The following is a 138,646-nucleotide window of genomic DNA, read 5'->3' as shown; positions in this document are numbered from 1 at the left end:
AGGTATATATTTAAAATAATACAACTGTTAAGACTTCTGCCCTGGCCGGATAGCTTGGTTGGTTAAGAGCATCGTCCCAATTGCAAAGGTTGTGGGTTCGATCCCATCAGGGCACATACGGGAGGAGCAGCGAGATGCTTCTGTCTCTGTCTCCCTTACTTTCTCTAAAATCAATAAATAAACTTAAAAAAAAAAGATTTCTAATTATTTTCACCCTGGCCTGCTACCTCAGTGGGTGACAGTATCATCCTGAGAGTCCAGAGTTGTGACTCTGATCCCTGGTCAGGCACAGACAAGCAGCAACCAATGGTGGCACAAATAACTGGAACAAACCAATGTCTCCCTCTCTCTCCTTCCTCTCTCTCCAAAATCAATAAATTAGAAAAAAGGAACCAACCAGGTCTTGGCTGGGTAGCTCAGTTGGTTGAAATATTGTCCCGATATGGTGGGTTCAATTCCCAGTCGGGGCACATGCAGGGGTCAACCAGTGAACGCGTGAGTGGCTTTGCAGCTACGGATCTCTCTCTCCCCTTTTCTCTCTAAAATCAATAAACTTTTATAAATATTAATTAAAAAGAATCAACTAATGAATGCATAAGTGGAACAAATCAATGTTTCTCCCTTCCTGTCTCTCTCTAAAATCAATCAATCAATAAACAAAAGATTTCTAACCATTTAAAAAAAAAACCATCAGAGCTGAGGTTTAAAATTTAAGCACGTGACCTGACCAGCCGGTGGCGCAGTGAATAGAGCGTCGAACTGGGATGCGGAGGACCCAGGTTCAAGACCCCAAGGTCGCCAGTTTGAGCTCAGGCTCATCTGGTTTGAGCAAAGCTCACCAGCTTGGACCCAAGGTCGCTGGCTCGAGCAAGGGGTTACTCAGTCTGCTGAAGGCCCACGGTCAAGGCACAGATGAGAAAGCAATCAATGAACAACTAAGGTGCTGCAATGAAGAACTGATGCTTCTCATCCCTCTCGGTCCCTGTCTGTCTGTCCCTATCTATCCCTCTCTCTGTCTCTGTAAAATAAATAAATACATAAATAAATAAATAAAGAAAGAAAGAAAGAAAATTTAAGCACATGGAAAGATTTGCCCTGGTCAACTAGCTTAGTTGGTAAGTGTTGTTCAATATGCCAGGGTTGCAGGTTCAATCCCCAGTCAGGACACATATCATAGAAACAAGCAATGAATGCACAAATAAGTAGAATAAACTGATATTTCTCTCTCTCTCTCTCTCTCTCTTTCTCTTTCAATAAGTAAAAATTAAAAAAAAAATCTCAGCCTGGGCTCTGGCTGGGTAGCTCAGTTGGTTAGAATGTTGTCCTGACATGCCAAAGTTACAGGTTTGATCCCTGGTCAGGGCACGTACAAAAATCAACCAATGAATACATAAATAAGTGAACATTAAATCAACCTTTCTCTCTCTCTCAAATCAACAAGTGATAACAAGTAAGTAAGTAAACAGAAAGACCTGTCCCGCGGACATCAACCTTTCTCTCTCATCAACAAGTGATAACAAGTAAGTAAACAGAAAGACCTGTCCCGCGGACAGCTTGGCTGGTGGGGCGCTGGCTGGAGGCACGGAGGTTGCCGGTGTTGTCGGGGCACACACAAAATTAGATTGATATTCCTGTCTCTCAAATTAATAAAATAAATGTTAAAAAAAAAATCTCATCCTGGGTGGGGTGGGACTTTGACTTAAGTTTAAAAATACTAGTAAAGGGCCCTGGCCGGTTGGCTCACTGGTAGAGCATTGGCCCAGCGTGTGGAAGTCCCGGGTTCGATTCCCGGCCAGGGCACACAGGAGAAGCGCCCATCTGCTTCTCCACCCCTCCCCCTCTCCTTCCTCTCTGTCTCTCTCTTCCTCTCCCGCAGCCAAGGCTCCACTGGAGGAAAGTTGGCCCAGGCGCTGAGGATGGCTCCATGGCCTCTGCTTCAGGCACTAGAATGGCTCTGGTTGCAACAGAGCAACGGCCCAGATGGGCAGAGCATCGCCCCCTAGTGGGAATGCTGGATGGATCCTGGTCGGGCACATGCGGGAGTCTGTCTCTCTGCCTCCCTGCTTCTCACTTCAGAAAAACACACACACAAAGAAAGAAAATAAAAGTATTAGTAAAGGCCAGACCAGTGGTGACACAGTGAATATGGTGTCAGCCTGGAATGAGGAGGTCTCCAGTGGTTGCTGGAATTTCTAATCAGAACATATAGAAGAAGCGATCATGTGCTTCTCTACACCCTCCCCCACCCCACTTTTCTCTCTCTCTCTCCCTCCCTCCCTCCTGCAGCCATGGCTCAGTTGGAGCAGGTTGGCCCTGGGGTCCTGAGGATGGCTCCATGGCCTCACCTCAGGAGCTAAAATAGCTCAGTTGTCGAGCAACTAAGCAACAGCCCCAGATGGACAGAGCACCACCCCATAGGAGGCTTGCCAGGTGGATCCTGGTCAGGGCACATGTGGGAGTCTATCTCTCTGCCTCCCTGCTTCTCACTTAAAATTAAAAATGTTTAAAAAATTTAAAGAAGGTACTGGTAAAATTTTCATGACAAACCCACCAGGAGAGGTGACGCTGGGAGGGACAAACATTTCAACTGGAAAGGAAAGGAGCCTGACCTGTGGTGGTGCAGTGGACAGAGTGTCAACCTGTAATGCTGAGACCTCCAGTTTGAAACCCTGGGCTTGCCGGTCAAGGCACGTATGGGAGTTGATGCTTCCTGCTTCTCTCCCTTTCTCTCTCCTTCACCTTTCTTCTCTAAAATGAATAAATGAAATCTAAAAAAAAAAGAAAAAGAAAAAAAAGAAGAAGAAGAAGAAGGGAAAGGAGAAGGCTAAGGGAGAAAGCAGCAAACCACAAACACAGATCACATGACCTAAGTGAAACTCAAAATCAGCTTCAAGAGAAAGGCAAAAATTCAGGGACAGTGTCTACACGAGACACTAAAAAATGATACAAAAATTGCAAAGGCCTGACCTGTGGTGGCGCAATGGATAAAGCATCAACCTGGAAACACTGAGGTTGCTGGTTCAAAACTCTGGGCTTGCCTGGTCAAGGCACATATGGGAGTTGATGCTTTCCGCTCCTCCCCCCTTCTCTCTCTCTCCTCTCTATAATGAATAAATAAAATCTTTAAAAAAAAAAATTGCAAAGAACAAAAGGCTGTGCTGAGCCTCATAAGCACGGTCACCCAGGACAATGGGCAACAGTGATGTGACCACCGCCAGACACTCCAGGATGCAGAGAAAACAAGCACCTGAGAAAAGGTGAGACAAGCACGTGAAATATAGCAAGAAACAAGTTTCATCCACAATGTGGGACTTGAGCACAGATCTCAAGCTTGGTGACTGACGAGGAGAAGAAGCATAAGTGGGGAAATGGACCGCGTCACCAGAGGCTGGACTGAACAAGAGCATTTTACACTCGGTACTCGACAAACAAGTCAGGCCTCTCCAAAATCTGTGAGGTGGTTCTGAAAAGTGACCACGTGTTAGAGAACAAAGAAGCCCTCATCTGTCTGGAGAACACAACCCTCCCAGAACATGCCCTTGACCTCAGTGCAAGAATATTAAATACTACCCAGAAAAGGGTAAACACAGTCCCCTTGTCTCCAAGCAACCTTCTAGATAATTTCGTACACTTAAATGACTCGTTAAGAAGGAACTAATTATTAAATTAAAAGATAAGACAGTATTTAAAGTAGACAAAAAGGAGTAATAAACAAAAGTAATAAATTTACTACCACCAGGAAAAAAAGCTTTAAAAGACAAAACCAAACAGCAGTGTGGTACTGATATAATAACAGCCACAGACGAGTGGAACAAAAGAGAGCCCAGGAGGAGCCCACACTTGCGGTCAGTGAGCTCTCAATGGTGCTGGGAAGCCAGGAAAGGGCGGTCTCCTCTTCCACAAACAGGGTTGGAAATCTAGACATCCACATGCAAGAGACTGAAGATGGACCCTCATCCACATCACATACAAAACCAACTCAAAACGGATTAAAGAGCAAACTGTACGACGTGGAACCATAAAATCCTAGAAGAAAGGTTGGAGGGAAGCTTCAGGACGTTGCAATTGGCAATGATGTCTTGGATTCGACACCAAAAGGACAGGCAACAAAAGCAAAAATGGATAAATCTGACTACATCGGCTTAAAAACTTCCGTGCCTCAAAGTGAAAAGGCATCCAGAAAACAGAGTATTTTCAAATCACGTCTGATAAGGAATCAACACCCAGATTTGGAGATAACTCCAGTGACTCCGTAACAATAAAAACCCGAAAATGAGCCGAGGGCACGAAGCGTCATTTCCCCAAGAACACACGGGGATGACCAACAGGCATTATCGCCAGGTGCTGGACTCACTGGTCAAGGAAATGCGGGTTGCGGTGAGAAGAGGGCGGCCCTACACAAACACGACGTAGGCCGGCTGATCCGCAGTGTCCACTGCCCACCGTAGCGCTGCGGGACATCATGCGAGCCTGGCGGACACCAACTCCGCGCCAGCGCGCTCCAGCTAGCCCCAGGGGCGGGGCCAGCCCCGGGGGCGGAGCCCCGGCGCGCACGTCATCCGCGCGGAACGAGACGGGGGCGGGCCCGGGCACCATGACGCAGCGTGACGCGCAGGCGGGACAGCGCCCCCTGCGGGAGGGCAGCGGCGGCGGCGGGCGAGGGAGCAGCGCCCGCTGCGGCCCCATGCTGCTGCCCCTGTCCTGTTTGCACGGCCGGGTTGCACAGTGTCTAACCGCACTTCTCGTGCTCGCAGAGCCGCCCCCGAAGCCCCGGCGCGGCGCAAGGGCGCACGGCGCACCGCCCCCGCGCGCCAAGGCAACCCTGCCAGTGAAGATGGCCGCGGAGCTGTACGCGCCCGCCGGCGCCACGGCCGCCGCCGCCACCGCCACCGCCACGGACATCGCCAACAGCAACGCCGCGGCCGCGGGCAGGAAGGGCCCACCCAGCGCTCCGCCGCCCGCCCCGCCGCCTCCCGCGCCCTCGCCGCCCGCGCCCGACAATAACAACTTGGAGAGCCCCAACTGGCAATCCTTCCACCCGACCCTGCGCGAGAGGTGAGCCTGGCCCGCGCCCCCGCCCCGTCCCGGGTCCTGAGCCAGTCCTCCCGCCCCCACCCCCTACTCGGGCCAGAGTCCTGCGCCAACCCGAGCCCCGACCCTTCTGTCTTTCCCCTTTACAGGAACGCGCTGATGTTCAACAACGAGCTCATGGCTGATGTCCACTTCATTGTGGGGGCCGCGGGTGGGGCCCAGAGAGTGCCTGCCCACAAGGTTGGTAGAGGCTTGGCCCTTGGAGCTCCCAAAGGCGACAGGCCATTTCCTGATTACGAACTGACTGTCCTCCACCCGGGTGTGGCCCCGCTGGGGGTGGGAGCGCCTGAGGCTCAGGGCAACTCTCTCTCATCCACAGTACGTGCTGGCTGTCGGTAGCTCGGTCTTCTATGCCATGTTTTATGGGGATCTCGCAGAAGTTAAGTCGGAAATCCACATCCCCGACGTGGAACCTGCAGCTTTTCTTATCATGTTAAAGTAAGTAGGTTCCACTAGCTGCAAGGATGGGGGGTGTTCCTTACTGCTTGGTTCCCCAAGCAGATGGGCTGGTCTCCCCAGCCCTGGGTGGGTGCCCAGCGTGCCCCATGCGGTCTCTGACGTGGTCCCTGCCCTGTCTAGGTACTTGTACAGTGATGAGATTGATCTGGAAGCAGACACAGTGCTGGCCACTCTCTACGCTGCCAAGAAATACATCGTCCCCGCATTAGCAAAAGCCTGCGTCCACTTTTTGGAGACGAGTCTGGAGGCCAAAAATGCCTGCGTCCTGCTGTCTCAGAGCCGGCTGTTTGAGGAACCTGAGCTGACCCAGCGCTGCTGGGAGGTCATTGACGCGCAAGCTGAGATGGCCCTAAGGTCCGAGGGCTTCTGTGAAATTGACTGGCAGACGCTGGAGATCATCGTCACTCGGGAAGCCCTCAACACGAAGGAAGCGGTGGTCTTCGAGGCCGTACTGAACTGGGCCGAGGCAGAGTGCAAGCGGCAGGGACTGCCGGTCACCCCACGCAACAAGAGGCATGTTCTGGGGCCGGCCCTCTACCTGGTCCGAATTCCAACCATGACCCTGGAAGAGTTTGCCAATGGCGCTGCCCAGTCGGACATCCTGACCCTGGAGGAGACCCACAACATCTTCCTGTGGTACACAGCAGCCAACAAGCCCCTGCTCGACTTCCCGCTGACCAAGAGGAAGGGCCTGGCCCCGCAGAGGTGCCACCGCTTCCAGTCCTCGGCCTACCGCAGCAACCAGTGGCGCTACCGCGGACGCTGTGACAGCATCCAGTTCGCTGTGGACAGGAGGGTGTTTGTTGCAGGCCTGGGCCTGTACGGGTCCAGCTCTGGGAAAGCTGAGTACAGTGTGAAGATTGAACTCAAGCGGCTAGGGGTGGTCCTTGCCCAGAACCTGACTAGGTTTGTCTCCGACGGCTCCAGCAGCACCTTCTCAGTCTGGTTTGAACACCCCGTGCAGGTGGAGCAGGACACCTTCTACACGGCCAGTGCGGTCCTAGACGGCAGTGAGCTCAGCTACTTCGGGCAGGAGGGCATGACAGAGGTGCAGTGTGGGAAGGTGACGTTCCAGTTCCAGTGCTCCTCGGACAGCACCAATGGCACCGGGGTCCAGGGCGGGCAGATCCCAGAACTCATCTTCTACGCCTGAGGCCCCACAGGGTGCTGGATGTGCTCTGGGGGGCGGGGAGGGCCGCAGCCTTTGCAGCAGCTGACAGCCTTCACAAACTTTGTAAATCTTTTATACACAGCTGGCTGGAGCAATAGGTATGGAACAGACAGATGTTTTCTACAAATCCCAAGCCTCAGTTTCTGAGTCCTTGGTGGGTGGGACTTGGCACCCCCTGCCCGTTGGGCTGCACATCTCAGGTGGAGGGCAGGTCTGGGGCAGCTGGCAGCCCCGACCCTGCCAGGGTGCCCACACCACCTGCACTGTAGCTTTGGCCATTCCTCTCACCCTCCTCGATCTTATTCTAAGTGATTCTGAGCTTGACTAAGATTTTTCTTTCAAATCTAAAACCTGGTAAAAATCATTTCAGAGTTTATGTCAGGTTTTAATAAAGTGAGAGCCACACATCAATAAGTGATTGCAGGACACTCGACTTTTCACTGACCTAGCTGAGAAGAATAAAGCCTTCAGTGCTGACCAGTGCTCACTGGTCAGAAGCAAACTGTGGCCAGGGACACCTGTCCGCCCCAAGTCTGCCTTCTGCTGGCAAGGCCGGCCTCTACCATCTGGGCAGGCTTGCTCCCCAGGGCTGCAGCACAAAGCGCTGGAAAAGGCCAGGAGTCTAAATGCTTACTTAAGCCTCACAAGCTACTCAGGTGTACCCCAACTGTACGGCGGACCAGGTAGAGGGGTGTAGTGGGGCTCTCCCAGGGCCTGGGCTCCAGCCCCTGGCAATGTCCCTGGCAGGCCGGGGCCGCCCGCACGGGTGCTCCCAGTGAAGCAGGCTGTCCTCCTGCACAGCACTCACTCCCTGGGCCACCGCTCCATTTCTGGAACACCTCAGCACGACCCCCAGGGGAGCATGTCACACAGTAGGGGTGTGGCCTCTTAGGAGGAGAGGGCCCCCTCTGCCCTGCAGCCTCCTGGCCCACCCTGCCAGACCCTGTCTTCCTAGCCCCAGGGAGTCATCCTGTGGGCTGACCCAGGACTGCCCTCCCTGAATATGAGGAAGTGCACTCCGCATGAGGATGGGCACAGGAAGGGGCGGCCTGCCCAGGCAGACGGACGGCGGTCCTCCTGGCACGGCTCCAGCATAGGCCGGGCTGCTCCATCTGTGCTGCGGTCCGCCTTCCCTGAGGCTCCTGGCTGCTGGCTGCATTCCTCCAAAGACGGACACAAGGTCCCACGTGCAGCAGCACCCCGGTTCCCTTTGTCTACACCCTTGTCCACACTTGCGGGGGACTGACCTCAGCATTCTGGTTTAAATCAGAAATAAGGGCCACGCTGCTGGGCTGCTGGCAGCCTCACGGACATGTTTCTTACCTTGTCCTCACGCTCGCCACGCCCTCGCACCCACACAGACCCCCGCCCGGCACCGGTACCAGCACCGTGGGGCTCGCAGCCCGTACCTATTGCCGGCGCGTTGATGCACAGCTCTCTCGCCAGGAGGAGGAACGTCTTCCCCAGCACGTACACGTTCACCTGTCGGAACAACCACACGGGGCGTTTGCATTCAGGAAATGGCTGGTTTTTCCTTTTTTATTTTATTGGTTCCTTTTAGAACGAGAGGAAGGAAGGGAGAAAGAAAAACATCAATCTGTTCCTGCATGTGCCCCAACTGGGGACCGAACCCACAACCTCTGCATCTTGAGACGACACTAACCAACCGAGCTGTCCAGCCAGGGCCGTCTGTTTTTCACCCTCAGAATGCACATTTCATTGTTCAGTCTTTAAAGACCCCAATGTAAAAGCTCCTTGCCAGCCTCCCAGCCCCCCACAGGCCCAGCCCTTGGATCCAGGTCTCCCAGAAGGCGCCCATGGCTGGTCCAGCCTGGCCAATGGGCCTCTTGACATGGACCCTGTGGCCCAGTGCCTAAGAAGCCACCAAAAGAAACCAAGGAAAAGTCAGAATGTTGGCATGTGCCACATCCATCAGGGCGCTAAGGAATAACAGGCGATGGAAGTCCGTGTAAGGCGCCCTCCACCCCTGCTGGCAGTCACTCGACTGGCTCCTCTCAGGTCCTGTGAAGGCCCCAGAAAGTCTGTCACGGGGCTGGTGGCTCACAGAGCTCGTGGCCTGCCCACCTACATGCACTCATGAATGTGCGGTGTGTTAGTGTGTGTGGTGTGTGTGCATGTGGGCATCTTTTCAGGAGCCCCCCCGGCCCTCTGCTGGGTTCCTGCCGGGCTCCTGGACCCTCCTGATCTGACCCCGCCCACCCATGTCACACCTCCAGTCAGACGAAGACACCAGGCCACAGGTAAGGATGCTGAATGGATGTCTGGTGGAAAGTCAAATATTAAAAAGAGGAAGCACATAAAACACAGGCAGTTATTGGCAAAGACGCTATCCTTCCTTGAATTTATCACAAACTGTGACGCTGACGCACATGCCCTGTGATGCTGAGCCCAACAGCCTGGGGCTCCAAGGGGCCTTCCACTGAGGCTCTGGTCTAAACATATCATCCCTGTGTCCAGCCGGAACCTGCAGGGCAGCACAGTGACTCCCCTGGGTCCTGGGGCTCAGCTCCGGTGAGCGGGAACATCCACTCCGGTCACCCTCTGTGCTTGTAGCTTGCCCCCGTGACAAAGATGGATCACCTCTGGGTGGGGCCAGCCAGCCTTCCCCACTCCTCCCAATGACAGGTGGACTCTGCACACACAAGGCTCCTGGCCCCCACCTCTGAGGGGTGGTACCAGCAAGTGGGCACCCTGGTCAGCTGTGCCACAGCGAGGGGCCTCCCGCCAGCACCCAAGGGCATGAGGGTGCTGGGTCATCCCTCGGCTCCTGCTGGAGGGTGTTCGCTGAGAGCGCAGCCTGGGGAGTGGCGAACCTGGGGTGTGTGAACAAGACTAAAATGAGACTCTAAACCGGAGCGTCTCTGCCAATGTTAAGTCCTTTGCTCATTTCCGCTAAATAGCCCCTGGCAGTGCAAGGGCCTGGGGTGAGGCCTTGGCCTTTGCGTCCTGACAAGTGCAGAACACATGCCCTGTGATGCTGAGCCCAACAGCCTGGGGCTCCAAGGGGCCTTCCACTGAGGCTCTGGTCTAAACATATCATCCCTGTGTCCAGCCGGAACCTCTAGGGCAGCACAGTGACTCCCCTGGGTCCTGGGGCTCAGCCCGGGTGAGCGGGAACGTCCACTCCGGTCACCCTCTCCATCAGGACAGCTGACTGGTTTCCTATTACCGAGGCTGTAAGGGGAGAAACCACCAGAATGCCACGCCCTGCCGGCAGGACCCAGCCCTTCCTGCGTGCTGCCCTGCCGGCCTGGTGCCCTCCCGGGCAGTCACTGGAGGCAGAGGGAGCCGCGTGCCCTGCCCCGGCCCGAGCATGGCACGTGAAGTGCAGGATTCTCACAATTCCAGTGGGTTATTTTCAGCAGGACTTCTGAGAGATGCCAGGCATGAGGACAGCTGCGAGGACAGAAATACACTGTGCTGGCAGCGTCTGGCACGGGGAACTACCTGTCGGTTGGCCCCAGGAGACACTAACCCCCACCCCCGCCGCACGGGGTACCCAGATCTGGACAAAGCTCCCCATCTGTGGGTGGGGTTCCTGTGGACCCTGCAGGAACCCCTACACGGCCATCGTGTCTGTTTTCAGGGGCATGCCTTCTCCTCCCAAATTCTCTGTGGGGTGATCCCCAGGGGCCCGTTCACAAGGCACCGGACACACACACCACCTCTGTGGATGCACCCTGGCACAGCCCTGCCCCCAAGAGTGTCCCGTCCACACGTGTCCCTGGGTCTTGCTATCATGTTCAGTCCTTTGGAGATGAGATTATACAGGAAAATGCTCTCCCGCTATCTAGAAGGTAAATTTCTTTAAGTAGACTGTAAATGTAGGTTTGTATATTGTTTGAAATGTATGGATGTATTTTTCTTTTAAAGAACTGCTTTGCCTTGGCTGGGTAGCTCAGTTGGTTAGAGCATCGTCCTGATATACCAAGGTCGCAGGTTCAATCCCCAGTCAGGGAACATACAAGAATCAGTCAATGAATGCATGAACAAGTGGAACAATAAAGTGATGTGTCTCTCTCGCTCTCCCTTGCTCTCAAACCAATAAATAAAAAAAAATTTTTTTTTAAAGACTTTATTTATTCCATTTTTAGAGAGGAGATAGATAGAGAGAAAGAGAGAGAGGAGGAGCAGGAAGCATCAACTCCCATATGTGCCTTGACTGGGCAAGCCCAGGGTTTTGAACCGGCGACCTCAGCATTTCCAGGTTGATGCTTTATCCACTGCGCCACCACAGGTCAGGCTAAATAAAAAAATTTTTAAGTACTTTATACATCTTAATTAAAAAATACTTTTAGCCTGACCAGGTAGTGGCGCAGTGGGTAGAGCATCAGCCTGGGACACAGAGGACCCAGGTTCAAAAAAGCCCTGAAGTTGCCGGCTTGAGAGTGGGCTCACCAGCTTGAGTGCGGGGTTGCCGGCTTGTGCATGGGGTCATAGACAAGACCTCATGGTCACTGGCTTCAGCCAAAGGTCACTGGCTTGAGCAAGGGGTCACTGGCTCAGCTGTAGCCCCCCCGGTCAAGGCACATATGAGAAGCAATCAATGAATAACTAAGGTGCCGCAACTATGAGTTGATGCTTCTCATCTCTCTCCCTTTTTGTCTTCCCCTTCTCTCTCTCTCGTTAAAAAACAAACAAGTAAATAAACATATACTTTAAAAAAATTTCCCCTGCCTAAGATGAAGTCCACCTGGGCTCTCCATCAGTTCTGAGGCTTGGCTGCAAGCCTGGGACAACATGGGACCCTGAGTCCAGTGCCCCCAACCAGAGACCACACCCTCACATGTCCCTCGCCCACAGACCCTCCTGACCTGACAGGGCAGCACATGTCCCCAGCACAGCCCCCGAGGGAAAGGGACTCAGGACTCTACCTGGAGCAGGTCGCTGAGGTCGAGGAGCATGTCTGCAGGAGAGGTCAAGGAAATCTCACCCAGGAAGCCCTTGGAGATCTAAGCTCAGCGCTGACGAGCGGGGGGCGCGGGAAGGAGAGGGAGGCAGCAGCAGGGGGCTTCGTGGAACCTCCCAGAGGTCCCTGTGAGCCACAACCAGGACAGGGGAGCAGGCCCTGCCCAGCCCGGTGTCCTCCTGCCCCATGGGGAGTTTTCCTGTCCCAGCTCAGGCCACCGCACCTGCGCAACAACATTCTGAGCACCCTGGAGGGTGGGGCTGTGCGGGGCCCCGCCCCCCCCAGGATGCACGCGCGGCCCGTGGGAACAGCCGCCCGCTGGTGCTCGAGGAGACAACTGGGGGGACTCTGGCGTGGTCCTGTCCTTGCTCCTGGCAGATCATTAAACCTGAACCAGGACAAGCCCTGAGTGATTCAGGACCAGGCAACACAGAAACCCCAAACACAAGCTGCTGGGTCAGAGACTCGTCAGACGAAGCAAAAATGAGCGTCACGCTGGGTCTGCTGTGGCTGTAAGAAGTAGCTCAGCCTGACTCGAGGCAAAGCCGATAAAGCATCACCTGGAATGCTGAGGTCGCTAGTTTGAAACCCTGGGCTTCTCTGGTCAAGGCACATACAAGAAGCAACAAACATGAGTTAATACTTCTCACTCCTTCCCCACTGCCTTTCTCTCTCTGCTCACTAAAATCAATAAGTAAAATCTTAAAAAAAAAAAAAGTAACTCAGAAAAAAACCCTATGGGGCCGGATCAGAGCCCAGAGCAGATGTCAGGAGGGAAACCCAATGCCACGTCCCACACAAGGTCAGGCGCTGCACACAACGTGAGGGCAGCAGCCATACGACAGACCACGCCTCGCGCAGACCCACAGGCCGTGACCATGTGGGGACGGAGAAGACAAAGGGGTGCAGGGAAGGCGTATGGGACAGATAAGCAGAAGTCAGTGACACAGGAGAGAGACAACAGGGAGGGAACAAAGCCAGACGGAGCTCTGGAAATGGCACAGCTCTGGGCCGGAGGGGGCTCTAGGGGTAGAGGGGGCAGCACAGGGGATCGGTAGGGCCACAGAACTGCCCTGCATGTCCCACAGTGGTGAAACAAAGTGTCGTGCATTTGTCAAACCAAGAGGGGACGTCTTGACGTGTGGATGCAAGTCCGTAGTCATGACACAGAGCACATGAGTGCCAGGTGTTGACAGAGGCTGTGTGTGGACAGGAGGAACACGTGGAACTCTTCCATAAACCTAAACTGATCTAGAAAATGTAGTCTATTTAAAAAGAAATAAAGGCAAAAAGTGAGCACAAGTTTAGAACAGACACTTCATGAAGAGAAGCACGGAGCCAATAAGCAGTGAAACTAAACCTTCATCAGTTACCACAGCAACCCAGCGGCAGCACCACGGCCGCAGGAGCCAGACCTAGCACACTCCATAGTTACTCTGGACAAAGGCCTCCGCGTTCCTTACAAAACTGACCACTGGCCTGGCCTGAGGTCTTGCGAGGATAGAGCATCAACCTGCAATGCTGAGGTCACCGGTTCAAAACCCTAAGCTTGCCCGGTCAAGGCACATACGACAAGCAGCCGATGAACAACTGAAGTGAAGGAACCATGAGTCAATACTTCTCGCTCCACTCCCCCTCCTCTCTCTGTAAAATCAATAAGTAAAATACAAATTAAAAGAAAAAAACCTGAACCTACATGCGACCCTGGACTGCTGGGAGGACTCACTCCCCAGCAGGAAAGCGCACACACTGCTCAACGGCCAACAGGGGCCAGCCAGGTGTCACAGAGGGCCCACGACCTGTCCCGCACACCACATGGATGACGGCCGGCGGGCCAGCGGTGAGAGAACCCCCAGATGAGAGCACCCCGCGCGGGCTCCCGTCATAGGAAGCTCCAGAACAAGCTTGCTGGGGAGCAGTGGGGTCTGGACTCAGAAGGGCAGTGACAGAGGGGCACTGGAACTGCTCAGGGACAAAGCTGCCTGTCCCCGGGACAACCAGGTCACACAGATGGACACCTAGGTCAGCATTCATCCAGCCATACAGCGAAGACCTGGGCGTTTCCTTTTATGCCTAAAACAAAAAAGAAGCCCAAAGCACTGAAGTCGAGCGGGTTCCTGCCCCCCTGCCCCCCCCTGCCACAGGTCTGGGAGCATGAGTCGGCACAGCGAGGGCTGCACGGTGTGGACGCAGATGGGGCACCTGTGCCTGGGGGTGTCAGAGAAAGCATGCGGGTCAGAAAGGAGTTAAACTAAACTCAGCTGAGTTCAAAGGATGGCACCTGCTCAGTGCCCACTGGCTGTGAGGAAGCATCTCCGCTGAGCGGGTCAGCCTGGGCACCGGCCTCCCTGAGCAGCATCACATGCCCGCGTGCCCCACCCGGTCTCTCCATGCCCTTGGGACACGACCCACACCGGTTCCCCACTAATGCGCATTTGGGGTCTTCTGTTGGCCTGTCTGGTGGGCTAGTGTCCTCCCAGCAGCCTCCTCCAACCTCGGCTCAGGGGCCTGCGCGTCAGCAGGGACCAGGCCGGCCTGTTGCGACAGCCTGGGGCTCTGCCTCCCTCCAGGTCCCTGCCACGTTCTGGTGGGCGGTGCTGAGCATGCTGCCGAGAAGACAGCCACATGCAGTGATGGTGGACAGGCCACTGTCACACTCAGAGCAGTCTGGCAGTCCACACAGACCAGGGCGGTTTTCGGAAAGGGACGCCATGCCCACCACTGCAGCCGAGGTGCCTAGGTTCAGCTCTGAGAGGCCAGCCACCCCACAATCACAGATAGGACCTCCTTTAAACTCAGACCCACTTTGCTGAGTGGAAGTTAAGGGAGACTTCAATAAGGCAGAACTGAGATAAAAAGAAGACAAACTCTCCACCCAGACCACAGCCTGCTCCTTCAAGCCGCCCAGAGAGACAAGCGCTGTCCAGCAGGTCTGACCGGCACACGTGTGCACGACCTCTACAGGTGCACGCCGGGGCTGGCAGGGCAGCGAGGTGTGGCAGCCGACACCGCCATCCCCAGCCCGGAAGGGACCAGACGAGGTGAGTCCCCAGAATGCAGCGCGGGCAGCTCCCGAGAACCCCGGCCGACAACAATCTGCCCAGCACCGCCCTCCCTCCGGCCTTCCGACAGTGGACACCATTCAGCACAGTAATCCACAGGCCCCACAGCCACGCCCCAGCCCTGCCAGCATAAAGGCCACCACAAACACCCCACCCCACCCCACTGGCCAGAGAAGAAGTCCCCCACTGGGCCCCCGGGCCTGCTCCCCGTGCTCCCCGTACTCCCACTGGGCCCCCGGGCCTGCTCCCTGTGCTCCCCGTCCCCCGCTGGGCTCCCCGTCCCCCACTGGGCTCCCGGGCCTGCTCCCCGTCCCCCACTGGGCCCCCGGGGCCTGCTCTCCGTGCTCCCTGTGCCCCACTGGGCTCCCGGGCCTGCTCCCCGTGCTCCCTGTGCCCCGGGCACAGCCGCTGCAAACACCTGCCCTGTGCCCCGCACAGCAGGGCCTGCACAGCACACACCTGGGGAAAGGAGCCTCAGAGGCTCGGGATGCCCTCCTCCTCAACTGCCGGAAATGACCCGGTGGGCCAAAGCTGTGGAGGAGCTGGGGTACCACCCACCGGGCTGTCTTCCCACTCCTGAGCGTGGGTGGCCCAGCAGCACCAAGGTCAGACCCCCCTAGGAGTCTGTCGGGTCACTGTCCTCTCAGCACGGAGGCCAGCACAAGGCTGGGACCAGCAGACAGCGTAGCTCCCACCCTGTTCCCACACAGGCCATGTGAGAGCACAGGCGTGCAGGGCAGCAAGACCAGACCCCGTCCGTGCGGTGTCTGTCACAGCAGCCAGAGGCTCAGCAGGGCGGACGACGCGGAAGTGCCACCTTCCAGCTGTAGATGACTCCAGCACAGCGGGGGACAGGGCCTCGCCTCCAGGGGAACCCAAGCTACTGACACATACTGTGTGACTCAAGTACTCAAAGGAAACGATGGTGAAAGTCCCGACTTCTCTGAGAGGAGGCGAGAGGATGGGATGGAGAGCAAGCGGGTGGACCTGGGACTCGGCCCCCACACGCCACCAGCCGTCCATTGAGAGCCTGAGGTTCTTCAAGAAAAACAGTCTAAACTGGACTAGAGTCAGACAGGAAGATGCATCACACATTGCTTACAGGAGACGCATCTTAATGTATCGAGGAGACTGAACTTGAAAAGATGGAGAAAGGCCCTGGCCGGTTGGCTCAGTGGTAGAGCGTCAGCCTGGATGCAGGAGTCCAGGGTTCAATTCCCGGCCAGGGCACACAGGAGAAGCGCCCATCTGCTTCTCCACCCCTCCCCCTCTCCTTCCTCTCTGTCTCTCTCTTCTCCTCCCACAGCCAAGGTTTCATTGGAGCAAAGATGGCCCGGGCACTGAGGATGGCTCCATGGCCTCTGCCTCAGGCGTCAGAATGGCTCTGGTTGCAACAGAGCGATGCCCCAAATGGGCAGAGCATCGCCCCCTGGTGGGCATGCCGGGTAGATCCTGGTCAGGCGCATGCGGGAGTCTGTCTGACTGCCTCCCTGTTTCCAACTTCAGAAAAAAAAAAAAATGGAGAAAGACTGACCACGAGAGCACAGAGCAAAAGTAGGTGCAGTGTCACTAACACCCAACATGGTTGGATTTAGAACGCAGTCAGTGACAAAGGCACTTCATGACTTCAGAGGAGTTGCTTCCATCAGGACGACCAGCAATCCCGAGCTTGTGTCCTGATGACACAGTTTCCGGATGTAACGGAAAACTGGGAGACCCGTAAGAGCGGCCAGCAGCACGAGCGGTGGGTCTCAGCTTCCTCTAAGAGCAGAGCTGGAAACCACGATGGGGACGTGACCGTCACTGCAACCCAGCCGGGCGAAGCCTGCAGAGCATGCCCCACCGCTGCACGCGTGCTCTTCTGGAGGCTCGCAGCGCCAGAGCCGACCACTGCTGAGCTGCGAACGGACGGCCTCTCAGCTCACAAGGAACGGGGTCACTGAGGGCCTCTCCTCAGGCAACATAGGTCATACTAAAGGTGGTCGCACAAAATGAGCAATAACTTCGACAAGAGTCCAAGATCTAAGATATAAACATGGAAATTGGAAAACAAGACACATCAAAACTGGGTGATACTGAACCAAACCCACCTGCAGAGAAATACCCAGCTTATGTCAGAAAAACCAGTAAAATCACGTGTCTCAAGAAGCTGGGAAAATAGTCAATTAAACCTAGAGAAAATAGAAGGAAAGAAATAATAAAATCAATGAAATAAGCCCTAGCCAGATAGCTCAGGTGGTTAGAGCATCATCCGGAAGCACAGAGGTTGCTGGTTCAAACCCCAGTTGGGGCACACAGATGTTCCTGTCTCTCTCTCTCTCTCTCTAAAATTAATAAATTCAGTATTTTTAAAATCGAGGAAATAAAAGAAATGCACAGTACAGGTAAACAACAATGCGGAAGTTGGTTCTCTAAGAAGACTGATGAGGTGCTGGGGAAGAGGTGGGGGTGAGGGACCTTCTACACAGCTAGAGGACGCCAGCGCCGGGGAGGGCTGTGGCTCTGAGAGGCCCCACGCTGCCCAGTGAGGTACACGTGGAGTTCCCAGGGACGGAATCCACAATGTCCTTACACACATGTCCACGAGGCAGCAGAGAGGCAGCAGAGGGAGGTGGTGGCTTAGCGGGGCTGTCGGGTGAAGACAGAGCCACCACACTGACTGCAACAGCGGCACCACTGAGACGCATGCTGAGGGGGTGGACTGTGGAATGTGGACTGTACCTCAATAAAGCTGTTACCAAGAAGGGGGTGGTGAGCCCGAGAAAACAGGCCCAGCTGCGGACACAGACAGGAGCACAGAGCGACGTCACCATAGTTGAAGACAACAGGAGCCAGGGCACGTGCAGAGCTGCACCAAGCAAGCTGGTGAAGCACCTCGCCAGCACTGGAGCAGGACACCTGTGGCCGACTGGGCCCGCCCAGACGGCCACAGCCCGGTGGGCTCACTGCATTTCCCCACACGCGGGGGAGGAGCCGTCCACTCGCCCTGACGCCCTCTCTGTGACAAACAGTCTCGCTCACCACCAACAGCGGCATGTGGTGGCAGTGGGCACAGGACCTCAGACTCTGGAAGCCTGCCCAGACCTGTGCCCACAAATGCTGCCAATAAGCCCCATGTCTGACGCCTGAGAGACAGCAGGTCCAGAGGCAGCAGCAGGCTGGATGCAGCCGCAGACCTGTCCCTCCAGCCCAGGGCTCCCCCAGGCGGTGACAAGCACGAATGACAGAAGCCTCCGTACACGCTTCCTGGCTTCACTTGGACCCACAGGCTGCCCACACAGGCCTGCTGGCAGCTTGGATGCGGCCCAGTAAAGGTCAGACCTGAAAACCAGCCATGGGCAAAAGCACACTGAGCCCTGGTGTGCTGCAGCCATCGGGACACCCCCCTAGAGCCTCTGCAGGCACAGCCACCGCAGCCCGGGACAGGGGGCTCGGGAGCAGGTCCTCCCGCCAGACCCTCTGGGAGACGGGCAGGGAAAGGCCCTGCGGGGAACCCTGGGGGCGTGCCTGCCGGCAGTCAGAGCAAGGAGAGAGCAGAGTGTCCTTCCTCTCAACCAGACAGCCTCCTGGGGCGGGTCTGACATGTGGGAGTGCTGAGGCCGCCCAAGCTCAGAAGCAAAAACCAGCCTGGGCACACAGGGTCACCTCAGGTAGCTGAGGAGGAGGGCGTCGCGAGCCTGGGAAGCAAGTGCACTCTGGCCATTTGAAGTGTCCGTGGAAGGGAGAGATGGTGCCAGAATGGGGACCGCAGAGCCAAGCTGGAGGGACAGGAGGACCCCGCGGCAGAAGTGAGAGGGGTGTCCAGAACACGTCTGGGGTCCCCCACTCACCATGCCGCCCCCGAGCAGCCATCCTGAGGCTGCCCAGCCAAGGCCACGGAGGGACTCCCGCACCTGCTGCCAGGTATCGAGCAATGTCACAAGGTCCAAGTTACAGCTCAATGGTTCTTCACCTATTTACAGAGCTGTGTAACCAGTCCCATAATCAAATTTTGGCCCATTTTTACCACCTCAAAGAGAAACCCTGGCCCGGGGCTGTCATCCTCCCCTGGGAGACAGCCCATCTGTACCCCCACACATGGCCTCTGTGTCCAGCTGTCCAGCGTCCAAGCTGGACAGGCAGGAGAGAGGGAAGACAGGACCGTGAGGCTGGGCAGGGGAGGCACTGAGGGAGAAACCAGTGCCTCAGAGAGCCTGAGCAAGGAGGTGCCGGGCCACCGTGTTCCCAGGGCCACGAACCCTCTGAGCCTGCAAACAAGAGCCCGTCACAAACAGAGGACAAGACCCAGGGCCTCAAGCTGCTCTGCAGGAGTGCAGAGGCAGGAAGACCACGCCACCGCCACGCAAATGCTGGGTAGACGCATCTGCATCCTGGACGGCCCTGTGGACACAGGCAGAAGGGAGACTGCCCTCTGACGTGCAGCACGGAGCCGTCAGAGGCCGTGGGCCAGGAGCAGGGCCACGCAGGACGGGCAGCAGGGCAAAGGGCACGGGAAGCAGGAGGCAGGCGGCCCCGTGGGAGCCTGGAGCCTGGCACCTCCTCAGGCAGAGAAGCAGACAGACCCGGGCCCGCAGCCGTCTGTAGGGCAGTGCCCATGAGGCGCCCCGCACAGCAAGAGCGCAGACAGTCCTCTCCAGAAAAGGCGGAGTTGGCGTGGCAGCGAGGCCACCTGTCCTGCCCCGCGGGACACTGGCCCGGCTACGACCAGCCAACCACCGGAAGAGGCTGAGTGGTGGCAGAGCACCCACTGTGCTTTCCCTGGGGGGCTGAGGGGGGCAGATGCCCAGCTGCCCAGCTCCTTGATGGCTGGGCCAACCAGGAAGCCCAGCATTCATCGAGTCGGCTAAGTCTACAAACAAGGGGCTTCGACTAAACAGAAGTCACTGAAACTGCGGCACCACAACTCCGAAGAGGAGGCCGACCAGGAGCCAAGCCGGGTCCCACACGGCCTGTGAACCAAAGGATACGTGGCGTGCCCTCCGTGCGGCACACGAGGTAGAGGCAGGCAGCGATCACGTGGGCCATCTTCCGGCCGCGGGTCAGGTGCTTGCTGACGGCCATCTTGAAGAAGTTGAAGGCTGTGTCCAGGCAGTGCTGGTTCAGCTGCAGCTGGCTCCCCAGGTGGTGGATCTGCCGCCGCCCTAGGACACGAGGGACAGTCACTGAGCTGAGCCGCCACCCGCGCCAAGCACGTGGCTCGCCCTCCCCTCTGCAGCCGTGGTTCGCTGTGCGCTCCATCCACTGTGCGCTCGAGTGCATGCTCGTCTCCACAGCCGCACTCTAACACCCGGAGTGCGGGCGCCGGGTGTGAGACCCCTGCGGCTCCCCCTGCCGCCAGGTGCCCTCTCCACGTGTAAACAGCGTCGGATCCAGGCCTGGGTGGGCGTGGGCGGCAGGGTGGACATGCCTCTCTCACATGCCTGAGCTCGGGGCGTCTGGGAACCTCCCACAGGCCCCACATGACACAAGCCCTGCAGCGCGGGCCTGCAGGGACAGACCCTGCTCCGTGGCTCAGAGCCCTGGCCCCCGCGTGCCGTCAGCCAGGGGACAAGCAGCCCCAGGCCGCTTCGGGGAGGGACGATCTGCACACACCCCGCTCTGAGCAAGCCCACCCCGTAAGCTGAGGGCAAAAGACAGTGACGGGAGGGCAGTGCTGCCCTGTCCGGCCAGGGCCCCACGCTCAGCCGGAACAGAGAGGCCCAGGGCCCCACGCTCAGTCGGAACAGAGAGGCCCAGAGCCTCACACTCAGCCGGAACAGAGAGGCCCCGCAGCAGCCGCATGAGGAGCGGCGTCCGTCATCCCCAGGGACCCACCTCCCCCCAACTCCCCAGCTGCGTTGGCAGGCTGGGCAGACAGGTCCCACCACAGACCCCTCTGCTGTACCCCAGGCTGGGCTGGGTGAGGAGCGGGCCCTCTGCTCAGCCCCCAGGAAACAAGCTCGTCCCCTGCTTTCTCTGACAAGGACTATGGCTGTGGAAGGCCAGGGCTCTGTGGTGTCTTCAGCTGTGTCTGGCTCATGGCCAGGCTAATCCACCCCACCCAGCACCTGCTGCTGACAATGACCACTGCCCAAGGTGGGCACCCGGAGAGCAGCTGCAGAGAGCACCCCACCCCTCCCCACTCCCACAGTGGGGCCCTGCTCCCTCAAGCACCCTGCAAGGCTGCCTGGAGTCCACGCAGCTCTGAGGCCTGCAGTCAGGCTGAACCGACAGGACGTCAGGGTCACTCGCTGTTCCTGTCCCTGGAGCAGAGGCCGGGGCAGAAGGAAGACCCTGACTGACTAGACAGACGACAGCTGGGCCAACCCCCTCCCCATCAGCACATCAGACGGAGAAACGCAGGGTCGCACAGCCTGGCGGCAGAGCAGTTGACAGGGGACCCACTGAGACCGGCTCGCTGCCCCCAGCCGGTGGCACATGTCTGGGGACTCCTGTCCCACCAGGTGGAAGGGCTGCTCCCCAAGGGCACTTGCTCGGGGCAGGGGCTCATCCGCACAGGCCAGGGGCTCGGGGCTCCTGTAGTCACAGCATACTCAGTGCAATACAGCTCAGACTGAAACACTCCCCGCGTGGCACGTACGTGCCAGTGTGCAAGCACCACCCCAACTCAGGGCGTGTCACCACCCAGAAGGAACTGTGCGCCCACTGCCATCACGCCCCGCCCCAAGGAAGTCTCCGATTCCTGCCAGGTCAGCAGGTACAGCTGGCCGGCGGGATAAACTACAACACAGGCACGCACAGCTTTACACGCACAGGAAGCAACTGATAACACGAATCACGTAACAGATTTCTAACTCAGCACGCTTCCTGTCCTCAGCCTCATCCCGGGAGAGGAACGTGGACAGCGGGTGCTTCTGAAACGCTGACCCTTTATACAGGTGTTTCCCAACGTGGGGCCCACGCCCACAGGGGGGCAATTCGATAGTTAAGGGGGGCAATTTGAAAATGGACTCGACACGACTTTAACTCTTTTGCCCTGGGCCATTTAAATGCAATGCTAGATATCGGTGCCAAATTTAACAAAAAATGCAATTCTTAAATAATTGCGGTAAATAATTATTAAGTATAATTTCGTTTGACGAGACCAAAATATCAACTGGGTGATTGGCGTCGTCTAGTAAACTTCGTCCTGGGTTCACTGCGGAGCATGCCGTCTGCTGCAGGGAACCCCGGACGTTTTAAAAACTCGCTAAACAACGCAGTTATTCTCACCTAATTGACCCATCGCAACTTCTGTAGTGTTTCACATCATTCAGTTGGTGTTAATTTGAAATAAGTGTCAGTCAAAACTGTTGTAAAACTCGTTGATTTAATAAATATACATATATATATTGTATAGATATAATTGGTAAGTATTTTATTTTATTTTTATCAATATTAAACTCTTTATTAAGTACTTCTTGCATCGGGGCTAGAAAGCAATAATATTTTATAAATATTATTGGGGCTATAATAGTGCATGCACGACAATTTTAATTTTAGAAGCATAACTTTCCAAAAAATTTTGTCAAGTGGAAAAAATATAGATACCTTTTGATTTGCGGTGGTAGTGTAGTAAATGCGTTATATACATTTAAATAAATATGAATTTTTAGTATACGTTTACTCTATGTCACATTGAATATATTTTAACACATATTTTAATATTAGTTTTTAATTGATCTTATTTTTATTTCTTATAGCCCATAGTAAAATGAGTGGTGCAAGCAAGAAAAAAACTTGTCAATATTCGGAGGAATATTTAAAATTTGGGTTCATACCCGCTGTTCACGATGAGCGGATTCCTTTTTGTCTTTTATGCCAGCAATGCTTGACCAACGAATCAATGAAACGAGGTCGTCTTGAGGCGCATTTGAAGGCGAAACATAGTGCTCATATTAATTCAGATTTGAGTTACTTTAAAACTTTAAAGAAAAATTTTGAAAAAAGAACAACATTAAAGTCTCTATTTACTGCTCATACTTCAACTAATAATTGTGTTCTTGAGGCTAGTTATCAAATTTCTTTATTCATCGCTAAAACTGGAGAAAATCACACTATAGGAGAGAATTTAATAAAACCGTCAATATCAGCATTTCTTAAAACGGTTCTTGAAAAAGATGACAAAGATGTAAAAGCTATGCCACTCAGTAACAATTCTGTTAGCAGAAGAATAGACGAAATGAGTGAGGATATTGAAAAACAACATATTGGAAAGCTGAAAACAAGAAAATTCTCCTTGCAAATGGATGAATCAACTTTGAGAGACAGTGAGGCAGTATTGATAACTTACGTAAGACATATTGATAAAGGACATTTTGCTGAAGAAATGTTGTTCTGTAAAAGATTAGAAAGCACCACTACCTCCAAAGATATATATAATAAGCTAAAAAACTACTTAGATGTCAGTGATATACTAATGAAAAATATAACATCTTGTGCTGCAGATGGTGCTCCCAATATGATGGGCAAGAAAAATGGCTGCTTAAAATTGATGAAAGATGCAAATCCAGAAATGATTCTTGTGCATTGTGTTATTCATAGGGAAAACTTGGTAGCTAAAAACATCTCGCCTGTTCTGAATGAAGTATTATATACAGTAATAAAGTGTGTTAATGCTATTAAAGCTAGTGCCAAATGTGAGCGTCTTTTCAAGCTATTTTGTGAAGAACAAAATGAAGACCATGTGAGACTTTTACTTCATACTGAAGTAAGATGGCTATCTAAAGGAAACTGTTTGAAAAGATTTATGGAACTGTTTGATACTCTTAGTGATTTTTTAAGCGACAAACCTGAAATGAAGTATCTGTTAACAATAGATGGTAAAGCATTTGTGAGTTATTTAGCCAATATCTTTGAAAAACTAAATATATTAAATAAGCAACTTCAAGGAACAAATAAAACTCTTGTCGATGCAGAAGCAAAGATATTTGGTTTCATTACCAATATTGAGTTATGTCAGAAACATATTAACAACAAAAACTTTAAACAGTTTCATTGGCTCCAAAAATGTGAAGTAACTGATACCGCTTTACTTGTTATTGTCAATCATTTGAATATTCTATCGGCTGATTTAAAAGAAAGACTTTCTGATTTAAAACAAATTGATTTCCCAACATGGATGATACAGCCAATGTTAGTGGATTTGTCTGATATATCAAATAAGCAGTATCAAGAAGAACTCGCAGAATTGCAAAATGATGAGTCAGTTAAAGCTTTATTTAATATCAAAGGAGCGATGTCATGGCTTTGTGAGGAAACAGAAATCAAATACCCAAATTCAACCAAATGTGCAAGAAAACTATTGCTACTGTTTCCATCTTCATTTTTAGCTGAATGTGGATTTAGTGCTGTAAATGATTTACTGGTAAAAAAAAGAAATCGGCTGGATATAACACAACGTGGAGACTTGAGACTAAAGGTAACCAAATTGGAACCTAATATAAAATCTCTGTGCAGCAAGCATCAAGCGCAAGGATCACACTAAATTAAAATAATAAATTAATATAGAAAAATCTGTATTAAAATTATTTGGAATATAAATTTGTTTTTCATTATATGTTTTGAAATTTTACTTACTGTGTTTTGTTAACAATTTCATAGTGATTTCTTCCTAGAACCTATCATTTATGTTTATTAAGTGAACAAATCAATTTTTTAATGTTAAAAATTATGTATTTTACATAGGGGGGGGACATAAAAATTTTAGAAAAGTTAAGGTGGGGCATGGCACAAAAAAGGTTGGGAAACACTGCTTTATACAAAGAGGGCCTGCCCTTCTCTTCCAGGTGGTGCTGACCAGCACCCCTCCAGGCCTGGTGCAGGCAGGGGTGCGAGAATGTGGACACAAAGCAGCACCCAGGAAAGAAGGGCCCTCCGATCCACACTACACTCCCACACAGCAGGGCTCCCCACCCCCCAGGCCTGAGGGACCCCAGGGAAGGCTGGTGCAGCAGCCACCCTGCACGCTCTGCAGGGCACATGCCCCCCTGTCCCTGTGCACTGCCCACTGCAGTCCACTCCTGTCATCAGACAGGAACCCAAAGCTGACAGGTGCCCCACATGGGCTGCAGAAATGAAGGGATCAATTCGAGACCCGCCTTCGTATGACGTGAACTGACAGCAAAGAGTCACCAACCTCTGTGAGAAACAGCAGGATGAGGAGAGAAACGCCAAAGTCAACAAGCAGACAGTTCACAGAAGGAAGCTTTCAACGCCCAGCTAGTGCCTGGCCTGTCGTGGCGCTGGGGATAACGCCTCCACCTCGAACGCTGAGGTCCCCGGTCCAAGACCCTGGGCTTGGCTGGTCAAGGCACATTCAAGAATCAACTAGTATGAGCTGATGCTTCTCGCTCCTCCCCTCCTTTCTCTCTCTCTGTCTTCTCTCTATTCTTTTTTTTTTTTTTTTTGTATTTTTCTGAAGCTGGAAACGGGGAGAGACAGTCAGACAGACTCCCGCATGCGCCCGACCGGGATCCACCCGGCACGCCCAGCAGGGGCGACGCTCTGCCCACCAGGGGGCGATGCTCTGCCCCTCCGGGGTGTCGCTCTGCCGTGACCAGAGCCACTCTAGCACCTGGGGCAGAGGCCAAGGAGCCATCCCCAGCGCCCGGGCCCGGGCCATCTTTGCTCCAATGGAGCCTTGGCTGCGGGAGGGGAAGAGAGAGACAGAGAGGAAGGAGGGGGTGGGGGTGAGGGTGGAGAAGCAAATGGGTGCTTCTCCTATGTGCCCTGGCCGGGAATCGAACCCGGGTGCCCCGCATGCCAGGCCGACGCTCTACCGCTGAGCCAACCGGCCAGGACCTCTGTCTTCTCTCTAAAGTCAATAACAAAGTCTTAAAAAATAAAGACATCAATCCAGAGAAATGCAGAAACAGGCTGTAGTTAAAAAAGACACACCCTTGGAAATGAAACACGACAGTGGAGCTTTCGGCAGCAGAGTGGGCACAGGTGATTTTTACCACGAGAAGCAGGGGCTGGAGGAAGGGCCCAGGGAGGGTGGCTGGCACGACAGGCAGGCGGGCGCACACTCTCAGACAAGAGGAAATTAGGAACAAAGAGGGCAGGCCACACTGAGGAGCAGACACCACAGGAGGAGATGACCACCTGCACACGACAAAGGGAACACAGCTGTGCCTGCGAGAGCCCAGACCCGAGGGGCGGGGCATTGCTGACCCCGCGAGAGCCCAGACCCGAGGGGCGGGGCACTGCGACCCCGCGAGAGGCCAGCGCTGCCAACGGGGGCTGTGGGGACACGGGCGCAGAGCCCCGGGGCACCGCCTGCGTTCCTGCCCAGAGCGCTGGCCTGGGGGGCGGAACGGGGCGAGTGCTGTCGGAGACAGGTGGGAAAAGGGCAGGGACCTCCTGGAGGAGCCCGGCAGAGCCGCGTCCCGGGACCCCTGAAGGAGCCCGGCAGAGCCGCGTCCCGGGACCCCTGGAGGAGCCCGGCAGAACCGCGTCCCGGGACCCCTGGAGGAGCCCGGCAGAGCCGCGTCCCGGGACCCCTGGAGGAGCCCGGCAGAGCCGCGTCCCGGGACCCCTGGAGGAGCCCGGCAGAGCCGCGTCCCGGGACCCCTGGAGGAGCCCGGCAGAGCCGCGTCCCGGGACCCCTGGAGGAGCCCGGCAGAGCCGTGTCCTGTGGCTCCCAGCACTCCCACCCAATACGGCGCACACAGGAGGGTGCCCCACTTCTGGGGGACCTTCCCCGAGATTCACAGCAAATTCAATGAGGGGCATTCTCAGAACACCTGCCCAGGGCTCCTGGGAGAAACCGCACGGGGGGGGGGGGGGGGGGGGGAGGACAAGAGAAGTGGGGCCAGCCACCCGCACGGAGTCCTGACCTGGACCAGAGTGGATACACAGCTGCGTGCATCCAGTGTGGTCAGTGGTGTGGCCATGCTGGTCCAGAAGGTGTCGTGTGAGCGATCGCTCTCTGCAGCCTACTCTAAGTCTACAAGTATGTTAGGACCAAACCTGAACACCCCACAGAACGAGAAGCAGAGATCGCTCTCAACAAGGTCACAGCTGGACCCAAGATCAGAGAGAAAGTGCAGCTCTAAATGCAAACAGCAGAAAAAGGAAGCTTGAAAGAGTGATTTAAACTTCCAACTAGGAAGCTTAAAAAAACACACTAGTCAGATGTTGGAGGAAGATGATTACACTACACTCATCAATGAGGCCAAACTCAGGACAGACAGACACCACTGCTGCCTGGTAAACCCCTGGTGAGAGCGGGACAGACAGTGCAGAGGACCAGGGCAGAGCTGGGCGTGTCAGGGACGGCACAGTGACCACTGACCTGGCCTGAATGACAGAAACAGACAATGTGCAAAGTACGTCTGACAAAGCTGACAGGAAGAAACAGAAAATCTAAATTGTCCCACTGAAATCCTAGTAAAAATAGTGTCATCAAAGAAATTACCTGAGCCTGACCAGGTGATGGTGCAGTGGATAGAGCGTCAGACTGGGACGCAGAGGATCCAGGTTTGAAACCCCAAGGTCACTGGCTCGAGTGTGGGCTCATCTGGTGTGAACGCAGGGTTGCTGGCTTGAGCATGGGATCATAGACATGACCCCAAGGTCACTGGCTTGAGCAAGGGGTCACTCACTCTACTGTAGCCCCCGGTCAAGGCACATATGAGAAAGCAATCAATGAACAACTAAGGTGTTACAACAAAGAATTGATACTTCTCATCTCTCTCCCTTCCTGTCTGTCTGTCCCTGTCTCTCTCTCTGTCTCTATCAAAAAAAAAAAAAGAGAAAGGAAATTACCTGTAACTAAAACCTTCTCACAAAGGAAACATTAGGCTCCGATGGCCTAACTAGTAAATTCCTCACACATTTAAGGAAGAAATTAGTCACCCTGGCTTGTTAGACGCCAGCATAAAAGGAAAGGACAAGAGACCCTGGCCGGTTGGCTCAGCGGTAGAGCGTCGGCCTGGCGTGCGGGAGTCCCGGGTTCGATTCCCGGCCAGGGCACACAGGAGAAGTGCTCATCTGCTTCTCCACCCCTCCCTGTCTCCTTCCTCTCTGTCTCTCTCTTCCCCTCCCGCAGCCAAGGCTCCATTGGAGCAAAGATGGCCCGGGCACTGGGGATGGCTCCTTGGCCTCTGCCTCAGGCACTAGAGTGGCTCTGGATGCAAAGAGCAATGCCCCGAAGGGGCAGAGCATCGCCCCCTGGTGGGTGTGCCGGGTGGATCCCGGTCAGGCGCATGCAGGAGTCTGTCTGACTGCCTCCCTGTTTCCAGCTTCGGAATTTAAAAAAAAAAAAAAAGGAAAGGACAAGAGCCTGACCTGTGGTGGCGCAGGGGACAAAGTGTCGACCTGGATGCTGAGGTCGCCGGTTCAGAACCCTGGGCTCGCCCGGTTCACCACATGCTGGACAAGCACATGCGAGAGAGAAGTTGGGCCGCTCACTCCAAGTGGCTCAGGATCTAACTCTAAGAGCTGAAACTGTGCAGCTGACAAGAAAACAGAAACATAACCTGTGATTGGACTGGATCGGCCACGTTTCTTAGTTATGACTTAGAAAGCACAGCAACAAAGGAACAAACAGGTAACCCGGACTCCATCAGCATTACAGGAGAGGGGACAGATGGGGCCATACCACCAAAGTGAAAAGTTCTACGCGTCAAGCACAGCATCCGGAGGGTGAAGACTGTCCACCGTGTCACTGGGGCGAGACCTGTATCCCAAGTGCACAAAGAGCTCCCCAATCCAACAAGGACACACAGGTCAGGACGGACAGACAGTTCTGCTGCCTGTTAGAAACCAGCCCCAGCGGCGCTGCACGCCAGACTGTGCAGACTTGCGGCGTCTCTGTTCACCACTGACACAGAACACACAGGACCCCTCACAGAGCAGCCCTGGCTGGGTCCTCACAGGAGGGCAGGAGGTCCTGACGACCTGGGGGAGGGGACCTGGGAACAACCCCGCCTGGAAGTGCGGCCTGCGCCCGCCCTCGCCCTCGCCCTGCGCCCCTGCCCAGCACCCGCCCGGGCCCTCGCCCTGCGCCCCTGCCCAGCACCCGCCCTCGCCCTCGCCCTGCGCCCCTGCCCAGCACCCGCCCGGGCCCTCGCCCTGCGCCCCTGCCCAGCACCAGCCCTGGCCCTCGCCCTGCGCCCCTGCCCAGCACCCGCCCTGGCCCTCGCCCTGCGCCCCTGCCCAGCACCTGCCCTGGCCCTCGCCCTGCGCCCCTGCCCAGCACCCGCCCCGCGCCCTCGCCCTGCGCCCCTGCCCAGCACCCACCCGGGCCCTCGCCCTGCGCCCCTACCCAGCACCCGCCCCGCGCCCTCGCCCTGCGCCCCTGCCCAGCACCCGCCCTGGCCCTCGCCCTGCGCCCCTGCCCAGCACCCGCCCTGGCCCTCGCCCTGCGCCCCTGCCCAGCACCCGCCCAGCAGCACCGTGGCGGGACATACCGTTCTGCAGGGTCTGTGCTCTCGACTCCTTTCCCAGATTCACGTGGAAACCGCCGCCCAGGGCTGGGGTTTTGCCCGAACCTAGAAACACAAATCAGACGATCAGCCCAAACGTGGTGGAGTATATCTATACCCACAGCCCTTGGTTGCACCAGGTGTTTCTAAATCAAGAACCTGGCAGGGTCAATACTCTGCCCTCTGGTGGAGAGGACAGCAGCCGCGTGAGGCCTCAGGCCAGGAGCTGGGGGCCTGCTGGTGGTGCTGCAGCAGATAAAGCATCGCCCTGCGCCCCTGCCCAGCACCCGCCCTGGCCCTCGCCCTGCGCCCCTGCCCAGCACCCGCCCTGGCCCTCGCCCTGCGCCCCTGCAGGAAGCACCGGGGTCACCAGTTTAAAACCCCAAGGTCGCTGGCTGTGAGCACGGGCTTGTCAGTGCAGGGTTGCTGACTGGAGCTGGGGTTCATCTACACAGTCCTAAAGCTTGACAGCTTGAGCCCAAAGGTCGCTGGCTTGAGCAAGGGACAAGGCACATAGAAGCTCAATGCGCAACTAAAGTGAAAGGAACTACAAGTTGATGCTTCTCATCTTCTCTCTCCCTTCCTACCTCTCTCATTCTCTCTCTATCTCAAAAAACATAAATGCCTCACCAGGTGGTGATGTAGAGGATACTTCATCAGCCTAGGATGCTGAGGACCCAGGTTCAAAACCCCAAAGTCACCGCTTGAGCGCAGGCTCATCCAGCTTGAACATGGGATCATAGCCCATGGTCACTGGCTTGAGCCCAAAGGCCGCTGGCTTGAGTCAAGGGTCACTCAGTCTGCTGTACCCCACCCCCGGCAAGGCATATATGAGAAAGCAGTCAATGAACTAAGGTACTGCAAAAAAGAATTGATGCTTCTCATCTCTCTCCCTTCTGTCTGTCTGTCCCTCTCTCACACTAAACAAATAAAAATAATTTTTTTTTTGTACTTTTCTGAAGCTAGAAACCGGGAGAGACAGACAGACTCCCGCATGCGCCCGACCGGGATCCACCTGGCACGCCCACCCGGGTCTACGCTCTGCCCACCAGGGGGCGATGTTCTGCCCCTCCAGGGCGTCGCTCTGTTGCGATCAGAGCCACTCTAGCGCCTGGGGCAGAGGCCAAGGAGCCATCCCCAGCGCCCAGGCCATCTTTGCTCCAATGGAGCCTCGGCTGCGGGAGGGGGAGAGAGAGACAGAGAGGAAGGAAAGGGGGAGGGGTGGAGAAGCAGATGGGCGCTTCTCCTGTGTGCCCTGGCCGGGAATCGAACCCGGGACTTCTGCACGCCAGGCCGACGCTCTACCACTGAGCCAACCGGCCAGGGCCTAATTTTTTTAATTAACAAAAAAATCTGAATCAGAGATACAGGCCTGAGAGGGAAGAGGAGCAGGGGAAAGGCACAGGTGTGCTCCCAGGAGGAGAGTGCACCCCCAGCCTTAGTTCAGAAAAAAGAGCAGCGTCACTGTTCTAACTCAATGGGCAAGTTCTTTTGTTTTCTTTTTTGTTTTGTATTTTTTAGCAAGATAGAGACAGAGACAGGAAGGGAGAAAGATGAAAAGTGTTGCAGTGACATCAGGTTATAGTCATTAAATATAGAAAAATATGGAAAATAATTAGAATATAATATTAAAAGCAATTAAGAAAATTAAATAAAGTTATGCTGTCTGGATAGGAATTAATCTAGTGTGTGCAGATGTGATAAACAGACTCTGACTTTTGCGCAGGGCCCAGTTAGTGTGTGTGTGGAGTTATACATAGATAAGAAGTGGCTTGATGTAATAACTCTGTAAGTTAACATAAAGAAGCTTCCCTAGGAACACCTTAAAAGTGGCTTGCTGTAACATTTCAGTAGATTAACATAAAAAAGGGCTCCCTGTGAGGAACTCCCAAAAAGGTGGTTTGAGGTGATCATCCTGTAGATTGACACCTGTTAGAAGGCATTGGCCAGAAGAGGTACTAAAGCTGAGGTCCCCCCTCCCCTCACTATGGTAGTCGCCCAGACTTCTACGTAAACGTGGACTATCTCCACACTGCTCTGACCAAAGACAGCCAAGGAGCACACCGATGGGGCCCCCTTAAGCTGTACCCAGGCACACCAAAAGGATTTGTGAGTAATAAACTGCCTGTGTGCTTCTTGCAACTCACCTGTGTGTCTGTCGTGTCTTTCCTCTGGTGGCAGTTAGTGTCGGCACTCATAAGTAGCATCCTCATAGCCACCTCAAGAGTAGTCTTGAAGAGGCTGCCAGCCCTGCTGATAAGCAGCAGGAGTGTCCCACTGCACGGGGAAGTCGAATCAGGGACGCCTGATCGACATAGAGCTCGGGCTCTACTGGGACAAGAAGCATCAACTCACAGTTGCAACACCTTAGTTGTCCACTGATTGCTTCTCATATGTGCCTTGATCAAGTGGCACAGGCCAAGCCAGCGACCTTGGGCTTCAGCCAGCGACCACAGGTCATGTCTATGATCCCTTGCTCAAACATACAACCATGCACTCAAGCCAACGACCTTGGGGCTTCGAATCTGGGTTCTCAGTGTCCCAGGTCAATGACGTTCCATCCTCTGCAATACCACCTGGTCAGGCAAAATGGTCATGTGCTTTTGATATATGAAAATATTGCTTTAGAAAAAGAACAGTGGAATTGTTGCCAGTGGAAATGAGGTCCTTCCACAAAGTCCCGAGAAATGCATTTCCAGGGACCCATGAATGGAGGATGAGGTATAGTGGTACAGTTTACTGAAGCTGTAGCCAACACAAAGAATTGTCCCATCATGGCCAGGTGGCTCGGCCCTGAATTGCTGAAGAATAAGCCCAGTCTTTTCTTCACCAAGCCCAAAAGAAGGGCCCGGGTCCAGAAACGCTGTGCCACTGGCCTAGCATTGGCAAGGTGTAGTTCCTGCAATCCATACCGAAGCTGGGTCCCGCCGCCTGTTCCCAGCTGTGCTGGGCCAGCTCTGTGCCGCTGCACCCAGGCCCACACTTGGGCCCACTCTGGGAGCTGTGCTAGGACAGCCACAGGGAAGGAGAATATGCACGGGCCGGGACACTCCCTGGGGGTGGGGAAGGACTTTGTTGAGCTTTGATTCTATTACCTGGGGCTTGGGAAGGCTCTGGGCTGACTTTCAAATTAACCAATCTCTTTCCCAGTCCTTCCAGCTTGTGTCAAGCCCTCCCTCATCCAATCCAACCCTTTTCCCAGGCTAGTTCCCTCCCCCTACGGTTGCCACAGCTCCTACTTCACAGGCCTGAAAGTAGAAACACTGCCCCCTGCGCCATCTTGGCTTCTGTTGCGCATGTACCAAGCAGAAGACTTCTCCTGCTGTTCTATCCTCCCCTCTGCAATCCTGGGTAACTGATCTTTCCCGCCCACCTGCCCATTTCAGGGATTAGGTGCAGGCGCAGAGGATGCAGGGGTCCCCTGGGGAGCCTTTGAATTCCAAGTGCATGAGGCTAAGGCCTAATTCAGCTCCCTAGTTCATTAGGCTTAATGTCTGATTGCCTTTGCTCCCTTCCTGTACTTCTCAATAACTAGCCACCTGCGAGGGCAGAACCCCCTGCAGCCCCGCCTCCAGGAACAAGGGCATTGGGGCCTCCCTCCCAGCCACCTCCCCTGCTTATACACAGGCCGTGCCCTGAGACCTGTAGGATTTGGGGGCGGGGGTCTAGTATTATGCTAAATGTGATCTTCCCACTCCTCCATCTGCTCTAATCTGGCTTCCAGCCCCCACGAACTACAAAACCCAGAGAGGTGACACCATCTTAGGCTCCCCGACCACATGCCACTTCTGCCTTCTCCCTCCTTCCTCTCCCCAGCACCCTCAACCCCTACAGACCTCCCTGCACTCCCGGGACCTGTTTCCTGTTTCTGTGTGTCCTTCCTGTTGTCCCCACTGCCGGCACCCTTCCGGAGGCTGCTCTAACTCTACCCGCTCTGGGAGCCGGCTCCGAGTCCTGTGCCCCTTGCACACACACACACACACACACGCACGCGCACACACACACAGGCACAGACACACACATGCACACAGGTGTGCACACACACACTCCCACCCTCGCTCCCTAGATGGCCTCAGTGCATCACATGCTCCCAGGAGAAACCGAGATCAGCTTGACGTGTGGTGGCGCAGTGGATAAAGCATCGACTTGGAGCCCTGGCCGGTTGGCTCATTGGTAAAGGGTCGGCCTGGCGTGCAGAAGTCCCGGGTTTGATTCCTGGCCAGGGCACACAGGAGAGGCGCCCATTTGCTTCTCCACCCCTCCCCCTCTCCTTCCTCTCTCTCTCTCTCTTCCCCTCCCGCAGCCAAGGCTCCATTGGAGCAAAGATGGCCCGGGCGCTGGGGATGGCTCCTTGGCCTCTGCCCCAGGCGCTAGAGTGGCTCTGGTCGCAACAGAGCGACGCCCCGGAGAGGCAGAGCGTCGCCCCCAGGTGGGCGTGCCAGGTGGATCCCGGTCAGGCGCATGGGGGAGTCTGTCTGACTGTCTCTCCCTGTTTCCAGCTCCAGAAAAAAAAAAAGAAAGAAAGAAAGAAAGCATCGACTTGGAATGCTGAGGTCGCTGGTTCGAAACTCCAGACTTGCCTGGTCAAGGCACATACAAGAAGCAACTACTAAAAAAAAAAAAAAAAAAGAAGAAGCAACTACTACAAGTTGATGCTTCCCGCTCTTCCCCCCTCTTTCTCTCTATGTCCAAAACCAAATAATAAAATCTTTTAAAAAAGAAGGCACAAGTTTTGGTTTGGCCAGGCCAAGACCGCCCCCTTGTGGGCAGCAAGGGAGGAAGCTGCAACCCCACTGGAATCCTAGTGCTGGCCCATTCTGAGCCCTGAGGACAAAGCCAGCAATACCCACAACCCAAGACTAAACAAGAAAGGGCCCAGGCAGGGCCAAGGGGCCTCTGTACCCCAAAAAGTACAGTACCTACACACAGTACCTCACTGTTTCACTCGCAGTTCCTCCAACACCAGTAAGCAAAAACTTTAATAATTTTGTATCAATTTTACTTAAAGTGAAAGGTTTCTGTCACTACTGTGACACTCCTTTTAAGGGGAAACACTGTAATGCAAGGTCCGGCAGGGTGATCCCAGGACAGGGGAGGAATCCAGCAGTTCTGCAGTCTAAGCTGTACATGGAGTAAAGCTCCCAAAGACAAGAGCACAGTGAGTCTCTGGCACTGAGGACGTGACCCGGACGCGGGCCGCTTGCCACTGAGGAGCAAGTAGCTCAACAGTGAGGGCAGCCTGGACCTCCCCTGGTGCAGCTACCGAAGAGCCCGCCTGCAGGAGCCACACTCTGACGGCGGAAGCCCTGCAGCGTGGCCCACGGCTGTGGAGGAAACCGCAGCCAGCGCTGTCTCACAAACAGCAGTCCTCTCTCGGCCTGGGCCTCCAGGCAGGCTTCAGCCCACGTCCCAAGAGCAGGTGTCTTCAGCCAGGAGCTTAATGAGACTCGAGAGGCCACAGGACAGATAGACGCAGAACCTTCCACCTGTGGGGACATCAGACCCCTGCTCAGACCCCAGCCACCAGGCCACCTGTGCCAAAAGAGCCCCCAGTGGGTGGGGCATGTGCCAGGAGGCTGGTGGCAGAGAGCTCTCCCCCAGCAAGCACGAGCAGCTCCACCTGCTGTGAATTCCCCCCCCCCCCCCGGCAGGGCTGGGGCAGCAGCAAACTTTTCTCATCCAATTGGGGCGGGGGTCTCCATCACAAATGTGTGAAAGTACTTCATTACTCATAACCAGGAGACCTCGAGCACTGTGAGACAGTATGGTTGTGGAAACCATGACACAGGCACTCCCCAGGAGAGGGGGTCCCTGAGGAAGCAGGAGCCATGTTGCTGGGTGAAGTTCCCTCTGTCCCCTGCTGAATCACTAACCACAGAGTGGACACCCGGGGGAAGAACCACTGTCCCAAGGCCCTCAGTTCAACAAGGCACAGCACGCTACAGGGGCCTGTCACACCACAGCCCATCCCTTGGGCCCTGCTCTGTCCCTCAGTCCTTAACACACAGGGGGCACACCTTCTTCAGGACTCACTGAGATCCCAGCCGCTCAGCTCCACCCAACTTGCCACTCTGGCCTCGCTGGGGGCCACCGACTTCAGCACCTGTTCCTCTAGGCCCCTCGCCTCTCCCTCGGCCACCTCACGCCCTCTCCAGCTGCCCAGCAGCTGAAGGGCTCAGTGTCTCTGCATCGCCCTCACTGCCACCACTCAGCAAGGTGCTGTCTGTGCATCCAGCCCAGGACACTGAACTCACACTCTGCTGGTCTGTGAGCGTCTTCCAGGGAACCCAGAGGACCCAGGGCCTCACAGAAAGGACTAGATGCGGGAGCTCCGGGGTCAGGAGCCTGCGGGAGCAGGGCCTCTTGGCCTCTGGGCTCTACTGTCTAATTTACATTTCTTGGAGTAAACCCCTTAGCTAACTAACTGTCTACACTCGGTTCTCAAAGAATAAGCAGGACCACTTAGGAAAACAAGGGCCTTGGGACCCAGAAAAGGGCAACACATTGGGAAACTCAGCTTGCAGATGTGGCTGGAGGGAGGAAGAGCTGGAAAAGCCCTGGGTGAACAGCTGTGCAGGGAGATTGAGGAACGATGGCAACGGCTGGTACCCTCACAGCTGTGACGGGGAAGGGAGGAAGACAGGCCAGAAAAGCCCTACCTAGCGGACAGAAGGGCTGCCTGGGCCCGTGAAGTCCCTCCACTCTCCATCCAGGCACCAGCTCCCTGGGTCCCCAGGATCCTTGCCTCACATCCCTGTGAGAGAGCACATGGGACCAAGGCAGCCGTGCTGGAGAGGCGTCCCTGCACTGCCTTCAATCACGCCAGCGCACACGGAGAGGCGTCCCCGCACCGCCTTCAATCACGCCAGCGCACACGGAGAGGCGTCCCCGCACCGCCTTCAATCACGCCAGCGCACACGGAGAGGCGTCCCCGCACCGCCTTCAATCACGCCAGCGCACACGGAGAGGCGTCCCCGCACCGCCTTCAATCACGCCAGCGCACACGGAGAGGCGTCCCCGCACCGCCTTCAATCACGCCAGCGCACACGGAGAGGCGTCCCCGCACCGCCTTCAATCACGCCAGCGCACACGGAGAGGCGTCCCCGCACCGCCTTCAATCACGCCAGCGCACACGGAGAGGCGTCCCCGCACCGCCTTCAATCACGCCAGCGCACACGGAGAGGCGTCCCCGCACCGCCTTCAATCACGCCAGCGCACACGGAGAGGCGTCCCTGCACCGCCTTCAATCACGCCAGCGCACAGTAGCCAGCTCCGAGCCTGTGCGCACAAGGCGGTGGGACCAACTCCGCTGCACGTGGGAGAGAGACGGGAGTCCACCCCCTCTGTACCAGCTTCCTGTCGGCCCAGGGCGGACAGGTCTCATCAGGTCAGGGGCGTGCTCAGCACAGTGCTTGCTCTCACTGTGGCTGTTCCTCTCTTCCCAACAGGCACCAAAGTCTTGGAGGAGTTTGTCCAGGTGTGACAAAGGCACAAACAGTGCTGGGGCCTCTGCTCCAGCAGCCCTGGGAAGTCACCCAGGAGAACACAATACGTGTGGGGAGGGAGGGACAGAAGAGATAAGCCAATGAAACCCAAAGCCAGTTTTTTGAAAAGCATGATAAAATTAATAAACTTTTAGAAAAAGGGAAAAACATCAGTATCTGAAAGGAAAAAGGGACATCACAGCAGACCAAGAAGACAACAAAAAGAGAATAAGAAAATAGTAACAATGCTACCTGCGGAAATCCAACAACTTAGATCAAATGGACCAAATCTTCAAAACCACAAACTCATCCAGAGATCATACAATCCAGAACTATAACCTGCAATTTTAAAGAAACAGAATCTGCAGTAAAAACCTTCTGACAAAGAAGCCCTGGCCGGCTGGCTCAGTGGTAGAGCGTTGGCCCAGTGTGTGGAAGTACTGGCTTTGAAACCTGGTCAGGGTACACAGGAGAAGCGCCCATCTGCTTCTCCACCCTTCCACCTCCTTCCTCTCTATCTCTCCCTTCTCCTCCTGCCATCAGGGCTCCATTGGAGCAAAGTTGGCCCGGATGCTGAGGACGGCTCCATGGCCTCCGCCTCAGGTGCTAAAATGGCTCCAGCCACAACCTAGCAACGCCCCAGATAGGCAGAGCATCGCCCCCTGGTGGGCATACCTGGTGGATCCTGGTTGGGTGCATGCGGGAGTCTGTCTGACTGCCTCCCTGCTTCTCTCCAGAAAAATACAAAACACACACACAAACCCCAACTTCTGACAAAGAAACCTCTAGGCCCAGATGTGAATTGTACCGAACATTCAAAGAAAAAAATATGACATCAATCCACACAACCTCTTCCAGAAAACCAAAGAGAAGGGAACATTTCCCACCTCATTCCATGAGGTATATGACCTTGACATCAAAACCAAAGACACTACAAGAAAACCACAGGCCAATATTCCACATGCACATAAACATAAAAATCCTCAACAAAGTAGTAGCTAATCTAATCCAGCAACACAAACACAAAATGATACTTCAGGCCCAAGTTTACCTCAGGAATGCAAGGCAGGTTCAACCTGCAATCTTAAGCCACACAAACACACCAAAGAGGAAAAGCATCAGAGGCTACAGAAAAAGCATCCAACGAAACTCAACACCCACTCATGATAAACTCTCAGCAAACCAGGAATAGAAGGGAACATCTTCAACTCTGCAAATGGAGAACAGACACGCTGCATGGGGAGGGCCGATGCTTCCCAGACTGAAGATGGACAGCTGTCTGCTCCAAGGCACGGAAGGGAAACAAGAGAAAGAAATAAAACAGACAACACATCTGTCTAGAGAGAAAATCCCAAGGATTCTATTAAAAAAAACACACACACCTAGAACTACTAAATTGAGCATGATCAACAACAGAGATCAACCATATTTCTGTATACTGGCAATGAACAACTTAAAACAAAAATTTAGCCTGGCCAGGTGATGGAGCAGTGGATAGAGCGTCAGACTGGGATGTGGAGGACCCAGGTTCGAGACCCCATGGTCACCAGCTTGAGCTCAGCCTCATCTGTTTTGTTTTGTTTTGTTTTGTTGTATTTTTCTGAAGTTGGAAACAGGGAGGCAGTCAGACAGACAGACTCCCACATGCGCCGGACCGGGATCCACCCGGCACGCCCACCACGGGGCGATGCTCTGCCCATTCGGGGCGTCGCTCTGTCACCTGGGGCAGAGGCCAAGGAGCCATCCCCAGCGCCCGGGCCATCTTTTGCTCCAATGGAGCCTTGGCTGCGGGAGGGGAAGAGAGAGACAGAGAGGAAGGAGAGGGGGAGGGGTGGAGAAACAGATGGGCGCCTCTCCTGTGTGCCCTGGCCAGGAATCGAACCCGGGACTTCTGCACGCCAGGCCAACGCTCTACCACTGAGCCAACCGGCCAGGGCCTGGGCTCATCTGGTTTGAGCAAAAAGCTCACCAGCTTGGACCCAAGTTCGCTGGCTTGAGCAAGGGGTTACTCGGTCTGCTAAAGGCCCACGGTCAAGGCACATATGAGAAAGCAATCAATGAACAACTAAGGTGTCACAACGAAAAACTGATAATTGATGCTTCTCGTCTCTCTCTGTTCCTGTCTGTCCCTATCTGACTCTCTCTCTGTCTCTGTAAAACACACACACACACAAATTTAAACAATACCATTTACAATAGTTCTGCTTGGATGGACCTTAGGTGCACATCTAAAAAAATGCACAGGAGCTCTATGCTGAACACTACACCCACTGATGAGAGCAGGGGAAACAGAGGTGTGTACAAACACAGCGTGCTCCTGGACTGGGAGACACAGCACGATAAAAATGTCAAAATTGTGCATATTGCAAATATACATAAACTCTAGTGTGGAATGGAAAGGACCCATGACAGCTAAAAGCACCTTGAACAGGAAGAGCAAAGTTGTGGAGGACTCAGGACATCTGGTTTTAAGACTCCCTATAAATGTGCAGGAGACCAGGCGGTGCTGTGAGGACAGAGAACAGAGCGGGTCCAGCGACAGGCCCCCACAAACATGGCCCAGTGACTTGCAAGGGCAAGTCTAGAAAGGACAGTCAGCAGCAAATGGTGCTGGAACTGGACGCTCACCTACAAAAATGAGCCCGACCCACATTCCACACCTTGTATAAAACCAGGCGGTGGCGCAGTGGATAGAGCGCCGTCCTGGGATACAGAAGATCCTGGTTCAAAAAAAACCCCAAGGTCGCTGGCTTGAGCGGGGGCTCACCAGCTTGAGCAGGGGTCACTGGCTTGAGTGTGGGATCACAGACATGACCCCGTGGTCGCTGGCTTGAGCCCAAGGTCACTGGTTTAAGCAAGGGGTTACTCGCTCTGCTGTAGCCCCCCCCCCCCCAGGTACAAGAGAGCAAACAACGAACTGAGGAGCAACAATGAAGAATTGATGCTTCTTATCTCTCTATCTGTCCCTCCCTCTCTGTCACAAAAAAAGAAGCAAAAAACTCAAAATGGTCAAAGATCTAAATGCAGAACATAGAAGAATAAAAGTTAAAATAACTTTTTTTAATTGATTTTACTAAGAGAGGAAGGAAGAGAGAGAGGGAGAGAGAGACAAGAATATCAATCTGATCTATTCCTCCATGTGCCTTGACCGGAAATCCAACCTGCAACGCGCTTCCCACCTAAGCCAAACCTACGGCGGAGAAAACTGATCAACTGCTCTGCATCACACCAAAGCCTGTCCTGAGTGGATAGCTCAGTGGGTTAGAGCACCCCCAACCCTGAACTGCAGCTGAACTGCAGGGGTTGCCGGTTCGATTCCCATGTCAGGGCACATACTGGAATGGATTGATGCCAATCTCCTCCCTCTCCCTTTTTCGCTGAAAATACTTTTTTTTTTTTTAATGTAAGTAAAACTTTTACTCATAAATAATGTTAAACTTCTGCGGATCGGATCACAGCCAATCAAGGAGTCGTACTAGAACACGTGCAACGACAACAACGTACAACAACAACACAAACTAGAGAGTGAGCGGGGCGTCGGGACCAGAGGAGGGAGGGAGGGAGGTGCCCCACAGGCAAGTCACCCGCAGCTGCCCCCACGGGAACCTTCAGAAACCCCAAGCTGGCGACCGTCCCCAAGCGTGCGGCGGTGGTCCCGCATCGGGCGGGACGCGGCTCTGGCAGCGCCACCTGCTGGGCGAAGCGCCGCCCCCCGAAGTGGCGAACGCTCCCCGGTACCCAGTCCGGGACACTCCTCTCTCCGCGGTGTGGTCGGGAAGCGGGAGGGCGACAGCACGATGCCCTCCGCGGCGGGCACCTGTCTCCACAAGTGTGAGGGTCACACCACGACACCCGCGGCCGCGGTGGCCTCGGGGGAGGACGCGCCGCGGTCCCCGGTCCCCGGTCCCTGGTCCCTGGTCCCCGGTCCCGGTCCGCAGCCGCCGCCGCACGTTGCCTCCCCCACCCCCGCCCGCTGGAAATTCCGTTACGGTCCCGAGGCCAGGCCGGCAGAGCTCCCCCCCTCTCCGGTCCCGGCCCCGGACCCACCGTCCAGCGACACGAACTGGCCCACAGCCGACGAGCCGCCGCCGCTGTTCTCCACGAACTGCACTTCGGACACGATGATGTTGTCCTCGAGCACCGAGCCGCAACCGGTGCACACGGCGTCCCCGCGGGCCGCATCCAGCTCGATGTCCGTGCCGCCGCAGCCGCGACACACGCGGCCCGTCATGCTGACGGCTCCGCGGGGCCCGGCCCGCCGCTCCGATCACTCAGCCCGCCGCTCGGGACGCTCCGCCCGCCGCCACCGCCGCGCCGAGCGCTCAGACTCTCGCGAGGCCTCGTCCGCCGCCGCTCCCCGCCGCTCCCGCCGATTCGCAGCGGCAGATTCGCCGCGCCGCCACCAATGGCCGCACCTGCGGGACGGAGACGGGCACCGGGGCCGAAGCAGCCAGGAGATGATTCGAACTCGCGACCTCCGAGCCCCGGCACAGCCACAAAGCCCCACCACTACAAACGAGCCAGGCCTCTACCGCGGCGCTAAGGCTTCTGGAGAAGGGGTGGGGCTTGTGGAACCAGGCTGAGCCTGTGACTGGATGGTCCGGGGCGGAGCCACAGGGGTGGGCGGGGCGCTGGATAGTGAGCGCGGCTTGTGAGTGGACCGCGAGCTGCGAGCGGAAAGGCGGGGCCGGGTATGTGGGCGTGGCCTTGAATGAACTGAGAACTGTAGGCGGGGCCTGGCGGGTTGCGGGAACCAATGGGAAGGTGAGTGCGGCCTATGACTAGACCCGGGGCTATGGGCGGAGTCCTGAGCGGGACCGGAGCCCTGGGCGGGACCCGAGCCCTGGGCGGGACCCTGGGCAGGACCCTAGGCGGAGTTTGAGAAGCAGATCTCCGGGACCGCTCCACGGTGGAGACCCAGGGATCGCCCGCCCTGTCCTCTGAGTTTGAGGGTCGGCCCCACGCCTCTCGAGGACACCGGGACCCGTGCCTATCGTGCACCGGGAATCTCATGCTTCCCTTCGCCCCTGTTGTCTGTCCCCACAGGCCTACTGCTACCTGTGGTTACCCTTGACGTCACATTTTGTGTCCCCACCGAGACGTGCCATTTTCAGTCGCCCCAACATCCATGACGTCCCTGAGAATAACCCTGTAAATAAATGTACAAGACTACATCTTTTAAAAACTCTCAATCTTTTTTTCTATTTTTATTTACTGATTTTAGAGCCGAGGAAAGAGGTAAAGAAAAGTGTGAACCCACAGTTGCTTCACTTTAGGTGTCCATGATGGCTTATTGAAGGTACCTCGCAAACCTGGGGTTTCGAACCACCGACCTCCCTGCTCATAGCCGAGGTTCCAACCGCTGCGCCACCGCAGGCCAAATGAGCAAGCTTTATCTGTAGGAACCAACAGGAGGAGCTCAAACTAGACCTGAAAACGGCGAAGTTGTAATACACAAACCCTCCACTATTCCATGGTCAAGTCGATTTCATCTCCATCCTACGACGAGATTTTCAGATAAGTTAATGAGCCGATCCTAAAGTCACTTGGCAGAGATACTACACAATAGTCAAGAACATTCTAAAATAAAACATCGAGCTGAAGGAAAGCACCAGGTCTGGCCAGCGCGCCCCCTCCTCCCCCCAGAAGTGCAGGCCTCATGGGGGATGGACGTCGGCCTCCTTGCAGGAAGTTCTGGGGAACAGGGAGTTTTTTCTGCTGCCCAAGCGGAGCGAGAGGAGTGGGGTATCGTCCCCGCTGGGGCTGAGGGTAGAGCCAGTGAGCCACCCTGGAGACGGGACGCCGGAGGAGGGAGACTCCCTCTCTGCCCTGCCTGGAGGGGAACGACGGAAATCGACAGTGCCAAGAGGTGCCACCACCGAGGTGGGGACGTTTAGAAAGGGACCAGCATCCCGACGTCGGGGGTGGTCAAGCTCCCGGGCTGCCTCCGGAGATGGAGGTCCGCGCGTAGAAGCCGCTGGGAACGCCGGAGGGAGGAGGGATGGAAGGGGCCCGCACTGCAGGTGCTCAATGTGGAACTGGAGGCTGGTGGTGGCTGTCTTGAGCACTTTCAGGACCTCAGTCTACTGTCTCGCTTCCATCATTTCTGTCCAAAAAGTGCTTCGTGTCTTTTTTATTGCTCTTTGAAGATAAAGTACCGCCCTCCCCGGGGATGCGTTTAAAACTTCCATTTTCAGCAGTTTGGTTAGGATGCTAATTCAACTCACGTTTGGCCTCTTCCGGGCTGTCCCTCGCGTCCTCTGTACCTCTCCTTTTTCCCTCAGTGCTTCCATCGGAGTGTTTTCTGCTTGCTGCTCCTGGTTTCAGGTTTCACTCCTCAGTCCTCTCTGCTGGGTGTCGTCAGCTTTCAAATTCTCTCTAAATAAAATTTTAAAAAACCAAAAAATTTTTCATTCATTGATTTTTAGAGAGAGAGGAAAGGAAGAGACAGAGAGAGAAAAAGAAACATTGATTTTTCTGCTCCATCTATTCATTGCCATCATGGGCTGATTCTTGCCTGTGCCCTGACTGGGGCTTGAGCCAGCAACCTTGGCACATCCCGATGATGCTCTAACCAGCTGAGCCACCCAGCCAGTGCCTCAAATCCTCTTTTCAAGTGTCCATTTCAGTCGTTATATACTTCAATTCTGGATTTTCCATATGATTCTCTTTCTTTACGTTTCAGTTCTCTAAGGAAATTCTGTTTTTCATTTGTTCCCAAACCTACCTGTCACATTTTAGAGATTTCTTCTAGTGATGGCCCGATCTGGTGTCCCATAGGTTTATGTCTACCATTTATTCTCTCGATTAACATGATCTTGTTTCCTGACACCCCTGGGAATCTTGGCTAAACGGTGACCACTGGTGAGGAAAACGGTGAGGCTCTGGAGGTGGAACGCTCTTCAGAGAGAACTTACTTCTCTTCTGTCAATGGGGTGGGGTGGGCCCACTCCTGGACACGGCTCGGTGGTCCGATGCCAAGCTGCTTCAGGCTTGGGAGGGTGTTGTCTTCTCCCCTTGAGGGCATTGCCCTTTTAAGGGGTCCAAACCAAAAATCTGGGTGTCACCAGTGACCCTCCTGGGTAAACCCTGAGCTCCAACTTTTGTGACACTTCTGATACTCCGGCCTGGTGATTTTTTTTTTTTTCTTGACTATTGGGGTCTTTTAAAAATTTCTCCCATCTGACCTGTGGTGGCTCAGTGGGTCAAGCATTGACCTGGAATGATGAGGTCACTGGTTCAAAACCCTGAGCTTGCCTGGTCAAGGCACACAGGAGAAGCAACTACTAGGAGTTAGTTGATGCTTCCTGCTCCTCCCCTCCTCTCCTCTATCTAAAAAAATCAATAAAAAAAAATAAATTCTCCCAATAATGCTTTTGTGGTTTTGTTTCTAACAACTTTATTGAGGCCTGACACATAATAACTGCGCAGATTAAAATGTATAATTTATAAGTTTCCCTTCTGAATTCTTCTTAGACTCAAAGGTTATTTGGTACTTTTGATGAGTGTTGACACCCATGAAACCGTCACCACCCGAAGACAGGAGCTAACCATGTTCCTCCTGTCCCTCTCACACTCATCGCCCTCACACTGGTCATTTTTGTTTTCTGGGGTTTTGTTTTTGTTTTTGTTTTTTTGCACTTTTCTGAAGCTGGAAACAGAGAGAGACAGTCAGACAGACTCCCGCATGCGCCCGACCGGGATCCACCCGGCACGCCCACCAGGGGGCGATGCTCTGCCCATCCTGGGCGTCGCCATGTTGCGACCAGAACCACTCTAGCGCCTGAGGCAGAGGCCACAGAGCCATCCCCAGCGCCCGGGCCATCTTTGCTCCAATGGAGCCTGGGCTGCAGGAGGGGAAGAGAGAGACAGAGAGGAAGGCGCGGCGGAGGGGTGGAGAAGCAAATGGGCGCTTCTCCTGTGTGCCCTGGCCGGGAATCGAACCCTGGTCTTCCACACGCTAGGCCGACGCTCTATGTTTTCTGGGTTTTGTTTTTTCTGATGAGCCTAGAGGTTTATCAGTGTTATTGACCTTCTCAAACAACCATATTTGGTTTACTGGTTTTCTTGATGGTTTTTCTGTTTTCTATTTCATTGATTGCTTTTATTTTTAGTTTTAGTTTTTCCATTGAATTTTGTTTTTTTGTTTTTTAGTTTTCTGAAGTTAGAGGCGGGGAGGCAGTCAGACAGACTCCCACATGCACCTGACCAGGATCCACCCAGCATGCCCACAAGTAGGCAATGCTCTGCCCATCTGGGATGTTGCTCCGTTGCAGCTGGAGCCATTCTAGCATCTGAGGTGGAGGCCATGGAGCCATCCTCAGCACCTGAGCCAACTCCGCTCCAATGGAACCTTGGCTACGGGAGGGGAAGAGAGAGCTAGAGAGAAAGGAGAGAGAGAGGGGTGGAGAAGCAGATGGGCGCTTCTCCTGTGTGCCCTGGCTGGGAATCGAACCTGGGACTTCCACACACTGAGCTGACACTCTACCACTGAGCCAACTGGCCAGGGCCAGTTTTTCCACTGATTTGAGAGGAAGAGTCAGAGAGAGAGGGCACAAAGGCGGCGAAAAGAGAGAGAGAAAGAGAAGCATCAACCGTTGCTCCACTTTGTTGTGTCATCATTGGTTGTGTCTCTTATGTGCCCTGACAAGGGATCAAACCCACAACTTCTGCATGCTAGGACGATGCTCTATCCACTGTGCCATCCGGCCAAGGCCTATTTCATTGATTTCTTACTCTGATTTTTTACTTCTTTTTTTCCCTTCTGCCTAAATGGGTTTTGATTTCCTCCTCCTCCTCCTTCTTCTTCTTCTTCTTCCTCTTCTTCTTCTTCTTCTTCTTCTTCTTCCTCTTCTTCTTCTTCTTCTTCCTTCTTCTTCTTCTTCTTCTTCCTTCTTCTTCTTCTTTCTTCTTCTTCTTCTTCTTCTTCTTCTTCTTCTTCTTCTTCTTCTTCCTTCTTCTTCTTCTTCTTCTTCTTCTTCTTCTTCTTCTTCTTCTTCTTCTTCTTCTTCTTCTTCTTCTTCTTCTTCTTCTTCTTCTTCTTCTTCTTCTTCTTCTTCTTCTTCTTCTTCTTCTTCTTCTTCTTCTTCTTCTTCTTCTTCTTCTTCTTCTTCTTCTTCTTTCTTCTTCTTCTTCTTCTTCTTCTTCTTCTTCTTCTTCTTCTTCTTCCTCCTCCTCCTCCTCCTCCTCCTTCTTCTTCTTCTTCTTCTTCTTCTCCTTCTTCCTTCTTCTTCTCCTTCTTCTTCCTTCTTCTTCTTCCTCCTCCTCCTCCTCCTCCTCCTCCTCCTCCTCCTCCTTCTTCTTCTTCTTCTAGTTTTGCAAGGTGGAAGGTGTCATGTTAAGGTGAATCTCATTCGTCTGTAGTATCTGAAAGTTTCCCGTGTGACCAGGACCAGGTCCCTGACCTCTGCGGTTGAGCCCCTGACGCACTCCCGTTTTTGTTTGTACGTCTGTTTTGCTTTCTGTTCTGGGTTTCCCCTTTGGAATTTTCCCTTTCTCCTGGGGGACAGTAGTCTCTGAACCTGAGCTGGTTTTGACCCCTCTCCTCCTCCTTCCCTCAAACCCAACTGCATCCCACCCGGTCTGCCCGCCCACTTTTTCTCCACTGGGCGGTGCCAGCCAAGCCAACCCAGGGTGGAGCCCCTGGACCCTGAGGCCTTTCCACCTGTGACCAGAATCCCCGTCTGTTTCCCACACGTGGACGCACATATTTGAAAACAGCTGTGTGCCTCAGTCTCTGTGTGCCCCAAAGGACGCCATCCCACCCACCTCTGTTCCACTTGACCTCTCTGACTTAAGGTGACCGAAATCATTTTTGCTCATCGTGAGATATTAGAAAAAGAAAGAAAACCCTAAGGAGAACCAGAAACCGTTTCTACCTTAATCCGAACAGCGCTGAGGTTGCACATCATCAGCCCACGGCAAGGCTGCCCCTGTGTCCACCGTTGTGACTTATCCCTGAGCGTCCTCTGCTGATTTCTGTGTCAGGGGCTTGCTGTGTCCCTTTGTTTTCCAACATTTGACTTATGCACTGGCTTATGGTGACACTATTCCCATTGTAAGAAACACAGAGAAGTATTAAATCAGGCACAAGGTGCCCCTTGTTCTCAGGGCTCACCATGGCCGGGTGAGTGGGGGGCTGCCTCCTCAGTGCATTCGGGGCGGGCTCTTGGTACCATATGGGGAGCAGCTTCCCCATGCTGGCAACGCAGCACCAGCAACCATGTTCCGGGTTCCCTGGGTGGGGGGTGCCACGCCTGATCCACCTGTCTTCTGTGGTTGGACATCTCCTTTCCCTACATTTTGCTGTTTGAATTGTCACACACACCTGCTCCCACATCCCTGTTGACGTTTCTGGTTTCACCTGCCAGATCCATAGGCCAGGAGAGAGCGAGCGGCTCCAGGTCCCAGCCCTCGAGGTGCCACACCTGAGCCTCACCTGTGCTGAGAAGAAAGAGCCAGGGCACACACCAGTCTCGAGAAGCAAGGTGCTCTCCTGACCGGAGGGCCATGCTCAGGCTGTATGAGCCTATGTCAGCATTTTTCAGCCAGTGTGCTCCAAGAATTTTTAAAACATGCAGTAAGTAGTACCTGACTACTTAGTCAAGGGCACTGACCTCTTTTCCCTCAGATTGTTAAATTAAAAAATGACAACAACCGCCTGACCAGGCGGTGGCGCAGTGGATAGAGCGTCGGACTGGGATGCAGAGGACCCAGGTTCGAGACCCCGAGGTCACCAGCTTGAGCGCGGGCTCAGCTGGTTTGAGCAAAAAGCCCACCAGCTTAAACCCAAGGTCGCTGGCTCCAGCAAGGGGTTACTCGGTTTGCTGAAGGCCCACGGTCAAGGCACATATGAGAAAGCAATCAATGAACAACTAAGGTGTTGCAACGTGGAATGAAAAACTAATGATTGATGCTTCTCATCTCTCTCCGTTCCTGTCTGTCCCTGTCTATCCCTCTCTCTGACTCACTCTCTGTCTCTGTAAAAAATAAATAAATTAATAAAAAAAAAAATGACAACAACCATCCCTGGCCAGTTGGGTAAGTGGTAGAGCGTCAGCCCAGCGTGTGTAAGTCCCAGGTTCGATTCCCAATCAGGGCACACAGTAGAAGCGCCCATCTGCTTCTCCACCCCTCCCCCTCTCACTTCTCTCTCTCTCTCTCTCACTCTCTCTCTCTTTCTCTGTCTTCCCCTCCTGCAGCCATGGCTCGATTAGAGCAAGTTGACCCTAGGGGGCTTAGGATGGTTCCATTACCTCCGTCTCAGGCTCTAAGAAGAGCCTGGAATAAAGCAATGCCCCAGATGGGCAAAGCATTGCCCCCTAGTGGGCTTGCCAGGTGGATCCTGGTCGGGTAGCATGCAGGAGTCTGTGTCTCCCCTCCTCTCACTAAATTAAAATAAATAACTTTTAAAAAATGACAACAGCCAACACAACAATAGCCATCCAGTGTGAATGAATCAAAAGTATACCTACTGCCTTGACAGGTTAGCTCAGTCAGTTGGAGTGTCATCCAGAAACACCATGGTTGCAGGTTCTATCCCTGGTCAGGGCACATACAGGAAGCAACCAGTGAGTGCACTACTAAATGGAACAACAAATGAATGCCTTCCCCCCCCCCCACTTCTCTGTGTCAAGGGCACAGTGAATGGTGCGACTTATTTTAAACTACAGTTCCCAATACTGGCGATGGTGAACAGATCGGTCTCAGGTATGACTCTTGTTACTCCTCTATTTCTGAACGGGACCTCGGAGCCGTCTTGTAGACTTGAGAGATTTTCTCTGATGTGAGAGGGCTGTTACCTTGGGGAGACAGCATCCCTACAAAGAGGGGCTCAAGTTTGTTGCAGGGATGCAGGTGGGGAGGAGGGGTCCCTTGTTCACTTGGTGTTCTCCAGGACTAGGCGACCACCAGCCAGACAGCACCCACTGCCAGGTCAGCAGCCTGCATGTCGGGATGGGGACTGACTCCAGGGGCCGGTGTTATTTTCCTTTATTTTATTACATAATTTGTACATCGTTGTGGCAGAGAAAATATGAAATAGAGACAAGGAAAAAGGAAAACCTAAGTCCACTGAACACTGGGTTCATTTTTCATCGTTTCCCTGTACTTGAAAATACATAGGTCTTCTTACGTGTGTTGCCACTTACACGTAAATACATACTTTACATGCACACACACATTTTGTTAAACACATAGGATTGGACTGTGCATTTTATCTGTATCTTTTTTTTCTTAGATTTTATTTATTCATTTTGAGAGAGAGAGAGAGAGAGAGAGAGAGAGAGAGAGAGAGAAGGGGGCGGGGAAGCTGGAAGCATCAACTCCCATATGTGTCTTAACCAGGCAAGTCCAGAGTTTCAAACCGGTGACTTCAGCGTTCCGGGTTGAGGCTTTATTCACTGTGCCAGGCTGTCCGTGGCCGCCCGCCTCATGCCCTGCTCCACCACCCCCAGGCAGATTCCAGGCTTCCACCCTCAAGGGCAGAGCTGCCTGCGCCCGCCTGCAGCGTCACTCAGCGCAGGGCAATGCCATCACGGGGTCTTATGCTTCTGATCCATCCTCCAGTGGTTTACCCAAAGGGGGCCTGATTATGCCGCTTGGGGCACTGGCCCCTTACCTCCCACCCAGAGCTGACACCAGGGTCTTGGTGTTCAGTCCTTGAAAATCGGGTGGGACGACGGGCCTCTTCTCCTGTGAGAATCCATCCCCTGAGTCCTGGCCCATCCACGACCATCTGTAAGCCTCTGAACAGCCCTTCCCTGCTCCACACTGTTCCTGTCCACTGGCAGGGCCCTTTCTTACCCAGGGCGTCAACCCTTGGCCTGCACCATGTCTCAGACATCTTCTCCCGTTCGCCTTGTGCCTTTGCAGATGGCTGATGTGGGGCTGCGTGGACACTGGACATCTCTACCTTTCTGTTCTATTCAGCTGACTGGAAAAGGCTCGCCTCACTGGGGAGGTAACTTGCTTTACTGAGTCCACCAATTCAAATGCTGATCCACCTGGAACCACCCTCACAGACACACCCAGGAACACAGCTGAGCCGTTGCACGATCCAACGTTAGAACGACCTGGTGGCTGGACAGAGGCTATTGCATTCTCTGTGCAGACCTAGGTGGCAGAGCCCGGGGTGCCCGCCGTGTTCCGTGGGCTCCCCACCCCTGTGCCATCATCCTCGAGGAGTGGAAGCCAGCTCTGTCCTCGGTATTTGAAGTGGTGGGATTGGATGCAGCTATACCTCGGGGAGGGGGCTCAAGGCCAAGGAGCGGGGAGGGGACCTGTCCCCACAGGCTGGCGTGGGTTGAACAACGTGCTGCCTCCGGCCCTTCTTTGTTTCAGAACCTTTGTCTTTTGTTCCAGGAAATGGAGTGTCTGCAACTGTGTTTCTTGCTTTTGAAAAAAATAATTTTCCTGATCCTGAAAGGATCTGTTTGTGGGGGATAAACATTCAGATACTCTCACACTCGGTGCTGCAGGGTCCACGGCAGTGGGCAGGAGTCTAAGAGCCAACGTTTTGTGAGACGAGCCCCCTGGGTGTTGCCTTTGAGAAGTTTGCTGATTAGCAGGACAATAAGTCAAGCTGCCCTTTGCCAATTTCCGTGGTGCACATATCCTCACCTGGGCCAACCTCTGGCATGCTGGTCCCTGAGTATGGAGCTGGCAGGAGGGGCTAGTGCCCCCCCATGTAGATGCCACAGACAGGAAAATCTCAAGGGCACAGATTATCATAAAATATTCTAAAATTATTAGGAAGAGGGCTGTGTATTTATTACCTTTACTATTCATACAATTTATTTTACTATAAATTCATAGAATTTAATTTTTAATAGTGGCTATGATAATGGGTCATGTCTTTTGCAGATTTTTCTGTTAGGTTCTTTTTTTCACTACTGACTTGTAAGAGCTCTTACTATGTCAAACAATTAAGTCTTTTGATCTGTCTGTGGCACATTTTCCCTTAGTTTCTGGTCCTTTGACATTTTCGTTTAAAGAACACAGACCAAATTATAAATCTTGTCCTTTAGAGTTTTGTGGCTTGCTTATAAAAGCCCTCCTTGCTCTAAGATGATAAACTATTTTTCCAATTTTTTTTTAGAGATAGTATAGTTTCATATTTCACGATTAAATTCCTCCTCCATCTGGAATTTATTTTGGTGTAAGGAGTGAAGTAAGATTCAGCTAAAAAAAAAAAAAACCCCACAAAAACATCAAACCAATTGTCCCAATACCATTTTTGGGTAATCCATCTTTTCCCTAATGGGAAAAGCTTTCACCAAATGCCCTCACCTCGGTCCTGCTGACCTGTACCTAGTGACACCCATCCCGTAATCCTGACAGGAGACATGGCCCTTCCTCACTCCTTTGTTGTAAAGGAGCCTCCTGGCCATATGCTCACTGTCAGTTTTCCGTAAACCTCTGCCAAGTCATTTGACAATTTTCAGATTCGCACATTGATGAAGATCGCAGTGCAGGTACAGGTTAAAGGAGTAAACCTAAGTAGGATTTTTTGGGGGTTTTTAATTATAGTGAGAGGAGGGGAGGCAGAGAGACAGACTCCCTCATGCGCCACTACCAGGATCCACCTGGAAAGCCCACTAGGGGGTGATGCTCTGCCCATTTGGGGCCATTGTTCTGCTGCTCGGCAACAAAGCTATTTTAGTGCCTAAGGCAAGGCGATGGAGCCATCCTCGGCACCCTCGAGCCATGGCTGCAAGAAGAGAAGAAAGAGAGAGAGAGAGAGAGAGAGAGGAGTGAGAGGGGGTGGGGTGGAGAAGCAGATGGGTGCTTCTCCTGTGTGCCCTGACTGGGAATCAAAACTGGGATATCCACATGTTGGGCTGATGTTCTACTGCTAAGCCAGCTGGCCAGGGCAAACCTAAGTATGATTTTTAAATTTTCTAACTTTTTTTATGTTTGTTCCCAGGTATTTCATTTTCTTTTGCTGTTCTAAACAGCATGTCACCTTGCACGTGACTGCCTGCCTGCTAGGGGTCGAGGGATGGGCGCCAGGCCTCTAGAGCAGCAGCCCCTTGGTGACATCTTCCTCAGTTCATTCAACAGATGTGCCTGGACCACTGCTGCTACCCGGTGGGGCCTCTGAAAGCATGGGCTCCATTGTCTCCCGGCTCCCAGGTGGGTCCGCCTCCTGCCCTGGCCCGGGCTCCTGTGCACGTCCCAGCTGTGAAGAGGAGGGCCCTCTGTGCTGCCCCCGCCTTCCAGGGTCCTGACTCTGTCCAGGTCTCTCCAACATTCAGCGCCAACTGTCTCCTGGAAGGACTTCGCCAGCACACTGCTGTCTTGCTCTGTCAACACTGCTTTATTAACATGCTCATTAATAACATTGTCACCTGCTTCCTGGGTATGCCGTGCCTCACCCTGACTTACCCTCTCACCTTTCACCTCCCCATCGTCCCTCCCTCGAAGCAAAAGTCACGCTCTTTTCCACCTCACACCCTTACACTCCTCAGCCACTCTGTCTGCCAGTCTGCTGACTCTTTCTGCCGAAACCAGTCCCACCTGCAATCACGTCCTCCCCTCCTTCACCTCCACCCTCACCTCCACCTCCACACACACCTCCCCCTTCCTGCTTTGGAAGCAGATTTCTCTCTCCCCACTGTGGAAAGTCACAGCACGTGCAGAGTCAGAGTTGAGACCCTGACTGCCGATGGCTCCACCCTGCACACCTCCCCACACGTCCCCTACGTTTTGTTCCTGTGGCCAGCTCTGGCTGGAGGACGTCCACGCTGGCTGTTTACTCTGCTCACCTGCTCAGGACGCTCTGTCCTAAAGCTGCCCAACTGCGAGGGTTCCTGGTGGTGAACTGGCCTCCCCCAGGGTCTGTTTCCTTTTGTTCCAGAACTACGAGCACCTGTCTCCACATTTTTTACCTCTCTTGCATTTTCTGTTAGTGTTGCAATCTGGTTCATTTCCTCAGGCTTGTTTTTGTTTTTAGAGAGAAAGAGACAGAGCCAGACAGGAAGGGAGATGAGAAGCATCAACTTGTCGTTGTGACAGTTTTTAGTTGTTCATGGATTCCTTCACATATGTGCCTTGATGGGGGTGGGGTGGGGGAGGCTCCAGCCAAGCCAGTGACCCCTTGCTCAAGCCAGTGACCTTTGGGCTCAAGTCAGAGACCATAGGGTCTTGCCTATGCTCCCACGCTTACACCACCAGCGATGCTGCACTCAAGCTGGTGAGCCGGCACTCGGCTGGATGAGCCCGCACTCAAGCCAGAGACCTCGGGGTTTCAAACCTGGGTCCTCAGCATCCCAGGTCAATGCTCTATCCGCTGCGCCACTGCTGGTCAGGTCAGACTCGTCCTCTGCTTCACCCATTCTGTCTTCAGCTGCATCTAATGTACATTTTTTAAAACCCATCCACCGAAGTTGACAAACCTGGATTTCTTTATTTATATACATTATCTTTGGTTTTGGTTTTGAAATATGCTGGGTCTTGGTTTTTGTATTATCTTGTGCCTCCTTGTGTTTACTCGGAACCTGCTTGTGTTTTATGTCTGTGGCCAATAACTCTAGTACCTGATGTCCCTCATGGTTGATTCCTTTGCCTGTAGCCCATGCTGGCTTGTTTCCTTTGGTGTTGCCATCCCCTGCCTGGGTGCCTTTCTCGGTGGCAACCCTGCACAACTCGGGGTGAAGGGGGCACCCAGGACGATTTCTGCTGCTCTCACTGGCCCTGAGGGTCCTCCGAACCTGGAACTCTGGGATAATGTAATGGCTTGGGGTGTCTGAGACCACACACAGAGAGTATGAATTTTCAGTGCTAACCTGGCTGAGGGCAGGCCTGATCTGAACGCAGGGGCAGTACTTGACCCGTCCAGAGCACGAGCCAGACAGACACATTTCCTGGGGGCCTCCTGGGCCAGTGCTGCCCTTTCCCGTGGCTGGCTCCTCGCTATCCATGGTCCTCGGCTTGGTCACTACCTTCCCTGTTCCAGTGACAGAGCCCCTGTTTATCCCTCCATTCCCTGGAAGCATATATAGTGTGTGTATATGTGTGTGCGCTGGTCGACTGGTTTACCTGGTCCTTCCAGGAGAATGTAAGCTTCGTGAGGGTAGGGACCACATCCTGCTTCTCTTTCCTGTGTTCCCAGGGTTTGCTCCTGTCATTCCCTGCATGCCTGCCCTGCGTCAGGAGGCTGCCTGCATTCCTGGTCACAGCTGTGCTTTTCCTGCAAGAGGACCGCCTCCCTGGCTGCTGCTTGGGAAGCACAGTGCCCGCTGTGCAATGACTCTCTGTCCCTACCCCCGTGACAGTGGCTCAGCCCCGTGGGCCACGTCCAGGGTTCACTCTGAAGCTCTGTCTCTCTGCCACCGACTGCACAGACCCTTGTTCCGCTCAGGGCAGCTTCCTCCACCCGCTCTTGGAAAGAAGAGAAGGCACCACAGAACTGCCAGCTGGAGCCAGCTGGAGTGGGCTGGAGCAGGTTGGAGCCCTCCAGCCAACCAACTGGTGTCTGGGCTCTACAGAAGGTGCTGGCCACTTATCTGACCGTCTTGAGCCACTCAAAGGGCAGCAACAGTGCAGAGAAGTGCCCCAGCCTTCCCATGTGCATAGGGCAGAAGGCTTGAACCAGCAACCCCATCTCACTAACTTCGTGTGCATGAGTCTGCTGTGCTGTAGGCGTGTGAAAACACTACCAAGGTCCCGGAACCCTGGAATGGGCCTTGTGGCAGGATGTGGAACATCTTGCCAGAGGGGGTGGGGGCCATGCCTGCTTGGTACTGCAACACCCTCCCCCCGTCCCCGTGCCTGGGTGTATCATCTTAACTCAGGCTGAAGAGACTAGCAAGCTGAGGGACCCCCAGTGACAATGAGAGGGACCGCAGGGAAGGGGTTACAAGCCTATACTTTGTCCCCCAGAAGCTGGGGGCTTCAATACAGCAGGAGTCCTGTTGCACCACTGGGAAACCTGAGGCTTTAATTCATTTAAAAATGTGACAGACAGCACTGGGAGGTTGGCTCAGTGTTAGAGCGTCGGCTGGGCGTGTGGAAGTTCCGGGTTCAATTCCTGGCCAGGCCACACAGGAGAGGTACCCATCTGCTTCTCCACCCTTCCCCCTCTTCTTCCTCTTTATCTCTCTCTTCCCTTCCCACAGCCAAGGCTCCATTGGAGCAAAGTTGGCCTGGGTGCTGAGGATGGCTTCATGGCCTTTGCCCCAGACGCTAGAATGGCTTCAGTTGCAACAGAGCAACACCTCAGATGGGCAGAGCATAGTTCCTTAGCAGGCATGCCAGGTGGATCCCAGTTGGGTGCATGTGGGAGTCTGTCTCTCTGCCTCCTCGCTTCTCACTTCAGAAAAAAATAAAATAAAATAAATAAATAAATAAAAACGTGGTGGGCAGCCTGACCATGTGGTGGCACAGTGAATGGAGTATCGGATTAGGATATGTGGAGGACTCAGGTTCGAAATTCTGAAGTCGCTGGCTTGAGCGCGGGCTCACCAGCTTGAGCGTGGGGGTCACTGACTTGAGCGTAGGACCATAGACCGACACCCATGGTCGCTGACTTGAGCCCAAAGGTCACTGGCTTGAAGTCCAAGGTTGCTGGCTTGAGCAGGGGTTCACTCGCTCTGCTGTAGCCCCCAGGTCAGGGCACATATGAGAAAGCAATCAATGAACAACTATGGTACTGCAACAAAGAATTGATGCTTCTCATCTCTCATTTCTCTCCCTTCCTGTCTGTCTGTTCCTATCTGTTCCTCTCTCTGACTCTCTCTCTGTCAAAAAAAAAAAAAATGTGGTGGGCAGGTGGCACCTGGTCAGCTTCTCATCAAAGGTTTTCAGGTTGCCTTCCTGGGACCCTGGGACTCTGGATAACACTCTCCTATTGTTTCCAACACAACCACATTCAGCCACCCCTGTTGTCTTGAAAGGTTCCTCTTGAACTAAGTTCCTGCTTTAAAGAAACAGCCACCAAAAAGAGTGGGTGTGCTTCACACATTTGGGTCAGTGGGAGGGGCATCTTTCCCATTGGCACGGCATCATCCTGGGACCCACAGCCCACTGGAGGAAGATGAGTACAGTCATTTTCAAATACAGAGGGTAACAGTACAAAAATAGAGGTTCTGGCCAAAAAAGTAACTCCAATCACCAAAGCAATACCTGTGCACTGTGGAAATTTGGAAAAAAGAGAAGATCCCTAGCCTAATCTAATCACCACTAACATTTTGGTGTCCACATGGTCCCACCTGAAAACACAAACAAAAACAGAGTCATGGGTACAGTGTGCACACAGGTGTCTTTGTGCCTTCATCCGTGCGTCCCACACAAATTTGAGCATTTTCACTATAGTGGTGACTTGGGTGGGGCTTGGAGCCAGACTGTACGGGCTCCCACCCAGTCTCAGTTTCCTCAACCATCAAATGGACAGGGCTGTTGTGCCCAGGAAGGGCTCACAGGGGTGCCTGGTGCAGAGGAGGGTCCAGTTCCACTGGGGCCGGCCAGTGGGCAGCTGGTCTCAAGCCCCCACTTGCATGGCTTCATCACCCTGCATTTCCTCACTTGACCCCCAGTTGTACTCCTTGCCTGGATGAGATGCTGGTGCACACAAACTCAGCATCAGGCAGCCCATTCATCTGACCACCTCAGGCTGTCCCACAGTGCCACATGCCAAATGCTGAGGTCAATGGCTATCTGTCTTCTGTTGTTGCCGAAGGCAGCCTGTATCCTCACTCAAGATAACTAGCTACCTGCTCTCCAAACACCCCCATTTCAGAGGAATGAGACCCACAGGTGCTCGTGGCAGGAGCAGCGATGTAAGACAACACCCAGTCAGCTGGCAGAGCAGGACAGACTCTCCTGCTGTCAGTTGCACCGCTCAAGAGGGCAGGAACACATGGGAAACAGAGATTCTCTTGTTCTCTCCAAATTGTGCCCCTGGCTTTCAATGGTGCAGCTGTTTTTGTCTCCAGATACCCAGTCGCAGCTGGAGGCCGGGTAGGGAATCTAGGATGTAAATAAACCCTGGGGGCAGTGGAAGAAGTCGATTTTACTTATTTCAGTAAAACTACTTGTAGACAACAGGACCCACACACAAGAACCAGAGAGAAAAGCAACGGGTGTAATACTGTGGATACAAAGAAACAGAAGAAGTACCAGGAAAGCTTTTCCTAAATCTCAGCATCTGGTGACTGACCAAAATCACCGCCAAAAGGGGGGGCCGAGGGGGGGACTCCTTGGCCTTCCAAACTTGGATGTCCTTTCCTAGTGCCTTTTCCCACCTACCTTGCCTGGTGAGCCCAATGGGCAGCTCTGCCCATTGCTTTCTACTAGCCTGGCTCCCAAAGTTCACCGGTGAGCCCGAGGTCAGGAGCCGCCCCCTGCCTCCATACATTTATTCTCCATCGTCTCGTGTAAAAAACGCAGAAAGGGCGGTGCTGGACAATGAGGCTCGGGCAGAAAGAGGACACCCCAGAAGGGATTTACGGAGGCTCAGTTCTACATCCCAGGGTCCTGGCAAGCGGAAACCCCCTCTGGCTGCAGAGGTGGGGGCAGGCTATACAGTCCGCGACCCCGAACCCTGCTAGATAGTGTCCCGCGGCCGTCCGCCTGGAACCGCGGGGGACCGGAGGGCGTGGGGCCCCGGGGGGGGGGGTGAGAGTTCGTGAGGAAGACACAGGGAACGGCAGAGGACAGCAGGCGCCAGGTTACACGGGGAGTGCACGGGGCACGGGGAGAGTGGGAGGACACGAAGAGGCCTAGATCAGTGCGTGGGGACAACGAGTGCTGCTGGGGGTCGCGGAATCAAGGGCCAGGGGAGCGCGCTGGGTGGGCGCGCCCGGCGGGCGGAGCCGGGTATCCCTCTGCCCCGCCCCCAGCGGGGCGGGGCAGGGCGGAGCGCGCGGGGCGGGGCCTGTACGCAGGCGCTGAGCGCGCTCCCGCAGGCAGCGGACGGGGATGCCTCGCGCGGCGCCGGCGGGGAGGTTGAGTGTTAGCTCATTTCCGGCGGACGCTCTACGGGCTGTGATTGGGTCTGAGTTGGTGAGCGCGCGCCCGCCCAACCAATCGGCGGCGGCGGCGCGGTCGGAGCCCGGGGGCGCGCGCGGGGCGGGCGTGCCGGCGGGGGCGCGCGGGGCGGGGCGGGGCGGCCGTATCTTCGTCGCCGCCCGCGGGCCTGTCCGCCGCCCGCCCGGCAGTCCCAGCCGCCCAGCCGCCATGTGACTGCGCCGCCGCCCTCCGCGCGCCCGGCCCGCCCGCCGCCCGCCGCCGCCGCTTGTCCGCGGCCCGGCCGCAGCCCCAGGCCGCCGAGGAGTGGGGGGCCGGCGCCATGGCCGAGCGGGGCCGCCTGGGCCTGGCCGGCGCGCCCGCCGCGCTCAACACGCCGGTGCCCATGAACCTGTTCGCCACCTGGGAGGTGGACGGCTCCAGCCCCAGCTGCGTGCCCAGGTACGCCTCCGCCTGGCCGGCCGCTTTGTTCCCGCGCGCACCTGCCGGCCACCCGGGGCTTCCACCAGGGATTCCACCCGGGACCTCGCGCTAGGGACCGTGGCGTTGCCTCCTTGGGCATGCACACATGTTCCCTGCGAGTAACCCCTGAGCGCGAAGGATGCGCAGGTGCCCATCTCCCAGGCTCTCTGGCGCTCACCTGGTTGGTTCCCAGCCTGCGTCCTGGCACCTGCCTACTGATGTGCTTGGTGCTGGTGAAGGGTGTCTTCTCTCTCCACCGGTACACAGATTTCTTTTTTGCATCTGGCCACACTGTGAAGTCTGAGCGGCCTGGGAGTGACCCTCAGGGCACACTGCCCAGAGGACACACAGACCTGGGACCACAACTGTACTTCTTCACCCAGCACATCCCTCATCCATCGTCATGGGCGCTGGGGCTTACTCCTCTGTGCTGGTTGGTGTCGCGGCTCTTTCCCAGTTTGCACTGTGCTTGTTAATGGAGAAACATCTGCTCGAACGTAAACACTAGTCTTTGCATCGTGCTGTTAATTTCGCCATCCCTCCCACTTGGGGAAACCCTGTCGCCCAGGGGTAACAGTTGGACAGGGTTTCTCCACACAGGCCAGCGCCACGGCCAGCCCCACTCCATTCAGACTCCCAACTTCTCTGTTTGTCCTGGCAGTTCGAAGCTCTCCTAGTTTCTTCCCAACTCCGTGGTCCCTGCTGACGAAGCTGCAGGCTGAGGGAGAGAGACAAGCTTTTGCACCAGGGCCTGGTTCTGGAATAGACAGGCTGCAGGTGGGCCCCAGGGAAGAGCCCTCCCTGGGGAGACCTACGGGCCAGGGGTCTCAGGAGTGCCATCCAGGCACAGGAAGTGCCTGGTGTGCCCCCAGGCACAGCTCCATCAACAGGCCTCACTGAGTGAGGTGTTTGGGTGGCAGAGGTCCCCCCCCCCCAGCCTTTGGAGCACAGGGCAAGGAGCTCAGGTCTGTGGCTGTGCTGAGTGCCTAGGGTAGGCCTCCAGAGCTTCTCCCCTGGCCTGGCCTTTGCTCCCTTTTCCTGTCTTGGCAGTGGCCCTGGCGCCGGGTACCCCACAGCAAGGGTCATCCCCAGGCTTCCTCTGTCTCTCCCCTCTGTACTGTCACCAGCGCCCCTTGGACCCATTGTGCGGCTGCATCCCATCAGGGCTCCCCTTGTTCGTGCTTTGCCCTTTCCTAAACTTGTGTCCCCAGACGCGGCACAGAGTGTAGCCTACTTGTGCTCTGCTTTTCCAGCAGCTTCCAGGGCTCCGCGAAAGACCATAGAGTTTAACTGGAGACGGGTTGGGGGTGCAGAAGAGTCTAGGGCTGCATGGGGGACCGTGGGAGGGCATGGGGCAGGATGTGGAGGCCTGGGCTGGACACCGCTAGGTGTTGGACAGCTGCCATCAGAGCGGAGAGGCACAGAGTTGAGGGCAGACTGCTCTGCTGAGGTCCCTCCCTGTGCCGAGAGGTGGTTCAGGCTCTGCTGTCCCTCCTCAGTGCGTGTCCCTGCCAGGCTGGGCTTAGTTGTGCTCTGTGGGGACTTACATGAGAGGGTTCTCGGTTTTGCCCGATCTCGGTTTAAGTTTCTGAGTGGTGTCCGTGCTGTTACCTGTCACTGCTGCGTGGTGACCCTGTCAGACAGCGGCATGCGTCTCCGCTCTGTCAGGAGATCTTTGGCTTATTTCCAGGGTTTGGCCAGTTACAATCATGCTGCTGTAGGCATTCAGTCCCTGTGCCCGTCCTGTGCGTGTGCCTTCCGTGGGCAGGCGGGCCTGTCATAAGCATGTGCCAGCAGTAGGGTTTGGGGAGGTGTGCCAGTGTCACTACCAAGCAGCTTCCTGCAGTGCTGTGCCAACTCCGGCCCCCTCCAGCATTCTTGCCAATGCTGCCTGACTTAAATTTTGCCAATCTGGTAGGTGTGAGATGTTGTGGTTTTTATTTGAATGTCTCTAATTGCTGGTGCAGGCCATTTGTACCTCCTCGTCAGAGAAATGCCTCTTCCTTTCTCCTGCTAGTTTTCTCTCTCCTTTCCCTGACTTGAGGCCCAGCTGCTGCTTTGGGGGTAGCCGCCCTGTGTTGCGTGGATGTGTTGGGACCCCCTCCTCTGACGAGACGTGTTCCTGGCTGTGTGCAGCCTGTGATGCTCCGGAGTGCCCTCGGCCTTGTCCCATTCCTGCTCTTCCCTCTCAGGGGTGGCAAGGGCAGCTTGGTCCTGTGGGTTTCCCAGCGGTGACACAGCACTCCTCCTCACGGACCCCACGTCTCCAGCCTCATCCAGCGGTTCACCCTCCCTGGCCTCCTGCTGTTCAGGCCCCACTGCCGGGATCCCCAGAGGGCCTCTTGTCCCCCGGGCTTCTGGATCACTTTTTAAAAAAATGTGTTATTGATTTGAGAGAGAGAGAAGCATAAATTTGTTTTCCACGTCGTTGTTTATTCATTGGTTGCTTCTCAGTGTGCCCAGACGGGGCATCAAACATGCACCCTTGGCCAATTAGGACGGGGCTCCAACCCACTGAGCTCCCTGGCCGGGGCCCGGGTCTCACATGTCCCACTGAAGTTCACGAATTCATTGTTAGTTTCCAAGGTTGGCATCTATTTACATTGCCGCTGTTCCTAAGTTTCTTCTGCAACCTTCCTGTTCTCCCCTTGGCCCATTTGAGGGAGGTCACGGAGGCTCCTTCATGCAGAGGGAAGGCTCTTCAGCTGGAGGTGTGAGTTTTAACAGCTCCGTGCCCATTGGCCACCCACCTCCCAGCAGGTCGGAAGGCCCCACATCTCAGCTCAGCAACCCAACGCAGGTCCCGCCCATCCCTGGACCTCAGGTGTGAGGGCTGGAAGGGAGCACCTGGGGCCTGGCCTTGTTCTCCCAGCCGGCAGCCCCTCCCGTTGAGGAACAAGCCAGGCTCTGTGTTATCCTGCTTCTGGTGGTAGGTGTGGGGCTTGTCTGTAGGTCTGTGGGGCTGCTGTGTTCAAAGCTGCTACGACCACTTGCATCCAGGCCGTGGGAATGTCTTTTCGCTTCTCTTGGGTAATAGCAAGCCACGGCGAAGTTTGGGTGGGGGTGGTGGTCTGCTCTGTGGGAAACTGCCAGTTTTCTGAAGTGATGGCACTCCTTCCACTGCCACCAGCTGGGTCACCTTTCATGTCATCATCTTTTTAATTTTAGCTATTCTAACGGCTCTGGGATGGTTGCTCCCTAGGGTTTTATTCTGTGCTTATTGTGAGTAGATGTCAAGTCTAATCGGACACTTTTTAAATTAAGGGCCTCGTGGGATGCTTCTGCTTTAATTGCTGAGGTGGGCCCTAGCTGGTTGGCTCCGTGGTAGAGCATTGGCCCAGCATGTGGATGTCCCAGGTTTAATTCCAGTCAGGACATACAGGAGAAGCACCTATCTGCTTCCCTACCTCTTCTCTCTCTCTCTCTTTCTCTTTTCCCCTCCTGCAGCCAAGGCTCAATTGGAGCAAGTTGGCCCTGGGTGCTGAGGATGGCGCCATGGCCTCCACCTCAGGCGCTAAGAAGAGCTGGGTTGCTGAGCAACAGAGCGACTATGCCTCAGATGGGCAGAACATTGCCCCCTAGTGGGCTTGCCGGATGAATCCCAGTCAGGGCACATGAGGGAGTCTGTGTCTCTGCCTCCCCTCCTCTCACTGAATAAAAAACAACAGAAAAATTGCTTATGGGGTAAATGTGTAAATGGATTTCGTAATATTAAACTAACTTTTCATTCTGGGAAGCATAGCAGTGTCTAGTGCATTCACTGGTGGGTTTAGGTTGTGAACATTTGTTTACTACTGTGAGTCGATGTCTAGGGTCTGTGATAGCTGCCTGTATCATTTTGGTGCCAAGACATCTTATAGAAACAAACTGAGGACTGTGTTGTCCTTCGCTGTGCCATGGAGTCATTTTGTAAAAACTGGAATTGTTTGTTCCGTGCGTGTTTGAAAGAAATCACCTGTAACATAACCCGAGCCAGGAATTGCTTTGTGGGAAGTTTACCTCCTGATTCAGTTTCTTTGGTTGTAGAATACATTCTTCTCCCTCTTGGTTTAGTTTGGAAATATATTTTACTGGGAATTTGTCCATTTTGTCTACATTTTCAAGTTTATTGGCATAAAGCTGTTCATTCTACTCTTTTTTTTTTTCAATACAAGCAAACATTTATTTGAGTCACAAAGGCAGAGAGAGAAAAAGTGAACCAGCGTGGGCTCAGGAAACAAGTTACAGAGGCAAGAGAAGGGCTCTTGGAGCTTAGAAGGGAGAGGAAAGCCAGGGAAGTCATGCCTGGAGGAAGGGGTAGGGGGTGTGCTCCTCTCATTCTATTCTTTTCTTTCTTTCTTTTTTTCTTTTTTAATTGAGAGGTGAGGAGGTAGAGAGACAGACTCCCATGTGCGCCCTGACCGGGATCCATCTATCAAACCCTTTGCCAGACAATGCTCTGCCCATCTGGGGCCGCTGCTCCGTTGCTTGGCAACTGAGCTATTTTAGCACCTGATGTGAGCCATCCTCAGCACCAGGGGCCAGCTTGCTCAAACTATTCGAGCCATGGCTGCAGGAGGAGAAGAAAGAGAGAGAGAGAGAGAGAGAGAGAGAGAGAAGGGGTAGTAGAGAAGCAGATGGTCATTTCTTCTGTGTGCCCTGACCAGGAATCAAACTCTGGACTTCCACACGCCAGGCCAACACTCTACTGCTGAGCCAACCAGCCAGGGCCTCTTTTATGTCTTAATGTCTGCAGGGCCTGGGTGCTGCCTCCTTTAATTTCTTATGTTGATTCTTCCTTGCAGGTAGACACTTTGATTGGTCTCACTAGGGGCTTATCAGTTTTTTTTTTGTGGTTTTTTTTTTTCATTTTTCTGAAGCTGGAAACAGGGAGAGACAGTCAGACAGACTCCCACATGCGCCCGACCGGGATCCACCCGGCACGCCCACCAGGGGCGATGCTCTGCCCATCCTGGGCGTCGCCATGTTGCGACCAGAGCCACTCTAGCGCCTGAGGCAGAGGCCACAGAGCCATCCCCAGCGCCCGGGCTGTCTTTGCTCCAATGGAGCCTCGGCTGCAGGAGGGGAAGAGAGAGACAGAGAGGAAAGCGCGGCGGAGGGGTGGAGAAGCAAATGGGCGCTTCTCCTGTGTGCCCTGGCCGGGAATCGAACCCGGGTCCTCCGCACGCTAGGCCGACGCTCTACCGCTGAGCCAACCGGCCAGGGCTCAGTTTTTTGTTTGTTTGTTTTCCCACTGATTTTTGAGAGTGAGAGTGACAGGAAGGGGAGAGAGAGAAAAGCATTGACTCATTGTTGCACTTAGTTGTGTACCCATTAATTGCTTCTTGTATGAACCAGTGACCCCAGGATCCAGCCAGCAACTCTGGGATTGAACCAGCCACCTAGACACCCTGGGTCAATGCTCTGTCCACTGTGCCACTGGCCAGGGCCTTATCAGTTTTTGGGTATTGTTTTGTTTTTTAATTTTATTTTATTTTGGGCCCTGGCCGGTTAGCTCAGTGGTAGAGCATCGGCCTGGCGTGCGGGAGTCCCGGGTTCGATTCCCGGCCAGGGCACACAGGAAAAGCGTCCATCTGCTTCTCCACTCCTCCCCCTCTCCTTCCTCTCTGTCTCTCTCTTCCCCTCCTGCAGCCGAGGCTCCATTGGAGCAAAGTTTGCCCAGGCGCTGAGGATGGCTCCGTGGCCTCTGCCTCAGGCGCTAGAATGGCTCTGGTTGCAACAGAGCAACGCCTCAGATGGGCAGAGCATCACCCCCTGGTGGGCGTGCCGGGTGGATCCTGGTCTGGCACATGCGGGAGTCTGTCTGACTGCTTCCCCGTTTCCAACTTAAGAAAAAAAAAATTTTTTTTTAAATAAATAAATAATTTTATTTTATTTTTGAAAGAAAGAGAGAGGCAGGGATAGACAGGGAGGAAGAGAAATGAGAAGTACCAACTTATAGTTGCATCACTTTAGTTGTTCATTAATTGCTTCTTATATGTGACTTTACTGGGGGTTCCAGCCGAGCCAGTGACCCCTTGCTTAAGCCATCAACCTTGTACTCAAGCCAGCGACCTTGGGCTTCAAGCAACCATGGGATCATGTCAGTGATCTCATGCTCAAGCCCATGACCTCGGAGTTTCAAACTTGGGACCTCAGTGTCCCAAGTTGATGCTCTATCCCAGGGGTCGGGAACCTATGGCTCGCGAGACAGATGTGGCTCTTTTGATGGCTGCATCTGGCTCGCAGACAAATCTTTAATAAAAAAAATAACGTTAAAAATATAAAACATTCTCATGTATTACAATCCATTCATTTCCTACCGCTCGTGTTCCTGGTTGCGGGTGGCTGGAGGCAATCACAGCTGTCCTCCGGTACAACACCAAATTTTTATTGGATAATGCATAACGTACACGGGTCGTTGTATGGCTCTCACGGAATTACATTTTACAATATGTTGTGTTGATGGCTCTCTCAGCCAAAAAGTTTCCCGACCCCTGCTCTATCCACTGTGCCACCACTGGTCAGCAAAGTTTTATAAAATAAAATTAGTTCTTATCTTTATTCCCTCACATTTTTTTTATGCTCCTTAGGTCTATTTTGCAGTCTAATTTCTTATGGTACATATACAGCTCGTTAATCCTCCTTCCCTTGCACAAACACATTTATGGCTGCAAAGTAAGTTAATGCTTTAGTTGCATCTCTTGTGCTTTTATATGTAGAATTGTTCAGTTTTAAATATTTCTTAAAATTTCCCATTCTTTCTTTAATGTGATGGGCTATTTCCAAGTTTCTTCATATCCAGATGTGTGGCTTTTTTCCTGTTTATTTCTCCATTGTCGAATTCATTGTTTCTCTCTTTCCCGTTATTCATTTCTAACTTACTTATGTTGTGGTCAGAGGTGGTGGTCATTGTGGCACCGAATCCCTAAGTATTTCTGACCACCCTCTGTGTCCGGACTGGAGGTCAGCTCACCCACGTGCAGCTTGTGCTGAGAAGGCACCTGTCTTCTGTGTGGTCCCCCTCAGTGAGCTCTGTCCACTCGAGTGAGGCTCTGTTCGGCATGGTCCTCTGTCTGCTTCCTTTGTGTGTCCACACCCTCTGACCCAGTGGTGGGGCTGCCCACTTCTCTCGCAGCTTCCTCGTTTTGAGATGAAGTTTTTAGCACCTACTTGTTAAGAGTCACACGCTGCCTTCCCAGCCTTGTGAACTTTTAGAGCCTGTGACTCTGGATGTGGTGAAGTTTCTCGCCTGGTCGTAGACTCTGAGTAGCACCGCTTTGTGACCTCCCCCTGGATAGAGTTTGCCTCCATGTCCTTCCCACTCCTAAACTCTTCTGCATCCTTACATGACATGTCTAGAGGTGTTTTTGGTTATTTTGACATGAATCTAGATTTTGCTTTCACTCAACCTGATGATCTTTTTTATTACTGCTATTATTATTTACCTAGAACATTCAGTTCACTGTCATTGATCGAGACTAGATTATGCTCCACGCCTACCATGTATGCTGTGTTGATTATTGTCCCACAGATGTTTTTTTTTCTTGACAATGTTAAGTGCTATTTATTATTTATATAAATATTTGTCCCACAGATTTGACGTTTGTTTTTCTCTTTGTCTTACCTTACTCTGCATCTACTTCTCTCTTATTCCATTCCTCCTCTGATAGTTTGAAACTTATCCCTATTTTGGTCTTCAGTGGCTACTATGTAAGTTGTAACTTGCATTCTGGTTGTTACATTGTAAGGTTGATTGTGTCTTTATTTTCTTCTTGGAAGACACAGAAACCTTGGAGCTTCTCATCCTAACCAAACCCTTCATGTCTATAAGCTTTTGCTTAATGTGTTGCAGTTCTTTTTCTTTTTAATTGTCTTCTTTTTAAGCCCGTAAGAGGTTGTTATTATTGCTTTGTACTGTTAATACTTGGTTAAACTAAAAATTCATCACGTTCTTTTCTTCAGTTATTTTTTTTATCACCTCTGAACTGGGGTGATATTCCTTTTCTGCGGAAAATGCATCTTTAGGGTTCTGTTCAGTGAAAACCTGTTCTTTCAGCCTGTGCAAGGCGATCAATCTCACCCGGGGGGTGTTGGCCAGTGTTGAGTTCCAGAGGACAGGTCCCCTGTCTGCACCTGGAGGAGGCACCTCCATGACTTTGCTCTCAGGTTTTGTTGAGAATGAGGAACAGGGCAGCTGTGACTCATTTGAAGGTCTGTCCTTTGTCCTTTGTGGCTCTCTGATGGCCTCTCAGTTGTGTCTGTGTGCAGCTTCTCTTATTCCCGACGGCATGGGGGTTACGGACTCTGGATTGTGGACTGCTGATTTTCATTGGTCCTGGGAAGTTCTTGGTCATTCTCTTTTCAGCTATGTGTCTGCCCCGTTTTCAGTCTTCCCACACCGAAAACACCGACTGGACGTGGGGCGGCCCTTCCCACTGTGCAAGCTTTGTATGCCCCTGCAGCTCCGGCCAGTTCCCAGTCCTCTCCCGTGCCATCTATACCCCGTTGCCCCGGCCAGCGTGCAGAGCCCAACTGCAGGCGGGGGCTCCGTGGAGTGGTGGGGTCAGGTGTCCCCCAGCCCTGCCTGAGAACCCCTGTGGAGTAGCTGCTAGGGGACATGCGTGTGGCTGAGCAAAGATGTTGCACTCCGGATGTGGGTTTTGATGCCCTGGTTGGCAAACCGTGGCTTGTAAGCCTTGAGTGTGGCTCTTCCACAAAATACCACATGTGGGCGCTACCTCGATAAGGAATGTACCTACCTATATAGTTTAAGTTTAAAAATGTTGGCTCTCAAAAGAAATTTCAATCGTATTGTTGATATTTGGCTCTGTTGACTAAGGAGTTTGCTGACCACTGGCTCAAGTCACTGATCTGTTTTGAGGGTGTGTGTTTCGGTGAATGGTGCTGGAACTGAGGTTGGGTTGGCTGTGTGCAGGGGCCAGTGGGTGGGTGGGGAGGGCGGGGTTCGAGCTGGGTGCAGGGCTTGCAGCTTCCGGGGGGCTGCGCTGAGTGATAGACTGACTTGTGGGTGCGTGGCCTGTGGATTGGATGTCTTAGGGGGCCTGGTCATAGCTGCTGCCATCTTGCCCACCCCTGTGCCCACCTGGGCCAGGCCTGTATCTCTGTCGTGTGTGAAGTGGGCAGTCAGTCAGTCCCCAGGGACACAAGGCTATGGCCACTGGGGTCTGGGCAGGGGAGGGTGGTCTTCCATCTCTGCCCCCCTTCCACTTCCCCGCCTGCACTGGGAGGTTAGGTAGGGCCTGCCTGTGGATTCCAGAACATTCCTGACTCTGCCAGGTCATCGAAGGTTCAGACATTTATTGTGAACCAGGTTGGGAGCAGGCTGTGCCGGGGACCCCCGTGGCCCTGCTCCAGGGTGACTGGAGGTTGTCTGTTACCTGGGCACTGACAAGCCAGCCCATGAGGGACCCTGTGCCCTCTCCAGCAGTGAGGCCCCCAGGCACACTCAGCCTGTCCTGGGCACTGAGCGAGAGGCTGTCCACAGCTGGGTTCCGTCTGTCCTGTTTTGCTTCTGAACAACAGGTCCCTGGAAAAGGTTATGACCAGCAGCTAGAGCATCCCCCCCCCCCGGGTCCTCCCCGGGCTTGGGGCACACTCAGCACTTTGACCCTGGACTGGCCAGCATTCCATCCCCGCGCCACCACCGTGGAGGCCCATGGGGGCGGGGGACAGCTGCCACCACCAGCCATCACTTTGCAGACAGGGGAACTGCTCTGTGCTGGGCTCATGGTCCCCCAGGAGCTGGGATGTTCCGCGTGTCCTGTGCCCGTGCTGCCTGTCCAGCGGCAGGGTGGGCAGGCGTGCTGGCGCAGACCTCTGAGGGAGAGTAGGGGCAGCAGTGCCAGTGGGTTGTCCCACAGCCACTGTGTCAGGAGTGGAAAGGGACACGGTTGACGGGTGCTGCGGAAGAGCTCCGGGCGGCACTCCTGCACGGTCAGCCCCTCTGAGCTCAGAGCAGAGGGAGGGAGGGTCTTTCTGGGTGAGAAACCAGCCACAGTGCTGACGGAGAGAGGGACCCAGAGCGCCCGGAGCGGGCAGACGCTTCAGTTGCTGTGGAGGTGACTTCATCAGGACTTACCCATCACCTCACACTGACTGGGGTGTAGTGCAGCCGTCCCCTTCCCTGCCAGGGGCCTCTGCGTCACACCCTGGGGGCCTCCAGCACTAGGTTTGCGCAGGACGAGGCTCAGAGCTGGGGTGGCGGCAGCCAGCGGCTGGGAGAGGAATGCTTGTGATAGTAAGGGGCCCCGGGCGGCCCCCTCCCACGCGGTCCCTCCAGACCCTCTCCTGGCCTCTCTCATGCCCCATGCCCGGCTTGGCACTTACTTTGCTGTTTGAAATTTGCTTCTGGCAACTGTTGCCTTTCCTGCCTGGACAGAAGCCCCCAGAACCAGGGCTGGCCCGCTGGCCCCTGCCTGCGGCTCTGGCCTGCCAGTGGCCTGCCAACAGGGTCCAGAGGACAGTACTGGCCCACGGTCGAGGGGGTGATGCGGGCCCTCAAGAGCTCTAGCACAGTCTGGGGGCTTGTCCCTGGGCCCTGCCTCTGTGGTGCCGCCGTCACCAGGGGCCTCGCGTCTTCTGGGGCCACTTGTGCCAGGCAAGTGGCCAGAGTCTTTTGTCCCCTCAGTCCTGGAGTCATGCTGAGCTCTTCACAAGGGCTGGGCGAGGTCCAGAGAGCCCTTCTGTTTGGGGCACAGCCGAGGCGCACCTGCGGCCTTCTCCCCAGACCCATGGCTCCGGGGCCTGGTGGGGCCTGGTACACCCCTCACTGTGAAGGGGCCGCAGATCCAGGCGGGGTTTCTTTGCCTCACACAGCAGGAGCCTCTGTAGTTGAACGGACACCCTGGAACCCAGGCGTGGGCAGAGGAGGCGAGCCGCACCCTTGCGTGTGCACAGCCATTGTGCAGGAGGGGGGCTCCAGCTGCACCTACTCCCCCCCCCCGAGACAACGGGCTGAGGCGGGAACCCCAAACCAACTGCTCATCCACCTAGCACCCCTGGCCAGCACCAGGCCATGATTCTGGCGTGAGGACAGGAAAGCTGGGGGCTCGAGAGGTGACTGCTGTGGCCATGGGGGTGGTAGGAAGTGATCTCTGGCTCTGCCTTGGCATGGCCCTGACCCTCACCCGGTGAAGTCCTGGGTGGTCAAGGGGTGTGAAGGCCCTGGGTCTAGATTGCGGGTTTTAGAAGAAGGCCAGCTGCTGGGACCAAGGCTTACAGTGAGAGTGGACCCCCAGTGTTGAGACCACACACAGCCTGGCAGGCTGCCGCCAAGGGAGAGCCAGCAAGGAGGGGCAGCGGTTTGGGGGAGAGGGGAAGCTGGACAGGGCTGGGGTCAGCGTCCGTGTGCGTGCTGGGGCAGGTGCTGGGGCAGGTGTGTGTGTGCAGGCTTCACCTGTGTTGTTCCATCCTGCTTGGAACTCTGTGTCTGCCAAACACAGGCATTGGTGTGTTCTCCTTGTGTTGGAAGAGCTCTTACCCGGGGTCTGGTCAGAAGTCATGCGCCCCTTTCTCTGCCTCCCTGCCCGCCTTCCCAGTGGGGACTGTGTCCCGTGTGGCATCCTGTGCAGGCGCCTGCTGTGAGGCTGCTGGCCTGGAGATGCCACCCCCAGAGCCCCCGTGGTCAGGCCACAGGTGCCACATCCCCACGGGGGACTGCAGGAGTGTTATGACTGGCCCACAAGTCCTCGTCACCGAGTGTGCAGAGTTTGCAGCCAAGCCTGCATTGTGGGTGTCAGTGGGCAGTGAGGGGAGCAGGCAGGCTGCCAGGGGGCTTCCTATATGGCTGTGCCCACCCTGCGGGCAGCTCAGGGTCTCTGCACCGGACCCTCTGCTATTGGCCTCTAGGGTCACTGGGCCTCCTCTGCGGCGGATCCCTGCAGGTGGATGTTGTGGTCAGCCCACGGTTCTTCCTTGGGACCCCAGACCCTGGGCACAGGGTTCCCGGGGCTCTTTCTCCCTGCTAGATAGTGACTCCACGCTCCAGGCTCTCAGGGGCCTCCTCACAGCCCGCAGAGGCAGAGAAGCCATCTGAGACAGGGCTGCCCCGCCCATCTGGGATGGTTTATGGCCAGAGCGAAGCACCACAGATGCGCCTTAAACACAGGCATTTATCCCTCACGGTGCGGAGGCTGGAAGTTCAAGGTCAAAGGGCTGGCACGTCTGATGCCTGGGGAGGGCCATCCTTTTCCTGTGTCCTCACAAGATGAGAGGGGACAGGGAGCTCTCTGACCTCTTCTAAGGGAGCTCATCCCATCGTGAGGGCTCCCCCTCTCGGACCCACCAGCTCCTCAAGGCCCAGCCTCCTGGCCCATCACCTCAGAGGTTAGGTTTCAGTGTAGGGCTTTGGGGGACACGCAGTTCAGTCTACAGCGCCCATCATCTCCCCAGCATTTCGAGGACGTTCACTGGAGCTGAGCTGTTTCCCCCCTCCAGGCGCTTCAAAGTCTGCCCCCCACCCCGGCCCCTCAGACCCGACATTTGTGGACAGTGTTGTGGGTTCTCACCTGTGTGGGGCCTGTGGCCAGCAGAGCCCGCCACGCAGTGGTCCTGCAGCCATGTGAACCGGGTCGGGCCCCTTGATGACCTAGTGGTGTAGACAGCAGAGCTGCATGGAGCCCGCCCTGTTCCCCACCAGCCCCACCTGCTCCCCCCACCCCCGCCTGCGGTCCCTGCTTCAGCCATGCATTTTCTTTTCTCCTAGGGTCTGACACAGCCTGCTCATGTCCCCCCAGATGGCTATTCCCTGGGCCCAGCAGGGGCCAGTTCTGCCTGCCCCTGACCCAGCCCGGGAGAGGCGCCCTGTCCCAGGTGCCCGCGGTGGCCGTCTGTGCGGGCACGTGGCAGGGACTGTGCAGGCCGCCATGGGCCCCGCTCCCTGGCCCTCCTGGAACCCGTCACTGAGGACTGTCCCTGGCCCAGCCCAGGAGAGGCGCCCTGTCCCAGGTGCCCGCGGTGGCCGTCTGTGCGGGCACGTGGCAGGGACTGTGCAGGCTGCCATGGGCCCCGCTCCCTGGCCCTCCCGGAACCCGTCACTGAGGACTGTCCCTGACCCAGCCCGGGAGAGGCGCCCAGGCCCAGGTGCCCGCGGTGGCCGTCTGTGCGGGCACGTGGCAGGGACTCCGCAGGCCGCCATGGGCCCTGCTCCCTGGCCCTCCCGGAACCCGTCACTGAGGACTGTCCCTGGCCCAGCCCAGGAGAGGCGCCCTGTCCCAGGTGCCCGCGGTGGCCGTCTGTGCGGGCACGTGGCAGGGACTGTGCAGGCTGCCATGGGCCCCGCTCCCTGGCCCTCCCGGAACCCGTCACTGAGGACTGTCCCTGACCCAGCCCGGGAGAGGCGCCCAGGCCCAGGTGCCCGCGGTGGCCGTCTGTGCGGGCACGTGGCAGGGACTCCGCAGGCCGCCATGGGACCCGCTCCCTGGCCCTCCCGGAACCCGTCACTGAGGATTGTCCCTGGCCCAGCCCGGGAGAGGCGCCCAGGCCCAGGTGCCCGCGGTGGCCGTCTGTGCGGGCACGTGGCAGGGACTCCGCAGGCCGCCATGGGACCCGCTCCCTGGCCCTCCCGGAACCCGTCACTGAGGATTGTGCTGCCCAGGCTGGGACCGTGGTGTCCTCAGAGAAGGTCTGGCTGCCTGCCCGTGTGGCCTGGGGACATGCCTAGGACAGGCCGGACTGGGGGTGAGGCCAGGGCTTGTACTCTGAGCCCTCAGGAAAGCTGCATGCGGAACCAGGAAATGGGGTTCCTGCTTCGAGGCCCACCCCTGAGCGTGCCCATGTTCCTCCCACCCCACCCCCTGCCCCGTGGGAAGTCGGGGGAAGGACAGGAGATGCTAGGCTTGCAAGAAGCCCGAGAAGGCCATGGCCTGGACCCTGTCCAGGCAGACCCCCGGGCAGGCACTGGCCACACCCTCCCTGCCCTGGCTGATTCGCCTGGAGGAGGGCCCCCCGGGGCCATAGATCAGTCCACTGAGTCTCCAGTGGCAGGTCCAGGCCACAGGCCATGCAGGAGGGTCATCTGGTTCGACCGAGCCTGCATCCCAGCCCCCGTGGCCAGCTGCCATCCCCTGCGCCCAGTTTCCCGGAGGGGCCTGGGCTGTGTCTGCTATAGTAGAGCCCCTCGTGGGAAGTGGGAGGTCCTTGCTTACAGGAAAGCCCCAGGCCAGGGCCCCATCCTGCCAGGGAGAGCCCCATCAGCCCTGCCTGCCAGAGGCGAGCCCTGCAGCATTGCTGAGGTGCGCCTGTGGCCGAGGAGCCGCGGGTGACCTCTGGGGCCTCTGAGTCGCTGAGGCAGAGCAGGCAGGCCTGGGGTCGGGGGTGTCCTGGCGTGTGGGACCAGAGTGGGCGGTGGCCTCCGCATAGCAGTCTGGTCCCTGGCTGGCCGGAGCTGAGGTCGGGGTCTGTTTGCAGCATGGTCTGCACGGCCCCTCAGAACACTGCCCTCCATAGAGGCACGTCTCTCTGCAAGTGCCCAGCTGACCTGGCTGCCAGGGGCACTCAGGTCCTCCATGTGTGTGGCCATGCTGGCCTCTGACACTGCACCCCTTGCCCCCAGGGACTGGCTCCTCCACCCCCTCATTCCGCACGCTGGCCCCTGCTGGGGCTGGAAGGTGGGCTCAGAGCCACCAGCCGCCTGTCCCCCCCATCCCTCCCAGGGGGTTCCAGCCTCCAGAGATGAAACTTCTGAGTGTGTCTCGGCTCCTGTAGGAGCCAGCTGGCTTCACATGCTGGCCGGCAGGCACGCTGAAAAGACACCTGTGACCTTCTCCCCTAATTAGCAGAAAGCAGCCGTGTCCAGATAAGGCCCGACACCAGAGAAGGCTGGGCCGGGCCAGTGAGAACTGGCAGCTGGCCCAGGCCGTCGGAGAAAGGTGGCCAGCGCTGAGGATGTGGGCGGGCCTGGAGCCCTCCTCTCCTGCAGAGCCAGCTCAGGAGGACCAGGAGGACCAGACTGTGGTAGAGGACGTGCCTGGGGCCCAGGCAGCGGGCTGTGGGGGTGCCCCTTGGCCCCTGCCCCAGTCTTCTTCCCGGGCAGCTAATTCCAAAGCAGGCAGGGTATGGGGCCACCTGGCCAGCTGCCACCACAGAGCCCAGCTCCCACTAGGACAGACACGCAGCAGCACGGACAGGTCAGCCCTGGAAACGAAAGGCCCCTCAGTTCTCCCTCCTACAGACGCGCAGTCAGTGTGTGTGGGACCGCAGAGCCTGGCCCCGTGTCCCATGTCCCTGTGGGCCCAGAGGAGAACGGCAGAAGTCAGCGTCTCCTCACAGGGCCAGCCCGGGTACTGGTGCATTTTCCGGAAACCCATAACACTCTCCTTGCCGGACCCGTGCTGTCATGGCTGGGTGGTAGGGCCTGGTCAGGGCCCCTCCTTGGCTCATGTGCTCAGATGGCTGTGCCAGGCTTCCTGCTGCGCGTTGCCGGTGGGAACGTGAAGTGGCAGCTGCTTGGCCGGTTGCACAGTCACCAGGTGGCTCTGCACATCACTGTCAGAGGACTGAGAGCAGGGACTGAGACAGAGGCCTGTGCTCCGACGGCCTTCACAGTGGCCCAGAGCGCCCGGGGCGGTGAAGGCTCCAGCCTCTGGCTCTGCCCAGCGTGGCGTATTGCTCGGCCTTAAACAGGGAAGAAGGCCTAACGTGCCGCAGTGTGCTGGTTCCGGGGAAGGGGGCTGGGTGCGAAGGCCACGTGCTGTGTGCGCCCAGGGACGAGGACAGGGCAGACTGTGTGGGAGCCCGCTGGGCAGGAGGGGCCGGGTGCGAAGGCCACGTGCTGTGTGAGCCCAGGGACGAGGACAGGGCAGACTGTGTGGGCCCGCTGGGCAGGAGGGGCCGGGTGCGAAGGCCACGTGCTGTGTGAGCCCAGGGACGAGGACAGGGCAGACTGTGTGAGCCCGCTGGGCAGGAGGGGGCAGGCGGCAGCCGAGGGCCAGAGCTTCTTTCTGGGGTGAACTGAATGTTCTGGAATGAGAGGTGATGGCTGTTTAATGTGTGGACGTATTAAATGCTGCTGGCTTGTACTTGATAAAGTGGTGTGCATGGTCAGTTCTACGTGATGTATGTTTACCACCACAACACACACAAGAAAGCGGGGCAGGGACGCATCCAGATTCTAGGACACTGGCCGGACAGGCGAGTGGGTGTGGTTGTCCTGCTTGGACCCTGGGCTGCCAATGGCAGGCGCTGGGGCCATGGAACAGCAGGCTGACAGGCTTGGGGCATCTGCTGTGCTGTGGGCTTGGGGACACCTTGGGAACCAGACCCTTGTTGGGGGAGGTGGCAGGGACAATCCCCAGCCTGGACTGAGGGACTCAATGCCCCAACTCTCCACCAGGTGGCCAGAAGTCACAGGTGCACAGGGGAGGTGTCCTGAGCTGGCGTGGGGGACGGTGCCCAACTTGGGGGGTGCCCCGAGTTTCAGGGCCACAGGACTTCTGTGGCTCTGGCTTTCACTGCAGAAATGGCCCACTCGAGGCTGTAGGGGCCTGTGTACGGTGTGGGGAGCTCCCCTTTGTGGCTGTCCCGCAGTTCTGTGGGTCGTCCTGCGCTTCTCTGAGAGCCTTTGTCCTCGGGACGTCAGCCCTCGGTGTGCCCCCCCTGCGGCCACCTTCTCCGTCTAGGGCCCCTCTGGTTTGGTGTGCCCCCCCCCGCGGCCACCTTCTCCGTCCAGGGCCCCTCTGGCTTGGTGTGCCCCCCCCCGCGGCCACCTTCTCCGTCCAGGGCCCCTCTGGCTTGGTGTGCCCCCCCGCGGCCACCTTCTCCGTCCAGGGCCTCTCTGGCTCGGTGTGCCCCCCCCCGCGGCCACCTTCTCCGTCCAGGGCCCTCTCTGGCTCGGTGTGCCCCCCCGCGGCCACCTTCTGCGTCCAGGGCCCTCTCTGGCTTGGTGTGCCCCCCCGCGGCCACCTTCTCCGTCCAGGGCCTCTCTGGCTTGGTGTGCCCCCCCGCGGCCACCTTCTGCGTCCAGGGCCCTCTCTGGCTTGGTGTGCCCCCCCCCCGCGGCCACCTTCTCCGTCCAGGGCCCCTCTGGCTTGGTGTGCCCCCCCCGCGGCCACCTTCTCCGTCCAGGGCCCCTCTGGCTTGGTGTGCCCCCCCCCGCGGCCACCTTCTCCGTCCAGGGCCCCTCTGGCTTGGTGTGCCCCCCCGCGGCCACCTTCTCCGTCCAGGGCCTCTCTGGCTTGGTGTGCCCCCCCCGCGGCCACCTTCTCCGTCCAGGCCTCTCTGGCTCGGTGTGCCCCCCCGCGGCCACCTTCTCCGTCCAGGGCCTCTCTGGCTCGGTGTGCCCCCCCGCGGCCACCTTCTCCGTCCAGGGCCTCTCTGGCTCGGTGTGCCCCCCCCGCCGCCACCTTCTCCGTCCAGGCCTCTCTGGCTTGGTGTGCCCCCCCCGCGGCCACCTTCTCCGTCCAGGGCCCTCTCTGGCTCGGTGTGCCCCCCCCCCCGCGGCCACCTTCTCCGTCCAGGGCCCTCTCTGGCTCGGTGTGCCCCCCCCCCGCGGCCACCTTCTCCGTCCAGGGCCCCTCTGGCTTGGTGTGCCCCCCCGCGGCCACCTTCTCCGTCCAGGCCTCTCTGGCTTGGTGTGCCCCCCCCCGCGGCCACCTTCTCCGTCCAGGCCTCTCTGGCTTGGTGTGCCCCCCCCCCGCGGCCACCTTCTCCGTCCAGGGCCTCTCTGGCTTGGTGTGCCCCCCCCGCGGCCACCTTCTCCGTCCAGGGCTCTCTGGCTTGGTGTACCCCCCCCCCCGCGCCACCTTCTCCGTCCAGGGCCCTCTCTGGCTTGGTGTGCCCCCCCCGCGGCCACCTTCTCCGTCCAGGGCTCTCTGGCTTGGTGTACCCCCCCGCGCCACCTTCTCCGTCCAGGGCCCTCTCTGGCTCGGTGTGCCCCCCCCCCCCCCCCCGCGGCCACCTTCTCCGTCCAGGGCCTCTCTGGCTCGGTGTGCCCACCCCCGCGGCCACCTTCTCCGTCCAGGCCTCTCTGGCTTTGCTCGCAGGAGCGTCCACATTTCGGTCCTTGGAGGAGTGAGGGTCCTGCCCGGAGCCGGCCTCCTCAGCGGGCGAGCGAGCGAGTGAACGAGTGAAGGCGGAGTGAGGGCACACTCGCCCCGAGTGCACAGCGGGCCCAGGGCTCCGTCGCGGAGCAGCCCTGCTTGCTCGTTGGGCTGCGGAGCCCTGTTTGGGGAAAACCCCTCGTAGCCAGTGTTTAATCACAAGATAAAACCGAACACTGGTGGGAACGTAATAAAACGGGGCAGCCCCTGTGTGCAACAGCAGGGCTTCCTCAAGAAACTAAGCACAGAGTGACAGTGTGGCCCCGCCGTCCCCTCTGGGGTGTGTCCCAGAGGAGTAAAAGCAGTAACTCAGAGACACCCCCCCCCCACATTCACAGCGACATCAGTCACAGCCGCTGAAACGCCCACGATGGAGAGGTGGATAAACAAGACATGGTCCATTCACACGCAGAATGCAACTCGTCCTCTGTTCTTTTTATTTATTTTTATTTAATTTACTTTTTTTGGTAATGTAGACAGAGAGAGAGAGGGACAGACAGATAGGGACAGACAGACAGGAAGGGAGAGAGATGAAAAACATCAATTCTTTGTTGCAGTACCTTAGTTGTTCATTGATTGCTTTCTCATCTGTGCCTTGACCGCAGCCCTTCAGCAGACCGAGTAACCCCTTGCTCAAGCCAGCAACCTTGGGCTCAAGCTGGCGACCTTGGGGTCTCGAACCTGGGTCTTCCACATCCCAGTCCGATGCTCTATCCACTGCGCCACCGCCTGGTCAGGCTCATCCTGTGTCCTTAAAGAGGATGGACGTGCTGACACCTGCTATGGCAAGGACGGACTTAAGGACATCGGTATGAGAAATAAGCTGGTCAGGACATGTGCTGTGTGACCTACTGATGAGGTCCCTGCGGGAGTCAGACCCATCAGGACAGACAGGAGATGGGAGGGGCTGGGCTGGGGGAGGGGTGGGTTGGGGACCCATGGGGACAGGCTCAGCCTTACAGGAGGACAGGAGTCCGGCAGAGATGGGAGCACAGCAGTGTGAGTGTGCTCACTGCTGTCGTGCTGCACACTTACAGCGGTGAAACGGTTTTACCATGGTAGGAACAGAATCAGACATTGCCGGACGGTTCCCCAAGTCAGGCTGTGACCATTAACTTCCCTCCCCAGGGAGAAATTTAAACCAAACCGGTGGTGTTGATCAGTGCTGGCGTTGCTAGGCTGTCTGGGCTCTGGGTTCCTGCTCAGAGTGGGGCGTGGTCTCCAAGCCTCTAGCCCAGCCCAGGCCTCGCCCACCGCCCCTCTGTGGGGTAGGGCTCCCCGTCCTCACAGCTCACTCCTGGGGTAGGGCTCCCCGTCCTCACAGCTCACTCCTGGGTAGGGCTCCCCGTCCTCACAGCTCACTCCTGGGGTAGGGCTCCCCGTCCTCACAGCTCACTCCTGGGTTCAGGGACCCCATGGTGCTCTGCCCAGACTCAGACCCAGCAGAGGGCCTGTCCCCGCCCAGCGCCCTCTGGGGCCCTCCTGTGGCTGAGTGAAGCTTGGACCCAGACTGCCTCTGCTGGCCTCGACTCTTCCTGGACGCGCTGCACCCCACCCCCCGTGTTTGGTTTGTGTCACATGCGCTGGGACGAGGGGGTCAGTCTTCCGGGAGAAAACAGCTGCTTTGTGCTGCTTCAGGCCCTGTCCGCCCTCAGAGGACTTGTCTCCCTACAAAGGAGGAGGCTGTGCAGGTGGGTGGTCAAGGCCTTTGTTCTGGGTCACAGCGTGGGTGCCGGCCAGGCTTCTAGGGGCAGGCAGGGAGCAGGCGTGCATGTGGGGTGCGCAGTCTGGACTTGGGAGGGGCGATGGGAATACCTCACAGACCTTGTGTGGGTAAGAATTTCTGCAAAACCAGGTTTCCGTAAACTTTCTGAAATGTCACTTGTTCTGTAACTCACAAAATTCTGGGGTGCCAGGGTGTGGTGCCCCCCACTGGTGTCACTGCCCTGGAGACCAGAACAATGCTGTCCCCTACCCTCTCCAAGGTGCCTTCCCTGACCTCAGGGTCCCCACCATAGCCTGACCCCACTGCAGGGCCCCTTGTCCCGGCCCCCCAGGCTGTGCGTATTCCCCCCATGGGACTTTGTTGCATGACCCCCAGTGGAAGCCCCTGCTGCTCCTCCCATCCCCAGGACTCTCCCCACACACTGTTCCTCTGCCGACTCTCTGTCCCAGAGACCCAGGGTTCGGGGTCCATTCACCCCTGACTCCATGGGGTCCAAGCCCAGTCTCCACCAGTGATGGTCAGCTCCAGAGTGGATGTGGCCAGCCACGGGAACCCCCTTCCCCAGGATGCTGTCTCCCCACCCTATCCTACCCCCAGCTGCCAGCACCGCCCCCTCCCGCAGGCTCTGGCCCCCAGAGCGCGATCTTCCAGCCTCTGTCCAGCAGCCAGGCCAGCCCTTCTCCTGCCCAGGCTGGACCTGGGTGAGGACCAGCCCCGGAGGTCTGTCTCCTCCCGAATGGGGCTGGCACTGCCTGGAGCAGGCCATGGCCTGTGGTGCCCCACGCTCTGAAAGGCCCGGTAACACGCTGGGCCACAGTACCAGGTATTGGCACCAAGAAAGACCTCCAGGCAGGGCCTTGGTGCCGGCTGGGCCACCGGCGTCCTGAGAGCCCGCCTGGTGGCAGGAGGTGGCTGTGCGGAGGTCACGCCTGCCTCCAGCTCAGCCACAGGCCTCCCTGCAGCTCTGCTGGCCTCATGCCTACTTCCCGCAGGCACTCCCCAGCCCCTGCGCCGCGCATTCTCGGGGACGTGCTTTCCCCACCCCCCTCAGGGTCTAGCTGGCCTGTGGCCCGAGCTCTTCCTGGGCGTTCATGGCCCCTGGTGCCCAGAGGTGGTGTCCCTGACCAAGAGCACCCGTCTTTCCTCCCACCGAGGACGTGTCGATGAGCCGTTTAACTGGATGCCACGGAAAGGGGAGGTGTACTGTCCCTCTCCCCACTTAGGCAGAGTGGGACCAGCTGTTCTGAAAAGGCCGTCAGACCCAATTGCCAGGAAAGACAACAGGTCTCAGATGTGCGCCCAGTTCTGACAAATGACCAGGAAGTGCCCCTGGACTTACTTGGATGAAGAGGGACCCTGGGCGACTGGCGGGCGCTTGAAGCCCGTCTGTGGTGAGGTCTTGTGAACTGGGTGCCAAGCCGGGCTAGGGGCTGGGGGAGCCCGAGCGAGTCAGGTGGACCCTGCGGAAAGTGAAAGCCCCGTGTTGATGTCACAAGTGGTGTCGATTCTGAAAAGGGAAACTTCTTTGTTTCCTTGCAGATGTTAGTGCCCTGGCCGGATAGCTTGGTTGCATAGAGCATCGTCCCAAAGCATAGATGTTGCCGGTTTGATTCCCAATCAGGGCACATGCAGGAACGAATCGATGTTTCTCTCTTTCTCTCTCTCATATCAACAAATAAAAACATAAAAAGTAAATGCCAGTGTTAGAGATGAGAGGACAAGCATCCAGTCACAGGAGTTTCTGAGTCGAGTTATGTAAGAACCGAGTGAATGAAAAGAAAATAGAGGAACAGAGATAATAAAGAATAAAACTGGGTGAGATAGCGAACCATGTTGAACACAAGGAAAGCCAGAAGCCATGGGGCTTTGGAGGAGCCTTTAGGAAGGGGACCACACAGAGGGGACAACCCCAGGGCAGCTGCAGAGGGGGGTCTGGGGAGAGGCAGGTGTAAAGCCTGAGAGCAGTGCGGACGTTGTCAGTGTGGAAACTTGGCGAGTAGGATAATTTTGTAGAAAAATGTGAATTATTAGTCAACTTGGTAACATAGAAAATGCAGAAGAGACTAATGTTGTGAAAGCCTTCTGTCTCTTTTCCCCAAGGACATCAAATGGTTTTATTGGTGAATTTTACCAAATCTTCAGGAGACAAGCCCGCTCTTGTATGAAGTGTTCCAGAGATTTGAAAGAAGTTAAAAAAGAAGCTGGCCCTGGCCCTGGCCGGTTGGCTCAGTGGTAGAGCGTTGGCCTGGCTTGCAGGAGTCCCGGGTTTGATTCCCGGCCAGGGCACACAGGAGAAGCGCCCATCTGCTTCTCCACCCCTCCCCCTCTCCTTCCTCTCTGTCTCTCTCTTCCCCTCCCGCAGCCAAGGCTCCATTGGAGCAAAGATGGCCCGGACGCTGGGGATGGCTCTGTGGCCTCTGCCTCAGGCACTAGAATGGTTCTGGTTGCAACAGATGGGCAGAGCATCGCCCCCTGGTGGGCATGCCAGGTGGATCCCAGTCGGGCGCATGCAGGAGTCTGTCTGACTTCCTCCCTGTTTCCAATTTCAGAAAAATACAAAAAAAAAAAAAAAAAAAAAAAGCTGGCCCTGGCCGGTTTGCTCAGTGGTAGAGCATTGGCCCAGTATGTGGATGTCCCAGATTTGATTCCCTTTCAGGGCACACAGGAGAAGTACCCATCTGCTTCTCCACACCACCCCCCCTTCTCTTTCTCTCTCATCTCCTCCCCTCCTGCAGCCATGACTTGATTGGAGTGAGTTGGCCCTGGGCTCTTGAGGATGGCTCCATGGCCTCTGGCTCAGGCACTAAGAAGAGTTCAGTTGCTGAGCAACAGAGCAGAAATGGGTAGAACATTGGCCCCTAGTGAAGTTGCCAGGTGGATCCCATGTGGGTGTCTGTCTCTGTTTTCCCTCCTCTCTGAATAAAACAGAAAAAAGAAATCTGAAAAAAAAAAAAGGCAAGGCTAGCCCTTTTACAAGGACAGCAAAATCGTGAAAACACCCACAGCTAGCACAAGGCGAGAGAGCAGAGACCTCAACCTGAAAATCATAACTAAAATGACCCAAGAATGCCTGCAAAGCACACCCGGGAAGAGGAATCACCTCTAGGATATGGGTGATTCATTCAACATCAGTTCCTGGTGGTGGTTTTTTGTTTTTTTTTTAAAAAGACAGAGAGTCAGAGAGAGGGATAGACAGGGACAGACAGACAGGAACGGAGAGAGATGAGAAGCATCAATCATTAGTTTTTCGTTGCGCGTTGCGACTTCCTAGTTGTTCATTGATTGCTTTCTCATATGTGCCCTGACCGCGGGCCTTCAGCAGACCAAGTAACCCCTTGCTGGAGCCAGCGAACCTGGGTCCAAGCTGGTGAGCTCTTTGCTCAAACCAGATGAGCCCACGCTCAAGCTGGCGACCTCGGGGTCTCGAACCTGGGTCCTTCCACATCCCAGTCCAACGCTCTATCCATTGCGCCACCGCCTGGTCAGGCCAGTTCCTGTTTTAATTTCTCGCATTCACACATTGAAGGAGAAAGAGAGCAGCTTGTCCAGAAAAGGCTTGGGATGAGACCACACATGCGTTCTTGGGGAGGTGGAGACACCTGGGGCCGGCTGAGAAGCTGCTGACCAGCACCGTCTCTCTCGCGGTAGTCTGTGTCATCAGCTGTTTGTACATCCATCCGTTCCCTTAAACTCACTGCTGCGGTCCCACTAACTCCCACGTTAGTGCAGCCACAGCCATGTCCATCCCTGTGCTGGTCCTGCGTCCTGGGCTGCTGTCCATGCGTCCTGAAACATTAGGAACATGGCCCTGGCTGGTTGGCTCAGTGGTAGAGCGTTGGCCCAGAGTGTGGAAGTCCTGGGTTCGATTCCTAGTCAGGGCACACAGGAGAAGCGACCAGGGCACCCCCCACCTCTTTTCTCCCACAGCCAAGGCTCCATTGGAGCGAGTTGGCCCTGGGCACTGAGGATGGCTCCATGGCTTTTGCCTCAGGCGCTAAAAATGGCTCGGTTGCCAAGCATGGCCCCATATGGGTAGAGCATCTCATAGGGGGCTTGCTGTGTGGATTCTGGTCGGGGCGCATGTGGGAGTCTGTCTCTCTGTCTCCCCTCTTTTCACTTAAAAAGAAAAAAAGAAACATTAGGAATGGGACCTGTAAAAGCAAGGAAAAGAAAGGTGACTTTAGTATTATTCTTGAGGTCCTGGGCAGAGCAACTAGACACCGAAGGTAAACAGGGTTGGGCGGAAAGAAAGAAAGAGGCGTCCCTGTTCAGATGGACACTGTAAGAGTGTGAGGTTGGAGCCAGTGAGCATTCTGGAAGTCTGGCTGACACAGACCTACTGACCGCAGTGCTGAGACACCCGCAGTCATCGATTTGAAAATACGAGAACAGTGCCGCTCGGGGCAGCAGCAACAGCTCTGGGACTTCCCTGAGCAGAGGACATTCAGGACTTTCCCAGGTGACATGCGGAGCCTCTCACGTGGGGTCATCTGCAGCCGAGTAAGGAGAGGAAGAGGCTCCATGACCTAAAGACCTCCGTTCTCCCTAAGTGCAATTAATCGGACATTACAAAATCCCACGCGGGAACAGAACTCAGTGTGCTAACTCTGAAGTTATTCAAAACAAACAAGCAACGTGAAAAACGAATTGTGTTTGCGTGAGGGAGTTTCCTTTGCCGGTAGGCATTCATGTCAGTGAGCCACCCTGGTTAGCACTGTGACGCCGGCAGAGGCACAGACAGATTGATCTGTGGGACAGGGGAGCACCCGAGAGCTGGCCTCGCTTGGGGACTGGCCCCTCAGTGCTCTGGGGACAACGGGCCGCCACACAGGAAACAATAGGACCAGGTCACTGTCTCCCAGCACACAGCCAACTGCCCCAAATAGACGGAGGACCTCACTGGAACTAAAGAACATGGTATCCGGGAAGCTGTGTCACAGAAGATGCGCGTTTAATTATGCAGACACCTTTCTGCAGCCCATTTACGGGAGTCTGTCTGCCTGCCTCCCCGTTTCCAACTTCAGAAAAATACACACACACACAAAAAAAATGAGGCCCAGCCCAACATGACTGTGCCCGTACGAGAGACGGGGACACAGGCCAGGTGTCCGTGCTCAGGGAGGGACTGGCAGTCTGCTAGCCCAAGGGAGCCCTGGACAGACCCTCCTCACGACAGGTACCTAGCCCTGCGCACACCTCGTCCTGGCTGCTAGCCTCCAGACACGAAAATGACTGGGAGCCCGCTGTCTGTGCCCGAGGAAACCAGCGGTGACATGTGGCAGCCAACACCTGCTGGGCCAGTGGGGGTGCACGTTAACCCCGTGGCCTGGGAGGAGCTCTGTGGTGGACCCAGCCAGGTCCCGACCGCCCGGGGTGGGCTCGGCAGCCCCCTCGGTGGGTGATGTCACACGGCCTGGGAGGAGCTCTGTGGTGGACCCAGCCAGGTCCCGACCGCCCGGGGTGGGCTCGGCAGCCCCCTCGGCGGGCGATGTCACACGGCCTGGGAGGAGCTCTGTGGTGGACCCAGCCAGGTCCCGACCGCACGGGGTGGGCTCGGCAGCCCCCTCGGCGGGCGATGTCACACGGCCTGGGAGGAGCTCTGTGGTGGACCCAGCCAGGTCCCGACCGCACAGGGTGGGCTCAGCAGCCCCCTCGGCGGGCGATGTCACACGGCCTGGGTGGACACGTGGGCCACAGCGTGCTTGTACGCTTCAGTTACCGGTGATGTAAAAATATTAGATAGAAAGTTCCAGAGATGAACAATTCATGAGCTTTAAATGCACTGTTCGGAGGGCGTGATGAACTCCCGCTGTTCCCCTCTCCCCTGGACGTGACTCGGCACTGTGTCCAGCATCTCCACGCTGGGCAGGCTCCCGACCCGTTACTGACATAGTGGCCATCTCCCTGGTAACATCACTGTCCGGTTCTGCAGTGCAGGGCTCACTGACCTCACTGCACATCGTAATGTCCCCGAAGCGCAGGACCAGGGTCACTGCCGTCTGGGGTGCTGCAGGAGAGACCGCGCCCGCAGTAAGACGCTCAGAGGGGCAGGCCGCAGTCGCGTGACCTTATCACAATGTTACAACTTCTGCCTTGTGGTGGTTCGTTTCTCACTGTGCCTGACTTACACGTTAAGCTCTATGGAGACGTGTGTGCACGGGAAAAAGCATGTACAGGGATCAGTGCTACGTGCAGTTTCAGGAGCATGTTCCCGTGTATGAGGGGGTGGACACGATGGTCATTGGGACAGCCTGCTGGGCCCTCTGTGCGGTGGCTGTGAGCACAGTGAAGACAGACAGGGCAGGCAGGCAGGGGATGCATGTCTGCTCTGCCACCCAGCGTCATCGGCTCTGAAAGAAACCAGGGGTCACTGGAAAGAGCCCTCCTAGGTCACTGGCTTGAGCGCAGGCTCACCAGCCTGAGCCATGGGATCAAAGACATGCCCCCATGGTTGCTGGCTTGAGCCCAGAGGTCACTCACTGGCTTGAGCAAGGGGTCACTGGTTTGGTTGGAAGCCCTTGGTCAAGGCACGTGTGAGAAAGCAATCAGTGAACAACTAAAGTGACGCACTGGGAGTTGGCGTTTGTCTGCAGCTCTGATCTGAGCCCAGTCAGCCCCAGGATCTGGCTCAGAACACTGGATAGCTCTGCCCTGAACCAGCGCCCTCAGGGTCCTGGGCTGTCACCATCCCTGCCCCTCCTGTGGGTCTCCATCCGACAGACTGCAGTGGTACAGGAGTGGGCCAGGACGCAGGGGCCGCCAGCCTCACTCCCGGCATTGTGCCTCCCCAGCCCGGTGTTGAGGTTTTCGTTTTGTTTCAGCCGTGTCATGGTCTCTCGTGGTCTTGGCCTTGTGAAGATAGGTTCTTGTAATTGTTTTCCATTTGTGTGTCCTTTTTGGTGAAGTGTCTCTTTAAGTTTTTGGCCCATTTTATTTGATTTTAAAACTTTTCTCAGTGACAGCTTACATTCAGTATCATTCTGTATCAGTTTCAGGTGTACATCCTGGTGGTTAGACAGTCATGTACGTTACAAAGTGTCCCCCTGTGTTTCAGGTACCCACCTGGCACCGTACGTAGTGATGATAGTATTATTGACTGTATTTCCTAGGCCGTACTTTACATCCCTGTGACTGTTCTATAATCACCAATCTGTACTTCTCTTTTTTTGTTGTAGTTATTTTAGTTTTAGTGAGTGTAGGGGAGGCAGAGACAGACTCCCGCATGCGCTCTGACCGAGATCCACCCAGCAAGTCCACCAGGAGGCAATGCTCTGCCCATTTGGGGTGTTGCTCAGCAACCAAGCTCTCCTTAGCACCTGAGGCAGAGGCCGTGGAGCCACCCTCAGCTCCTGGGGCCAACCCTCTCCAATTGAGCCATGGCTGCAGGAGGGGAGGAGCAGAGGGAGAGAAGCGAGAGGGGGAGGGGTGGAGAAGCAGGTGGGCGCTTCTCCTGTGTGCCCTGACCAGGAATTGAACCTGGGACTTCCACAAGCCAAGTCGATGCTCTACCACTGCGCCAACCGGCCGGGGCCAATCTGTACTTCTCAATCTCTTCACCTTTTTCACCCCCAGCCCCCTCCCCTCTGGCTGCCACCTGTCAGTTCTCCACCGAGTTGTTGATTTTAATTTTGTTAAACTTTGACAGTTCTTTATACATTTTGGATAAAACCCTTTGTCAAATATGTGATTTGCGAATATGTTCTCCCACCCTCAGCTTATCTTTCATTCTCTTAATGTGTTCATAGCAAAGTTTTATGCTTTGGTGAGGCCCAACTCATCAGACTGTCTCTCTGCCATTAGCCTGTACGTGTTACCTTGTCGGCATCTCTGCTGTGATCATGCGTCCACAGCACGTCTCCCTGTCGGCGGGCGAGGCCCCACCTACCCCGTTCTCTGTTTTTCAGTATTTTTATTATTCTGGTTCTTTTGCCTTTCCGTAGAACATTTAAAATAGGCAGAAGGCGCGCTGTGGTTCGTTGGGAGTGCGTTCTGTCTGCAGGGTTGGGCCGGGGAGCCGCAGGTTGGCTGATCCTCGCTTCAGCGTGGGAGTTTGCAGCCCAGATCCGGCATTGGTTTTGTTAGATGTAGGCACACTATTTGTGTTCGTAGTTTGGAGTCATTATAAAGGAAAGTTTTAAAAATTGACTTGCAGTTGTTTGTTGCTGGTTTGCAGAAATATGGTTGCTTTCCACGTGTGGGACTTGCATTGTGATCTTACTAAAAAGTTCACTTGTTTGGGGACAGTCTACAGAGACCCCAGGTTGTCGGTCATCAGGAAGAGCTCTGCTATTTCTTTCCAAGCGTCTGCTTTTTCTTGCCCATTGCTCTGAGCAGGCCTGCCCTGTCCCCGTCCCTGGGGACAGCATGGTGTCAGCCGGGTCCGCTCTGTCAGGGTCAGTGAGTTCCCTTCCATTCTTAATTCATGGGGGGGGGTCCTTCATCACAAATGTCTGTGAATTGTGTCAGAAGATTTCTCTGGCTCAGTCGAGATTTCCTGGTTTCACCTACTAGTGTGGAGATGGGTTGATTTCCAAGTGTTGAGCCAGCCTTGCATCCCTAGACTAGTCCCCCACTCCGTGCTGTGTCCCTCACCATGCGTTCTGTGTGTGGGGGTGAAGGTGTTCCAGCCTGTACTCGTGAAGGGATCGATCTTCTTTCTTGTGCTTTTTTTTTCTGGTGATGGGTGACTGCTCACCCCCGTCTGGTGAGTTGAAAAGTAGATCTTCTGTTTCCTGGAGGATCTTATGGAGAGGGGTGTTATTTCTTCCTTTACCATCTGGTTAGATTCGCCTGGGGTTTTCTCTTTTGGATGGTTTTAACTGTTCATGTACTGTCTATAAAGGATTGGGCTGCTGAGACCGTCTCCTCGTCCTGGTGAGTTTGGATGCTTTGCCTGTCCAGGAATCAGTGTGTTTTTGTCCCGAGATCTCAAAGCCATGTGCTCGCGAAGTCATCCCTCGTGAGCTGTGCTCACTCTGGTGCCTCTCATTGCCATGGTGACAGCCCTTCTCTTTCAGTTTTTCCTTTTTTCTCTTTTTGACAGGAGGTGTTCTTTTAGTTTTTTTTTTTTTTTTTTTTTTTTTTTTTTTTTACCAATTTTATTGATCTTCCCAAAGAACCCGCTTTTGGTGTGATTTTTCTCTCTTGGTTTTCTGTCTTCACTTTGGGCCTGACTTGCTCTTTTCCTCGCGCCTGACGGTGCCGAGCTGAGAACTCTTCTCCAGGGCGAGGCTCAGCCCTGCGGCCCCCTCCGCTCCGCCTCTGGTGCCCACGGAGCTGCGCACGGACATCCCGCCCGGCCCCCTCCGCTCCGCCTCTGGTGCCCACGGAGCTGTGCGCGGACATCCCGCCCGGCCTGCGCCCTCCGTTCTCTGGTGCCCACGGAGCTGCGCGCGGACATCCCGCCCGGCCTGCGCCCTCGTTCTCTAGCTGCGCTGGCCCCTCCCCAGCTGCCCTCCTAGTGCTGATTTCTAGTGGGCTCCTATGTGTGGTCAGACAGCCACATGCTTCATGTGATCTCAGTTCTTTAAACGTGCGCACGTTGTTCTGTGGCCCGGGCCGCAGCCGTCCTGGGGGGCACTAACTCCTTCAACCCGTCTCCTCCTCCGTCTTGTCTCCCTCTGGCCCATCATGTCCTCCTGCTCCGGTCACAGACAGAGACCAGAGTATGGGTGTGTGGTGGGTGGGCGGGGCCTGCGGGCAGGGCCGCTGGTGCCCTCATAGCTGGGGGCCTGGGCCCTGGGGCCTCACTGGGCTACCGCCCTTCTGCCTGCCTGTCCACCGACCTCACCCAGCCACCTTTAGGAGAGGGAGGCCTGCCCTCCGGGACCCTCCAGAGAGGGGTGCCAGCCGGCTGCTTGGGGTGCTGAGGGGCACCCGCCATGTGCTGTGACTGAGGTTGGCTCCCAGCCTTTCTGGGCCTGGGCAAGGGGCTCCTGGGAGACTTGGCGGCCAGTCTGCCATGGTGCCAGAGGGCAGAGGTAGTCCAGCTGCTGCGGAGACCTTCCTGGGGCTCGTGGGGTGGGGACATGGTCACTGCTGAGCAGTCTGTGTCCTTGCAGGTTGTGCAGCCTGACCTTGAAGAAGCTGGTGGTCTTCAGGGAGCTAGAGAAGGAGCTCATCTCGGTGGTGGTTGCCGTGAAGATGCAGGTGAGGTCTCCCTCGGCCCGGTGCTGGGCCCCGGTGCCCAGGAGCTGCGAGGGCGAGCTGTGCCAATGGCCGGGGCTGTGTGTCCAGGGCCAGCGGAGCCTCTGCCTGGGAGATAGGCCCGGTGCTCTGGCGGGATTGGAACCCTCCTGGGCACGGCCCTGTCTCCTGAGAAGAGAGGGCAGACGGGCATCCCCCGGGCAGAAGTGTGGCGGCCCTCCCTGCGCCCCGTGCCCCGTGCTGTCACCTGCCAGCCCCCAGCCCGGGCCCGGGCCCGCGTCCCTCACCTCTTCCTCTGGGGCCTTGGTGCTCCCCCCCAGCTCACCGGTTCCTGTTGGGCTTGAGCAAGTCACGGTGTGTGAGGAGGGCCCGTTAGCCGTGTGGCCTGCCTGGGCCTTCTTGGGGGCCGCTGGGTTCCAGATCTGCTCCCCAGGGTGGGCGGTGGCTCTCAGCCGTGGTTGTGCAGCTGGTACCTTCGGTGGCCGCCCCCCCACAGGTGTGGGGCCGTGTGTAGGTCCATCTCTCCACCTCCCCCAGTGCCAGCTCCACACCACGTGTGGCAAGGGCCTGCTTTGCCCTCAGTGCCAGGTGCTGAGGCCCCTTTGCAGCTTGCGTGGGTGCTCGGGGTCGGCTGTGGCTCCTGACGCAGGATCACCAAAACCCCGCCTGCACCTGCTAGGCTCACCTCCAGACTGAGCTCAGGTCAGAGCAAGGAGCCATGAGATCTGTCTTGCTTTTCCTGTCAGTTGCCACCACCCAAAGTATTAACTCTTTTATATAAAGATCTGAAGAAAAAAAAAAAGATCTGAAGAAATCCTTTTCCTCACCAAGGTGCTCTTGTAAGTTCTCAACATCAAAGCAAGCCTTGCATGCTGGGGCCTGAGGAAGGTGCCCTGCCTCGGGGGAGCCGGCCCTGCCTGTGCTGGGGCCCGGGGAAGGTGCCCTTGCCTGTGCTGCGAGGCCACAGCAGATCTGGCCTCCGGGCAGGGAGGGCTCGGTCTCATCAGGCCTTCAGAGAGAGATAGAGTTGACCCAACTCTGGCCTCTGAATTGGGCGCTGTTGACCTCTGACACCAGCGGCCTGCCCACACTCTGGCCCTGTTTCCTGACCCCCTTCCTCCAGCTGTCTATCTCCCTGGTCCGGCCCTAGACCCTGTCACCCTGAGACTCAGCCTCCAGGAGCAGGCCCCAGGCCCCCGGGAGCACCCTGCCTCTCAGCCCCCCACCCCAGAGGTCCCCATTGACTGGCTGCCTCTCTTTCGGCCCCTCTCCTGGCTGGTCAGCTGCACCCAAGGGGCTGGGCAGTGCTGGGCCGCTCGTGGCCAGGCCACCTACCACATTCCTTTCTGTTCTTGGCTACTCCTGTCCCCTTGGTCCTTGCCCGAGCTGAGGCCTGTGTGTCAGTTCCCAGAGGAGGCGAGTATGCTGGCGTTCTTCACGGGCCTGAGTCTGCTCCTGTGCCCACCGCCCACCGGGCCCCGGCGCGGCCCTCCTTCCCGGGCAGCCGGTCAGGTCCTCTGAGGAGCCGACACTCGTATGCGGTCAGGTGTCCAAGAAATTTGGGGAAGCCACTAGGGACAAAGGGGAATGGGTCAGGGCATGGGGGGGCCCCAGACCCCCCCAGGGGGTGGGAGTGGGGGGCAGGAGGCAGGTGGGACAGGGCTCAGCCGCATGTCTGCCAAGCTCCATGGCTCTGTTCCTGACTCGATGCTGACACCGTGTTGGTCCTAAGGGCCGCAGCTGGCCATCAGCTGGGCTCCAACAGCAGGAAGTCCGAGCACAGTCTTGTCAAGTGACCCCAAACCCGTGCCCAAGACCCATCCTTGTCACTCCTGTCGCCTCACGTGTCTGCAGGGCTCACACTCTTGTCCTGGACCCGCACCTTCCTCTGCCTCATCTTGGTCAAAGGCCTCAGCAGTCACCCCTGCCCCAGCCAGCCCTGCCTGCTGCTTCTTGTCCCCTGCAGCCCCTGCACATGCCCGCAGCCCGGTCCCCACACGCGCCCGCTTCCTCGTCCCCACATGCGCCTGCTTCCTCGTCCCTGCACATGCCCACAGCCCGGTCCCCACATGCGCCCGCTTCCTCGTCCCCGCATGCGCCCACTTCCTCGTCCCCGCACATGCCCGCTTCCTCGTCCCTGCACACGGCCGCAGCCCGGTCCCCACATGCGCCCGCTTCCTCGTCCCCGCACATGCCCGCTTCCTCGTCCCCGCATGCGCCCGCTTCCTCGTCCCCACACGCGCCCGCTTCCTCGTCCCCGCACACGCGCCCACTTCCTCGTCCCCGCACATGCCCGCAGCCTGGTCCCCACACATGCCCGCTTCCTCGTCCCCGCATGCGCCCGCTTCCTCGTCCCTGCACACGGCCGCAGCCCGGTCCCCACATGCGCCCGCTTCCTCGTCCCTGCACATGCCCACAGCCCGGTCCCCGCATGCGCCCACAGCCCGGTCCCCACACGCGCCCGCTTCCTCGTCCCCGCACGCGCCCACAGCCCGGTCCCCACATGCGCCCGCTTCCTCGTCCCTGCACACGGCCGCAGCCCGGTCCCCGCATGCACCCACAGCCCGGTCCCCACACGCGCCCACAGCCCGGTCCCCACATGTGCCCGCTTCCACTGAGCGATGGCCTGGCCCACTGGCCCAGAGGCTCGTTGACACGTTTGTTTTTGTGCATACCTGTGCGTTTCCCAGCGTGCTTGTAGACTAGTGCTAATGTCCCCGCCCTGGGACCCTGCCACCACGTTTCCTTCCTTTGGGGACCTTTGTGGAGCGGTCACCCGTCCCACCTGCGTTTTCAGTAGTGCCTGGGTTTTGTGCGCCCTTCTTGGCCCATCTGGTCTCCTCGCCGCTGCTGTTTCTCTGTGGTGCTGTAGATGGGCCCATTGTCCTCCTCTCAGATTTCCAGGGCAGTGGGGGATCAGAGGATGTGGACCTTTGTAAGGCTCTTGACAAATCTCCCCGTGCTGCCCTTGGGAGATTGTGTCCTCTGTCCCCAGCCTGTGCTCCCTGTCCTGAGTTTGAAGAGAAGGTGCCGTGACCTTGCCTAGCTGGAGTCTCTGTGAGACTCCCCCTTTGACTGAGATGCCGTCTTCTCTCCCAGGGCTCCAAGCGCATCCTGCGGTCCCACGAGATTGTGCTGCCCCCCAGTGGACAAGTGGAGACCGACCTGGCGCTGACCTTCTCTCTGCAGGTGGGCCCTCACCTCCCCTGGCACCCTCTGTCTGAAGTGGCTGGAAGCGTGCGTCAGTTTATTAGGTTGGGTTTTTCATCTCGTTCTCGTGATAAGGAGAATGGGGTGAGGTTGGAAACGAGCTCCCAAGCAGTTAAGGTCATCCTTGTCTCGTGTCTGGAAGAGATGGGGAGAAGGAGGATGTGGGAACTCAGTCGTGTAAGGGCCGGCCTCTGGTTTCCGGGCTGTGCTGGCAGTGGGCGTGGCTCAGTTCACAGCGGAACACCCCAGAACAAAACAGAAACACCCCTGGGCTCTGTCCGGAGTGCCAGCCAGCCCTGAACTGGCCCAGAGGGCAGTTGTCCTGCCTGTTTCTCTGCCGGGCTGTGCAGAGACCCGTGGCACTTGCATTCGGCGGACTCAGCCCCTTCTTGCTTGCACGTGCTATGAACAGTCACGCTGCGGCACACACGTACGCCATTACAGCTCCCCTTCCTCCTCATGAGTGCGTAAGACACGCCGTGGCCTCGTGAGACCCCGAGTCCCCAAAGCCAACTCCCACCCGGCGCCCAGCTCCGCCCTGGGGCCCAGCTCCGCCCTGGGGCCCAGCTCCGCCCTGAGGCGGGTCCTCTGGTCACGGCTCTGACGGCACGTCTGGGTTCTGTGCTGATTCTCTGACTTGGGAGGGTCCAGGTTTATTGGAGTATAACTTGTAAAATGTACAACTCATCCTTTTGCATATACGGCTCCCGAGTTTTCAGAAGTGTGCGCAGGTATGTGATCCCCACCATAGTCAGGCTGCAGGGCAGTCTCCTCACCGGACTCTTGAGACTGGTTTTCATTTGTGAACGTTAATGAGTCTTGTGCACGTTCACTTCCTGCACACACACTCTGCTTCCCTCCCGCTGTCACACCCCACGAGTGACCGGGACAGCCTGTCCCCCCATGTGTGGAATCTGTCACAGACACCTAATGCCCTCAGCAGTCCACGAGTCCGCCAGTAGTAGCTTTTAGTGTCCACTGGGGCCATGATGAGCCAGCGCTGACCTCCAGGGTGACCCTGTGACCTCTTGGGTTGGGCTGGCGTGGACAGCAGTGTGGCCCCTCCCCTGCAGTACCCCCACTTCCTGAAGAGAGAGGGCAACAAGCTGCAGATCATGCTGCAGCGGAGGAAACGCTACAAGAACCGGACCTTCCTGGGCTACAAGACGCTGGCCGCGGGCACCATCCACATGGCGGAGGTGAGGCTCCAGGGGGGCCCCGCGCCCCCCACGTGGGCTCCACCGGGCTGTGACTCTGGTTCAGGGTCACTCTTGCCCTGGAGAGAGTGGGACCTGTGCCTTCCCAGGACAGGTCACATTCACTTCCCCACAAGTGCCCCACCCCCAGTGGTCCCTGCTGGGGCGTCCGCATTCCGCTCACTGGCACTGGCCGGCTGGCCTGTCCAGCAGGACGGCCACAGTGGCCCAGGGGCTGCGCAGGCGGCCAGCATGTGCTCCGGGTGGGTCGTGTGATGGGAGGTCCGAGAGGTGAGGGAATGGGGTAGTGCGTCCAAATGGAACCCACTGCCCAGCAGCACTTGCCCTGGAGGACTGGGCATCCAGGTGTCAGTGCGGGGGTGCAGGTGGAGACAGCCCCTAGGCTGGGCCCGTGGGGCCATGAGGAGCTGCAGCCTGGGCCCCGGGAGGCAGCGAGGGCCTGCGTGTCCTCTGCACTTTGGAGCCTTCACCCTCACGGGGCTGTGTGCAGGGTGTCGAGTAGCACTGAACAGGGCCACGGCTGGGTAGCTGTGTCCATGGTCCTCACGTATATGGGGCCACATCCTGGGATCGGTGGTTATGTCTGGAGCTGCTGTCTTCACGCAGGTTGCTTCTGTGTGGTCCCTGAACAGCGGGCTATGGACCCTCCCCTCCGACAACCTCCAGTCCCTTAGTGGCTGAGCCCGTTGCTGACCTTGTCAGCTTGGCCAGCCTGCTCTCTCCTGGCCAGTCCCCCCAGCTCCCACCCGCTGCACCCCTGCTCCATGGTCCTGTCTGGAATGTGCCCCCGCAGGTGATGCAGCGCCCCCCGGAGGGCGGCCAGGTGCTGAGCCTCTGCAGCAGCGTCAAGGAGGCCTCTGCCAAGGTGGCCGAGATCTGGATCTTCTCCCTGTCCAGCCAGCCCATCGACCACGAGGACAGCACCATGCAGGCCGGCCCCAAGGCCAAGTCCACGGGTGAGTGCAGCGTGGGCGGTGTCTGCCTCTCGGACTCTGACGCCTCCTGGCCACCTCCTCCTGTGGTGGAGACTCCGGGGAGGGGAGTGGGTTTGTGGTGTCCCAGGCCTGCCCTCCACAGCCGCAGCTTCGTCAGCCGGAGGATGTCATGGGGTCGACCACGGTGCCTTCTAGGATCTAGGCCAGGGGTCCCCAAACTACGGCCCGCGGGCCACATGCGGCCCCCTGAGGCCATTTATCCGGCCCCCGCCGCACTTCGGGAAGGAGCACCTCTTTCATTGGTGGTCAGTGAGAGGAGCACATTGACCATCTCATTAGCCAAAAGCAGGCCCATTGTTCCCATTGAAATACTGGTCAGTTTGTTGATTTAAATTTACTTTTCTTTATTGTAAATATTGTATTTGTTCCCGTTTTGTTTTTTACTTTAAAATAAGATATGTGCAGTGTGCTTAGGGATTTTTTCATAGTTTTTTTTATAGTCTGTCCCTCCAACGGTCTGAGGGACAGTGAACTGGCCCTGTGTAAAAAGTTTGGGGACCCCTGATCTTGGCACAGGTCCTGGCATGACCTGTGACCAGCATCACAGGGGGTTGTTGTCCCCATGGGTGAGGGACAGGCAGGGTGCCCATCTAAGCAGAGACCCAGGCTGACAGGTGTGCTGGCAGGAAGGGGCTCTGGGGTGGAGCGGGGGACCTGATGGCAGAGAAGGCTGCCACCCATCCCCACCCCTGCCAGGGCTGGTAGGCTCCTCCCTGCTGCCTGGGGCCGTCTCCTCCGCACCCTCTGCAGCAGGGACCTGTCACTGGGTTATGGCCTCATTGCCTGGACACTGGGCGGAATTCCGGGACGCTGACCCTTCCGTGTGCTCGTTCCGCAGATAACTACTCTGAGGAGGAATATGAGAGCTTCTCCTCCGAGCAGGAGGCCAGCGACGATGCCGCCCATGGGCAGGTAGCTGGCTGCGTGTGGCGGGACCCCAGTTCCATGAAGACCCCCAGTGGGTGGGCCCAGGACCCTCCAGAGCTGCCATCAGGGGGTGGCACCCGGTTGAGTGGCTGGGAAGGAGCCCGGCCCCGAGGGCCTGGGCCAGCGCTCAGGGGCACCTGGGGGACAGCTTCTCCTGTCAGCGCAGGGAGGGAGGACGTCCCCCCCCCCCCCCCCCGCAGCTGCCCTGGCCTCAGGCACCTGTCTCGGCAGGAGCTGGACGAGGACGACTTCGACGTGGGGAAGCCCAAGAAGCAGCGGAGATCGATAGTAAGAACGACGTCCATGACCAGGGTCGGTGGAATCTGGTTTTACTAACATTGGGGAACGGGGGGGGGGGGGGAATGGGCCCAGCCAGGGCAGCCGGCCATGTGGACCTCGGCAGGGTCAGGAAGGGAGGTGGCCATCCTGGTTGCATGGGCACGTGTTTGGCCTCTCCTGAGGTGCCGTCTCTTCCCCTAGAAGGGATGGAAGGTGGGGAAGGGCAGTTAGCTTGGGCACCCCTGGCAGGTACGAGTCATGTAGGGCATCACCAACTGCCCCAGATTAGCTGCCCCCACCCCACTTGTGCCCAGACCGGCCTGTGTGAGGCCAGTCCCGCTTCTGTTTAACATCCAGCCTGCCCAGCAGGGACCCAGGGGGCTTGGCGGGGCTGTTCGGCTTCTCTAGGAGGAAGCCGCAGGCAGGGGCCTCAGCCTGTCACAAAACGTCCCCTACTGGTTCCTGGAGCTTCTGCAAGAGCTCACAGCTGTTCCCAGTGAGCCTGCCCAGCCCCACCCCCCACCCCCCACCCCCGCCTGGCAGGGCAGTGGCTGGCCTTGGAAGCTCTGGTGTGACAACTGTGGACAGAAGCCACAGCTGCCTCCTCTCACGTGCTGGCGGGCCAGGGCTGGTCCCACTGTGTCAGGGGCAGCTGCCCCCCCAGCTGTGGAGGAGGAGCACGGGAGTGAGGGTCCCCTTCTTTAGGGTCGACTCCCCCACAAGGGGGCTGAGAGTGGCCAGAGCTGAGGCCTCATCACCCCCTGCCCTCCTGAGTCCAGCCAGGGGAGACGGTGCCTTGGGAAGGGGCCAGTGACCTGGGAAGGGTGGGCGGCCACATTTGGTCTAGCCCTCTGGAAGAACCATCAAGTCGGGTCCCCTTCCCTGGGTCTGTTTCTGAGTGTGACCACAGCGCGGTTTAAATGCCCGTGGAAACATGCTTGTTGTCATTAAACTTTCCAGAGTACTTTTTTTTTTTTTTTTTTTAATTCTGAAGCTGGAAACGGGAGAGACAGTCAGACAGACTCCCGCATGCGCCTGACCGGGATCCACCCGGCACGCCCATCAGGGGGCTACGCTCTGCCCACCAGGGGGCGATGCTCTGCCCCTCTGGGGCGTCGCTCTGTTGCAACCAGAGCCACTCTGGCGCCTGGGGCAGAGGCCAAGGAGCCATCCCCAGCGCCCGGGCCATCTTTGCTCCAGTGGAGCCTCGGCTGCAGGAGGGGAAGAGAGAGACAGAGAGGAAGGAGGGGGGGAGGGGGGGGGAAGCAAATGGGCGCTTCTCCTGTGTGCCCTGGCCGGGAATCGAACCCAGGACCCCTGCACGCCAGGCTGACGCTCTACCACTGAGCCAACCGGCCAGGGCCAAACTTTCCAGAGTACTTTTGAGTTGGTAAATACCGCAGCCGGTTTAAGCCACCCTGGTGGCCAGGCTGGCCTTGCAGGTCCTCCTCGGGGACGTGGCTCTGTGGTTCTGACTCGGTCCTGTCATCTTGCAGCAACAGAACTTCAAGCAGAAAGTCGTGGCCCTGCTGCGCAGGTTTAAGGTGTCGGACGAGGTGAGTGCGCCGCGCAGCCCAGCCCACCGTCCCCCCGCGCCCTCCCCCACCCTCTCTGCCCAGTGCTGTGTCTGCGGAGCTGCTGGTGCTGGTGCCCCCCCAGGGCACTTCCAGGCCCTGGCAGAGGGCCCGCGAGACCACCTGCTGTGTTTCTTTCATTTTAACTGTGTGGGGTGGTGTATTTTGTATTTTTTTATAAATCGATTTTTTTGGAGCAGTTTAGGTTCATCATGAAATCAAGCAGAAAGTACAGATGCCATATGTCTCCCCCCCACAACCCTCCCCCACAGTCTCCCCGCTGTCAACATACCAGGTGCTGGCCATTTCTCCTTTTAGCTTTTATTCTCGTCTCCAAATTTCCGTGATGAGTTTGCATAATAACTTTTATCACTGGGAAAAAAAATACCTTTTTTTTTTTATTTAATTTGGTCAGAGGAAAATTAGTCCCAGGTTTAGGACTCACCCCAGAGAGGTAGGGCGTAAGTGTCTGAGCCCCAGGTGTCCAAGAGTGGTCACCACACACGATCATGATAGCTCGGGTGAGCAGAGCCACCCCCCGTGGTGGCGCTCGACCAGGTCCAGCTCCGTCCCCCACAGCCGCGTGCAGTTCAGCCCCATCCTGTCCCAGCCCAGCTGCCTTTTTGCAGAGGTCAATCAGCTGTCGTAAAACTTGCGTGGAGACGCAGGGGATGACGTGAGTGGAGTGAAGGCAGCAGCCCGGGAAAGAGCCATGTCGGAGGACTCACTCTGTGACCCAGGATGGACTGCAGGGCTGTGGGGAAGAGCCGTGTGGGAGGACTCACTCTGTGACCCAGGATGGACTGCAGGGCTGTGGGGAAGAGCCGTGTCGGAGGACTCACTCTGTGACCCAGGATGGACTGCAGGGCTGTGGGGAAGAGCCGTGTGGGAGGACTCACTCTGTGACCCAGGATGGACTGCAGCCCGGGGAAGAGCCGTGTGGAGGACTCACTCTGTGACCCAGGATGGACTGCAGGGCTGTGGGGAAGAGCCGTGTGGGAGGACTCACTCTGTGACCCAGGATGGACTGCAGCCCGGGGAAGAGCCGTGTGGAGGACTCACTCTGTGACCCAGGATGGACGGCAGGGCTGTGGGGAAGAGCCGTGTGGGAGGACTCACTCTGTGACCCAGGATGGACTGCAGCCCGGGGAAGAGCCGTGTGGGAGGACTCACTCTGTGACCCAGGATGGACGGCAGGGCTATGGGGAAGAGCCGTGTGGGAGGACTCACTCTGTGACCCAGGATGGACGGCAGGGCTGTGGGGAAGAGCCGTGTGGGAGGACTCACTCTGTGACCCAGGATGGACTGCAGGGCTGTGGGGAAGAGCCGTGTCGGAGGACTCATTCTGTGACCCAGGATGGACGGCAGGGCTGTGGGGAAGAGCCGTGTGGGAGGACTCACTCTGTGACCCAGGATGGACTGCAGGGCTGTGGGGAAGAGCCGTGTCGGAGGACTCACTCTGTGACCCAGGATGGACAGCAGGGCTGTGGGGAAGAGCCGTGTGGGAGGACTCACTCTGTGACCCAGGACGGACTGCAGGGCTGTGGGGAAGAGCCGTGTCGGAGGACTCACTCTGTGACCCAGGACAGACTGCAGCCCGGGGAAGAGCCGTGTCGGAGGACTCACTCTGTGACCCAGGATGGACTGCAGCCCGGGGAAGAGCCGTGTGGGAGGACTCACTCTGTGACCCAGGATGGACTGCAGGGCTGTGGGGAAGAGCCGTGTGGGAGGACTCACTCTGTGACCCAGGACGGACTGCAGGGCTGTGGGGAAGAGCCGTGTGGGAGGACTCATTCTGTGACCCAGGACGGACTGCAGGGCTGTGGGGAAGAGCCGTGTGGGAGGACTCACTCTGTGACCCAGGACAGACTGCAGGGCTGTGGGGAAGAGCCGTGTCGGAGGACTCATTCTGTGACCCAGGATGGACTGCAGGGCTGTGGGGAAGAGCCGTGTCGGAGGACTCACTCTGTGACCCAGGAAGGACTGCAGGGCTGTGGGGAAGAGCCGTGTCGGAGGACTCATTCTGTGACCCAGGATGGACTGCAGGGCTGTGGGGAAGAGCCGTGTCGGAGGACTCATTCTGTGACCCAGGACGGACTGCAGGGCTGTGGGGAAGAGCCGTGTCGGAGGACTCACTCTGTGACCCAGGACGGACTGCAGGGCTGCGGGGAAGAGCCGTGTGGGAGGACTCACTCTGTGACCCAGGATGGACTGCAGGGCTGTGGGGAAGAGCCGTGTGGGAGGACTCATTCTGTGACCCAGGATGGACTGCAGGGCTGTGGGGAAGAGCCGTGTGGGAGGACTCACTCTGTGACCCAGGATGGACTGCAGGGCTGTGGGGAAGAGCCGTGTGGGAGGACTCACTCTGTGACCCAGGATGGACGGCAGGGCTGTGGGGAAGAGCCGTGTGGGAGGACTCACTGCGTGACCCAGGATGGACTGCAGGGCTGTGGGGAAGAGCCGTGTGGGAGGACTCATTCTGTGACCCAGGACGGACGGCAGGGCTGTGGGGAAGAGCCGTGTGGGAGGACTCAGTCTGTGACCCAGGATGGACAGCAGGGCTGTGGGGAAGAGCCGTGTGGGAGGACTCACTCTGTGACCCAGGATGGACAGCAGGGCTGTGGGGAAGAGCCGTGTCGGAGGACTCACTCTGTGACCCAGGATGGACAGCAGGGCTGTGGGGAAGAGCCGTGTGGGAGGACTCACTCTGTGACCCAGGACGGACTGCAGGGCTGTGGGGAAGAGCCGTGTCGGAGGACTCACTCTGTGACCCAGGATGGACAGCAGGGCTGTGGGGAAGAGCCGTGTGGGAGGACTCACTCTGTGACCCAGGACGGACTGCAGGGCTGTGGGGAAGAGCCGTGTCGGAGGACTCACTCTGTGACCCAGGACAGACTGCAGCCCGGGGAAGAGCCGTGTCGGAGGACTCACTCTGTGACCCAGGATGGACTGCAGCCCGGGGAAGAGCCGTGTGGGAGGACTCACTCTGTGACCCAGGACGGACTGCAGGGCTGTGGGGAAGAGCCGTGTGGGAGGACTCACTCTGTGACCCAGGACGGACTGCAGGGCTGTGGGGAAGAGCCGTGTCGGAGGACTCATTCTGTGACCCAGGACGGACTGCAGGGCTGTGGGGAAGAGCCGTGTGGGAGGACTCACTCTGTGACCCAGGACAGACTGCAGGGCTGTGGGGAAGAGCCGTGTGGGAGGACTCATTCTGTGACCCAGGATGGACTGCAGGGCTGTGGGGAAGAGCCGTGTCGGAGGACTCACTCTGTGACCCAGGATGGACTGCAGGGCTGTGGGGAAGAGCCGTGTCGGAGGACTCATTCTGTGACCCAGGATGGACTGCAGGGCTGTGGGGAAGAGCCGTGTCGGAGGACTCATTCTGTGACCCAGGACGGACTGCAGGGCTGTGGGGAAGAGCCGTGTGGGAGGACTCACTCTGTGACCCAGGACGGACTGCAGGGCTGCGGGGAAGAGCCGTGTGGGAGGACTCACTCTGTGACCCAGGATGGACTGCAGGGCTGTGGGGAAGAGCCGTGTGGGAGGACTCATTCTGTGACCCAGGATGGACTGCAGGGCTGTGGGGAAGAGCCGTGTGGGAGGACTCACTCTGTGACCCAGGATGGACTGCAGGGCTGTGGGGAAGAGCTGTGTGGGAGGACTCACTCTGTGACCCAGGACAGACTGCAGCCCGGGGAAGAGCCGTGTCGGAGGACTCACTCTGTGACCCAGGATGGACGGCAGGGCTGTGGGGAAGAGCCGTGTGGGAGGACTCACTCTGTGACCCAGGATGGACTGCAGGGCTGTGGGGAAGAGCCGTGTGGGAGGACTCACTCTGTGACCCAGGATGGACTGCAGGGCTGCAGGGAAGAGCCGTGTATGCGTCCGTGAGCAGAGTCAGGAGTCCGGAAATGAGTCCTGTTCAGAGCGATTTGATTTCCACAGGATGCTAAGGCCACCCAGTGGGGAAAAGCAGCGTGGTTTCAGCAAATACTGTTGGAACAACCGGACACCCACGTGTTCAGTCCCTACCCCTCACCTGCAGACAAACCAATGCAGATCGGATCAAAGATCAATGTAAGAGCTGAAACTATAAAACGCCCCAAAGAAAACACAGGTTGGTCAAAACTCAGGCGAGTGATGTCCGTCCAGGTTGAAACCGCTCCAGATGCCCTCGAGAGAACGCAGCATCGTCTCATCAGACAGGAGAACATTTTTGCAAGGCTCACATCTGTGACTTGTATCCAGAATGTATAGAGTAAACGGACAACTCAGAAAGGCCACCCATTAACAAAATTACTGGCTCAGTTGACAGTTCGTCAAAAGACCTGACTTGGACGTTTCTCCAGAGAAGATCCACGAACAGCTGTAAGTCTGTAGAAAGATGTCTGGCATCCCTGGCCGTGAGGGAGACACCAGGTGGCCGCAGCCTGAGGAGGTGGGACGATGGCACCCTGGATGCCGCCCGGCGTCCCCTCCAGAAGTTACACATGTGTCTGGGTTTTGCCTGCGAGGGTGGAGCTAGGAGCACGCCAAGACCCCCCAGCGGTCACAGCAGCGTCGCTTGTAACGGTGGACACTGGAACTGCGCGTCCGTCCATCCTCTGTCTCCTGGCATGTGGCCCGTCCTTGGGAGGGCCTCTGCTGTTGGCTGACACACAGGATGTCCCTGCGGGACACAGCGCTAGGCTGTGTGCTGCATGACCCCACATCTGTGACCTTTGGGGAAAGGCCAAACACACGGGACAGAGGAGTGAGGGGACTGGGAGCGGGTCAGGAGGGGACAGAGGAGTGAGGGGACTGGGAGCGGGTCAGGAGGGGACAGAGGAATGAGGGGACTGGGAGCGGGTCAGGAGGGGACAGAGGAGTGAGGGGACTGGGAGCGGGTCAGGAGGGGACAGGAGTGAGGGGACTGGGAGCGGGTCAGGGGGGGACAGAGGAGTGAGGGGACTGGGAGCGGGTCAGGGGGACAGAGGAGTGAGGGGACTGGGAGCGGGTCAGGGGGGGGACAGAGGAGTGAGGGGACTGGGAGCGGGTCAGGGGGGGACAGAGGAGTGAGGGGACTGGGAGCGGGTCAGGGGGACAGAGGAGTGAGGGGACTGGGAGCGGGTCAGGGGGACAGAGGAGTGAGGGGACTGGGAGCGGGTCAGGGGGACAGAGGAGTGAGGGGACTGGGAGCGGGTCAGGGGGGGACAGAGGAGTGAGGGGACTGGGAGCGGACCAGGGGGGGACAGAGGAGTGAGGGGACTGGGAGCGGGTCAGGGGGGGACAGGAGTGAGGGGACTGGGAGCGGACCAGGGGGGGACAGAGGAGTGAGGGGACTGGGAGCGGGTCAGGGGGACAGAGGAGTGAGGGGACTGGGAGCGGACCAGGGGGGGACAGAGGAGTGAGGGGACTGGGAGCGGGTCAGGGGGACAGAGGAGTGAGGGGACTGGGAGCGGGTCAGGGGGACAGAGGAGTGAGGGGACTGGGAGCGGGTCAGAAGGGACAGAGGAGTGAGGGGACTGGGAGCGGGCCAGGGGCCTCCCTCAGGAGCGTCCTGATTGCGCTAGTGGCCACACGGCGGCTCTCAGCTGTCCCAGCCTCGCACCCTGTGTGGGGAGTCCACGTAATGAAGCGTGCCTCCTTGTGCAGGTCCCTGGGAGGGAGGTGGACCCCAGTGTCTGGCGCGACTGGGCTGGTGGAAGTGCTGAGAGAGATTCCGTGGTGGCTCGGTGCCCTCACCCCTACTGTCCTGCAGAAGTCCCTTCCCAAGCGTGGGCCAGCCCTCACTTGTCTGACCTTGCCGTAGGTCCTGGACTCAGAGCAGGACCCTGCGGAGCATGTCCCCGAGGTGGAGGAGGACCTGGACCTTCTGTATGACACGCTGGACATGGAGAACCCCAGCGACAGCGGCCCAGACATGGAGGATGATGACAGTGTCCTCAGCACCCCCAAGCCCAAACTCCGGTGCGTGGAGGCCACGGGAGCGTAGCGGTGGGGACACCCTGCAGGCTCGGGTAGGGGATGGCAGGACATGCGGACCCCAACAGGTGTCCCTGGGGCAGCAGCACCCCAGAAAACTCCCTCATGAGGCCGTGGTGTGGGTGCATGGGGTGTGGGCCGGGGGTCTGGTTTTTTCATGGCGCTGGCTGGCCCAGGTAGGGTGCCTGTCCCAGGAGGGGACCAGGAAGAGAGATACGCAGTTCTGGGTGGGTGTGGCTGTCTCAGAGCCCCCGACCCTGCCGACCAGGCTCCCACATCTCCACGTGGCTTTGTCACCAGACACTGAGTCCCAGCCGTCATTCTAGTTTGAACTATCTTCTAAGTCCCTTTGAATCTCTGAGTCCCCTCCACCGTCACACGTCTCTGCTGGGACGGGACGCTTGGCCTGGATGTCTTGGTTCGCCAGATCTTACTGACAGCCCCTCCTTTGAGCCGTTCCTGCAAACTGGCGGGGTGCGGAAGCTGTCACCCTGTGCTGTTGGCTTTCAGGGACACAGGTCGACCCCAGAGCGGTGGAGGAGCTAAGGGCAGACTGCCCAGCGGCCCGTGTCCTCCCTCGTGCCGCAGTTCTGGAGGGTGGGGGCGTCCCGGTGACGCTGCTCTGCCGTGGGGTCTCCACCAGGGCCGTGGCTGTGCCCTCAGTAGCCCTGTCTCCCCACGCCCAGGCCGTACTTCGAAGGCCTGTCGCACTCCAGCTCACAGACGGAGATCGGGAGCATCCACAGTGCCCGCAGCCAGAAGGAGCCTCCGAGTCCGGTGAGCACTGGGCCCCTGAGCCAGGGGAAGCTGCCCTGACCCGACCCTCTGCCACAGTCACCTGAGGGTCACGGGCGTGTCGATGGTGGGGAGAGCTGACGCCAGTGTGCTCCTGGCTTTGCAGTGTGGCCCGGTTCTTCCTGCCCGGTGCCGAGTGACTGTCACGGGGCAGCCCCAAGCCCCTGTCCACGAAACCCTCGGCCGGGCTCCCCAGGCCACCGCCAAGCCCACCCCCCGCCCAGGGTGGAGCCAGGCACCCGGCCTGATCCCCACCCGTTCACACAGGCTGACGTGCCAGAGAAGCTGCGGGCCCCAGGCGGCAAGCCGTCCAGCGACAGCGTCTCCGAGGCAGCGACCCACGTAAGCGGACACAGGCCTCGTCCACTCGCTGCTCGAGCACAGACCCACCTGTGTGCTGCATTTAGGGGTCTGACCGGGAGGCGGGGGCCCTGCCACATAGGCCCCTGTGCTCCTGCCACCAGGCACCACCCCGAGGGCCACAGGGCACCTGGCGCACAGCAGGCGTGCCTGCTTTGTTGTTGGGCAGAGACCCTGATGACACTGCAGCTGATTCCTGCTGCCCGGGGGTTCTCAAGAAGGGTGTCCTGGGCCATGAGGCAGATTTGGGGAGCCAGGCCCAGGGGCCCCGTGATGGGAGGTCAGGTCAGCGTGGCTCCCGGGCTGCATGTGGCCACGTCCACTGCAGGGAGCCGCCAGCCCCGAGGAGCCCTGAAGGCTCCTCATGACCCAGAGACCCGCGTGTGCGCATCCTGACAGCGCCCTCCCTCCCCGCAGAGCACGCCCGCCCCCGGGGAGCAGCCCGCACAGCCCGAGGACAGCCCCGAGGCCGACACTGCCGCCCTGGACGTGTTCACCGAGAGGCTGCCACCCAGTGGGCGGATCACCAAGACCGAGTCTCTCGTCATCCCCTCCACCAGGTGACAGGGCACTCCGGGAGGACGGCGGCCGGGCAGTGCCCATGTGGGAGGCCTTGGTGGGGTGTGGGCACCGCCAGCCTGGCAGTGCCCATGTGGGGGGCCTTGGTGGGGTATGGACATCGCCAGCCGGGCAGCGCCCATGTGGGGGGCCTTGGTGGGGTGTGGACACCACCAGCTGGGCAGTGCCCATGTGGGGGGCCTTCAGAGGTGTGTGGGCACCGCCAACCGGGCAGTGCCCATGTGGTGTGGCCTTCAGTGGGGTATGGGCACCGATGCAGCAGGATGTCCACTAGTGAGAAGCACCATGGAGGCGCACAGGTTTCTGGGCCCACCTGGAGGCCCACACAGGCCCCGATGCCCCCGTTTGTCACTAGCTGCCGGCAGGTCTGACAAGGCCATGGCATGACTGCCTGCCCCAAGGGCAGGGAAGGTTCCCCTTGGCCCCATCAGCCAGTGCCCATGTGGCTGGTGCCTGTGCGAGGTGCTGTCGCTGCCGAGCGCGCTGTGGGCCGAGCGCACCCTGCTGAGCCTCCTGCCAAGGCTTCGGGAGAGCTGGGGCGGTGAGCACGTGGGCCTGCCCCAGCCTATCCTGGTCCCCGCAGGTCCGAGGGGAAGCAAGCCGGCCGCCGGGGCCGGAGCACGTCCCTGAAGGAGCGGCAGCCGGCGCGGCCGCAGAACGAGCGGGCCAACAGCCTGGACAACGAGCGCTGCCCGGACACGCGGAGCCAGCTGCAGGTGGGCGGCCCGAGCGCCCCTCCCGCTGCTCTGTGCCTGCCTGGCCTCTGGGCTCTGATGCCCGCGCCCCCCTTCCTCAGGTGGCCCCTGTCCAGAGATGAGTGCTGCCGCTCTGGGTGGCTGCTGGGGGTGTCCCGGGTGGGGGCGCACACCCCTCCTTCCTGGTGTGGACGGCCCTGTGTCTCCAGATCCCCAGGAAGACCGTGTACGACCAGCTGAACCACATCCTCATCTCCGACGACCAGCTGCCCGAGAACATCATCCTTGTCAACACCTCCGACTGGCAGGGGCAGGTGGGGGCCCTTCCTCCCTGCAGGGTGGGGTTGGGGGCGGCCCGAGGCCCACTGTCGCCCTTGTCCCCAGTTCCTGTCCGACGTCCTGCAGCGGCACATGCTGCCCGTGGTGTGCACCTGCTCCGCAGCGGACGTGCAGGCCGCCTTCAGCACCATCGTCTCACGGATACAGAGATAGTGAGTCCCGCCACGCGCGCTGCTGCCGCTGTCCTGGGTCCCTGCACCCGGCCTTGCCCATGGCGTGTCCAAGGGGGCTGCCGGCGGGGGCGGGGGCCCGGTGAGAAGCGGTCTCGGGGGGCGGGGCCTGGTGGGGCAGCGGGGGCCCGGTGAGAAGCGGTCTCGGGGGCGGGGCCTGGTGGGGCAGCGGGGGCCCAGTGAGAAGCGGTCTCGGGGGCCGTCTGGGGCCTGGGGCGTGGTGGCCGCAGCCGGTTCCTGAGCGGCAGGACAGTTGTCCTCACGAGGACAGCTCCCTGAGGCGTCTGTCCCCTCTGCCCTGCCCGTGACCAGCTGCAACTGCAATTCCCAGCCCCCAACGCCGGTGAAGATCGCGGTGGCGGGGGCCCAGCACTACCTCAGCGCTGTGCTGCGGCTCTTTGTGGAGCAGCTCTCCCACAAGACGCCCGACTGGCTGGGCTACATGCGCTTCCTGGTCATCCCTCTGGGTGAGCGCTGTGGTGCACCCATGGGGTAACTCTATGCCCCCTTTGGTGCCTGTCGTCAGGGACGCAGGGTCAGTCGTCCATCCGTCCAGTCAGCAAAGCCCGAGCCGCTGGTCTCTGCTCGTTTCTGGTTGGCGCCATTCATCTTGTTACACATTTCTGAATGTGCCATTCCCTGGGGGAGAGCCCTCCCGGGGTGGCAGCAGGAAACCACGCAGGCACAGAGCTGTGGCGGGGGTCCAGCGCCCTGACACTGCCCCCGCCCACAGGTTCCCACCCTGTGGCCAGGTACCTGGGCTCCGTGGATTACCGCTACAACAACTTCTTCCAGGACCTGGCCTGGCGGGACCTGTTCAACAAGCTGGAGGCCCAGAGTGCCGGTGAGCAGGGTACCCACGCCCACCACCCAGCCCCGGGCCCCACCTCTTCCCCAGGCCCGGCTGTACCTAAGCACCTGGGGGCGGGGGTGTCGCACTTCCCTCTGCCTTCCGCAAGCCCCACGCTGGGTGACGGGGGCCAGGCTGGGAGAGGCGGGGCCCGGGACCCTGGAGGGCGGCTCCTCAGGATTTGGAGAGGCCTTGCTGCCCTTGCTCAGGACCGCGTGAGGGTTGAGGGCTACTGCCACTGGACTCTGGGTGCTGGGCAGCCTCGGGGGAAGTGGACGGGGAGTGGGGCCAGCACGGCACCTCACGGCCTCGCGCGGCCTTCTTGTGCAGTGCAGGACACGCTGGACATCGTGTCGAGAATCACCCAGTACATCGCGGGGGCCAACTGTGCCCACCAGCTGCCCATCGCTGAGGCCATGCTCACTTACAAGCAGAAGAGGTACCGCGTGGGCCCCGGCCTGGGCGAGTGAGGGCAGCAAAGGTGCCACCCAACTCCACGCTGCAGACCCAAGCGTCCCAGCTCCTCGGGGTGTGCCAGGGGCTCCAGATCATGGCCCTCGCGGACAAACCTGGTGGGCCGGGGGGTAGACCAGAACTGGGCTGGGGCACAGCTGTGTCCTGTTCTAGCCACAGGACCCTTCGCTGACCCCAGAGGGGAGCTAGAATAAGCTGGTTGCGTTCCTGTTGTCGCCTGAGTGGTTGTTTCCCCTTGATACTTTACGAGAGCAGCTGTCGTGGTGCCCAGCCCCCAGCAGTGACCAGCTCTCTCGTTCTGGCACCCACGTCAACAGCCAGGGGTCCCCAGCCAGAGAGAAGTGCTCACCCTGCCCAGAGCCGGATGGTGGTCAGGAGCAGGGGGCAGGGGGCAGAGCCGCTCGCTGTTGGGTGGAGGTTCGGCCAGGGTGATTTAGGAGACAGCAGCCCTTTCTTGGCTAGGACTTGGGCGTGGCAGGTCATCAGGGGGCTCTGGTGGGGACCAGGGGCTAGTTGGGGGAGGTGAGCTAGACAGGCTGGCTCTGCAGCAGTCAGACAAAGACAAGCCTGCCCACCTGCCCCAGGAGGCCGCCGCTTCCCTGCAGCGGGCAGTAGCAAGTTAAGGTGGTGTCTCTGCGGGTCCCTGGCCTGTGCAGCTCTCTGCCCAGCCCTCCTCTCTCGAGCGGCATGCTGTCCCCGCACGGGACCTCTGCCGGCTGAGCCAGGGGCTTCGAGCACAGAGTAATGTGTCCGTGTTTTCTCTCCTGGTGGCTTCCTGAAAAGGAAAAAGAACTTTCATTTTGACTTTACCCTCAGGTACCACTGTCTCTGGGTCTGTGCCCCCCTCTGTGCCCGGGCTGGTCTTTAGGGCTGTTTAGCAGTGCCAGCAGGTGGGGGGTGTCCCGAAGGGCTAGTGCCCTAGGTCCGCTTTTCCCTGCAGCCCACGTCCCCGCCAGGGCCCGGGGCAGACCTGACTCTCCCGTGTGGACCACTGCCCCCTGCGGCTGCAGTCGGACAAGGGTTATGAGTTTCTCAAGTTGTATCTGCTTGTCTGGTGCCGCTTCTTAACTTAGAAGCAGGGACCTGGGGTCACAGCTCAAGCCACTGACCACTGTGCAGGCTCTGCTCCCAGCACTGGGTGGTTGTGAGCCCTGCTCCTGTGCCTGTGACCCTGGGAGGATGGGGTTAGTGCTGACTCATGAGGACAGGGGCTTGCCCAGGTGACACCACAGTGAGTGTCCCTAAACAGAGGCTTTTCCCAGCGAAGTTTTGTGGCCAGAGTGCTGGGACCCACCACCCACCTCGAGTCAAGGGCTCTTCACCCCGAGGTGGCCCCACCCTTTGAACACCGGTCGAGAGCCACACCCTGGGTGCCACAGCACAGAGCTGCCTTTCCCAGGACCCGCTGGTCCCTCCCCAGGGGCGCCGCTGTCCTGGGCCCTGGGTTACTTGCTCTTCTGGGAAAGCCCTGAAGAGCAGGGTTGCTGGGTCCCAAGTGGCCTGCAGGAGGAAGGTGTCAGCCCCTACGACTGTCCTGCTAAACAAGCCTTAGGGCTTCAAGAAAGACCAGCCGCGGCGCTCCACTGACCCTCACCCCCCACCCCCCACCCCGAACTGCTCCCCGTTTGTCATAGTGTAAGGATCCTGCAGCACATCCCACTGCCTGGACCGGCTTATTGTCTCTACCGCACTGGCTGGTCTGAGCCACAAGCCAGGGTTTGGGGGGACCTGGGCCCTCCCCCCATGCCTGCTACCCTGCCTCCACGTCACAGGGGTGACACTGGTGCCCAGGGGTGAGGTGGGGGCTCCTAGTGCCCTAGACGGAGCCCATGAAGGTTCCACGTGTTGTCCACCATCAGAGTCCAGGGCCTGGAGGTCAGTGGGTCAGTCTTGGCTTGCTGAGACATCCAGGAGACCCAAGAGAGGGTGGGCAGTGGGTACAGCCCTCCGGGTCCAGTCTGAGCTCCCGAGAGCATCTGCAGGGAGGGCCCTGTCTGGTCACCAGTTCATGACCCAGTCAGACACACCTGTCGTGTGCAGCCCGGCAGCATCCGGGCAGTGGGTGCTCAGTGCCCTGTCCTGGCCTGACTCCACGTCCTGCCCTTGTGGGAAAGTGATGCGCATAAGCCCCGGTCTTGTGACCCAGATCCGGGGCTTCCCCCGAGGACACACGTGTGCTCTATAACTGGGTTTGGACTGAGGGGTCTCAGTGGCAAGTTGGTGTCACCCCTGTCACGCTGGGCCCATGCCGAGGGCTGGATGTTGTCTGCATGGCCCAGAGGCACAGCTTGGCTTTGAGAGTTCCAGCAGCATCCCTTTGTTGTGGCGTCTCCTGAGTCTCGGCCTCCTGAGGCCCTCGCCTGCCTCCCCATGTGCAGCTCGCAGGGAGGTTTGTGGGGACAGTGCCCCGGCGAGGGCAGGGAGCCCTGTGGGCAGGAGCCTGCCTGGCAGTGGACCTGGGAACCCCTGGGACTGCCTGCCTGGGTCACCTTGCATGCAGAAGCAGCCTGAACACAGGACTCAGGCGGCTTTACTATTTGAAATGGGGACAAGGGACATTTCCTCTTTCAACTGTGTTCCTCTTAGGGAGCAGGGAGAGGCTGGGAATTTGGTCATTTTCAGCGGGATGGACCGAATCAGTAGGTTCTTTCACCCGAACACATTTCCTTGGTGTTCTGAGGAGGTGGCATGATGGCCCTGGGGTGGAGGCCATGGGTCTCCAAGTCCAAGTGACACCCCTTGTGCCAAGGCCAGAGCACGGCTGCTGCTCCGTGTGTAAATGGCTCTTCAACATCGGGCTCCAAGGTTTGAGGGAAGAAATCAGAAGGATTGGAGCTGGGACAGTGGCCCAGAGAGCTGGACCTTGGCCAGAGGAATGCCATCAGCCCTGGATGCAGCGCAAGGAGGCACCCCATTCCTGAGGCCCGGGCCAAGCCTGCCCTGTGGACCTTCCCAAAGGCCAGGAAGGAGACACTCGCCCAGCCTCCCATGGGGCCTCAAGCCTGAACCCTGAGAGCCCCTCTGGCCACCGCCCACCGGGGTGGGGACCAGTCTGCGGGCAGCTGGCTGCCGAGCTGACTCACACCACTGGCTTCACTCATACGCCCCCAACCCCAACGCAGCTCTGGGGAGCCCACGCTTCTGCTGGAAGTTGTAGAGCCAGGTCCAGACAGAACCCCTACTGCCCGCCACGTGCCTGTGGCTCACACCAGCTGCACGGGAGAGAGAGGGCCTCGGTCTCGCCTGTGGGCTGCTTTTGGGTCGTCACTGTTAGAACACAGCCTGTGCAGCCCACACCCATCCGGGGGTCAGAGGCCTACGGAACAGCCCCCACTTCAGCCTCAACTCTAGTTGGCACGTTGGCACCGCCTTGACCCAGACCACACCCATCCGGGGGTCAGAGGCCTACGGAACAGCCCCCACTTCAGCCTCAACTCTAGTTGGCACGTTGGCACCGCCTCGACCCAGACCACCTGGGAGGAAACCTCTGCACCCTAGCTTTAGGACGGTCACCCCCAAATGCTAGAGGTTGAGACCAGGCAGAGGCAGCGGGCCCCTCTCTTGGGGCTGGACAAAAGGCGGCCGGGCTGGGCTGGCCGCCCTGTGCACCAGGGCAGGTCCCCTGGGGCGGAAAAACAGGTCCCTCCCTGAGACGGGCGCTTCCTCTAGGAGCTGCCCTGCGGCCTCGGGGCAGAGCCTGTGCCTGCCCTCCTCCCTGGGGCGGCACGGGTGGCAGAGGTGCTAGGAGCTGCCCTGCGGCCTCGGGGCAGAGCCTGTGCCTGCCCTCCTCCCTGGGGCGGCACGGGTGGCAGAGGTGCGCTGGTGCCCCCAGACGGAGCAGTAACTGTGTCCTTGCTTACAGCCCCGACGAGGAGTCCTCACAGAAGTTCATTCCCTTCGTGGGGGTGAGTAGCTCGGTGGCGGGAGGCGGCCTTGCCCAGAGCACTCCTGCATTCTGCCCGCTCTGCCTGCTTGGGGAACTACTAACCTGCCCACAGGTCAAACTGCGTCTGCTTCTGCATTAAGCTGATACATTCTAGAACCTTCTCCTCCACTGTGAGCTAAAGGCTTGCCTTTGAATCCTTCCTATCTTAAAGCTCATGTCATCATCCCGTGTCTAGCGGGGGTGAGGTGACAGGCCAGTGTCTGCTGTCCTGGCATCCAGCTCAGCACAGGTCCTACCTACCAGGTTGTGGGGTGTGGCCCGGGAAACAGGAGTCTTCCTCTCCCATGCTGGGATGAAGGATGGCCCCATGCCAGCCAGACTCTCCCTCCCATGCTGCAAGTATCCACAGCCAGTTGTCCACTGGGTGGCCTCCAGCCGAGGTGTCTACACTGACAGCTGTAGGCAGCCTGTTCAGTGGGGCTCCGTTCCCCCTGGTCAGGCGTCCAAGATGGCTGCCAGCCTTCCTGGGGGGAGTTAGTCCAGAGCAGCCTTTCCTGTGGAACCCTCCATGGCGACGGGAGGGCCCTACATTGCTGACTGCACCAGCCGCGAGCCCCTCAGACACTTAAAATGCCACCATGTGGCCGAGGCATGCCCCGTCACTGGGATTCGCTGTGACCCTGTGTAGCCCCCGCACTGCGCAGGCACTGGAGCTCTGTCGGCCACACGGGTTTGAGGTAGCACTGGTCTGAGCCGGGCACTGGGTTCGGGCCCCAGGGCCTCTGTCCCTGAGCTGGGCAGGGCTCTCTCACACCAGGGTCCTGACCTCACTGACATCTGGGCCTGGTCACTCACACAGGCTCATGGCTTGCTGAGGGCCAGCTGGAGTATGGAACCGCAGAGGCTCGGTCATGAGTCGGGGTCACCTTTCTGCCTGTGGCCAAGTGCATCCTGAGCACTGGCCACAGCTCGAGGCCAGTCCAGGGACCGCTGGTAGCCACGGACCCTCCTGGGGGTACAGGATGTCCATGCAGTGTGCCGCCACTCAAGGAGTCTCCCAGACATGCCTTCCGGGAGGGAGGGCCCCCTGCCTCACTCACACCGGGGCTGAGCACCCGCAGTGGTGCCCGGAGTTGGCTCTGCCCCCGGACAGGAGGGCTGGTTCCTGGCTCCACCGCGGGCCTCCTGTGAGGCACGTGGCAGCTGGTGCCTGTTGTTTTGTAGGTGGTGAAAGTTGGAATAGTGGAGCCGTCCTCGGCCACATCAGGTAACCTCACCCGTCCTCCACGGGGAGGGAAGCCCCCATGCTCACCGCAGTGCTTCTGCTCAGCTCAGATGGGCCTCCGACCCGACCTGGCAGGGAGGCCTGGCAGCACCTCCACGCATGCCCTCCCCAGCCCGTGGGGCCGCTCGGCCTCCCTGCCAGGTCCTGGTCTGGACGCCTGGAGCTGCTGTGGGGGATCAGCGCTGTCTCCTCACTCTTTCCTAAAGGAGACTCGGATGACGCGGCCCCCTCAGGCTCCGCGGTGCTCTCGTCCACCCCGCCATCCACATCTCCCGCCGCCAAGGAGGCCTCGCCCACCCCCCCCTCCTCCCCCTCGGTGAGCGGGGGCCTGTCCTCCCCCAGGTAAACGCAGCCACACCCCACCCCAACCCTGCTCCTGGACATGCTGTTCCCTGACTCCTGTCCATCCCCTTTACCCCCTCCAACACCACGGGGCTCGGGTTAGAGACTACTGGTAAGGCTCGTGGTCACTGGCCACCCTCTGAGTGCCAGGAATCAGAGGATCTGGTGGGCGGATGGGCTCCGAGAAATTGGCACTGAGAGAGTGTGGGTGCGCTCAGACAAGGACATCCGTCCTGGTGGGTGGGTACAGGTCCCTAGCTCACGAGGAGACGGACAGCATCACGGCAGACAGAAACCATCGGAGTAAATAAATAGGTGCTCTGCCCACAGATGGGGTCTGGGAACCATGACGCAGGTAGAAGGTATTGGAGACAGCAGCTGGGGGTTGGCAGCCCCTCCGCCACGCTCGGGTCTCGTGAGCCAGATTGACACACAACTTGTGTGGCCTCTGGGGGCGTCCTCGCACCCGCACAGGACCCGAGGTCACTGGGACACCTGGGCTCCATGAGGCCGACCTGTGCTGGGCTGGCTGACCTCTGCCCTCCAGGCTCAAGGGGCGGCTCAGGACAGCCCAGCAGTTAGACTCTGCCAGGGCCACAGGCCGACCGGGAGACCAGGGATGGACCCACAGTGGGCTGTGGGTCAGCTGCGCTGCGTGGGCAGCCGCTGGCACCTCCCCCCCCCAGCAGCAGCTGCAAGGGTGCCCCTGTCCCTGCCTGAGGACGGACGGTGAGCTCCCCTTTGCTTCCCCAGCCAGGGCGTCGGCGCTGAGCTGATGGGGCTGCAGGTGGATTACTGGACGGCGGCCCAGCCCGCAGACAGGAAGAGGGACGCAGAGAAGAAGGACCTGCCCACCGCCAAAAGCACACTCAAGTGCACCTTCCGGTCTCTCCAGGTCAGCAGGCTGCCCAGTAGCGGCGAGGCCGCAGCCACGCCCACCATGTCCATGACCGTGGTCACCAAGGAGAAGAACAAGAAGGGTGAGTGTGTGCGGGGGTGTGGGGTGTGGCAGCTGCAAGATCCCTTCCCTTGCCACTGGGCCGGTGGGTGGACGGGTGGGTGTCCCAGGTGAGTAGGGGTCCAAGGGCCTCCCTGGCCCCGGGCCCTGAAGGAGCCACAATACAGCACAGCCCTTTTCCTCCTAGTGATGTTTTTGCCCAAGAAAACCAAGGACAAGGATGTGGAGTCCAAAAGCCAGTGCATCGAGGGCATCAGCCGCCTGATCTGCACAGCCAAGCACCAGCAGAACATGCTGCGGGGTGAGCCCCGGGGGTCAGGTCCTGGACCCCAAGTTTCGGTGGTTCTGTCTGTAAAACAGGAAGGCAGGACCGGGCAGCTTCCTAAATGCAGCTCAGGAACTGCCTTGGTTTTGCTATGAAACGTGTGTCTCTCACGAGCCAGGCTTGGGACACATTTCTTTGAGGCTTAGGAAGTTCTGAGCAATGATTTTTCAACCTCTCTGGCCTCTTACAAGATTGACTCGTGTTTCAGAGTCTTTCCAGAGGCTGTTCCTCCCCAGGACTCAGAAGTGGAACTCAGGGTTCTCTTTTCACGAGCTCCAGCCTGATGACCTTGGCGTGGAGAATCCCTGACTCCCACCTTGGTTTTCTGGTTTAAGCGGAGAGTGTTTTCTGCCTGTTTTGCAGACTCCTGCTGGGGCAGAAGGGGTGAGGACCAGCAGCCCCCACGGTTGGGGGGAGGTGGCCACAGCGGGTGGTTCGAAGGCAAATGGCAGAAAGGTCCTTGGCCTCTGGAAGCCTGGGGTCCCTGGAAGTGTCAGGCCCTCCAGTTTGTCCTGGGCCCGGGCCTGAGAGGGGACTGGCGCGTTCTCCTGGCCAGTGGGCAGGCGGGTCAGGCGGTCTTGTCCCTGCAGTCCTCATCGACGGCGTGGAGTGGAACGACGTGAAGTTCTTCCAGCTGGCGGCCCAGTGGTCCTCCCACGTCAAGCACTTCCCCATCTGCATCTTCGGACACTCCAAGTCCACCTTCTAGCCCTGCCCGTGCCCTGCCCGTGCCCTGCCCTGGCGGAGCCCAGGAGGGCCCAGTGCTTTCCTGTTAACATTTCCGTTTACTACAAGAGACATCCTGGACACACAAGGAGAAACCGTCTTCAGTGCGGATGTTCCACAGCCTGGAAACTAACAGGGTGGCCCCCACGAGCCTGCGGCTCCCGCTTATTAACCAGAACACTCCGGCAGTTCAAGACGTCAGGTGGGCAGTGTCACACCGGAGAATCATGGAAGGTGTGTTTTGGCCTCAGGACCCCCGACCCTCCCAGCAAGAAGGGTTCTCGCTTTCGCGACCTGCCCTTCCTGGAAGCCGGGACTGCTTCGCCAGGGAGCCGGCTCCGGCAGGCGGTGTGTGCCCAGACTCAGCGGTGGGCGTCCAGTGGCCGAGGGCCAGCGCCCCACCGGGGGCAGCCTGAGCAGAACACGGGCCGGTCAGCCCAGTCCTGGGCCCCAGCCGCCAACCAGCCAAGTGGCCCCTGCACCACCCTCTCGTGGTTCCCAATAAACTCCAGCCTCGCCAGGCAGCGGAGATTTTACATTAGCAGATATTTTTAATGCTTTTAAATACATGTTACGATGTAGCTGCCAAACAGAAGTCCTTTGCTTTTCCAAAGGCCCACTGGCCAGGGGCTGGGCAAAGCCAATCAGCACCACCTCTGGCCCAGCCTGCACCTGCTTCCTAGGACCTGCTCCCTTGGGCTATTCTCAAGACACCCCTTGCTGCTGTGAGCTGACCCTGTCTCAGATACGCAAGCACAGTGGCCACCTGCCCCCGCCCCTGGCCCACCTGCTGGCAGTGGGGGGGAGGGATGCACACTAACAGTACTAAGGTGGTTAGTGACAGCTCAGGCAGGGTGACCAGGACTGTTGGAGCCATGGGTACAGCGGAAGCACCCCACAGACGGGCCGGGTGGCTTCTCCAGGCCAAGCTTCTCAGAGTTAGGTTTTGGGTTTGAGTCCCATGCTGGCTGGCAGCCCCACCCTCTGCCTTCCCAGCAGCAGGAAGGAGGCATCCTGACCTGCAGCCAGGTTCCTCCCGAGCCCTGCTGTGCTCCCACGACCCAGGCTCCTCCCGAGCCCTGCTGTGCTCCCACGACCCAGGCTCCTCCCCGGCCCTGCTGTGCTCCCACGACCCCACAGCTCAAGTCTCCATAGGAAGAGCCCACTAGCCTCTGCCCCATGGTCGCTGTGGGCCTGGTACCGTGACAGCCCACCCAGGGGGCTGTGGGCCTGGTTTCCTAAGGCTGAGAGCTAGACAGGCTGTGCTCAGAGCACAGTGCCAAACGCAGGACCAGCTGCAACCTGTCCCGTTCTTCAAGGACAAGCCTCACTAACGGCCGGCAGCACAGAAGGGTTCTGTCCTTGAGGGGGTGGGAGATGGAGCATCTTTCTTGCCTGTGACCTTCCTCTTACCTCCTCCCCCAGATGGCTGTACAGGGTCTGAGTGTTCATGGCCAAAGGCCCTGGGGCTAGCTGGCAGACAGGCCTTGGGCATGAACTTGGGCACAGCCCATGCTTCAGGGGAGCATGTGAGCACAACACTGTGCAGAGGGCCTTCTCCCCTAAGAGCACCTTGTTGCTAAAATACACCTCTTCTGATGGTGCCTGGACTGGGTGCCTGAGGACAGTCCTGGCTTGGGGTCCTGCCTGGGAAGAACCTGGGATGAGGGGACAGCCACTGAACCCAGGACCGCTTGAGCAGCCTGTGTGGAACCTGCCTGAGGTTACACCCGGAAGTAAGCGAGCCTGGAGACGAGCCTCCCAGCCTCACTCCTGCCCTCTCCTCAAGGCCTTGGTCACTGCTCCTCAAGTTAGTTTCCCAAAGGTCCCTCTCCGTGGAAAGGAGATAGAGGTGGAATGCCCTTGACTTAACTTTCTAGATTCAGAGCTGGTTTTCGAGGAAGGTTTTAGAACTGGCTGTGGGTAAGCAGCCGCTTTTCTGGAGCCCTCCCCCCAGTGGGCCTCCCCATCCACTTCCACAGCTGCGTTGTAAGCTGGAGGGGGGCACAGCCAGCATCTCTCCTCTGTGTCCTGGGGCCTGCAGAGCCTGGTGGTGGAGTCCTGTTCCCGAGCCGACCTGTCACACCATCCCTGGGCCTGGGAGGTTGGGCAAGTGCCACCATGACTCAGACCTGGGCTGCACTCACCTCTACCTCAGTTTCCCCATTGGCTTAATGGAGACGTTCAGTTCCCCTGCCTACCTCAGGGAGCTGTTCTGAGGAAAGCACCATCCCTCTAAGGAAGGGGGCACAAAAGCCAAAGCTGTGACATGAGCACAGTGGAGAGGGATGTGGAGTTGAGGAGTGTGGAGACCGCACGGCCCACAGGATGGGAGCAGACCCCTCAGAGCAAGGCTTCCCAGCCCACTGGGTGACCAAAGGCAACTGGGACTCAAAGGTTAAGCCACCAGTCACCATGGGGCAAGGCCAGGCTCCTGGGTGGTGTGGGCAAGCTCCACTCTCACCCAGGCCCGGCAGGGGCCAGATAGTGCTCTGGAGCCCCACCTACACCTTCCTCCTCCTGTGTCTGTCCTCTGGGTCACCATCTCCCCAGCAGATGCAGGCCAGTGTTCTGCGTCATGGCGGCAGCTTGGGAAAGAGATGGCCCCTGGGCCCAGAGCTGAGGGTGTGTGTGTGTGGAGGCTGCCAGATCAGAGTGGCCAAGACCGGCCAGCCAGATGGGAAGACCCGACTGACCTCTGGGGTCTGGCTCTTGTCTTGGAACAGATTGATAATAACCAGACCCCAACTTGTTCTGAAGGGACAGCTGGGGTGGGGAGAAACATGTCCTTGGTGGGGGCCTGCAGGGGGGGCCTGAGGGCTGGCCTAGGCAGCCCCCGCTGACCCCACCCAGTTCATTGTGCATGGTTTGGCTTCTAGGTGTATGTGTTGGTAGTTATCTTTTCAATGGAAAACAAATGAATGGAAACAGTCTTTATAGGGAACAGATTCTAAACTGTCACGTACGTGACACTAAGATGCTGCTGACTCAACAATAATAACACTGGGGCGCCCTCCTCCCGGCAGGCTCAGCCCCTTCCTGGCCCTCCGTCCATGGGGCGCGGCCCGGCCCAGCGCCCCGAGGTCCCCAAGAGGAGCTGGCGTCCGCCCCGCCGGAGGGTGCTGTTGCGGGGCTGTGGGCCGGAGAGCTGGGGAGCCGCGGGCGCAGGGCCTTGGGAAGAACCATGGGGGTGGGTTCTCTGTGAGGCACCCCTCATCGAGCACATGGGGCTGGGGTCTCGGAGGGCCCGGGATAAGGCCCCGGGTAATGGACCCAAACGAGCTCAGTCCGCGTGGCAGCGCCCCTTGACGATGGGCACCAGAGCGCAGGCGCGCCAGGGCCGGAAGCAGAGGCGATGGGGCGGAGCTTGCCGGAGCGGAAGTTCCGAGGGCTCGGCTCGGCCCCCAGGCCTTCCAGAACCTCAGCGGGTCCCACCCCTCCCCTTTGACCCTCCCACTGCAGTGTCCCCGCCCCTCGTCCACCTCACACCCCAAGGTGCCCCGCCCCTCCCCCATATCCCACTGTGCCCCTCCCCCCTTCATACCCCATACCCCACGATGCCCCGCCCTTCTCCCATACCCCACTGTGACCCGCTCCTCCCCAGCTAACCGCTGTAACAGCACCCCCCCACCAGCGTCCCCCCAGTGGCCCCCTCCCATCCCCCGGTGTGTTCCCCTGACCCCAGCCCCACACGCCCATCCCGCGTTCCCTCCTCACCCCCCCACTCCTGGAGATCCTCTGCCCAGGTCCCCTGCAGAGCAGTGGGGCAACGTCACAGTCGCTGTCCTAAAGCTCTGGGCCCTGCGGGTCCTAGGGGTGTGGTTCAGGGGCGTGGAGGTGAGGTCACAGGGGCGCGAGGCAGGCAGTGGGGAGAGCTGTGGGCCCTCCAGTCTCATGGGTGGTGGCTGTGCGGAGTCGTCATTCTGTGCCTTCGGTGCACTGGCCACCGAGTCCTGAGAAGGTTCCCCGTGCAGGTGAGGGCCGCTTGCCTGGAGCAGAGGCAGGTGGAAGGCCTGGGCTGAGAGAGGGGCGTCTCCACGGGGAACTGGCTGGAGGGGAGCAGGATGGGGTGCTGTGACTGCTCCCACCTGGGGGACCCCTGTATAGAAATGTGGCAGCATGAGTTGAGGACCCAGGTCACCCAATGGGGTCCATCATCTGGTCTCGCTGGCCAGAGTCCCACCCAGCACTGTCTGGCCAGTGGCAGAAGATGAGCCGGGCCGAGCCCAGCACTGTCTCCATCTGTCAGAGGGGCACAGGGAGCGGCTGGACCACAGGTGGCCTTGGGAACCTTCCCCTGGAGCCCAGAGGTGCAGACAAGCAGGCTGCCAGCTGGACACGAACAACATGAAGCATTTGCTTAAACACCCCCCTGAGGAGAGGCCAGGACCACAGCTGTCCCAAGGGCACCGGCTGCCCTCTCCCTCATCCGGCCGGCCTGAAGCCAGTGGCCAGCCCAGTGCCCAGAGCAGCAGCCAGCAGGTGCTAGAGACTCAGGACTGGGTAAGCTAAAGGGAGCCTGGCCTCAGCCACCCCAGGGACCCCTTGTTGGTGGCATAGCGATAGGCTCCGGAGGTGGGAGTTGGGCTGGGCTGGTCCGTGTGGATGGACAGGACCGAGCTCAGCAGGCACTGGGGCTGTAGGCACATAGTGTTGGCTCTCTTCCCCGGAGCCCTGGGTGGGCACCAGGGTGGGCTTGCAACCCTCCTGCCTCCTGTAACTGTGGGCTGTCTGCCTGCCTCTGCTGAGCACCTGGGAGGGGGCATGTGAGGCCAGGCCAGGGAGAGAGGCCTGCCTCTGTCCCCAGCACCCCTTACCCTGGGCTAAGAGGGTGGCACCAAGGGCAGGAGGGCCCAGTCGGGGGAAGCTCTGCCCTCGGGACAGGGATGGGACAGGTCTGGCGGGCATTCAGCCGGAGGGCCTGACTCAGAAAGCTGTGACCCAAGTGCTCCTGGAGGCGCTGCTTGTGACAGCCCCTGGACAGTGGCTTGATTCCCACGCAGCAGCAGGCGTGAGCGTGGACGGGGCACACAGCTGTTCCAGCTCCAGAGGACGCTTCATGAGCAAAGAGATCCAGACCCCCGAGAGTTCTATCTAGTTTTCTGTGCATAGGGGTCAAAGCCTGGCCAAATGGGTCCACCTGTGACAAGCCAGGCACTCAGGGTGCTGGCCCCGCGTGGCCGGTTCAGTGTGTGGGACCCTAGATTGCCACGTACGGACAAGTCTGCCCGAATGTTTGCGTGGTCAAAGGCTGACGTAAAAAGCAGTGGGAAAGGCCCTGGCCGGTTGGCTCAGTGGTAGAGCGTCGGCCTGGCGTGCAGAAGTCTCGGGTTCGATTCCCGGCCAGGGCACACAGGAGAAGCGCCCATCTGCTTCTCCACCCCTCCCCCTCTCCTTCCTCTCTGTCTCTCTCTTCCCCTCCCACAGCCAAGGCTCCATTGGAGCAAAGATGGCCCAGGTGCTGGGGATGGCTCCTTGGCCTCTGCCCCAGGCGCTGGAGTGGCTCTGGTCGCAACAGAGCGACGCCCCGGAGGGGCAGAGCATCGCCCCCTGGTGGGCAGAGCGTAGCCCCTGGTGGGCGTGCCGGGTGGATCCCGGTCGGGCGCATGCGGGAGTCTGTCTGACTGTCTCTCCCCGTTTCCAGCTTCAGAAAAATACAAAAAAAAAAAAAAAAAAAGCAGTGGGAAAGCCAGAGTGGGCAATCCTGAGTATAATAAAGATTTTATTTATTCATTATAGAGAGGGGAGAGAGAGAGAGAGAGAGAAGGGGGGAGGAGCAGAAAGCATCAACTCCCATATGTGCCTTGACCAGGCAAGCCCAAGGTTTTCAATCCTGGGTATAAACACACAAGCGTGTCACCTTCCAGGGGAGGCCGTGGGGGCTCCCAGCCTGGCAGGCGGTGAGGCTCCATGAGCAGCAGTGTCAGACCCACATTCCCCCATGGGGACGGAGGGGCCTGGTGGCTCTTGGGCAGGGGTGACCCTTCCACACACATTGTGTTTGCAGTTCCAAGAGGTGGGTAGGTGGTTGTGGTCGTGGGCAGTGGGGGACAAGGCTGGAGGCAGGGGCAGGAAAGCAGGGCAGAAAGGCCCAGCGGGAGATGGTTCAGAGGAGAGGGCTTTGGGCAGAGACATCTCTGCAGGCTCCCAGGATGTGGTTTTAGTCCCTGCACACTCTGTTCACCTCTCTGGTGTCACCTGACCTCTTCCTTCCCCCTCCTTCCAGCCCTTGTTTTGGCATCGAGGAATGCACCAGGCTGTTCTCTAGTGGGTGGTGTCCTTCCTCCTTGTCCCCCTTGGCGTGCCCAGTTTCTCCGGATAGTCCCACAGCCGGTTCCTTGTCAGGCATTGTCTCCCAGGGAGCCCCTAGCCTGGCTAACATAAGTCAATCCCACCATTCCCTTGTCCTTGTCCTTGTCCCTTCCCAGCCCAGGCCCCAAGGGAGCCACCATCATCGGCAGGACTCACTGTGGGCACCCCGTGCCTGCATGGTGAGGATAGGCGCTTACAGAAGGGCAGCACCCTCCCTGGCTGAGGCCAAGGTCTGAGGAGACATCCCCCTGGAGGGTCTGCAGACCTCCAGCCTCACACACAGGTTGGGCAAGCTTATGCATCTCTTCCCAACGAGCCTGCAGTAATGACCAGAGAGCTTGAGAAGGCAAGAATCCACAGGACAGAGAACGGGCAGGAGGGCCGGCAACAGGCGGTGGCGACCACCTTCCAAGGGGGGATGAGAATTGTGACCACTGGGTGGCAGCGACATGGCGCCCTGGGAAACCCATGACTGCCTGGTCACAGCAGCACTGGAGTCCATGCTCAGCAGACAGGCTGGGAAGAGGATACAGATGGCCTTGCGGAAATTAGCAGCCTTTACAGCTCTAAACAGTGGACTCCAAGAGAAAAACCAATGAAAAAGGCACATTGGCCCTGGTCGGTTGGCTGTCAGCCTGGTGTGTGGAAGTCCTGGGTTTGATTTCTGGCCAGGGCACACAGGAAAAGTGCCCATCTGCTTCTCCATCGTTCCTCTTCTCCTTCCTCTCTCTCTCTTCCCCTCCCACAGCCAAGGCTCCATTGGAGCAAAGTTGGCCCAGGCGCTGAGGACGGCTCCATGGCCTCCACCTCAGGCGCTAGAATGGCTCTGGTTGCAATGGAGCAAGGCCCCCTAGTGGGCATGCCAGGTGGATCCCTGTGGGGTGCATGCGGGAGTCTCTCTCTCTCTCTCTCTCTCTCTCTCTGCCTCCCTGCTTCTCACTTCAGAAAAATACACACACACACACACACACACAAAGTCATATTGGATACAGGAGTAAACTTAACAGGAAATAGGCTAACCTGTTTGAGACAAACTTTACAACACCCCAAAGCGTTAGCTAGAGATGTAACTAGAAGAGACACGGTGTTCCTGGTGGGGAAGACGCACCAAGACGGACCGGCACAGAGCAGTCTTCCAGGCCTTTCACAGCTCAGCGTCATGAATGACAAAAATGCTGGGACATTTTTTTTTTTTTTCAGGATGGCAAACTGCTCAAACGGATCAGTAAGAATGGCCAGCCCTGGCCAGTTGGCTCAGCGGTAGAGCGTTGGCCTGGCGTGCGGGGGACCCGGGTTCGATTCCCGGCCAGGGCACATAGGAGAAGCGCCCATTTGCTTCTCCACTCCCCCCTCATTCCTCTCTGTCTCTCTCCTCCCCTCCTGCAGCCAAGGCTCCCTTGGAGCAAAGATGGCCCGGGCGCTGGGGATGGCTCCTTGGCCTCTGCCCCAGGCGCTAGAGTGGCTCTGGTCGCGGCAGAGTGATGCCCCGGAGGAGCAGAGTATCGCCCCCTGGTGGGCAGAGCGTCGCCCCTGATGGGCGTGCCGGGTGGATCCCGGTCGGGCGCATGCGGGAGTCTGTCTGACTGTCTCTCCCTGTTTCCAGCTTCAGAAAAATTCAAAATAATAATAATAATAATAATTAATAAAAAGAATGGCCTCAGCCCTAGCAGGTATGAATTCATATCTCAAAGCTTTCAGGACCCTTTTGAAAGCGAGAGGGTCCTGGCACATGATGCGTGAACAGCAGAACGGAGTAGAAAATCTAGACATTGACCCAGATGCCTGCAGACGCTAGTGTGGGATGAAGCGGTCCTCTTCGTGGGGCGTGGGGGAGGCTTCTCAGGAAATTGCGTTGGGCAACTGTATAGCTAGCCAGAAGAAAGTTGTAGCCGTGCCTCTCTCCGAATACCAGGATAAACTCCAGTTCATTGTTGACGCCATAAAGAAACCCTGGAGTGGGGGCGGCCTTTCTAGACAAGCCACACAGGAAACGATGGGTAAGTTTCACCACGTGCGCAAACAACACACGAGGGAGCCACAACTCTTTGTTGGCAAAAGGATAGACTTTTCAGCAGATGGAAAGACCAGACATCCACAAGCAAGAGAAAGAAGTCAGATGCTCACTTCACACCAGGTGTGAAAATTAGCTCAGAATGCATCGAGGACACTAATGGAAAAGCTAACAGTATAGAAAAGTCTTGGAAGAAAACAGCAGAGCCCCATGACATTGGATTTGGCAGTGATTTCCTGGATGTGGCACCAACCTCACAGGGCAATAGAAGTGAAAACAGATACATTGGACTTCATCAAAATGAAAAACTTTAGATCAAAGAATATCATCAACAGACTGAAAAGTCAACCCACGGGATGGGAGAAAGTATTTGCAAATCACATACCTGATTTGATAAGGGATTAATATCCAGAACATATGGAGAGTGTCTAAAAACAACAATTAAAAAAATAACCCAATTTAAAAATGCGCAAAGGACTTGACACTTCCCCAAAGATATACCAATGTCAGGTATATACGGCGAAATGCTCAACATCATTCATTATTCATAGGACAATGCAAATCAAAAGCACAGTGAGATACCACCTCTTACCTGTTAGGATGGCTATAAGAATTCAAAAAAAAAAAAACCCAAAAAAACAAGTGTTGGTGAGGATGTGGAGACACTGAGCCCTGTGTCCTGCTGGCAGGAATGTAAAATGGTCCGTCGCTGTGTGGAAAAGCATGGCGATTGCTCAAAAAATTGAGCATAGAATTACCATGTGACCCAGCAATTCCACTTCTGGGTACTGATGTGACAGAGTGGAAAGCACAGACACAGCAGCAGGTATTTGCACATCTACGTCCACAGCGGCACTGTGTGCAACAGCCAGAAGGCTGAGGCCACCCAGTGTCCATCCATGTGTGGTGTGGTCCGGCCACACAATGGAAAGTGACTCAGCCTCAGAAAGGACAGGTAGGCTGACACCTGCTATGACACAGATGGGCCTTGAGGACGTCATACGGAGTGGAATGAGCCACAGAAGGACACACACACCTTATTGGTGGTCTCTAGAGGAGTGAAATTTAGAGACAGCATAGATGGTGGGAGCCAGGGGCTGGGGGAGGGGAGCTAGTGTTTAATGGGGACAGAGGTTCAGTCTGGGAAGATGGTGGTGGCTGAGCAGTGTATATGTACTCAGGCCAGTGAGCTGTACACTTAAAAATGATATGAGGCCCTGGCCGGTTGGCTCAGCAGTAGAGCATTGGCCTGGTGTGTGGAAGCCCTGGGTTCGATTCCCGGCCAGGGCACACAGGAGAAGCACCCATCTGCTTCTTCACCCCTCCCCCTCTCCTTTCTCTCTGTCTCTCTCTTTCCCTCCTGCAGCCAAGGCTCCATTGGAGCAAAGTTGGCCTGGGTGCTGAGGATGGCTCTGTGGCCTCCATCGCAGGCACTAGAATGACTCCGGTTGCAGCAGAGCGACGCCCCAGATGGGCAGAGCATCGCCCCCTGGTGGGCATGCTGGGTGGATCCCGGTTGGGCGCATGTGGGAGTCTGTGTCTCTGCCTACCCGCTTCTCACTTCAGAAAAATAAAAAAAAAAAAAAAAAAAAAAAAAAAAAAAAAAAAAAGAAGAAAGATTCAAATGGTGAATGGTGAACTGTATGTGTATTTTATCACAATGAAAAAAAAAGCATAAGAAGGGGATAAAAAAGGGATCCAGACATTTGATGACAGACAGCGGGCCACGGGGAACAGGGTGAAGCAAACCAACTCCTCCAGGGACGCATTGGTGGCACTTCCGTCAGGAGTGGAGCGGGGCCCTGAGGGTTCACAGAGGACACAGCACCAGACGCTCCGGCAGATCACAAGCGGGGAGGGAAGTCGAGAACACCAGGTGTGAGACAAAGTTCTGGAAGAGCAGGACGGAGACGGAGCGAGGTGCCCCGGACCCTGGTTCCCCACCTGCTGACCCTGCGAGAGCCCAGACCACCGGACTGGACACCCCTGGGGCAAGTGGTGCGCGGATGGACATGAGCACCTGCCTGCGGAGGGAGCGCAGGCCCCTTCCTGCCCGCGGAGGGAGCGCAGGCCCCTTCCTGCCCCATCACCCAGCGCCCGGCGGAGGCACCAGGAGCAGGAGCCAGGCCCGGAGGGACAGAGGCCAGCGGGGACGCACAGCAGGCACACCTGGGAGAGAGACCGGCTGTCCCTCGCCTTTCACAGAGCGGCAGCCCCAAGGGGCCAGGAAGAAAGTGAAAAGGTATTTGGGAAATAAGTGAAACCGTTGGAAAAATATAAAAAGCAGAGAGAGGATACAGGTGTGGGCAAAGGTGTCAGGATGTGGGTGCAGAGCCAGCGCCCCCTACTGGTGGGGGGGGGGAAGGGCGAGGCCGGTGGAGAACCGCGCAGATGCCCAGCTGTCGGGAAGAGCCCTGCGTGGACTGGGAGAACAGCCTCGCCGCCCCGTCGGTTGCGGTGGAAACAGTGACGACAAATGAATCAACCCGGCAGGAGTCTTGTCTCAGGACCTCGTTAGGTGAGGGCGACGCTGTCCCGCGGCGGCACCGTTTGCCGGCGGTCAGACCCGCCCAGGGCCTGTCCTGTGCGCTCTCACTCACGGGCGGAGGAAGGAACCGTGTGAACACCCGGGCCCATCAATCCTGTGCTGTTTCTGAGGAGATAAACATCTGAAGCAAGTAGGACATTGTTCATGTTGGATAATGGGTTCATGAGTCTTTTTTCCCTTCCTTTTTAAAATTTAATTTTACTGACTGATGTTACAGAGAGAGGAAGGGAGAGAGAAAGAGAGACAGAAACACGGGTCTGTTCCTGTGTCTGCCCTGACCGGGATGGAACCCGCAACCTTTGTGTAGAGGGAAGAGGCTCTAACCAGCCCAGCCATCTGGCTGGGGCTTGAGTTTTGTTTTTTTTTTTGTATTTTTCTGAAGCTGGAAACGGGGAGAGACAGTCAGACAGACTCCCGCATGCGCCCGAGCGGGATCCACCCGGCACGCCCACCAGGGGGCGATGCTCTGCCCCTCCGGGGTGTCGCTCTGTCGCGACCAGAGCCACTCTAGCGCCTGGGGCAGAGGCCAAGGAGCCATCCCCAGCACCCGGGCCATCTTTGCTCCAATGGAGCCTCGGCTGCGGGAGGGGAAGAGAGAGACAGAGAGGAAGGAGAGGGGGATGGAGAAGCAGATGGATGCTTCTCCTGTGTGCCCTGGCCGGGAATCAAACCCGGGACTTCTGCACGCCAGGCCGACGCTCTACCACTGAGCAAACTGGCCAGGGCTTGGGGCTTGAGTTTTTAAATACGTTTTCCTTTGCATTTCTCCCCATGTGGTTATTGTTCTCAAATTTAAACTAGACGCCTGCCAACAGCCACATTGGGGCAGGCCAGCCGGTCCATGGGCAGGCCCAGAGGCACAGGTCTAGGAGCCCCAGGGCCTGGGGTGGTGGACACACCCTTTCCTTCCCCCCCTCGGCCATGGGGACCAGGAGGGCCCCAAACACAGCTGAGGTGGGGCACTGGGTGCAGCTGCTGCAGACCCAACAGTAGACTTTGGAAACACCGAAGTCATCAATGGACAGCAATCCCATGACAAATGAGCAAACCCACAACCCCAGTCGGTTTTATACACCCTTCTGAGAAGAAAATGGTCAAAGGACAAAGCAAGGAACAAACAAAACAACAAAAAGACATACCAGATTTGAGGAGCCCAATTACCAACAAGTTTGACTCACTGGGTCTTCAGATGTTGAACACAACAAGCAGAGAATTACCTTCCCCTCCTGTTGGATTTTAGGGACCCCTGGTCCCTCCTAAAACCCTGAAACATGGAAGAAAGTGTTTGAGAAGCAGAAGCCCCCGGAACAGACACCCAGAGAGGCGGGAGCAACAAATTGTGAGGGTGGGAAACAGGCGGCCAAGCGGCCAAGCACTGGAAGGCCACGTTCCACAGGAGCCAGAGACGCCCAGCCTGGGGCCTTCGATGTAGTTGCAAGGGGGCTGCAGGAAGAGGATGGATCAAAACCTCAAAGGACCTGACCAGGCGGTGGCGCAGTGGGTAGAGCGTCAGACTGGGATGCGGAAGGACCCAGGTTCGAGACCCCGAGGTCACCAGCTTGAGCGCGGGCTCATTTGGCTTGAGCAAAAAAAAAAAAAAGCTCACCAGCTTCTCTGGCTCCAGCAAGGGGTTACTCAGTCTGCTGAAGGCCCGCGGTCAAGGCACATATGAGAAAGCAATCAATGAACAACTAAGGTGTCGCAATGAAAAACTGATGATTGATGCTTCTCATCTCTCTCCATTCCTGTCCGTCTGTCCCTATCTATCCCTCTCTCTGACTCTCTCTCTGTCCCTGTAAAAAAAAACAACCCAAAAAACAAAAACAAAACAAAACAAAACCTCAAAGGGAAGCAAGTAGAGCCCAGATCCCCTCCCAGGCAGGAGACAGGGTTACATCTGGAGAGGCTGAACAAGAGACTCGGGGTGCAGAGGCTCCAGACGCGAAACAGGGTGGGTTGGGGTGGATGTGGGCATTATGAGACCATGAGGCTGGGCTCCTTCCCAGGGGAGGTGGGCAGACGGCCAGGGTGGAATCTGACCCGTCCGGGAGAAAAGACGCCCTAGGTGCCAGAGGGCAGACCCCTAGGATCTACCCCTCCGATGAGAACACATGCGACATGCCTCGCCCATTCCACGAGTTGTGGGCTGCACCACGGGCTCCCCTTTCACGTGAACACAGCGCGCACAGGCGGGCAGGCAGCAGACGTCCTCCGGAACATTAGCATGAAGTCCTCAGGAATAAACGCACACCGCACGGAGAGGATTCCATTTTACAAGAAGGAACATTCAGGAAATAAAACAGAGCTCGTGATACACAAACAACAGAATTGAAACGCTGGGTAGAGAAGGGTCAGAAACTAAAACTGAGAAAACCACCCAGAACATCGAAGAGACAGAGAAACGAGAAGTGGGAGAAAAGATGAGACACTCAGAGGAACCATCCAGAAAGCCCAGCATGCGGCCTACAGGCGAAGCCTGTCGTCAGAGAGATGAGAAAACGCAAGTTTCCCCCGCAGCTCCTTGGGCGTGGAACGCGTGTTCACTGTGAACTCAGCGTTGGGAACAAAAGCAAAGACCCTGAAAGGTGATGGCCTGAATCTGTATTACCAAAGTGACTTATCTAAAAAAACCCTGAGGAGGTCCATGGCAACAGAGGACATTCCAGAGTGGTCCAGAGCTCCCTAAACGAGGACTACAGAGGACATTCCAGAGTGGTCCAGAGCTCCCTAAATGAGGACTACGGGTGGGAACTCCCGAGCAATTAAGAAATGAGTCATCCCCTTCAATGAGGCTGAGACTGCCCAGCCACTTGTAGGTGAGGACGGGGAGGGAAGAGGGGACAGGACGGCACACGGGACACGTGTGGCACTGTCCACGGCACAGACGCTGTGGGGGAAGTCCCAGCGGACAGCGTCCCAGAGACGGAACTGCCCCCCCCGCCCCCGCCCCTGCGCAGCTCTCCAGAACAGGCTCTGTGCCTCAGTGTCACAGCTGGTCCCCAGGGGCCCGCAGGGGGCCCAGCACAGACCCGTGCTCAGTGACTCTGCCCAAATCAACGACGGTGCCTATAAACGCAAGAGAATTGTGCCCCAAGGGAGAGGAGTTTGGAAGTTTATAAGAGGCTCTACATTAACAAAAAGAGGAAGACCACATGATTATCTCAATGGATGCTGGAAAATAATATAAATAAATTCCAGCTGATTATCTTAAAAACAACACAGAACTGAAAACCTGTCACGTTTTAACAGGCAGGAAGTGATGGAGGCTTCGAGCGGCCTTCCCCTGAAGCGTTTCTCGCAGGTGCGGCCCAGGCAGGAACGCAGAGCGTCGCCATGATGGCGGCCAGACAGCCTGTGTGCGCCCAAGTCAGGGAAATGACACGAGCTACGGGACTCCGGAAAAGGAGAGGTGATGTGGTCACCACTTGCTGCTGATATATTGTCTACCCAGGAAATCCACGGGCTCTGACTGGGTGGCTCAGTTGGTTAGACTGCCGTCCAACAGGCCAAGGTTGTGGGTTTGATCCCCAGTCAGGGCACGTGCCAGAGTCAACCAGTGAGTACATAAATAAGTGTAACAACAAACCAATCTCTCTCTCTCTTTCAAATCAATGAAGTAAATTAGAAAAAAAGAAAATCTGCCTGACCTGTGGTGGCGCACTGGATAGAGCATCGACCTGGAATGCTGAGGTTGCTGGTTTGAAACCCTGGGCTTGCCTGGTCAAGGCACATATGGGAGTTGATGCTTCCTGCTCCTCCCTCACCCCCCCTTTTTTAATTGTATTTTTCCAAAGTTAGAAGCAGGAGGGAGGCAGTCAGACAGACTCCCGCTTGTGCCCCACCGGGATCCACGCAGCATATCCGCTAGAGGGCGTTGCTCCACTGCAATAGGAGCCATTCTAGCGCCTGAGGTGGAGGCCATGGAGCCATCCTCAGCGCCTGGGCCAACTTTGCTCCAATGGAGCCTTGGCTGCAGGAGGGGAAGAGAGAGACAGAGAGAAAGGAGAGGGGGAAGGGTGGAGAAGCAGATGGGCGCTTCTCCTGTGTGCCCCGGCCGGGAATCGAACCCACGACTTCCACACACGAGGCTGATGCTGTACCACTGAGCCAACCGGCCAGGGCCTCTCTCTCTCTTTCTAAAAAAAAAGAATAGGCCTGGCCTGTGGTGGTGCAGTGGATCAAGCGTAGACCTGGAATGCTGAGGTCGCTGGTTCAAAACCCTGGGCTTGGCCTGACCTGTGGTGGCGCGGTGGATAAAGTGTCGACCTGGAAATGCTGAGGTCGCCGGTTTGAAACCCTGGGCTTGCCTGGTCAAGGCACATATGGGAGTTAATCTTCCAGCTCCTCCCCCCTCCTCTCTCTCTCCCTCTCTATCTCTCTCTCTCCCTCTCTCTCTCCTCTCTAAAAATGAATAAATAAAATAAAATTAAAAATCAAAACCCTGGGCTTGCCCGGTCAAGGCACCTATGGGAGTTGATGCTTCCTGCTCCTCCCCCCTTCTCTCTCTCTCTGTCTCTCTTCTCTAAAATGAATAAATTAAAAAAAAATGAAAAAAAAAGAATAAATAAAATCTGAAAAAAAAAGATCCTGGTCAAGGCAAATACAATAAAATCTTTTTTAAAAAATCCACAGGGCAGTTAAAAAAAATCTTTATAAAAACCACAGGGCAATTAAAAAATAAACTAAATAAAAGAGAAATGTTACATATATAATCACCATTTGAAACCTCATAGTTTTTCAATACACTAAGAATACCCAAGCAGAAATATTATGGGAAAAAGGATCCACTCACGTTAGCAACATATTACAAAGTCCTTTGAAATACACTTGTATGAAGAACACTGAAATCTGACCAAAGAACAGAACAGTGCAATGCTGGACGTGACTCTAGAGTGGGAAGATTTAATGTTTTAAACCTGCCAGATTTTCCCTAACTCAGTGCAGTCCCAATTAAAAAAAAACAACCAACCTTCTGAACCTTGAAAATTTTATCCTAAGTGTTACAAAGTGTTTCTGGCAATGTAGTATTTATTGCTGCATAACAAGTGTCCCCCAAACTTTGCAGCTTAAACCAATGATAGGTATTTTTATCCGTTTCTGTAGTTGATGGACCTGGGAGCTGCTTTAGGTGGGTGGCTTTGGCTGGGGGTCACTCATGGTGTTACAGTCAAGGTATCAGTCAAGGCCCTGGCCTGTTGGCTCAGCAGTAGAGCGTCAGCCTGGCATGTGGAAGTCCCGGGTTCGATTCCCAGTCAGGGCACACAGGAGAGGTGACCATCTACTTCTCTACCCCTCCCCCTTCTCTCTTTTTCTCTCTCTCTCTCTTCACCTTCCACAGCCATGGCTTGAATGGTTCAAGCAAACTGGCCCCAGGCACTCAGATGCTAAAATAGCTTGGTTGCCGAGCAACAGAGCAATGCCCCAGATGAGTAGAACATCGCCCCATGTAGGGCTTGCTGGGTGGATCCTGGTCCGGGCACACGTGGGAGTCTGTCTCTACATCCCTGCTTCTCACTGGAAAAAAAAAAAAAAAAAAAAGCTGTCAGAGCAGCAGTCCTCTGGCAGCTTGGATGAGGCTGGAGGACCGCCTCGTTCTCGTGGCTGGAGAGTGAGTGCCCGGCGTGGGCAGGAGGCCTCAGTGCCTCCCGACGCGGGCCTCTCCAAGGCGCTACTGGGCGTCCTCACTCACAGCGGCCGGCTCCTGCACAGCGCGTGATCCGACGGAGAGCAAGGAGGAGGCTGCGGTGTCTGCGGCAGCTGTGCGGTCACCCCGTCATCTCGACAGCACCCTTCGGGCTGCACCGGTTATCCTGTTCCGTGCGGGACGGACGGCCAGGACGCGAGTGTGGGAGGCAAGCCTCCACGTGTCCCCTCTTGGAGGCTGGCTGACACGGGCTGTGGGTTGGACAGCCGCAGGCCCGCCCAGCCCCAAGCAGGAGGAACCAGTGGCATCTTTACCTATAACCACGGGGGCAGAGTGGCGCTGCAGGACTCCAGGCAAAGTGAAGGTCTTGAGCGCAGTCACGGGGGGACCCTTTCGAGGAGGGACAGTGAGCAACGCTGACAACTTGGAAGCTTGAAGGGACAGAGTGACAGGTGTAGGTGCTGAGTGTAAACCATCACCCGGGAGTTCTATGCTCGGCAAAAGATATTTTTATTGAGAGAGAGAGAGGAACATGGTTGTGTTGTTTCACTTATTTATGTATATTCATTTGGTTGATCCCTGTATGTGCCCTGACCAGGGATCAAACCCTCAACCTTGGCGTGTCAGGACACACTGTAACCAACTGAGCTACCTAGCCAAGGCTAAAAATATCTTTCAAGAGGACAGCAAAATAAATCAGTAAAATGATAAGTGGGAGAAAGAAGTCGCCCGCCGCTGACCCTCACCCCAGTTCTGAGAACAGACCTCGCACCCCGGAAGGTGATCTCAGAACGAGGGTCACAAAGAAGGCAGTGTGGGCGCCCACTGAAAGCCACGTGGGCCGGGACGCCGCGCACACGCAGGACCCCAGGCTGACCACGCACACCCTCCATGGCACCAGGGTCCGGGGCAGTGCCCGTGAGCTGCGCTGTGTCCTAAATCCCTGGTGCTGGTGGAGAGGATGTGATGATGGCGACGTCTGTCCCCTTCCGATGTTGAGGAGTCGGCACACACAGCACGATGACACTGGAGGACCAGGAAGAGAACTGCGTCTGAGCCAGTGGAGGGGCCCGTGGGATGGAGAGGACAGCGATCTGTCCCCAAAAAAGAAGAAAGGACAGCCTAACCAGGCGGTGGTGCAGTGGATAGAGCGTCGACCTGGAAATGCTGAGGTCGCCGGTTCGAAACCCTGGGCTTGCCTGGTCAAGGCACATATGGGAGTTGATGCTTCCTGCTCCTCCCCCCTTCTCTCTCTCTGTCTCTTCTCTCTCTCTCTCTCTGTCTCTCTCTCTCCTCTCTAAAAATGAATAAAAAAAATAAAAAAAAGAAGAGAGGACAGAGAGAAAGACTGTGAAACAGGCAGGACAAAGCGCACGTCTGGCCTCGGGTGTGAGGATCTCGGCTGGTTCAGCACATGGACCAGGTGCCCCCAGGTCGGAGGCAGATGTCCTCAGTGGACTGAGAACACGCGGCCCGATGTGCACAGGAGGGGGGACAGCACGGCCCTCCGACCGGGGTGGGGCTGAGGGTGGACCGCACTGCCCACCCCCTGCTGTGCTGCCAGGCTCTGCAGCTTCCCTTGGACCTGCAGTTAGAGCGAACAGATGCTCCGCCCTGTCACGACTGCAGCGGTCTTCAAGGGGAGGCGTCGCCCCGGGAAGGAGGGGAGTGGGGAACTGGGGAGCGGCAGCCTACCCGGCCTTCTGTGGGCTCTGACTCTGACACCACGGTTCTCCTTGCAGAGTGCTCTTCATGGCTGGTCTCTGATGGCCTTCTCCACAGCACTGCTCCCTCTGGTCTCACGGACACATCGCACCCAGGAGAGCCCTTACGGCGGGGGAGGGGGCGTGCGTCCTCGGCTCCACGTCACAGCTCTCTGTCCTCCAACTTGCTTTCATCCCTGGCTGGTTGGCTTGTGCTCCGTGTTGCGCACACAGGTGAACGGTGCTTGCACGGGGCCGGCGGACGGCTCTGTGCACACGGTGTGGCCTCCCCGTGGTCAGGTTTTTTAGGGAGCATGACTGGCAGCTTTTGGTTGCTCTGCCCTGGGTATCCCTACTCTGGGTGCCTACAGGGTGTTCTCTGGGGCCGGTTATTTTCCCCAGAAAGGAACCCTCCCCTTTCCTGTGGCAGGGGGACCCCAGCCAGGCTGCCAGGGTTCTCGGTGCAGAGAGCGGGAGGGGCTGGGAAGTCAGTGTTTTGGAGGGGAGCCTTAAACAATGGAAATTGATGGTGTCACAGTCTGGAGGCTGGATGTTCAGAATCAGTGTCAGCAAGGTTGGCTTGTCCACAGCCGTCTTCTCCTGTGTCTCCTTATGTCACCTTCCCTCTCTGCGTGTCTGTGTCCAAGTGTCCACTGTTTTTATCCCCTTGTTGCCATCCTAACCGTTTTTAAGTGTGCAGTTCAGGACTGTATTCATTTTGTGGCAAACTTTCTCATCTTGCAAATCTGAACCTCTGTCCCCATTTCCCCATTAAACACTAACTCCCCCTCCCCCTCCCTAACCCTCCCCTTCCCCCAGCCATGCCCTCCCTCCCCACCATCTCCTATCTGTCCTGATGGGTCTGACTCCTGCAAGGACCTCACATCAGCGGGGTCACACAGCACGTGTCCTTCTGTGATTGGCTTCTCAGCCTGACGTCCTCAACGTCCATCCCTGTCGTAGCAGGGTGTCAGCACGTCCGTCCTCTTTAACGATGATTTGCATTCTGATTTGCATTCTGCGTGTGCATGGACCACAGTAGGGTTATCCATTCTTTGGAGTGGACACAGGCTTGCATCTCTGTCTCAGATGCTGTGACTGATGCCATTGTGAATGTGGGGGTACCTCTCTTTGAGGCCTGCTCTTTGTTTTTTAACAAGGGGGGGGAGAGAGAGGGTGAGAGAGAGAAAGTGTAGGGGGAGCAGGAAGCATCAACTCCTAGCAGTTGCTTCTTGGATTTTTTGTTGTTATTTTTTGTTTTTTTTGACAGAGACAGAGAGAGAGTCAGAGAGAGGGACAGATAGGGACAAACAGGACCGGAGAGAGATGAGAAGCATCAATCATCAGTTTTTCGTTGTGACACCTTAGCTGTTCATTGATTGCTTTCTCATATGTGTCTTGACCATGAGGCTACAGCAGACTGAGTGACCCCTTGCTCAAGCCAGTGACCTTGGGTCCAAGCTGGTGAGCTTTGCTCAAAGCAGATGAACCCACGCTCAAGCTGGTGACCTCGGGGTCTCGAACCTGGGTCCTCCACATCCCGATCTGACGCTCTATCCACTGCGCCACCGCCTGGTCAGGCAGCAGTTGCTTCTTGTATGTGCTGGGTTTCGAACCGGCCACTTCAGTGTCCCAGGTCGACGCTCTGTCCACGGCGTCTCCACCGGCCAGGTGAGCCTGCTGTCACGTCTTTAGATGCACACCCAGAAGTGGGGTTTTGGACCATATGATCATCCTGTTTTTAATTCTTTGAGGAATGGGGACTTCCAGTTTGTCTTAAACTTCTAGGTTAGCAGAGTACCAGCCTCCCTCAGCACTCCAGGGAGCGGCCTGCTGTCTTCCCCCAGGGAGGTGGCAGAAGGGCTGGGCAGTCTGGGAGGGGCCCAGGGTCTTTCACCGACAGTCGCCTGGGAAGCTGTAGGGGGCAGCGTCCCGCAGGGGTATGACCTGCTCTGGCCTCTCCCAGCTGGTAGCCGCCATTCTCGTGTGCTGATGGCTTCATGGGTGTTTTTTCTTTCCCCTCATGTCTTTTTTAGTCATTTTAGAGGAGCTTGAGGAGGAAAGGCAGACCTTTGGGCCAATATATACTGTGTGTCCGTAAAGTCATGGTGCACTTTTGACCGGTCACAGGAAAGCAACAAAAGACGATAGAAATGTGAAATCTGCACCAAATAAAAGGAAAACCCTCCCAGTTTCTGTAAAATGATGTGGCAGCATGTGCGCGTGAGCAGAGGATGACGTAACACCGTGTGTACAGCGGAGCAGCCCATGGCCATGCCAGTCGAGATGTGGACGGTACAGAGGAAAGTTCAGTGTGTTCTGTGGCTCGCTAAATTTGAATCGTGACCAAAGTGCAACATGAATATCGACGCGTTTATAATGAAGCGCCACCACATAGGAATAACATGACTCGATGGGATAAGCAGTTGAAGGAAACCGGCAGTTTGGTGGAGAAACCCTGTTCTGGTAGGCCATCAGTCAGTGAGGAGTCTGTAGAGGCTACACAGGATAGCTACCTAAGGAGACTGAAAAATCTGTGCGTGAGCCCACATCGAATTGCATTGAATAGGTATGAAACTGGGAGAGTTTTTCTTTTATTTGGTGCAGATTACACACACACACTTAAATATATATATTTAAATTCTTTATTTATTTTAGAGAGAGACAGAAACATCAGGTTGTTGTTCCCCTTATTTATGCTGTCATTGGTTGATTCTTGTATTGCCCTGACCAGGGATTGAACCCGTAACTTTGGTGTGTTGGGATGATGCTCTAACCATCTGAGCGACTCTGTGGGGGCCTGGACCTGGCCTTTCTTGAGGTGCTCAGCAGTCTGGCTGCATGCCTCCCCAGTGTGTGTGTTTGGCCAGCTTGGGGGCCATCTCTGTGCACCAGCTGGACGGCCATGGCCCCCCTGTAAGGCTTCACCGTGGGAGGGTCTGCCCTGGACATAGCAGTTTGGGGCTGGGGGTCCGGGTGCAGAGCTGCTGTGCAAAGCTGCCAGGCCCTGTCCATGGGAACTCGGTATCCGTGCCCTCCCCCGTCCCCGGGCAGAGGACGCACAGGGGTGTGTGTGTGCAGGAATACCTGTGCACGGCTGGCGTGGACTGCTGCGGTCAGAGGACACACAGGGTGGGGGGGCAGGAATACCTGTGCACGGCTGGCGTGGACTGCTGCCTTGTCCCTGTAGGTGTGCAAACCTCCTGAGAGCAGGCGCCAGGGCCGCCACTGGAGCCTTAGCATCGAACAGCGCCGCCGCCGGCTGGCCGCGGAGGGCGGGGAGAGGGGGACCTCCGCCGAGGCCGCCGCCCACAGCCAGGTGCGAGGCAAGGGTGGGGGGGCTGCGGTCGCAGGGGCGCCCATTCCCAGCCTCACCTCGCCTCGCCCCGGCGCCCTGACCCTGCCGTCTCGCGCAGGACATCCAGCAGATCGTGGCCCAGCTGGTGTCGGAAGACGTGGACAGGGACGTGCTCATCCCGCACTCGCAGAGGTCCGCCGAATCCACCCACGCCTTCCGCCCGTTCCTGGCCGGAGCGCACCTGTCTGGCGCCATGTGATTTTGGAGGCCCCAGCCTCGAGGGCGTTGCCCTCCTAAGAACCTGTTCAGCTCAGTGTCCGTCTTGTGCCTTTCCTGGGGGAGCCCTGGGGAGGCGCCAGTGGGATCAGGGCTGTTGGGGGCCCCTCTTTACATCCCGCAGGGGGCCATGACCAGCCTCTGTGCCTGCTTCCCACCGGGCCTCACTGCCCAGACTTGGGAAGCCTTTCAAGACCACACAGCTAGGTGCCCTCATTCTCTCCAGGGTCCCCTGAAATTAAATTTGTTCCGGGCCTGTGTGTGTCTCAGGACCCCTAGGGCGAGGGAAGACAGACAGTGAGGAGATGGGTGGAACCAGGGGAGACATTCCCAGGGGTGGGGGAGAAGGGTGGGGTGAGGTTTAGGCTGGGCTTTGGAGGCCAGCCAGACCCCCTCCTGCCCAGAGGCCCCTGATGATGAGGTGGGCACTGGGTGTTAAGGGCCAGCGCCAGCTCGGGGCCAGGCTGTGTGCTGGGCAGGAAGACGCTCCTCTGCCCCCCGCACCCACCGCGTCCACAGCGGTGACCCAGGTGACAAGGGCTGGGCAGCTCTCTTGTTGAGTGGCTTTAAAGGACGCCATGTCGGTCACTGAGATGCGGGGTTCACTGGCTCACCCTGCCGGTTCTTCCAGTCTTGCTTGCCTGTCACCTGAGGCTGGAATGGCCGGCCCTCTGCCCTCCATGTGGTCTCAGGGCCTCTCTGCACACGGTCTTCCCCACCGAGAGCCGATGGTCAGGTGGCTCCAGCACCCCCAATCCAGGGGCAGAAGCCCTGGTGCCTCCTCTGCTGCCTCCCGTGGTCACAGCAGCACAGGCACAGGGCCAGCCCACCTCGTGGGAAAGGGGTGCTGCCCGCCAGTGGGGGCTGGCATGGAGCTGCGCCCTCTCCGGAAGAGCGTGGTGCCCGCCAGTGGGGGCTGGCATGGAGCTGCGCCCTCTCCGGCAGAGCGTGGTGCCCGCCAGTGGGGGTTGGCATGGAGCTGCGCCCTCTCCGGCAGAGCGCGGTGCCCGCCAGTGGGGGCTGGCATGGAGCTGTGCCCTCTCCGGCAGAGCGCGGTGCCCGGAGACAGCTGTGCTGTCACACCGCTGAGCGTGGCTGTGCTGACGGTCACCGCACACCCAGCGTCGTACGTCCATTCGCTGTGAGGTCTGCAGAAGTCCAAAGCAGGTCTCCAGGGCTGTGGGAAACGCTGCCTTTCCTTCCCGAGGCTGCAGCGGACGGTCCGGTTCCTGGCCTTCTCAGCTCCTAGAAGCTGTCGCTCGGCTCACGGCCTCTTCCCCCATCTTCCTAGTCAGCAGCGTGGTGTCCCCTGCCCTCCTTCCATCGTCACGTCTCTCTCCTGCCTCCTCTTCCTTTCAGGGACCTGGTGATGGTTGGGCTCATTGGGTCACCCAGGATTTGAGGCCACTGGGTTAGCAGCCTTCACCCCGCCTTGCCAAGTAACCTGGCAAGGTCACAGGCTAGGGGTGAAGGCGTGGACATCGTTCAGGTGGGGAGCTTGGCCTTCCTCGGGTGGGTCGAGGCCAGGCATGCTGCCGACATCCCACAAAGCACAGGATGCCCCCACACACAAGCAAGAATGACTGGACCCCAAATGTCAACAGTGCTCCCTGGGAGCCCAGGTGAGAGTGTCACCCCAGCCACCACTGAGAGCGGACACTGCCTGGCTGTCCCTGTATGTCCCTCCAGAACTGTTCCTTCACGTCTGCTTCCCCACTAGGCAGGTCTCCCCCGGCCTCGCAGGGGCATTCCTGGGTGGTGACCATTGGGATGCACAGTGACATAAGGGCCGTCTCCTGGGTGCTGGCTGCCACGCCACGTGGTGCCCTGTGTGCCCTGATACCCATCTGTGCCTGGCTCGGGCTGGTATGGAGCGGATCAGAGGCCGTTCTAGAGACCAGAGAAGATGTAGCTCATTGGTCCAGCCCTAGGACTAAGGGACAGCCACCACCCTTCATTGCCCCACTGAAAAAGAAATGGACTACTTTGGCTTTGCAGGAACACTCACTTTTCAACCATCACCAAGAAGGTTTGAAATTGTTGCCTATAATTTCATCACCGAGATCAGCACCGTGGGTGTTAGGGAAGGTCACTCAGCTGTCTCTGAAGGCCTGGGCAGGGGACAGGAGGACATACGGAGACAGAGCACGGGGAGAACCCCTTCTAAACTGAATCACTCTGAAGGGAAACACAGTATGGAAGTGAGGGGGTTGCTTCTTCACCCCAGTCTAAGAGTCTCCTGAGGTTATTTTCAGAATTTACGAACCATCAAGGGGCTCGTCTGTCTGAGACGGCGTTGGCTAGCCGGCTTTGGACTAAGGAGCTGGCTGCCCACGGCCGCAGTGGTGGAGGTCTGCGGTCTCCTTCCCGCCTGTGCCCTCCGGGTCCCCTGCGCCCTGGAAGCCCATGTGCCAGCTCACCACCCACCCGACCCCCTACCCAGCGCTCAGCCCTCAGGGTCTGGGCTGGCTATACCCTCAGTGGCTGGCTTTTATGTTTTTAAATAACTATTTCTTGGGGTGGGGTTGGGGCTCCTAGGTTTACAGGTGTTTTCCGGGGGCCCCCGGGGAATTCAGGCTGCATTCCCTTTGCCTGGACTCATTTTCAGGTTTTGAGCTGGCCAGACTGGGGCCAGCTGCAGGGTGGGGGTGTGCTCTTTCTGAATGATCTCAAGTCTCTGGAGAGGCTGGTCTGGGTGGGTCATGCCTTCAGGCTTCTCAGGACCAAGGGGAGAGCATCTAGCGCCCCGGCCACTGGGAGCTCCGGGAGCCCCCCGGCAGTGTGTCTGCACCACTCTCTGACCCTCTCCTCAGGCACCAGGTGCTCTGACTCTGGACCTCTCCTCCACCTCTGCCTCTCCCAGTTCCCTGGGTGCCTGCAGAGCCTTCGGAGCAAAGGTCAGCCCAGCTCTGAGCCTCCAGTGGCAAAGCCAAGCCGTGTCCCTGGGGCCTGAG

At 57.3% G+C, this 138,646-nt stretch overlaps 4 protein-coding genes across 11 annotated transcripts in view; 3 read left to right on the top strand and 1 right to left on the bottom strand.

Annotated features, from left to right (window-relative positions):
• BRF1 (BRF1 RNA polymerase III transcription initiation factor subunit) overlaps positions 1-41,175 on the bottom strand; it is a 57,775-nt gene extending 16,600 nt beyond the window's left edge. Inside the window, exons 1-5 of one of the 5 annotated variants that reach the window (XM_066278114.1) lie at positions 40,656-41,175; positions 29,055-29,190; positions 19,706-19,854; positions 11,617-11,648; positions 8,131-8,203 (exon numbers count right to left, since the gene is read on the bottom strand). In XM_066278114.1, the coding sequence (XP_066134211.1) occupies positions 8,131-8,203; positions 11,617-11,648; positions 19,706-19,854; positions 29,055-29,190; positions 40,656-40,839 (574 nt within the window). In that variant the 5' untranslated portion in view covers positions 40,840-41,175. Of the gene's footprint in view, positions 1-4,354; positions 4,471-5,178; positions 5,250-8,130; positions 8,204-11,616; positions 11,649-19,680; positions 19,855-29,054; positions 29,191-40,655 lie in introns of those variants that run through there. The other 4 variants (XM_066278111.1, XM_066278110.1, XM_066278113.1 and 1 more) reach the window with 4 other exon arrangements.
• BTBD6 (BTB domain containing 6) lies at positions 4,620-7,148 on the top strand. Its single transcript, XM_066278115.1, has 4 exons — positions 4,620-5,055; positions 5,181-5,271; positions 5,411-5,529; positions 5,671-7,148. Exons 1-4 carry the CDS (start codon positions 4,685-4,687, stop codon positions 6,701-6,703), a joined length of 1,614 nt encoding a protein of 537 aa, XP_066134212.1. The 5' UTR covers positions 4,620-4,684; the 3' UTR covers positions 6,704-7,148.
• A 16,541-nt stretch (positions 41,176-57,716) lies between the features above and the next one.
• PACS2 (phosphofurin acidic cluster sorting protein 2) lies at positions 57,717-114,436 on the top strand. 4 transcript variants are annotated; one of them, XM_066275852.1, is made up of 25 exons: positions 57,717-58,016; positions 87,863-87,950; positions 91,047-91,136; positions 92,231-92,356; positions 93,168-93,330; positions 94,208-94,281; positions 94,528-94,584; positions 96,072-96,131; positions 101,944-102,101; positions 102,803-102,893; positions 103,179-103,253; positions 103,689-103,831; positions 104,434-104,566; positions 104,755-104,859; positions 104,930-105,036; positions 105,367-105,521; positions 105,788-105,898; positions 106,235-106,343; positions 107,162-107,194; positions 110,241-110,283; positions 111,489-111,531; positions 111,756-111,891; positions 112,645-112,871; positions 113,037-113,150; positions 113,765-114,436. In XM_066275852.1, the coding sequence occupies exons 1-25, from the start codon at positions 57,898-57,900 to the stop codon at positions 113,881-113,883; spliced, it is 2,679 nt and encodes an 892-aa protein (XP_066131949.1). In that variant the 5' UTR covers positions 57,717-57,897; the 3' UTR covers positions 113,884-114,436. The 4 variants fall into 4 exon arrangements, with proteins under 4 accessions (XP_066131949.1, XP_066131948.1, XP_066131951.1 ...); XM_066275851.1 differs by having other exon boundaries at positions 94,528-94,608; XM_066275854.1 differs by lacking the exon at positions 107,162-107,194.
• A 3,176-nt stretch (positions 114,437-117,612) lies between these two features.
• Positions 117,613-137,516, top strand: TEX22 (testis expressed 22). The gene is given in 5 exon segments (XM_066274759.1): positions 117,613-117,874; positions 118,150-118,403; positions 135,309-135,437; positions 135,535-135,643; positions 135,646-137,516. Coding segments are annotated over 4 exon segments (462 nt in total). The 5' UTR covers positions 117,613-117,874; positions 118,150-118,247; the 3' UTR covers positions 135,714-137,516.
• The last annotated feature ends 1,130 nt before the right edge of the window (positions 137,517-138,646 follow it).

This window comes from Saccopteryx bilineata, chromosome 4 (assembly GCF_036850765.1).
Source record: "Saccopteryx bilineata isolate mSacBil1 chromosome 4, mSacBil1_pri_phased_curated, whole genome shotgun sequence".
NCBI lineage: Eukaryota > Metazoa > Chordata > Mammalia > Chiroptera > Emballonuridae > Saccopteryx > Saccopteryx bilineata.
Note: the sequence above shows the minus strand (reverse complement) of the source record. Positions and strands in the feature narration are given on the sequence as shown.

Bases quoted from the DNA above. Each gene is read 5' to 3' on its own strand.
- BTBD6 (XM_066278115.1), top strand. From the start codon at position 4,685: ATGCTGCTGCCCCTGTCCTGTTTGCACGGCCGGGTTGCACAGTGTCTA. The intron at 5,056-5,180 runs GTGAGCCTGGCC...TCCCCTTTACAG, and splicing joins CACCCGACCCTGCGCGAGAG to GAACGCGCTGATGTTCAACA. The intron at 5,272-5,410 runs GTTGGTAGAGGC...TCTCATCCACAG, and splicing joins AGAGAGTGCCTGCCCACAAG to TACGTGCTGGCTGTCGGTAG.
- PACS2 (XM_066275851.1), top strand. From the start codon at position 57,898: ATGGCCGAGCGGGGCCGCCTGGGCCTGGCCGGCGCGCCCGCCGCGCTC. The intron at 105,899-106,234 runs GTGAGCAGGGTA...CTTCTTGTGCAG, and splicing joins GCTGGAGGCCCAGAGTGCCG to TGCAGGACACGCTGGACATC. The intron at 110,284-111,488 runs GTGAGTAGCTCG...GTTGTTTTGTAG, and splicing joins AGTTCATTCCCTTCGTGGGG to GTGGTGAAAGTTGGAATAGT.